Source organism: Glycine max, chromosome 20, assembly GCF_000004515.6.
Source record: "Glycine max cultivar Williams 82 chromosome 20, Glycine_max_v4.0, whole genome shotgun sequence".
In the NCBI taxonomy this organism is placed as follows: domain Eukaryota; kingdom Viridiplantae; phylum Streptophyta; class Magnoliopsida; order Fabales; family Fabaceae; genus Glycine; species Glycine max.
The window spans coordinates 45,695,691-45,839,869 of NC_038256.2; the positions used below are offsets into that span (position 1 = coordinate 45,695,691).

The 144,179-nt window shown below is 31.9% G+C and overlaps 13 protein-coding genes, 1 long non-coding RNA gene and 1 other non-coding gene across 24 annotated transcripts in view; 8 read left to right on the plus strand and 7 right to left on the minus strand.

Moving 5' to 3' along the window:
* LOC100800281 (RNA-binding protein 42) overlaps window positions 1-2,582 on the minus strand; it is a 3,067-nt gene extending 485 nt beyond the window's left edge. The window contains exons 1-4 of the mRNA XM_003556407.5: window positions 2,240-2,582; window positions 1,967-2,144; window positions 1,616-1,713; window positions 290-386 (exon numbers count right to left, since the gene is read on the minus strand). Of these exons, the coding sequence (XP_003556455.1) occupies window positions 290-386; window positions 1,616-1,713; window positions 1,967-2,144; window positions 2,240-2,470 (604 nt within the window). The 5' untranslated portion in view covers window positions 2,471-2,582. The remainder of the gene's footprint in view (window positions 1-289; window positions 387-1,615; window positions 1,714-1,966; window positions 2,145-2,239) is intronic.
* Window positions 2,583-16,137: 13,555 nt separating this feature from the next.
* Window positions 16,138-17,674, minus strand: LOC102663941 (protein LIGHT-DEPENDENT SHORT HYPOCOTYLS 4). Its single transcript, XM_006606387.4, has 2 exons — window positions 16,484-17,674; window positions 16,138-16,326 (listed from the first exon to the last, which is right to left on the minus strand). Exon 1 carries the CDS (start codon window positions 17,078-17,080, stop codon window positions 16,508-16,510), a length of 573 nt encoding a protein of 190 aa, XP_006606450.1. The 5' UTR covers window positions 17,081-17,674; the 3' UTR covers window positions 16,138-16,326; window positions 16,484-16,507.
* A 9,206-nt stretch (window positions 17,675-26,880) lies between these two features.
* On the minus strand, window positions 26,881-32,137 carry LOC100800811 (probable low-specificity L-threonine aldolase 1). Of its 5 annotated transcripts, none has more exons than XM_014772997.3 (10): window positions 31,675-32,137; window positions 30,478-30,931; window positions 29,949-30,060; window positions 29,000-29,050; window positions 28,728-28,799; window positions 28,464-28,638; window positions 28,333-28,391; window positions 28,011-28,111; window positions 27,225-27,291; window positions 26,881-27,089 (listed from the first exon to the last, which is right to left on the minus strand). In XM_014772997.3, the coding sequence occupies exons 1-10, from the start codon at window positions 31,691-31,693 to the stop codon at window positions 27,045-27,047; spliced, it is 1,155 nt and encodes a 384-aa protein (XP_014628483.1). In that variant the 5' UTR covers window positions 31,694-32,137; the 3' UTR covers window positions 26,881-27,044. The 5 variants fall into 5 exon arrangements, with proteins under 5 accessions (XP_014628483.1, XP_014628484.1, XP_040869378.1 ...); XM_014772998.2 differs by having other exon boundaries at window positions 31,919-32,134; XM_041013444.1 differs by having other exon boundaries at window positions 28,506-28,638; window positions 31,675-32,123.
* A 1,863-nt stretch (window positions 32,138-34,000) lies between these two features.
* LOC100801352 (cell division cycle 5-like protein) lies at window positions 34,001-46,030 on the minus strand. 2 transcript variants are annotated; one of them, XM_003556409.5, is made up of 5 exons: window positions 44,793-46,030; window positions 44,495-44,682; window positions 42,481-44,196; window positions 41,183-41,464; window positions 34,001-34,920 (listed from the first exon to the last, which is right to left on the minus strand). In XM_003556409.5, the coding sequence occupies exons 2-5, from the start codon at window positions 44,669-44,671 to the stop codon at window positions 34,204-34,206; spliced, it is 2,892 nt and encodes a 963-aa protein (XP_003556457.1). In that variant the 5' UTR covers window positions 44,672-44,682; window positions 44,793-46,030; the 3' UTR covers window positions 34,001-34,203. The 2 variants fall into 2 exon arrangements, with proteins under 2 accessions (XP_003556457.1, XP_006606454.1); XM_006606391.4 differs by lacking the exon at window positions 34,001-34,920 and adding an exon at window positions 39,010-39,342.
* Window positions 46,031-53,298: 7,268 nt separating this feature from the next.
* LOC100801892 (ankyrin repeat domain-containing protein 13C-B) lies at window positions 53,299-56,957 on the plus strand. The gene is made up of 2 exons (XM_003556410.5): window positions 53,299-55,158; window positions 56,204-56,957. The coding sequence occupies exons 1-2, from the start codon at window positions 53,605-53,607 to the stop codon at window positions 56,585-56,587; spliced, it is 1,938 nt and encodes a 645-aa protein (XP_003556458.1). The 5' UTR covers window positions 53,299-53,604; the 3' UTR covers window positions 56,588-56,957.
* A 1,016-nt stretch (window positions 56,958-57,973) lies between these two features.
* On the minus strand, window positions 57,974-63,249 carry LOC100814689 (uncharacterized). Of its 2 annotated transcripts, XM_006606392.4 has the most exons (9): window positions 62,834-63,249; window positions 62,047-62,544; window positions 60,768-61,159; window positions 60,066-60,315; window positions 59,721-59,886; window positions 59,513-59,615; window positions 59,289-59,417; window positions 58,607-58,825; window positions 57,974-58,392 (listed from the first exon to the last, which is right to left on the minus strand). In XM_006606392.4, exons 2-9 carry the CDS (start codon window positions 62,279-62,281, stop codon window positions 58,111-58,113), a joined length of 1,776 nt encoding a protein of 591 aa, XP_006606455.1. In that variant the 5' UTR covers window positions 62,282-62,544; window positions 62,834-63,249; the 3' UTR covers window positions 57,974-58,110. The 2 variants fall into 2 exon arrangements, with proteins under 2 accessions (XP_006606455.1, XP_006606456.1); XM_006606393.3 differs by having other exon boundaries at window positions 62,073-63,247.
* A 9,615-nt stretch (window positions 63,250-72,864) lies between these two features.
* LOC100802422 (uncharacterized) lies at window positions 72,865-74,744 on the plus strand. Its single transcript, XM_003556411.5, has one exon. The coding sequence runs from the start codon at window positions 73,622-73,624 to the stop codon at window positions 74,522-74,524; it is 903 nt and encodes a 300-aa protein (XP_003556459.1). The 5' UTR covers window positions 72,865-73,621; the 3' UTR covers window positions 74,525-74,744.
* Window positions 74,745-82,662: 7,918 nt separating this feature from the next.
* LOC100803300 (pollen-specific protein SF21-like) lies at window positions 82,663-86,344 on the plus strand. Its single transcript, NM_001254559.2, is given in 11 exon segments — window positions 82,663-82,831; window positions 82,962-83,061; window positions 83,248-83,345; window positions 83,583-83,671; window positions 83,925-83,985; window positions 84,077-84,163; window positions 84,465-84,542; window positions 84,630-84,686; window positions 84,781-84,836; window positions 85,588-85,723; window positions 85,841-86,344. Coding segments are annotated over 11 exon segments (1,062 nt in total). The 5' UTR covers window positions 82,663-82,771; the 3' UTR covers window positions 86,081-86,344.
* Window positions 86,345-87,353: 1,009 nt separating this feature from the next.
* LOC100803835 (mitochondrial import inner membrane translocase subunit TIM23-3) lies at window positions 87,354-88,272 on the minus strand. The gene has a single exon (XM_003556414.5). The coding sequence runs from the start codon at window positions 88,157-88,159 to the stop codon at window positions 87,605-87,607; it is 555 nt and encodes a 184-aa protein (XP_003556462.1). The 5' UTR covers window positions 88,160-88,272; the 3' UTR covers window positions 87,354-87,604.
* Window positions 88,273-92,725: 4,453 nt separating this feature from the next.
* LOC102665272 (uncharacterized) lies at window positions 92,726-95,702 on the plus strand. Of its 2 annotated transcripts, XR_005890350.1 has the most exons (8): window positions 92,726-93,220; window positions 93,480-93,638; window positions 93,825-93,957; window positions 94,515-94,551; window positions 94,673-94,740; window positions 94,815-94,993; window positions 95,096-95,219; window positions 95,337-95,702. It is a non-coding gene; the product is annotated as an uncharacterized lncRNA (long non-coding RNA). The 2 variants fall into 2 exon arrangements; XR_005890349.1 differs by having other exon boundaries at window positions 94,673-94,993.
* Window positions 95,703-98,735: 3,033 nt separating this feature from the next.
* Window positions 98,736-101,352, plus strand: LOC100804367 (trihelix transcription factor GTL2-like). The gene is made up of 2 exons (XM_003556415.5): window positions 98,736-99,319; window positions 99,762-101,352. The coding sequence occupies exons 1-2, from the start codon at window positions 98,784-98,786 to the stop codon at window positions 101,155-101,157; spliced, it is 1,932 nt and encodes a 643-aa protein (XP_003556463.2). The 5' UTR covers window positions 98,736-98,783; the 3' UTR covers window positions 101,158-101,352.
* An 11,186-nt stretch (window positions 101,353-112,538) lies between these two features.
* On the plus strand, window positions 112,539-119,441 carry LOC100804898 (serine/threonine-protein kinase Nek2). 3 transcript variants are annotated; one of them, XM_003556416.5, is made up of 15 exons: window positions 112,539-112,870; window positions 113,802-113,917; window positions 114,060-114,126; window positions 114,300-114,365; window positions 114,549-114,595; window positions 114,705-114,750; window positions 114,862-114,942; window positions 115,044-115,086; window positions 115,171-115,220; window positions 115,310-115,391; window positions 115,480-115,529; window positions 115,998-116,071; window positions 116,325-116,376; window positions 116,722-117,168; window positions 117,918-119,441. In XM_003556416.5, the coding sequence occupies exons 2-15, from the start codon at window positions 113,832-113,834 to the stop codon at window positions 118,584-118,586; spliced, it is 1,860 nt and encodes a 619-aa protein (XP_003556464.1). In that variant the 5' UTR covers window positions 112,539-112,870; window positions 113,802-113,831; the 3' UTR covers window positions 118,587-119,441. The 3 variants fall into 3 exon arrangements, with proteins under 3 accessions (XP_003556464.1, XP_006606457.1, XP_006606458.1); XM_006606394.4 differs by lacking the exon at window positions 112,539-112,870 and adding an exon at window positions 113,395-113,647; XM_006606395.4 differs by lacking the exon at window positions 112,539-112,870 and adding an exon at window positions 113,588-113,716.
* Window positions 119,442-122,779: 3,338 nt separating this feature from the next.
* On the plus strand, window positions 122,780-124,764 carry LOC100805440 (uncharacterized). Its single transcript, XM_003556417.5, has 6 exons — window positions 122,780-122,976; window positions 123,079-123,237; window positions 123,608-123,688; window positions 123,919-124,044; window positions 124,150-124,221; window positions 124,355-124,764. Exons 1-6 carry the CDS (start codon window positions 122,883-122,885, stop codon window positions 124,429-124,431), a joined length of 609 nt encoding a protein of 202 aa, XP_003556465.1. The 5' UTR covers window positions 122,780-122,882; the 3' UTR covers window positions 124,432-124,764.
* A 12,620-nt stretch (window positions 124,765-137,384) lies between these two features.
* MIR167J (microRNA MIR167j) lies at window positions 137,385-137,462 on the plus strand. Its single transcript, NR_048901.1, has one exon. It is a non-coding gene; the product is annotated as a microRNA MIR167j (primary transcript).
* Window positions 137,463-142,131: 4,669 nt separating this feature from the next.
* Window positions 142,132-143,310, minus strand: LOC100805975 (calmodulin-like protein 8). The gene is made up of 4 exons (XM_003556418.4): window positions 143,068-143,310; window positions 142,682-142,842; window positions 142,502-142,582; window positions 142,132-142,404 (listed from the first exon to the last, which is right to left on the minus strand). The coding sequence occupies exons 1-4, from the start codon at window positions 143,141-143,143 to the stop codon at window positions 142,273-142,275; spliced, it is 450 nt and encodes a 149-aa protein (XP_003556466.1). The 5' UTR covers window positions 143,144-143,310; the 3' UTR covers window positions 142,132-142,272.
* Window positions 143,311-144,179: the final 869 nt, after the last annotated feature.

Below are 144,179 nucleotides of genomic sequence, written 5' to 3' on the forward strand. Positions count from 1 at the left end.
ATTTTACAGCATTTTCTACTATATTGTCTGCTGCATATGTTGACAAGATTCAGTGACAAATTATATAAGCCCTAAATACATTCATGTATAAAAGAAACAATAATCCATCACGATTATAGTTTGGGATTGTAAAGTTATCAGTTTCTAGTCAGTATTATCTGGCATTAAATATTTATACTAAATCAAAGCACTAGTCAGAAGAGTAACAGATATTACAGCGTAATAGTCAATATGTATTTAGACATTACAGAGTAATACTTAAAAGAGAGGCCCATCTGAACTGACTAACCATTCATTTCTTTAAGAGCAGCAGCAAGGTCAGAAGGATTGGCAAAGCTCACAAATCCATAACCTTTTGTTTTACCAGTCCGCTTGTCTCTGACAACCTAGTCAAGATAAACATACCTTAATCACAACACTGTCAACACATCACAAGGAAATACATGCACCACAAACACATAAATAATAAAAGTTAAGTTTGCTTAGAGATAAGCAGACCACTATAAACCTCAAATTCTTTAGATGGTATTAAATGTCTCCACTATTGAATAACATGCCCTCATATTTCCAGCAACATAACTTGGATCTTGGAACAAATTTCTCAGTCTCGATGAATGGGAACTACTAAATACATATTTATTTTGTAAATAATGGACATACATAAAGCAAACCATAAAACACATGCTGATTTAGCTTTTAATTTCCACTAACTTAATATAATATCCAAATTATTCATTATGCACAAAAATTCTAGAAGGTAGAGAAATGGTCTTGACTCTTAACCCAATAGTAAGTCGATACTTAATAGACAGAGCTATTACTAATTTTTCAGTTCATATTTTCAATAACCACTATTTAACCTATTTTCTCATTCCAAGTGAATTAAAAAAATACACTGCTGTCTCTGGTTAACATGCAAAAGAACTGTGCAGCCCTCCCTCCTGGGTGGGAACTTTACCAAGCCAAATTTCAAAGTCCCTTTGATAGTCCATTATTTTCATCCACAAACTTATCCTCATATATTGTTGAAAGAAATGCAGTTAGTGACATTAGCTTCTTCAGGAAAATTACTATTTGTGTCTAGACTTATACCCAAAAAAATACAAAGGTTGAAAGAATTCTGAATAGTTAGAAAGTTATATGGGTTAAGGAGTTGAATAGAGCAGGACAGGACAGGAAAAGCAAAATCTAGTTGAAAGATTCCATCTTACAATCAACCTGATGTCAACTCTTCCAAATTAACCAGACTCCAAATAATGTTGAGATTGAGATCTCATAATACTACAAAATAATAGTCACAACACTAATTTAAATGAATCGATTGTTCAAATTAAGGTGCATTATGTCACCGGCATATAATTTCAATTGCCCTTGATTTGTGAATAAGGAGCAACAACAAAGCGGACACCTGAGATGACAAAATAACACATCAATTTTAATCATAAAAAATGTCTAATCGAATGTAAATTATAAAGCAACACCTACCTTAAAATACACATTAACAACTCCGTCCCTTCAAACAAAAATCTGAACAGGAAATAAAAAATGCTCACACTAGCACAACAATCATAACTAAACATAAAGAGAACTCGAGTTAGATGAGGAATCCACTTACTCGTGCCAAGTTAAAGGAAGGAAACCGTGAAAATGCTTTTGAGAGAACATCATCATTCACCTCGTTACCAAGATCCCCACAGAAGAGCCGATAATCATCTAATAATCCAAAATAGAAAAAAAGAAAAATCAATTCACGATTTCTTATCTAACTTCAAAATCTTCAAAATCATGATTACAAATTCCATATAGGCTCAGGACAAACAAAACACACATACAATCCAAATTACCAATGTAAAACTGATTTAAGGAATAATAGATGGTCTTTCACAACACAAGCAAACTTTCAATATACATAAAATTAAATTAACGAATCAGTAAATACTAAATAGGAATGACTACATCATAATACCTTCTGGCCACTCCGCAAGGATAGGATCCTCCCAAGCTTGGCCAGCAGCTTTGCGAGGAACCGCTTTCTTTTTGGCATCAGTTTTGTGTTCCACGTCGCTGCTCGCAATCGCTGCCTTAACATTCTCAAGAGCCTCCGGCGTTATTATCTGCGCATCCCTCTCAAATAACTGCTGTGCCTGTTCAATCACATAACAAAATTCAATCAACTTAAAATCTCATTTTTATTTATAAAAAAAAAAATCAATCAATTTACGCCAGTTTCTCAACGGACCTGATATTGCGGCACGGCGGAGTACACGCCGGGAACCGGCGCGGGAGCAATGGGGCCGACGACGGGAGGAGCGGGGATTTGCACGGAGGGGGCGGCGACGTAGGGCGCAGCGTAGTGAGTGGTTGCGGGTTGCTGAAGGTGAAAGGGAACGGGGAAGTAGGAGGAGGAGGAAGGGTTTGAATAGGCGAATTGCGAGTGCGAAGCTGAGGAGGAAGACGGTGGTGTCGTCATGGAATTGGAATAGATCGCAACGCGAATATAACTGATCACTGTTCAATGGGACGAGGGATTTGGGAATCAAAGGCTGTGTTTGGATTTGATAGGGTTCTGTTTGTTTGGGTTGCGCCATTTTTTATTCATTTGATTCCATGACTTTCCATCGGTTCCTGGTGGGCCCACCCCAACACGGAAAATATTTGCCTGTAATCTGAAGGGAAATGCTATTTTCACTCTCTATTTTACTTGTGCACTTCCCTTCCTACTTTTTTTTTCCCCAAACTACCCAACTAAACACACTCACCTTGTCTCTCTCGTTATGTAACCCTCTTCCAGAAAATAAATTATCTCTCTCGACATACCTTGAGGAAAAATAACACGCAGCCTACAAATATATATATAAGAAACCGTGACATGTTAATTGCCTCCAACATGTAGCTGTTGCAACAAAAATTGTATATATTGCACATATATTCATCCCGTTAATTCTGTATCAATCAAAACAAAATCCAAAAGCCAATGTGTAACACCTCAACTGCATCAAAAATTCACTCCATCCACAGAATACTTAACTTTGTCTCAACTAATAATATTCATGTAGAAAATAAACACCACTACTGCCACCATTTGATCATTCGAATCAGCCTTTATACCCAAGACACGACATTGGATCTAACATCCAGTAACTCATGGGATAAAAAACCTTGCTCCTGCAATTAGTGCCACTTCTGTCCATCCCAATTCCATATGAAAAACCAAAATTCCATAATGCAACCACTTATTGTACAATTCAAAGAAAAACACAAAATTTAAACATGCAATAAAATTAAAAATCACTCATGGATTGGAGTTTTGGGAAATTCAACAATCACATATATTGTTTTAAAAGGAAGACAAAACTAATAAGAGCAAAACCCGAAGAGAGGATAAGCATACGATGTAACAAAATGAAGTCTAAAGCATGCAAGATCCAAGTCTCGGGTGTATTTTCAGTTGTTGATGAAGATGGAAAATCTAATGCTGTAAAGTTAGGGATTTTGGTGGTGTGATCATAAAATGGAAAGGATCTCTGCTTTCCAGAAAAGAGACGAGTGAGTGTGTTTTATAGGGTAATTTAGGAAAACAAATGATAAGGGGATGTGTACAAGTAAAATAAGGGGTGGAAATAGTCATTGCCAATCTGATTAGTTAATAGGTGAGGTTATTATTATGGGCCTAAAATTGATGAGAGAAGCATTTATAAGCCCAATGAAAATGTTGGTGCCAGCTTGTATGGGCTATTCGCTATATATTGTTTTGCCAGACCAGTTTGAAATAAATAAAGGCTGAAATGTATTGTTTCCCTCAAGGCCAAATTTTCTGTTGGTCTTCTAAATTTAAAAGTGATTTTTTTCCTCTAATTCAAAAATAGTCCACTTTTTATATCCTTATCAAGGTGACTAAATGAATGGAAAAAATAATCCTAAATATCAAGAGTGGGTTATTTTTAAATAATTTGAGGGAACCAAAAATAAATGTGACCTAAATTTAAAGTACTGAAAAAAAATGTTATCTCAATAAATAAATAAGATGATTCCTTTTCTTTAGAAAAAAATAGAATGTAATAGTTTTATTGAAATTATTCTTATTCTTATCAAGTCATATGTAAATCTTAATATTTTGAACCATTAATTTGTCATATGCAAAATTTTGTCTTTATTCGCTCAACCAATTACTGTAAAATTCATTTATACCATTAATGTATGAACTATTTAATCTATGATTGATATATTTAAAAATAATTATTATAAATTTGAATGCCCATAGATTATCGGGAAAACTTTTATGCTACCAATTTGAATTTTAATTAAATAAAAAGAAAAAGTTATCTTATCCATTATATAAGGTATTAATATAAAAATAAGGAGAAGGTGGGCAGCATTTGCATAGAGATATGCTCCATTGTCATTGAAGATGAGGAAAGCAGGATATGGAAAATGGGAGCGCACACACAGTGCACAATCACCTTATCGTTACCGTTTCTGTTTGAAGGAAAGGCTCAACAATCGACGACCACAGGATTTCCACGTGTCATGTGACCGGCCATTGCGGGGATGTCCACCCAAACATTACTCTAATTATATGCTTGGTACCGGTACCTGTTATTGTTACTACCGTTAATAACCCAACGCCACCTGTCTTTGATTTACAGTTGAAAAATAAAGACGATAGAAATCAAATCTAAAATTTTGAATTGAAATAAAGTGCAAGATGTGTGATCCCATAGGATAAAATAAAAATAAAATTTTTGTATATTATTTCTCTCTTTTAAAACCAGCATACCCTTAAATCAAATCTTCAAAATTCTTTTTATTTAGTGGAGTCTTTACTCACTCTAATGGAAAGGTTGAGGTTTTACTTAGAGAGTAGCTATGAACCCTAATTTGTGTGTCATTATTTTCATTTATGAAAAATATTAATAATAGTGTCTCTTACATTCTTATATTCTCTCTATGATTGAATGATTAAAATTTATAAAAAAATTATGAATTTTTGTGTGCCTCACAAATTATTTAATATTATCTGTCCTGACTTAATCATATAATCATCAAAATTGATAATTTTTTTATAAATTTTAACAATTATATAAAGAATATAAAAAATATGTCAGAGAAAGTGCCGCTAAGCACTAGCATTCCTCTTCCATTAATTTAATCTTAGTAACTACTTTGTTTTTATAAGTTTATTTAAAAGCACTTTTAGTAGAATAAAAGAAAATATATAAACTAAAATTAGTTATAAATTAATTTGTAGAAACTCTCTCAAAGATGATTCTGAACTTATAAAGCTTATGAAAAACTTATTTTATTTTGTTTTTAAATACTTTCTATAAGTTATTTTGAATAAGTTCACCAAACAAAGTTTTTTTTGTAATTATGAAGACTAAACAAATAATTGAAAATTTTATTTTGTTTAAAATGCTTGATTTTAAAAAAATCAAAATTGAATAGACTTTAGATGAAAAAATGATTTTGATTAGTGTGAAATTGTTTCAGAAAAAAATTAAAAAAATGAGAAAAGAATCAAACATGACCTAAATGTTTGTTATATATATATATATATATATATATTCTTATTCCTTTAATCAAATAAAAAAATCTCATTATTTGTGTTTTTCATCTATTTTTCTTTTCATCCAAATAGACCATTCTAAGACAAGAAAATTCGAAGTCTTCAGGTTACAAAAATATTTATCAATTTCGAACTTATAGCTAGTCATATGCCAAACGTGTCTTAAGCTTGTTTCATTTTATTAATATCTTTGACTCAACTTTTTTAATTGGTCAGTTTTTGTTGATTTTATTTCAAAAGAAATAAGATCGAAACAATTATATGTTAAGTGCTGTAATTTTAATGAAAGAAATATAGACTGAAAATATAGTGATTGGCACTCAACGCTAGTCCTCTATATATTGGTTGCTTGTCCATTTTTACTGGCTCTCGTTGATTTCGTTGTCTAATCACTACTTTTTAATGTGATTGTAACAACGTTTTAATCTATATATTGGTTGCAATTTTTAAGACATTATTTAACCTTTGCTTTTTTTATTTTTTCTGCTGAACTCCACCTATGTTTTCTTATTGATTATAGCAGGTTTATACGCTTTAACATTCTTATTAATATTCCCTAAAAAAGCATTATTGTTAATAAATATTTACCTGAGAGTTTAGAAATAAAAACTACCAAAAAGTTGCTTATTATTTTAAAACTGAAAAATATTTAACGTGTATTTCTAAGAAATAATATTATTTAATTAATATAATATTAACTACAGAAACATAAGTATTGTTGCACATGTGTGTCTGCGTTTTTATTGTGCTATTATATTAATTTGTTAAAATTAATATATATGCAGTTATATATAACATATGTTGAATAAAATTTTATATAATATGTATATGTAGAAAATAAGCATTGATATACTACATAAATTAATTTTATATAATACAAAATACAAAAGTATTATTGTAATTGTTATATATGTGAGTGGTTATCACATGTATTTTTAATATAAATAAATAAAATTAATATACACATCATATTATAAATTAAAACAATTGTATTTTATCATAAAAAATTGCAATTTCTCTTATAAGGATGACATATCAAATTATTTTTAATAAAATAAATTAAAATTAATATTATAAATTAAAAAATATATAATTTTTCTTGTAAGGATGACATGTCATATTAAGAGATGGTATATAATCTAGATAGTTATAAAAGTTTTTGAAAAAAAGATAGAAAAAAAATTATATCTTCTTTATCTATTGTTATAAATCATAGATAAATTAATTTAGGATTAACTTACGCATAATAAATGTTGAGGATTCGGATAATTTGAACATGGATGATATTTCTTTAACTATTTAATCCTACATTCTTTAATTATTTAACACATAAAGGAGATTTTCTTGATTTTTTTCATGGAAATTTATGCACAACAATATTTTTCTAATATCTATTTTATGTTCTATTGGTTAATATTTATGGTTAAAATAATCACTTGATATTTGTTAATTGTTTCATTGGATTAAGTTGTTTCTTCACATTTTTAATGATGAATAATAAAATAAATCACTATTATGTAAAAATTTCATATATATATATATATATATATATATATATATATATATATATATATATATATATATATATATATCAAACTACCCCATCGTTTTTGGCTTGTATCCCCCACAATTTCCATTCGTTCACCTCTGCCAAATCTCACCCTACAGTGTTTAGTAAACAGATTGTGTGAAAAAAATGTTTAATTAATTTAAGAGATAAGAATGATTACTTTTAAAGATAAGGGTGGTTACTCAATTTGAAGGATAAAAATGATCTAAAAATAAGTATGTAACAAACTAATACTTTTGGTTAAATCAGAGAAAAATGATTCTTCATCTAAACAATCAGAAAAAAAAGCAAAAGTTAAAATTTGGGAAAATAAATCATGAAAAAATTGAAAAAGATAGAGAGGATAGAGATGAAGGAAAATAGAGTGGTTGGTGCAAAATAAAAGAAAAAAGATACACATTATTATGAAAGACTCCATCTCAATTATAAATGAACCAAACAAGATAGTATAATTTAAAGAAAAATATTCAATAACAAAAATAACATGAAGAAGAATAAATATTTAAGAAAATAAAAAGAAAAAATAACCTCATAATTTCGAGTAGTTTCTTAAAATTATAGTAGACTCAAAATATAAAAAATAGATATTTTTGTCGTTTGTGCAGGGAAGGGGTGTGCATTTACGATGGTTACAACTTACAATAACATGTGTTCAGGAGTGTTAAAAAATGCCAAAAAATAACCATATCATAGTTTTCAGCATTGTAGTTCGCATTTTAAATTTAAAAAATTACACAAAAGTTTTAGGTTCAATGTGTTGCACACGGAGAAAAAGGTTGGATCTAGTGATGAAAACTGTGGGGCATTCAACTTGGTAAGTTATTATCTTGTTTAAAAAGTCACATTAATAATTAATAATAGTTTTAATTGAAAAGTTATTGTTGTTCAAGTGAGATCCTTCTTAGTTTGGCGTGGGTGTGGGTGGGAGCTTCAAAAGCAAACCAAACGAATGAACGAAACCAGCCTCTAGTAGTTCCAATCCAAACCAAAGTCGTGGCTGCATAGTATATCATCATATTCATATTACAAATTCACAACACAACAACCAAACAAAACAGAACACACTCACTTAATTCTTCTTTAATACTACATGCTCACTCACGATTTCTGTTTGTGACAACACAAAACGACATCACTGTAATTGTCTCGCTAGAGAACCCAACCAAGGCGGCGATCGCATGCACAGTGGTGGTGGGGTGAAGATGGACTCCTCCAGCAAAGAATTGCTTGGTGACACATGCCTTTCAGCTCTTCGATTGTTCGTTGTGCCACTGCTCCAACTTTTTTTGTGGTTCACAAAGTGAAGCGTGACATTTTGGTAACCCAATGCTTCATGCTTGATTGATTTTGGTGTCTCATTCGACTTGATTTTGGTGACCTTATTCATCGACTCTCAAGGTTGGTTCGTAGAGGAAAAGCACAAAGGAGACATAACAGGGTTGGGGCTTCGTCTATTGGGTGCATTGCTCCTCGAGTATTGCGATCATGACACAAATCTTCATCCCTATTATGACTCTTCAACTCCAGCTGAATACGTATCGTTATTTTATTGTGCTTGTCAGCTCAAAAGTTTGAATGTTTTAAAGTGCCCTAAGCACCTTACAACACACAAAAGAAAGGTTTTTTAGAACTTTTTTTAAAAACTTTTTTTATTTTGTTGGATTTGTGTTTGATTTTGATATGTATTTGTGTCTCTACTTATTCTTATTTTTGGATTTGGATTTGTCTTTGAACTAACTCTGCAGTGATTGATGGAGGAAAAAGGAAAATCCTAAAAAGCAAAAACAATTTTTAAAGTTTATAATAGTCATAAATTGTTTAATTTATTTTAGTAAAAAAATTAATGTTACATTATCAATATTTTTTAACGTAAAAAACTAAAAGCATTAACAAAATAAAAGTTTAGGGATTAAGAAAGATAAAAAAATTTATTCAAAAATTAAAAGTAAAAACCTTAAAAAATCCAGGGTTAAAAAACACAGTTAATCCTTAATTTATCTCAAACAAAAATATGTAATATTTTAATGGATTCATAATAAAGATTATTTAATATTGAGAAAAATAGTTATATATCATTATTTATTTTTGTCCATTTGAAAATAAATCAAATTGTAATAAAAGTCACCTGATCGTTTAAAATCTACTGCTCTCTCCACATATATGAAGTTACTCAGTCTATATATAATTTTTTTGTGAGAATAAAAATGGTAATAAAGGAAGTTTTTCATAATGTTATCAAACACGGTGTTAGTGGGGATGTTTGGGATAAAAAAAAAGTGGGCAAAAGACTATTAAGGGATTACGACACTTTTAGTTTTGTCTTATCTAATAAAGTTATTCAACTAGTTCCTAAAAGTTGAGAGATTTTCCTGTAAGGTGTCCAATAATGCAAGACTTTTAAAATTAGTTGGGGAGATTTCAAATGAACCCATCACCACCGGCCCGTACAATATTGGCCATTTTTGTAAATACTTTACAATGATGGGAAATTAACTTTGTTTTTAATTGGGAATCTAACAACTAAGAACACTTGGTCGCTTGGGGTTTAATTTGTCTACAGTGGAGAGAAGTTTCAACTAGTCTATCGATGGACCCGTTAATTTTACTTACAATAGGAGGTCAAGTACCGGTTAATCTTTTATATATTTAAATTAATTTTTAATTAACGTTAATTAGTTTTCGTTGTTTTTTCAATTTCCTAACCTAAGTCTTCCACATTACTGTTTGCACCATCTGCTGCCTCCCTTCAGAGTGCATATTGTTCAAATCATCTTAGAAAACTCAACTACAATATACCCAACTTAGATTAAAATTAAACTCGAAACATTCCAACTCTACCATTATCAAAAAACAGAAATCCAATCCTGGGTGATTTCCATTGCAACAAAATAAATTAGGCAAATTCCAACAACATTCATAGACTGTAGAAAAAAAATGCTGCAAAATTGATGCATGTCGGTAGTCGTCGCCTGCTGCAAGCAAGTTGGCGGAGCCGGCAGATCCTATTCCTCTGCTGTGACCGCTTCACCGGTGTTGACATATGAACGTGTGGGTCATAGCTGATGAGAAGATGAAGTTGTCGTCGTCGGAGAAGGAGTCGTTGGTTGTGGACATGGAAGGCCACGTATTGCATCTGGAAAAAGTCCAGAGAAAGAGAAAGTGGATTCAGATTTTTTAAAAAATTAAACTTTTAATTATTTATCAACTACTTAATTGTATAACAATTAATGAAAATATATGTTGGCCGATAATTGACCTGCTATTGTAGGTAAAATTGCATTGTACACCGATAGATCACTTAAAAACTTATCTACCCTAGGCAGACCCCGGTCACTTGGGGAAAAAGATTCTCTTTTTAGTGAGAAGTTGATTTGGGATTTTGGTTAAACAACAATTTTTTCGATTCCAAAATTAAATATAAGGTAAAATATTAATTTTATTCCTTTATCAAGTATGGTTATTTTAATTTCTGAAATTAAATAAATTAAAAAAAGTTTTTAGATTTGTAATTCATCGATCAAATTAGTCCAATTGTTACATACAATATGTGACTTGAATTGCTCTCATTCTGTTAGCATTGTTCTTTTCACTTTTATTGTTTGTTTTTGTGTTCACAGCTTCTGGTGCTCTCTAAGTTTATGTTACATTGGTAGTCAACGTTTTTTTTTTGGTAAAAAACAAACTAAGTGAATTGAGCATTGAGGGCTCACCAGGGTCAAAATATGCTTTAAGAGTTTTGTTTTCTTTTTGGTATAAAATATGTTGAGCATCTTAAAAAATGAGTGAGATCACATAAAGGAGCATGCGGAGAGAAAATTAATTAGGAAGAATGTCAAAGTATGAGACTTGTATCTATATTTGTAATCAGTAATTTTTTAACTTAGATTTATTTATTTTATTGTAATCTACCCACAATATATTTCAATTTATAAAATACTAAGAAGCCCCAAAAACTTATTCAGTATGTACGTAAAAAGTCATGAAAGGCTTTTAAGATCAATTTCGCCAGCAGTTACATCTCTGTGATTCTCTTGAAGAGTGTCCTTTTCGTAATAAGGATACTTAGGATGTTTTTATCCACAATTGGAAAGACTCAAAGTTTTTAGCTAGTTAATTTTACTTTTTAATTCATTTTAATCATAAATGCAATGATTTCATATTTTATTTTATTGATTTTTTTTTCACTAGGAAAAAATAATGAAAGCAACGAAAACTCAAGCAAAGATTGTATACCTTCACAAATTGTACGTCTCATGAGGATTACAAATTATTCGAACAAGAAATTACTATACAACTAATTATTTTTTGAGTTTTTTTTTTAATTTCTTCTTTTTTATCACGGGAAAAGAAAATTCATATGTAAGCAAAAAGAAAACTGTTTAAAAAATAATTAAGAAAAATTGAACACATTCTTAATATCAATAATAGATTTGATTTTACTTGTTGTGATTTTAGAAATATTTTATTTTTGTTAAAACTTAAAACAAAAGCATATGGAACTAATGTTTCTAAAATCAAATGTTTTATTACCGTGACTATTTTTTATTTTTATTTTTGTGTGAACTAATGTTTAAGCGGTCTGTACTCTATAGACCCGATATCTATTTTTCATTGGCAAAGTGTCACGGTAAATTAGAGGAAAAATAATTATTTCCCACGAAAGCAGTAAATAAGTCATTTGACAATTTTTTAAAATTCTCAGAAATAATAATAAAAATAATAATATAATTATTTTAAAAATATCGATAATAATTTATGATTAATTAACCATACATATTAATAATAATAATAATTATTATTATTATTATTATCCATAATCAATTAATCATTAATTACTATTGATGTTTTTAAAAATAATTATATTTTTTTAATAATTATTATAAAAGTCAATAAATTTATCATAGTAATTTATAATTGAATTACAAGATAAATTTATTTTACTCATGTAACTTGCATATTTTAATTTTGACAATTTGCACTATTAGTCAACATTTATTAATTTTACTTTTATACAAACCTCACTCTATATATATATATATTGTATATATATCACCAGGAAGGTCTAACATAATTGATAAATGATTAAATTCTTTAAGAAATGCTTATACATATTTGATTTTCTAATGATATGTATGAAACTAATTTTATTGGAAGAGATAAAATTTACTTTTAAACATCTCAAGCATTAATATTTTTAATCATAGGATATCTTGTTTCCAAGGAAAAAAAAGGTGTTATATACCCATCCTCACACGTTCCTTATTTTTAATTCTCTAATAACTTTTATTCATGTACTATTAATATTTCCTAAAACGTATATAAATGAAAAAGAAGTTACTGACTGTGTAATAGTGTAGAGTGATATTTTTCTTTTAAAAAATGTCTGTCGCTTTAGCAAAATTTCCTCCTTATTCGTAAATATTTTATATATGCCTGCATTTAATTAATTTATCATTAAACTTAATTAAAATAATGTTGATTAAGAATAAAATATATATTTAATTAGTATACTCCATAAGCCTATTAAGCAAAACTGAAAAAGTTGATTGATGAAGTGAAGGAAGGCAGAGTCTTACATATATAATAGGCTACATGCATGTTAAAGGCTTCACTCATCTCACTATTGAGGCAAAGTAAATGTAACTGATGCTCTACATTAATACTTTCATTTTGTGTAAGTTTATTTCCATTTCTATGTTTTGAATATATGTTAGATTGTTAGGGAGTCCTTTTGTCTGTAACTTACAAAATAGTTTTATAGAAATATTGTTTTCCTTTAACCCTAATTACAGCAGCACGTTCGCGTATTTACTCAAATGAGAAAGTCAAATGTTAACAAAAGAAAATTCACAGTATTAGTTTCAGTGCATCAATGTGACACAGTAATTGTTGTATTCAGACATTTAATTGATGAAGAATCTTTACACCCAAGGTGGGTGATTCGTTTCCGACCCCCGCATCAGCCGGTAAAAGTCCTAGTTAGCAATAAGCCAATTCTCATGTTTAATTATGGGTTAAAAAAATTGTTTGAGGAAGAACACATTTCCTAAAAGAAAAAAAAGCATTGGATCAAAAGCTTTCACTCTCGTTTCTATATAGGCATTAATCCTTCCACTGTTCCACTGACTCCCGTACATTTTTCTTGTAAATCGATATTAATTAATATTTCCCTATAAGGGCCTGGAGAAATGGTCTATTAATCTCCGATTAAGGTTATCGAATAATATCAACTCACATAAACCCTTTCCACAAGATAAATTAGTTGAAAACATGGAGAGATTATAATTATAATGATAATACATCACACGTACGCCTAGCTGTAAGAAATAGACATCCCTCTTAGTTTGGGGTCGATAAAGTTTTGTCTCTCTCTCTATATGTTCCATTCTTTTTTAAACTTCCCATCTACTAAATTTAATAGTTATTGTATAAGAAAAAAAATTTAATAGTTATTGTATAAGACTCAAATTAAAAATTTAGTAATACTTTCTCCGTCTCATAATAATTATTGTATAAGAAAAAAATTTATCTTAAAATAATTATTATTTTAATTTTTTAATGTAATTTTAATTTTTCACTTATATCCCTCATAATATTAATTAATAATATGACTATAAATAATAAAAAATGAATTAATGATAAAATTAATTTTGTAAAAGTAATATTATCTTTCATCCATTTATTAGTTTTTCCTGATTTGTAAAAAAAAAATCTTGAGTGACAATTATAATGGAATCAATGTTTTTATGAAATATTTTTTAATTAATTTTAAGTTTTAAAATATTACTTTCTCTATTGTAAAATAAGTGTTTTCTTAAGTTATTTTACCCAAAAAAATCTAATAAATAGATGAAAGAAAATAATAGTTTAACAAAATTAACCTCTATTAATATTACCTTGAAAAATTAAAGTGACACTTATTAAAAACATTAATAGCAAACAAATAATGAATATTACATTAAAAATAAAATGTGATACTTGTATTGGAATAATTTTTTCCTGAAACATGACACTTATTTTCCGGGGGAGGAAGTATTATTTTAAAAATAATCACAAACTTTTTTTTATTAAAAATAAAAAAGGCGATGGAATCTTTGTGTCTAATAAGCTTACCTAATTTCTGTAAAAAAAAAAAGTTTACCTAATTACCCAGCTTGGATTAATCAAATCTGTATAACATGGCTTTGGGTTCCACACAATAAAAAGTAAATCATGACATTTAATTTCCCTAAAGAAGATTATTAATTAATTTATATATTATTGTAATTTTTTATGCATATATTATTGCCAATATATCTAGCTATATATATATGCGCATTTAGAATTTAAATGATCACATGCTACATTCATGTTTGGTGCATATTATAATTTACGTAGAATTCCATCCAGCTAGCTAATCAATTAGAATCGTTCATGTGATTTAAGACCATTTTAGAAAATGACTATAAAACTAGAAAAAAAGACTTGGAATCAAATGACTACCATTCGTCTAACATTTAAATATAGTTAACTGCAAAGTTGTAATTTTAAACAAGAAAATAAAAAATGAAAATGATCAAAACTAGTTAAAATAAGATCTTGAAATTGAAAGTTAACGTTGTTTAGTTATGCCATTTTATTTGGTCATACATATCAGTTTTCATTCCAATGTAATGAAATTTGAATTTAATCACGATTCCTGTTTATAAAATGTGATAACTAGAGTAAAGTCCATTATTTAAATACTTTAACGATTGGCTAGTGATGCAATTATTTACAGATAAAAATATTTAAGAAATTGTGTCAATTTTAGTTATATCCAAGAAAATATATCCAAGAAAGAAAGTCATGGCTTAAGTTGCATTATTTCTATAATTGCAGAGTCCGGTCAAGAAAGCTTTTAGATGACATAGGTACTTGCAAGGTAGGGCAAAGTAAATAAACCTTAATGAGTAGTTAAAAATTTCAATGTTTCTCTATTATTTTATTGGCTTATGCAGAATCAATGGAAGTTACAATCATCACCATTTGTCAAGCTCTCTCCATTTTAAAGCGTAGTTAATGTAAACCTTTTCCCATTCAATCAAAAAGCTAACAAAAAATATATTAGGTTTTGATCTTTAGAGATAATTTGGATAAAGGATCTTTTTAGCCAAAATGACCAAGACAACTATTTCACATGGAGACAGTCCATCATCAACACACCTAAAAGAACCACTTTTTATATCAAAAAATGGGTCGTTCTCCAAGCTACAAGGGGATTAGGTGAATAGCCTACCCCGATTGTCAATAGACACCAAAAGTTAATCATCCATAGCCATATCCAATTACTTTTTACATACTCATTTTTAGCTGCTGGCTGGCATCTATAATAGAGAAGACAATCTACATTTGTCTTATTTTCATCTTTAATTAACTAATGAACAGGATTATTAGACCAATTACATTCTAGGCTTGTGAATCCTCTCTAGCCACTTAATGCTTTGTTTGCATTATTTTAGCTAGTCAATTATTTTTCCAGCTAGTATGTGTACATCCTCTACGTTTTAATTAATACGTATACATTACCCTCACTATTTCAATTCGAGATAGATCCTCAATAAATAGTTGTGTTTCTTAATAATTAAACCTGTGTCCCTCTGGATATGCATGGATGCAGAGAAAGAAAGCCACGCAAAAAAGGGTGCAGCCTGCAGCTATTAACTAAAACTCTCAATGAAGAAATCAATATTAGAAAAAAAAAAAAAAAACACGCGTTCTTGGTCTCACACACGCAATCCCCGCAACGTCTTCACCTTTACAATGCAACCATAGATGTTATATACATGTAGTTTACCTGCAGCTAGCAGCATATATAAATTAAGTAATGGAAGACAAATATATACGCATATATACACCAGCTTATTCAATATCCACACCCAATTAATTAATCCACAGTAAAGTTCAATCAATATTTTGAAAAAAAGCTCTCACGTACAGGAGAGAGGGTAGAAATTCAAGTGCACGCTTCACAAAAACACTAGACGATGAACATGATATATATTAATATATTAATTAGAGTACAAATATGATAAGATATCTTCTAGTAGTAGTTGAAGGCAGAGAGGGTGGTGGCACTTAATTTCCACTATCTACTTCCCCCGGACTCAAGAAGCGAGAACAATTTCAAGGGCATCATCTCAGCACGTCTTCGTAGAGACAACGAAAGCACCTTAAAAATTGCAGAAAAAAAAAGATCAGCACAAAACATCGACGACTTGGTTTACTAAACCCATCATAAAGATCAACATACAAAGGACAAAACACAAAACCAAAAAAATAAAAATAAACACACACCATATAATAATATACGATGGCATATTTGATACCTGTGGTGAAACATTGGTAGCTAATTAAGTAGGAGTGGGATGAGTGACCTTGGGCTTTGGCCTCTTCCTCTTCTTCTCATAGCTAACACCTCTCGCCTTTGCCTGAAAATCGCGAACATCGCGCAGGTAAGTCCTGACGGCGCGTGCGCCGAATGGATTGGTCTCCGGGCGGCCGCCGTTCTCCTCGTAGGCCGCGCGGAGGCGGCCGATGAGGGCGTCGAGGCTGCCCCAGGCCTGTCGGAGCGGGCAGGGACACGGGGCAGGTGGGTTGGGGAGACCGAAGAACGGGCATGGGTGGTTGTGAACCTTAGTCTTCCCGAACTGGTCGAGGTAGTGGAGGAATTCCAGCACGTGCGCGCCGCTGCAAAGGGACAAGGAGAGTGGGGGACGGTGGTTCCTCAAGTACTGGCAGAAGGTGTTCCAGTCCCTTCGCTTTTGGTTCTCGTAGCGGCTCGGAGTAGTAGTGCTCCCGCTATTGTTGCTTCCCGAAGACGGAGACGACACCGCCGCCGTCGTTGGATTCGTGGTTGGCGTCTCCATCTTGTACCTGCTGCTGGGGTTTGAAACAGCGTTTGTTGATTCCGAAACCAAATCCATGGATCTGATATGATCCTCTTTTAAACCCTTGGATCTGCTTTAGATCTTGCTGAGCCTGATGAGATTGGTTTGACTTTGCTACTTTGCTAGTGAAAACTTGTTGTTGTTCTTCCAGGGAATAGGCTAGGGTTTTCTTTTTATAATATATATTTGATATTTGATTTGATTTGAGAGTGATATTAATTAGAAAAATGAAAAGGATATTATATATATTTATTATATCATGCAGGGAAAGAAAGATTGCCTGAGAAAAGTGGGGGTGTTGCTGGAAAGGGAAGACCGAGAAGAGAGCAACCTGGGCAGTGACAGATGAAAGCTAGAACGGTGAGTGGTTTCCATTATTATAGAGAGAGAGAGAGTGTGTGTGTGGTTAGGGTAGGACTTAAGGAAGAATGGTTGCTAAAAAGGATGTTGGTGTAGTGGTAATTGGAATGATTCCTGGGTAAAGCTAAAGGAGGGGATCAGGTATTTGTTTCCAGAAAAGCGCGAGAGACTGAGAGTTATGTAATGTCGTACCGGAAGGGAGAGAGAGAACCGAAGGTTACATGAAGGAGAGGAGGCTGTTGTGCCCAAAGAGGACAAAGTTTGGCAGTATGCAGTGATGATGGTGACCAAAGATGACCAGACATTTCAAATTATCTACATTCCTCACTCTACTTTTCAGCGCGTGACTTACATGTTTTAAGTTTTAACCCTTGACTATCGTATTCTACTCCTTTTTTTTTTCTTTATGGTATGTTTAACGTAAAAAGAAAGAGTATGAAAGGTAAAAAAATCAAAGATTTGAATTGAAATAAGATGTAAAGTGTGATTTTCACATCAATTCACTAATGTAAGACTTTCTATTACTTTCCACTTTTATTTTAATGATATAAATGAAGATTTTTTTTTTTTATATATAAAATGAAGGTAAAACTACTTTTGAAGTTTAAATTTTTTTTTTCTTTAACTATCTTTTTATTATTTTGCATTTATTCTTGAGTTTAATAATACATGTGTATTCACAATGTAAAATAATAATTTTATATTATTATTCAATTATAAATTATTATTTAAATTATTTTAAAATAATTTATTTTAAAAATTAATAAATTTGTCATACATAATATATATTATTATAATGGAATGATTATGTATTTTACATGAATGCGTAGCTCTTTTTATCTTTATTCTTTCTATAACATCGTTTTCACCCTAATCAAAACGTTGTTTGACTAGCATTCTAGTCCATCTTAATTCTTCTTCATCACCTTACTTGAAAATATAGAGGTTGCCGACAATGATGGATATATTAATGAAAAACAATTAATAGTAATCCAGACATAGTAATAGAGATCCAGGATTGTTTTCATTTCATTGTCCTTTGTAACAAAGGTTTGGTATATGCTGGTGGTGGTTCTACGAAGCTAGTTTTAATTTCAACTATTTTCAGCTTTCTTTGTTGTAATAATGGAGAATTTTGAAGCTCTATATGCTATGAGCATCTTGATTAGTTTTGCTGTCCAATGAGCAAGAAAAGGCATGCCATTTTGGATTCTATGATTTGAGGTGGGGATTTTGAAATGTTAATTTACATTTTCTAATTTCAGCTAATGAAAATCAAACTTTTTACATTGTTTCAAACCAAAGGGTTTTTCTGGATCTACGATTGGGATGCAAGAAACTTTTTCAATGTTTGAAGTTTAATGATGTTCAGAAGCACTAGTTCTGACCTCATGAATAATTTGTATCGATACAATTTGTAACTTTGGGGAGTACAAACCAGAAGCGTCGTGGTTCAAGTATGGAATGCAAATGAATGAATGAAGTGTGTCTTGTGCGTGAGAATATTTGCCGTCACGAATTATCGAAAGTTCACTTCACAGAGCAACAACGAATTGAAAGAGCAGAAGAAGGAAAGAAAAATAAGTTTACGAGGGGGATAGAGACTCACGCAAATAAACGACAACAATTCTACTAAATTAAATAAAATAATGATGGATGAATCTCTCTTTATTTTAAACATTCAATCAATTTTTTTTTTTCATTTTTTATTTCTCTTATTTTATCAAATCATAAATCCTATCTTACTTATATTCTTTTTTTTTATTTCTCTCCCTAAGTATTAGATATCATATTAGCTGTTCATCAAATGTTTTTTTAATAAAATAGCATACCTAAAAGCTGTAAAGGTGAAGAGTACTGGTAACAAATAAAAAAACGTAGTACAATTATTAAAAAAATTAAAGTTGAATTAGTTTAAAAGAAGGTTTCTTATTTTTACTTCTTAATTTTATTTTTAATGATAAATGCTATATTATTTTATTTTAAAAAATTGTCTATAAAATAGTAAAAATCATTTTTATATTTACTATTTTCTATATAAAATTTTATCTTTTAGGATCAGAAAATAGAAAACATTTTCTCACGATTTATATAATCTAAAGTGTGCAAAAAAAGTTTAATAATTTTTTATTTAACATGTTTTTTACAGTATATTTAACATGTTATAAAAGCATATAAAAGTAAATAGTACAGAAAAAAAACAGATAAGGCTAAAAAGTATAGTCATACTTTTTGCGTTTTTTTTTTTTATATTTAGATTGCAAAGCTTAATGTTTTTTATAATATTTTTAAAAAAAATATTTTCTTTTTTAATTTTTGTAAAACATTTTTAAGATACATCTATACAAAAATAAATAAAAATTAAAATAAATACATGATACAAAATGTATTGATGAAATAAAAAATTCATTCGCAAAAAATTAGATTTATATGTACATATAAAAAAATATTAATACAATATGTGTGCAAATTCTGAAGTTAATGTTAATAACACTAAATTAGAAATGGTAAACCCTAAACTTTTCACCTTCTATCAATCAATCTAGACAGGAGGGGCAGGGGTGCCGCGGCGATACCAGAAATTTCTCACTCTTCTGTATAATTCGCATATACGGTTCTTTGGGACGGGTTGAAGTGTTTAACCACTTTTAAAATATTGAGATTTATTTTGAAAAAATTAATCATAAATTCATAATAGACGTCAGTTTATTGGAAAAACATTTATAAACAGAGGCACAGTATCATATATATATCTAGCGATCCGTTTAATTAAGGAAGAGATGATGCTTTTTTTTCTTGGTGGAGAGATGATACATTTACTAATACACTCTTTCTAATATTTATTAGAAATTAAAAGATTATAAGTAAAATTAATTAAATATAAAGTGAGACACACAAAGTTTTATGGTTTTCAATAGTTTTTAATTAATGAAAAATATGTTGTTAACATCTCTATCAAGAAAAATGGTACAGGCGGACCTTCATGAGAAAAAATAATTTGAATGAGATGATAAAAAAAATACAAAAGCAAATCTAACAATATAAGAATGACTATAATCTTTTATGTAAGAGTTATTATTTATATAACTGCTTCTTAGCAAGTTATGTATAGTATCATCCAGTGTATAAAAGTTTCCTTCACACACAAAAAAAAAAAAAAAAATCCAATGCATAAACTGTGAATAGTTTTAAATTTTCTCTGTTGTGCTACAATATTAATTATCACTGTGATGAACATTTAAATTTAAAACTTACACTAGCTATATATTTGTAGTGCTATGTTAGTCAATTGATTTTTATATAGATAAACCCTCATTAAGCGATATATTTGCTCAATCATAATTAATCCTACATACTAATACTAGCTAGGTTGTATTAACCAAGGTAATTTGCAGATGCAATTTGATCTGGTTTTGTTTCTTTGTTGACCCAGTAATTAAATGTTCTGTTATGGTAGGTTGAATTTGGTTTATATAAATGGTATAAGTCTTGGCATCTATTGTGTTCCACTTAGGGTAAGAAACAGATCTCCTGCATTAGTAATATCAAAACCTACAAATAGGGGCAGGCCGGCATGGGGGTGATTTTGGGATGTCCAATGTGGTTGTGGTGGGAACCAATAAATAGATAGATCTACGTTTTGTAGTTAGAGTAAACTAGCTTTGCACCTAAAATGGAAAGAATAAAAACATTTAAATACCCATAATATGGTCCCCGCCTTCATACCTGGGAAACAAAGTATGGTATACTCTGTTTCTAATTGTTGCTACATTTGCTTTGAGGGTGGCAAAATTTGTTAGTGCCTCATCTAATCCAAGCAAATACTTTCTCGATTGCTCTCTCAAGAACAATTCCTTCTTATATATGTCGTCAATCTAAAATAAAAAATAAAAAAGATAGTGTGTATAAATGTAATAATAATGTTAATATGTACATATGGTTAAGATGATTGAGATTTGGCGCCAAATTAAAGGTGGCTTCTGAGCGCGTGTAGGATCCAGTTGTTAATATTGATGGAAAATTTAATTAAGGAAACTTAGACAAAGAATTCGGTAAAATGTCTAGCAGGAGGACCACGTGCCCCCAAGAAAGTCATGAAAATGACTCAACTGAAATGAAACCTCAATAAAATTATTATTATTTTTGGAATGAAATTGAATTCATTGCACCGTGGATTAAAAGAAGTTGGTTTAGATACACTAATGACACCATGTACATTGTTCGTCAGTGGGATAAGTGGGACAGGGCAAAATCCCTGGCGGGACCCACTCCATTGTCAAATTGAATACGACATCTCTAGACCCTCCTTCTAATTATCTAATGGATCTGTTATTAAGAAAAAAATTCTAATGGATCATGCTTAATTATAAAACTTAAATTTAATATGTAGAAATTACCACTGTTTAGATTAATGCTATTTTATTTATATTTTTACTTCACTCTTTTATGTTTTTATTATATTACTTATTTTATTTCGCTTTTTTTTTTTTTTATTTTCTCTCATTTTTCTTTATTGTAAAATGTTTTGTAAAAATATCTATTATCAAAATAATATTACTCTTAAATAATGTTGTGCTTATACATGGAGAAAAAATATCTAATGAGAAAGCCTTTCTTTTGCAGCAATGATTTATTATGCGAGTTATACTGCATTCTACAGTTACATCTGATATCCTAAAATCTTTTGTCCACTTCATTGTAGACACAGTCACTAATTGCATTTAAAAAGCTTTTTTTTCAGAGTTAAATAATAGTTACTGAACTAAGTAAAATGGGAATGGAAGGTAAAGTGGTGATCAGTAGACATTTTAGTTTAATTTTTAAATTAAAACATTCTATTATAATAGTGGTATTATAAAATAAATGTCTGATCAGTTTTATCAAAAAACTGGAGAGTTTGATTTTTTTCCATTTTATATATTAATATATGTTTTTTTACAACAATTTTATGTATCAATAGCTAAGATGCCACAATAAGGATGTCAGTGCTGCTCTAATACACCTGACACTATATATGTATTTTTTTTTTGGCAGAGACATTATACATGTATAGGGAAAGGATGAATTGATAACAGGTGAAATTTTCACACTTCTTAATAAATTTATGCAATATGTGAAGTTATTCAATCTAATCGTTGAATAACTGGATATTATCTTTATAATTATGTATATCAAATTTTGCATAATTTAGACATTCATTAATATGTTTAACAATAACATTTACTTAAATTTTAAAAAAAGTAAATAACACATTAAAAGTCAAAACAAAGCACTGCAATGAAATATCAACTAGCCTGTTTAGAACTGTTTTAAGAGGATTTTATATTTCCCGGAATGTTAAATTTGTAAATTAATTAAGCAGATCCGTGTTTAGGACTTCTGGTTGAATGGATAAACGTCTATCAGCGTGTTTGAAGTGTTAGACGTGGAGAGAGGGTCTATGATAAGACGCACACTGTCATGCAGTTTATGAGGAAATTGTTAGGGGTTATTATACATATATAAACTTTTTCTTAAATCTCATTTTCAATCCATTTACATTTTACTTCTTTTTTTTTCTTCTTTCTATTATACCACTTATCATATTTATTATTTTTTTCCCTCTACATTTTTCTTTCTTTCTATGTATCTTTTTTTGCCACTCAAATCCGTCCCAAAACGTAGTTTATATAGTGTTACCCTATTCTCAATGTTTTAAGAAGTTATATGAATAAATTTCGCCAAATATTTTTTACAGACCAACACACCATGCATGCAACCCAATAAAAAAAAATAAACTGGAAGCTAGCTAATGTTAACGCAGTTCTTAAATTTTATTGAAATATTAGTTGAAGTAACTGAAAGAAACAGAACAGAGTTGAGAGTTGGTTCAAACTTAGTCTCTGACAACGTTATGATGACACATTCATCACACGTGAGTGGGATACAGACAATGATTTTTCATACACACAGAACCAAGTCTCGGCATTTTGGGCAATTAAGTAGTGTTAGAGCCCTACCCACAAGTCCCTGCATTTGTTTACCTCAAGAAAGTGACCAAGGAAGAGAGACACCACAAACGGCCACAATCACCAACACCTGAGCCAGGTTAAGGACAGAGGTAAATTGCAGCAAGTGTGAAGTGAAAATGAAAATATGAAAGAAACTTGACGAGCAAAAACAACAAAAACTAGTTCAGATTTCTTCTATACTACTGTCCACAAATTAGCATGATTATAGCCACCACGGGACTCACTTATTCTTTCCCCCACCAAGACAAAGGGGAGAGCTCAAATTAACTCATGCCATTTACATTAAACAGCTAGCACATCATACATATTTGAGATTTACAAAACTTTAATGTGTAATTAGCAGCGTGAATTGAACACGATAATACCAATAAAAATGAAATTGGAAATGTCATTCATTTGTTATCTTAATTGGTTGCATCGCATGCAAGACAAGCAGAAGCATATATAATGTAAGTTGATTAATAATGTATATTTGTCTTAAACCGAATATTGAATCATCACCATATTATGATCTATGTTGTGAAATATATCTTTTCGATGACTAATTTTCAAGTAAAAAGAACGTGAATAATCATTATTAGTGAAATCATTTCTCAAATCACATTTTTTCATTGTAACGTAAAATCTTATTTGAGAGATTTGAGTTTAATTTCACTTGAATTAGATATTAATATATTGTTAAGAATAAATCAATCCCTACCATCCATTGCTCACCCCTAAAAAATACTAAAGACATAAATGGTCATACTATAATTTCTTACATAAACATCAACTTTCATTTTCATTTTATTTTATATTATATGTAAATTAAAATAACTATATTGTTTGGAGCCATTTGACCAGGTATTAGTCAACAAAATTATTTTTAGAACTTTTAATTCATTAAGAGCATTTTTATAATTTTTTCTTAACTTCTTTTTTCTTTCAATCTATTATTTTCATTTTCGTATCTAAATTGAATTTCAATATCTTTTTAAAAGAAATTATTAATAATTAAAAATAACTCTGTATCATAATATGAATTATTCATTATAAGTCTAAAATATAACTTGCATATTCAATTTTTTCTTTATTACAAATTTTAATTATAATATAATTTATATATTAAAAATATCTATTTATTATAAACTTTAGTTGTATAAATTAAAATTTTGTCCTTATATTGCATAGGCTAAAATATTACTCCCTCTGTTCGTTCTTTTTATATAAGAAACAAATTATTTTATTTTTTTTGTCTTAATGATAAGAAATATAGATCTATTTTTAGACTATTAATTGTTAAATTTTTTTATGCTTTGAATTTATTATAAAATATATTAATGAAATGTTACTCATTCTTGATTGTATTTATTGACTTATTTACAAATACTCCCTTAAATTATGTGTAGTGTTATTAAATATTATTATTTTTTAAAAAAATGAAAAAATAGGTTATAGTCCGACATATTGAACGTGTAATTGAATTTTATATTGTTATCTAATGATAAATTTACTTACTTTAATGATAACTTATTTAAAAGTCATGTCAACGATTATTTGTTATCATTGATCCGTTGTAGGTGCATGACTATTAAGCCTATAATTTTATGGGTTTTGTGGCACGAAACCATGATGGGGCTGTACTGGGAGCTGCTAAACGAGTAGTTGAGCCAAGAATCGCAAATGCCCTATGCTATTGATGGACCATTCAGCTAGAAGGGGAATATTGCTAACAGAGAGAAAGCATATAATCCTAGCTTAAATACCACATGACAACAACAATATATGACAAATAAAAAAGTATTAATTAACTTTATAGATATTTTTGGGGTAAATTTAAATTTCTAATATTATTAATTAAAATTCATTAACTTAACTATTTCTATTGATCTTAATAAATTAGTTATTTGTTTTTTATATAAAGGATTGAAGAGAGTATTTATTTATTTTAAATATATCAAATAAGAAGTTATGCACATATATCATGTGAAACATTTCATATTTATGTAACTATATCCTATAGTGTTTTGAGTGGAATTTTCTATAAAAAAATATGAAAAAAATGAATAGTACTTTCGTTTACCATTTGTTCTAAATTTACAAATTAACTAAAAATTAAATATTGATCAAGTAATTAACTTTTGTAAGACTAATTAAATAGTTAGAAATTGAGTCCAATTTAGTAATGTTATGTTTGTGTCATGGATACCACTATTGTCCAAGTTATAGGAATTTTGTCCGGGCATTAATATAATTTATATCTAAGTATCTTTGATAAAGTTTCAGAAAATCATAGGCTACAAGTTATAAAATTGCAGAAATATAAATTTTTTGGAGATCAAAGATATAATATAAAAAAATTGTCTAAATTTGGAAAAAAAAAGAACAATTGTCTAATAAAAGAATATCTAAAACAATTGAAAACATGGGCCCGTCCCTCCTCTGCAATAAGTCCAACAGCTCTTATACAGCATCTGGTCCAAGAAATAATTCTCTCTTTTTTTTTTTTTGTACGTCTCTCCTACTATTATCATTCAACTAATTTCTGAAAAATTTCAGTCTTAGATTATTTTAGTTTGACATTTTCTATACGAATCATAGCGGCAATCAGAACGAAATGGAGTAGTAATACTACTTCTGCTCTGTTTTAGAAAAAGATTACTTCATTTAAATCTCAATAATTCAAGTATATAAACTTATAAAATTATGTAACATATTTTGTATTTAATTTAAGATACATTTTCTTAAAATTAATTTATTTTTTATTCTCAGATTTTTTTAATTATTTTAAATTAGATATATATATATATATATATATATTTATAATTTTATATATTTTAAATTTAACTTGAATTAATTATATATCTTTTTTAAAAAATCATCTATTCTTAAATATATTAGTAATATATATTTGAAATTTTATGCAAATGTAAAAACTCCCATATTAAATATAAAATACTTGTTGGTATAAACTTAACCTTTTTTTTATAACAATATAAAATTAACCGTATATGTATATGTATTACAAACCCGTCACGTCACTGTCTCACATACATGATTTGAGAAGTAAAAAGAATTTATTTGCTACATTTTTGTGAAAAATTTCTGAAATCATCCTATAGTAGTAAGTTTTTTATATTTTAGTTATGAATACTACATCAATTTAATAATGCTAGAGTTACGTGGAAAATGCGGTATGGAGCTATAAAAATAAGAGATTAAGCTCATTTTTTAGCGGGATCAATATCAAATTCACCTAATAATAAAAGATAGGATCTTACTGACAGGGTCCTAAGGAATTAAAAGAAAAAAATTGTCTACTGTTCTTAGTTACTTAACCAATATTTTAAGGCCATTGGTTACCATTTACCTAAAAGATATACTACTAAAAATATATTGCTAACGTTGCACAATATCCTATATTATACATAACATACCTAATAATGGGACAGTAAACAATGAACCAAATTAGTAGGGGAACGACGATGAAAGTCAACATAATTCATAACAGGGAACAACCTCAAAGATGTAAATCCTTGTGTGTTATTTAGGGTACATTTAAGAAAATAAAATGAGCAAAGGCAAATGAAACAGAGAATTCCTTTTTAATGACTAATATGGCAGCAACGTGCCATATTCAAATTCTTCCACTAGTTGCCCATTTCCTTTTGTACTCCTTTAACAGCTACAGCTTGCTGCAACATGTAACAAAAGCAAGTTTCATCTTATATAGTATTCGGTAAAAAAATATATACCAGTCGAAGGAGGAAAAAAATGCATATTGGATACATTGAACAATAAGAGTTTAATTGATTTGTAGTCAACATCACCTGAAAGCATGACAAGGCGTATTGCACATCACTTGCTGATATTTGGTGATGGAGAACAACTCTCATTCTGGAATTAACAGACACTATCATCAGTCTCTTGCTTATAAGCACATTGTCCACAACGTGCAATGGTTATCTAATACGAACAAATTAATTCACATATAGAAAGAGAGAGTAGATAAAAATGGCCAAGCTGCAAGCTACACCAGATTTTGGAGGACATCAATAACATTTTTAGCAAACTTACTCCTATTCCCAAGCCTGACTTAGTGCACCAAAAATGTTAATACACAGCAAATATTTCCTTTTTTATTAAAAAAAATGTATGTAATACATTATATATCATCGTTAATATTGCAAGTTTATCCATTAACTCGGTAATATAAAGAAAATACAATATATACACACAGTCAAAATTGAAAATATGGCAAAATACGAGTGAATTTTAAGCTTAGGGAAAAGGTCCACCTACAAAAATTATTCTAAACTGATGCAAAACAAGATTTCTTCAACATTTGAATAGTTATAACTTATAAGATGGATAAACATTGCCACCTTGACAGAAGACATTATGCTGACAAAAAAAATAAAAAAATAGAAAAGATCAGCATCCTGATTCACTTCTTACGTTTGAACATACAAATAAGGGGAGATACCAGTCAACAAAAACAGCAATTAGTGCATTAAACCTCAGAAAACTAATAGTACTAACTTGACTTCCTTGTAAAGTTTGCAATTATTTCAATTATTTATAACAGACTAAATGTTGTTGAGGGAAAACAAGACCTTGATGAACTCTCTTGCATCACAAGGATACCACGTTCTTCCATGTACTTGCATATCTTTTCTGCTCTAGTCTTTGTACCCTCTTCAATGTCAATAAATACCTAGTATCAGGGAAAGAAAAAACTTAGTTGTTCCTAAATGATATATAAAGAATTGTCATTTATGTTCTTTGCACTTGGTAATGTAGGCTCAATATTGGGACAGGAACTAAGATAACAACGTAATCAAGACAGAGTAATCGTTCAAAACAGAAATAATCAGAGCAATAATGCAGTTTCACTATTCTAAACAAGTTACAGTACACTAAATTCTAAATACTCACCATATTGGTCTCCACAGAACAGGCATCCACTCTCAATCCTTTAACTTCGTTTAATCCATCTGAAATGAAGAGAAAAGTTATAGTAGAAAAAGGTTTGTGAGTTTTAAAAAATTATAATTCCTCGAACAGACCAGGACTCCGCATGGAATCATCTAAAACTGTGTGACAGTTACCAGCCAAAAGTCTAGCTTTCTTGTGGTCACTTTCCAGCTTCCCAACATTTTCCTGCAAGGCAACAAGTGCAGCGGCACAAAGGATGCCAATCTGTCTCATTCCACCTCCTAAGGTTTTCCGGAGTCGTCTAGCCTAAAAAAATATAATAAACTAGACTTCAACATCAGTTGCTCAGGAAGTAACTACCTGCTATTAATTTCCCTGTAAAATTATTGAACTACCTTGGCAATAAAATTTTTGGAACCAACAATAACAGATCCAACTGGAGCACCTATACCTTTAGATAGGCAAACCTAATCATATTTTCAAAGAAATAAAGTCAGTTCGCTTTACTATTACTCAATAGGGTATAGATGTAGCAAGTTTGATTTGAAATAGGTAATAAAATTAGTCCTCTGGAACTTTCTTCAATAAGACAGATAAAAGTAAAACTTCAAATGCCAAGAAGATATACTGAATTGTATCAAAACAGGAAAAGAAAGAGAAAGCGTACGGAAACTGAATCAGCCGCCTGGACAAGCCTATCCACTGGAACACCAAGTGCCTAAAAAACCAAAGTTTTCAGTAATGGATATGTTAGCAGGAAGGAGAAATAAAAAGCAAACAGGAAGCAAAAAACTGGATATATAATTGAAGGCATGATATTATTCTCATACCTCACACTATGACTGAGAAAAAGTAACAAGATTATACTATTACTCGGGAAAATAGGCAGTGAAGAGGTCAGATCATATTTAACTGCTTATGCCACTTCTTACTAAACAAATGTAGAAGTCACATGTAATCATTCAAATGGTAACTAACCTTTTCGTTCAATTTTATTTTACTGTAAATGTTAGATTTCATCTTAGATAAATAGTAGCCACGCACTGAGATAGGATGGCAGAAAGTAAAGTCACAATAGGCTTTTCCACAGGACAACTACTAGCCCGTTTTATATCGTGGGGCATTGGCAACCAACAGATTTCAGTATTCACAATGTTCAATGTAGATATAAGGAACTAAAAGGTGTTTAATCATTATGAGATTTTAGAAGTAGACATTTTTTAAATATTGCAGTTAAAGATGTTCCATTAAGTTGAGTATAAAAGGAGTTCATGTTACCCAGTTCTGTTTTTCTGTTAGACACAGAACCAATAACCAAGATGGTCATTGCCAGCTGATCTGTCTCAAATTATGGTCGTGGTTATACACCCCTGCTGTGTTATTAAACTTAAAATTTCCCCCTAATATTCACACTAGCAAAAATGCTCATGTTGGACATTGAACATTTCATTGCAGTTAACAATGCCAGATCAGGACATGATTCTGCACATTCTATGTTCATTATTATTGGAGATCATTTGCTGTGAGATATTTTTTACACAAAATCAAATGTGCCACTATAAAGCTTTATTATAAATATTTTTAAGAAAGCATAAGTAAAACACAAAATTTCTTACAACTGATGCATTAAAAATACGGGCCCCATCAATGTGAAGCTTCAGTCCATGCTTCTTAGCTAACTCTCCAACTCTGTCTGTATATTCAACTGAGAGGCATCTGCCACCAGAGCTGCATTCAGGTAAAATACGAGTCATAATGTTGCTATAAATTTGAATCAATTAACAACAGGATGGGACTTTTAAAACAAAAGAAAATTTAGCAAATTGCCAGGCCTGAAATCATTCTAGTAGCTGTATGGTAGTCATTACTCATTACCAGCAACAGTAAACGGAACAATGAAGTGAAGTCACTGCATTATGAAAACACAGCCACATTTCTTGATTAACAACACATGGGGTAATCATGCAGTGCTGGAAAAACAAATAAAATGTTCTGCTGTGATCACTGAAGGCTTTGTAATAGGCAGCACTTCTACTCATCAACCAATATACACATTATGAAAAGGTTATACATGTTTATGTGGCATGAAGATCACTATGAGAGCGAGTCTAAGAGAAATGCTGTAAACCAAAAAATATTGCTTACTTTGCATGAGTATTTTCCAAGCAAATAAGCTTGGTGGTTGGATAGAATAGCTCCCCCATTGGGTCCCTGATAGCAGCCTCAATCAAATCAATATCCATGGTTCCATCATCGTTATTTTTCACTTGTCTAGGATGCACTCCCCCAATAGTTGCAATACCTCCATTCTCAAAAATGTTGATATGGCAAGTGTCTCCAAGAATAACTTCACTCCCCCTGACATCACAATGGACAAGTACAGATATAAGGTTCCCCATAGTGCCAGATGGAACAAAAAGAGCTGCGTCCTTGCCCATTGTCTTTGCCATCTCTGTTTCTAAGCGAAACGCAGTTGGATCATAGCCTAGAACATCGTCATCAACTTCAGCACTTGCCATAGCAGCTCTCATTGCTTCGGTTGGCTTTGTAACTGTGTCTGACCGAAGATCCACAATTCTAGTTACCATGTTCTCTTGAACTAAAACAAGCAAAAAGTAAAATAAAAAATAAAAAATAAGTCAATCCCCATTCTCAGTCTCTCATCATTTCCACGAATTTAATTTCAAAAGAATCAAATCACCAATTTTAAACAAACTGATGCTTACAGTGACATTTCTCTGCCACCATTGTTGGACTCAAATTCAATAATTGAGAAGCACTAGCAAATTACCAAGTGACAAAACAAAAAAAAAACAAAAAAAAAAACAAGTTTCCTAAGCCACAAATGATCAGTATTTTCGATTATAACAGCACTATTCACAAAATTCTATGAATAACAAATTACAGACAGAAACACAGGTGTATCAGTAGTAATTTCCACAATCCGCGTTAAATTAATATATAAAAAAAAAATTACAAAATTCCCAAGAATATAGGAGCCGAATTGAACAATTCTAGCAAGAAAAAGCAAGGAAAAAAGAAATGACCGAAACCTTTCCCGCAAAATGAGAGGAGGAATGATGATGTTGAAATAGTCTCCACTCAGAACGAAATTCAAGAAAAAATTACAACAACTACAATAATAATAAAGATATATCACGAAATAGAGCATGACACGAAAGGCTCTTCTCTAAGTCAAATTGTTGTCCAATTTCCTACTTTCAGAAACCAAATATTATAGATATATATTATGAAAAGCTAATTACCTCTCTCTCTCTCTCTCTCTCTCTCGTTAAGAATGAAAAACCACAGTTAAAGACGCTATAGTAACACACGCAATACCTGCAAGGACATTACGCATGCAATGATGCAAGACAACCCACGAAGGCGTGAACTACAGAAATCAAACACTGTTTCGTTCTCCTTATAAAGAATTTTGAACAGTTCTTAGGATAAGGCAAGCCAAGATCAGCAACCAGAAATGTATATACACGCCATTATTACTTGGTTTCAGTGGTTGAGAAAGGAACAACAAACAAAAACGTGATAGTGTGTGATGAAATTTCTGAGGAGATTGTTAATTTACCAGAAGAACCTCCAACAAGATCGCAAGCAAAGCACCCCTAGCAGATTGAGTTGTTTGGAGTGAAAGTGCATGCAGCGCAGGAAACGAAACAAAAGCTTTTATCGTAACGCGAGTGCAGGAAGGACAGTTATATAGGGACCATTTTGTACTTTGTAATTATTCACTACTTTGATTTTTTGAAACCTGATGCTTTCTTACGATCGTGAATGAATATGCCCATCCTTCGGTTTGTCTTTTTTAACTTTTTGAGAGAACGCTCATCTTAGCCATTATTTCAAATTATTATGCATGTTGGCATCCACTCAGCTATATGTACGTAGCTCTCATCTTCCTACTTACTATTAAAATATCAAATCTCATTTGAAATTACAGTGTTAACAACACTTTTTTTTTAACACTCTTTATTATTATTGATAGATAATGTATTAAAATTGTATTGCTAACATTTCTCTTAAAATTTTAATATATATTAAAATATGAGAAACAAATAATACTTGATTTATATTGTAATATAATTTTATAATCATTCCATTCCATTTGTTGTTTTGTATGTTGACTTTTATAATAATTTTTTTAAATTATTTATAATTAAATTAAAATTTAAAATTCAATAAATAATACTCATTTTGTAAAATTGTCAATATACTATTATTAAACTCTTAAAATACTACACTTTGCAATTATACAAATTATATTTTTATCAAAATTATTACTTTTAATGAAAAATAATATATGTGCTGACAATATATAATTTTTTATACAATTATTTAATTACAATTTGCAATGCATGATGATTTTTTTAGCTAAACAATAATTATTTTGGATAAGTGTAATCCAATATTGTTGGTTCCTTTTTAAAGGAGGCAGCTCATTAGCTATATTTATGTGAGTGGGGGCTGTTGGAATGAACACATCTACTTGACTACTTGAGTGTTACCATAAATAATGAAGGTACCAGTCATCTCAAACTCAGATTCCTATCTTTATAGCGACTAGAGAGCAGCCTTTTAGGTTAGGTAAACAATTTTGGCGGCTAAGACATATACTACATTGTAAAACTTTGCGACAGGTATCGTGAAGAAAAATCTAAAGATAAACCTTGGGGGAGACTTAGTGAAGCTAACGTTCCTATTAACCTCAAACAATTTTCAAACACAACAATAGCAATAACTGCAGTTTGAAAAACGTAAATAGTTGTTGGGGACCTTTACATTCACAAGAAATCAATGGACAACGGTAATGAAATAAATACGAAAAATACTCTAATAGGTAGTAGGTACTATCTTAAACTTTCAAAGTGACACAAATAAAAAAAATAAAGCTACATAACAAATAAAAAGAAACAAATGATGTCCATCAGGTTATCAGGAATTGATTGAGTTACATAGTTATGGAAGATTTAGAGTAGTCTTTAAAAAATTTATATGGTAAATAAAATAAAATAAAAAGCATTTCATCTACTCCCATTGTTTTATTAGGGATCAACACCCAACCCAATATATAACCTAAGTCTGCCCTTAGTCTTGTTATTAGTGGAGATGAATTAAATCCAAAAGAAAGTATTTATCCACGCTATACAAGACATTGTACACACTTTTTTTGGGGTATATGTACAAGACATATGTAACCGACCCCACCTAATGGGATAAGGCGTTGTTGTTGTTGTATATACACACTTTCTTTCTACTACTTTATCTTCTTAATTTTGAAAAAAACAAAGACTTTATTCAACTATAAGATAAAATTGACTATACCATATTAGATACGTTTCAATTATTAAAAAAAATTGACTATACTTTATCTTCTCAATTAATATACTATCTATTTTTGCTGAGAAAAAAAATATTAGATACATTTCAATTATTAAAATTTGAAATGCTAATGTATATGACTATTTACCTACATAGACCAATGAATAATTTATGTAAAAAATAGTACACAATTTTACAATAGGAACCGAGCTCTAATTCATTGATATAAAATCATGTATCATTCTTAAATGTAAAGAGCACGTTACCAACATCCATTATATAGAAGAGGACAAAAATTGAGAAAAAATAAAAATAAAAACGGGCAACCATCTCAAAAAAGCTCATGCAATTTATCGGTTCATAATATGTTCCAAACTTCGACTAGGGATCATTACCAAATCTTACCATCAACTAAACTCATCTTTAGATACCTTCCAACAAAAGAGGACTCACTCTCCAAGCAATTTATACAGTTAAAACATTCGCTCTAACATCCCCCATAGTTAAATCAGAACAGGCTATGCAGTGTCTGGCCTAATACGTCTCCTCCCCAACAGCATTGGTTTCTTCCATGCTGTTGTTATCATGTGAGTTTACAGCATCCACAACTACATCATGATTTGGGCTACTTACTTCCACTGCAGCACCCATTTCCAGCATGGTCTCCCCATCGTCAGTATAGCTGCCGGTGCCGGTGCCGGTACCTTCCACTTTTTCATCGACATTCTCTGCAGCTGGTGTAGGATTTGCCAATTTATCAGAATCCACATCCATGTCATGACTGACACTAGAAGTAGCCTGGTCATGCACAATATCTACTTGCTGGTCAGCAGTTCCATCAGCAGATGACTCAACTGCTAGAGCTCGTCCATGCTCTACCGAGTGAGGTACAGCTTCACAATTTGCTGTACCCTGTACATCAATTCCATCAGCCTTGGTCTCAGGGGTCTCAGTTGACTCACGAGCATGGTTGGCTTTAATTTCTTCTTGCTGTTGTGCTTGTAATCTGCATTGGTCCATGACATTTTGCATCTTTTCCAGCTCTTCAATTAGACTCCCATACCTATTTTGCAAAGTTTTCTCAAGTTCCTTCTGCTTCTGTACTTCAGCCCACAGATTGTTTATCCTATGTGATGCTGCTAATTGCTCCTGCTTTTGCAAAGCTTTAAAGCATTCTAACTCAGTTGCAGCAACATCCATCTGCTTGAAAGTGGCCTCAATTTGCGGCCAGAGGCTTTTCTTTACTCTCATCTGAAAAATGCAATAGCCAAATTATAATATATTCAAGATTGAGTATGCAAGCACTCAGGCCACACAAAGAAAAGAATATCTAGAATTACAAGAAATATCTATTTTGTCCAAAGAGCAAAACAAAACCAAAAGAATTCTGCTTTGTTCATTTTCTCCCCCACTTCCCACCATTTTCGACATGGAAGTGTCCCACTAACGAGTTGATTTCCAACTATTTTTCAGTCACAACACTTTTCAGTTTAGTTTATTTATTGAGGCAAATACAAACCAACTTTATAGAGGGCGTTCAAACAACAAAGATTCTCAAATATAGATAATAAAATTAATACAAGCTAGCTAGCAATCTCTTAAGCAACAAAACACAACCAGCAACAGACTGCATTTAAAATAGCAACACTAGTGATAATTGAAGGTGACACCACAAGAAACAGAAATGTAGTAAAAGAATCCAAGAGAAAGGGAATTTCAGAAAACTGAAGTGAGGTGAAATTGTTGATTGTATTCAACCCAAAGTGAGGTGAAACTGAGTACAATACAGTTTATATAGCAGTTACATAACAGTAACTGTCAACTAACTTGAGTTAGTGACAGCTGTGAAACAGATGTCCTAACTAATGTCAACCAACTATAGTTAGACTAACAGCATGACTAGAAGAAAAGAAGAGTTACACTGAGTAAGTATACTCATATACCCCCGCAAGCTCATTAGGGGTTGGCAAAATGCTTTTCAACCACTATGAGCTTGGACCTATAAGTAGTGAAATTAGCAATAGTAAGGGACTTTGTTAGGATGTCTGCTCTTTGATCAACAGCTGGAACATGAACAACTTGAAGATGCATGGCAATGACTTTCTCCTTGACAAGGAATAAATCAAGCTCCATATGTTTGGTGCAAGAATGCATCACAGGGTTATGAGCAAGAGCAACAGTGCTCATATTATCACAAAATGATAGGAGTTGCATGAGGAATACGAAGATCAGACAATAGTGATTTGATCCACGTGACTTCTGCTGTAGCCAAGGCCAGACTATGATATTCAGCTTCTGTGCTGGACCTAGCAACCACATTGCTTTTTAGACCACCAAGAGACTAGATTGGAGCCACAGAAAACTGCAGCTCCTGAGGTGGATCTTCTATCATCTGGATCAGAGGCCCAGTCAGCATCACAATAAGCATATAGAGAAAATGGAGGTCCAGTAGAGGAAGGGAGAAAGCTTACACAAAAATTAATAGTGCCTGCCAAGTATCTTAGGATTCTCTTTACTGCTGCCCAATGTTGTTCAGTAGCATCAGACATAAATTGACGGACCTTGTTGACAGAAATACTAATTTCAGGTCGAGTGATGGTTACATACTGCCAAGCAACCACAACAGATCTGTACAGGGTGGGATCAGAAAAGGACTCATACCCTGACTTGGTTAACTTGCAGCCACCAACCATGGGAGAGGAGATGGAATTAGCTTCATCCATGTTGGTTTTAGCCAACAGGTCTCTTATATACTAGGACTGAGTTAGAATGAGGGCACCATTAGGCCGAGGTCTTACTTCAATACCCAGAAAATAATCCAAATTCCCTAAATCCTTTAGAGTGTGTTTGGATGAGGGAATTTAAAATTCTAAGAAATTTTAAATTCTAAGAATTTCAAATACTTCAATTGAAATTCTTTTATTTTCAAAATTGTGAGGGTGAAAGAAAATGAATGCAAAGAGAAGAGAAGATATGGTTGGTGTGCTTCCAAGAAGAATACTGATGATGCATGGGAAGTCGCAGGGGAACAGGGACATGCCGGCGTACATCATCACACCCGACCACAACATTCAGTCAACAATGCAAGGCATGACTCAGGCCTTCCGCACCGTCGAGCACCTCCGCCGCGTGATGGATACGACGGTTGCTCCCCAGACTAGTGGGTGCAGTTCTACGTATTCCCCTACGCCCACACCTGATTGATGTTCCACGACTTCAAACGGTGTTTCTTGAAGAAGAGGATCATCGGTGTGAGGGAAGAGTCGCGAGTTCGAGAACGGGATTTTGGAAACTTTCAAGTGAAAGAGAGGATGAAAGTTATAAAGGAAATACGCGAACATTTTAGAAGATTCTTATATCAAGAAAAGAATTTCAATTTCTCACCTTTTATGAGGAAATTGAATTTCCACATTTTTAGTTATTTAAAATTCTGTTTTAAAATTCCAAAAATTTAAATTTTTCATAAAAAAACATCCAAACAATGAATTTTAGATTACAGAAATTTAAATTCTCTGATAAATTACTTTCCTCAATTAAAATTTTCTATCCAAACGCACTCTTAGAGAAAACTCAGAATTAAGTTTAGTAACCAAGGATTTAATGAAAGTAGGATTGTTGCCTGTGACAATTATGTCATCAACATATACCAACATATAGATCACAGTGCAGGATTCAGTGTAGATGAATAAGGAAGGATCACATTTGCTTGACCTGAAATTGTATTGAAGGAGAGTAGTCTTAAGTTTGTCAAACCAAGCTCTAGGGGCTTGTTTTAAGCCATAGATGGCTCTGTGCAGCTTGCACACAAGTTGCTTGTTGCTGTTTTCAAAACCAGGAGGCTGAGACATGTAAATATCCTCTTCAAGGATGCCATTTAAAAAGGCATTGTTGACATCTAACTGTTGAAGACTCCACTTGTGAGTAATGGCAAGAAACAAAAGAATTCTGACAGTTACTGGTTTGATTACAGGAGAAAAAATCTCATTGTAACCATAACCAAGTTTCTGATGAAATCCCTTTGCTACAAGTCTTCCTTTGTACTTGCTGATAGTGCCATCAGGATTATCCTTCACCCTAAACACCCATTTGCAGCCAATTGGAGCCCTAGATGAAGGTAGATCAGTAAGAGTCCATGTACCATTTTTCATCAAAGCATCATACTCAGTCCTCATTGCTGCAAACCAAGTAGGATTGGAAGGAGCAGTTTTTGTGGACTTAGGCTCAGAATGAGCCAAAAGAAGAGTAGGATGGAGTCTAGGCTTGACAACACCAGCTTTAGCTCTTGTGCACATTATCAGGTCTGACAAGAGCATTTAGAGAAGCAGTGACATGAGGTACAGAAGCAGTGGCAGCAGAAGTGGCCTCAAGATTGGATGATGCATTTGAAGGAACAGATGATTCTGTTGCTGGTGAAATAATAGGTAAGTCAGGATTTCCTTGTGGCAAAGGAGAAGAACTAGATGTTGATAAGACTGGTGTTGCAGCTGCAGCTGTTTGTGACGCAGTAGCAGAAGATGTTGAGTTAGCTGGAGTATGAAAAGGCTGATGAGACTGTAGCACAGTTAAAGTGTTGGGATGATTGACACTGGTGGAAAGGGAAATCTGATTTCATTGAAAATTACATCTTTGGAGATATATATTCTGCCATCTGCAGCAAGGCTTTTTATAGCCTTTGTGGGAAAGAGAGTAACCCAAAAATATACACTTGAGACCTTGGTTGCAGCTTGTGTTGATTATAGGGCCTGAGAGGAGGAAAACAGGTACAGCCAAAGACTTTAAGAAATTTGTAATCTGGCAGCTTGTGAAACAGTCTTTGATAAGGCACTTCATTTTGAATTGCTGAAGAAGGAATTCTGTTTATTAGGTAAACACTAGAAATGACTTCTTGATCCCAATAGTCAAGTGTCATCGAGGCCTAAGAAAACATAGTTAAAGCTGTTTCAACTAGTGTCTGTGTTTCCTCTCTACAACACCATTCTGATGGTGTGTATAAGGACAGATCAGTCTATGCATAATACCAAGATCTGTAAGATACTTAGAGAAAGGCCTATATTCACCTCCCCAATCAGACTGAACAGCTTTAATAGGTAGGTTAAATTGAGTTTTAACCATAGTTTGAAACTGTTTAAAAATAGTTAGGATGTCTGATTTACTTTTTAACAAGTACAGCCAAGTAAATCTGGTGTGAGCATCAACAAAGGTTACATAATATCTGTAACCATTGCTGGACACAACGGGAGAAGGACCCCACAAATCAGTATAGATAAGTTCCAAAGGAGTGGAATAGACACTAAGAGAAGGGGAGGAGGGAAGTCCATGGGATTTACCAATGCAACAATGTGAACAAAAAGTCAGAACCTGTTTTATTGATAATAGGCAGCTTACAAAGTTTGAATACAATCAACAGTAGGATGTCCTAATCTAGAATGCCAAGTGGCAAAAGAAATAGAACTATTAGAAACTGTGTTTACAACAGAAGCATCAATAACTCTTTACAGAATTGGGAACAGAATTTGAAGAAGATGCTCTAAAGACAGGTTCTGAAACATCAGATGAAATGGTATTGACAGTGAACCGAGACTTGAGTTGCTGTCTAGATGACTGAAGCAGATTAGGGAATTGGTAAAGGCCATCAGCACCAACCAACCCTTGAAGAAGGACCTCTTTAGAGACCTGAGATTTGACCAAGCAAAACTAAGAATGAAACTCGAAAAAAAAAAAAAAGTTATCTCTACAAAACTGACTTACACTCATTAATTTTTGGTCATAGAAGGAACAAATAATAGGTTATTAAGAACAAAAGGAATTTGATTGTTAAAAGGATATTTAAAGGAGGTTACACCTGATGAATTGATGTTTAACCCCTGACCATTACCAATAATAATTTGATCTTGTCCTTCAAAGGGTGTGGTCTGTTGAATATTCTGAGAAACATTTGTGACATGGTGAGATGCACCTCAATCTAGATACCAATTTTGTGAAGAGGATTGAACACTGGTTAGATGAGCTTGTGGTGGTGGATTGTTGTATTGAGGTGGAGCATTCTGATATGGAGGCTGATTAGGATTTGAATTGGAAGATTGACTGGGATACTGATTTGAATGTTGATTAGTAGGATATGGTTTGGATACTTATTTTGGTATTGGTTTGGGTGTTGGTTAGAATACAACTGCCTCATGTCCATATTTATGACAGATTTGACACTGAATGTTAGAGAATTTACCACCACGAATCCCACGGCCATCGCCATAGCCGCAACCACCACCACGGCCACCACAAGAGAAATTGTGGCCACCGCCATGACCATTGTTGAGGAAACAATTACCTCCATTGTAGTTAGTGTAGGTCGAGTCAGTCTTCTGAGCAGCATTGTGTTAAGCTTGAGCAACATTGGCTTGTGGTTCTAGAGTAGTGTTGGAACAAACCTGCTACGAGGAATTGGGGTTAAAATTAGGTTGAGAAATTTCAATGAGATTGATGGAAGCAATTGCTTTCTTGCAAGACTTTTCAACGTGAGTCTCCTGAGCAAGAAGAAGAGTTTTGACTTCATCGATTGTGAGAGGCTCAAACCTACAACTAATAAGCGTAACCAGTGACTCAAATTCATACGGTAGTCCATCAAGAATGATATCAACATGTTCATAAGCCGGAACAAATTCTCCGATAGATGAAAGCGAATCAATCAAGGTCTGAACTCGAAGGAGATATTCAGAAATTGAACAATTATACAGCAAAATATTACGAAGTTCATTACGAAGCTGCTTCTTCTTCGCACAAATTATAGATTGAAAGTGTGAATGAAGTTTATCCCAGAGATGCCTAGAGGACTTACAACCGATGGGTCTAGGAAGAACTTCGCTAGAAATTGTGGATTGAAGCCACGATAGAAAGAGTTGATCCTGTTGTTCCCAAAGCAGAAACTCAGATGAGACATTTCCAGCATTGCGATCCGCCAGAGATGCATATCACGGTGGAATTTGTGGATTTGTGAGCAGGTAGTGAAGGCAATGCCCTTTTATCACAGGCTCAACCTGTTGACACCACAGCAGATAGTTGGAATTTGTGAGTTTTTCCGAGATCAAGTGTGAGAAACCTTTCACAGATGTGCAAGATGAAGTGGCAGCAACCGGCATAGCAGCATCTGCATTCACCGGAACTGCATTGTTCATCGGCGGTGGTGGAGGAGGAGGAGGAGGATTGTTAGAAGCGGAAGCCGTGAAGAAAAAACTGAGGATCGAAAAGTAGCTTTGTGATACCATAAAAGAATCTAAGAGAAAGAGAATTTCAGGAAACTAAAGTGAGGTGAAATTGTTGATTGTATTCAACCCAAAGAGAAACTGAGTACAATATAGTTTATATAGCAGTTACATAACTGTAGCCGTCAACTAACTGCCTAACTAATGTCAACCAACCATAGTTAGACTAGCAGCATGACTAAAAGAAAAGAAAGAGTTACACTGAGTAAGTATACTCCTACATGTAGCATTCCGCACAAAGCATATCAAGAACATACCTCATAGCCTTGTGTGAGAACCATCACCTTCTTCTCAAGCCGTACCGTCTTCTCCTTATCATCATCCAATTTGCTTCTCACATTCTCAAACTCATTCTGCAAAGCTGTTAGCTTTTCCATGTTTCCAGCAACACTAGAGAGACCATATGCATTACGGGTAGGAAAGTACATAAGATCATTGAGACAGGTTCTGTGTGCTTCAATAAATTCATCGAGGGGTTCATCTTCATGACCCATTGCTGCACAAAGATACAGGGCCTCTTCCTTTATCAACTTATCAGCCTACACAATATACACATAAATAGAATGCAAAATAAGTATCATCAGCACTGCTTACAAGGTCATCTCCAATGATATCATAATCAAGATAAACAAGGAGCAAGAAAATTAGCAGCTCAGTAGATAGAAACATTTGCTTTATCAAAATGGAAGATGGAAAATGAAAAAATAAACACAGAACATGCATTATGCTATGAAATCAATTTACAGTGTACCACTTGTAAATGCAAGGGCAGAACTTGGACAATTACATCTGACTCAAAATAAATCTAACAATATCTGGAAACATAACACCACAAAATTCAGAGAAAACCACACTCAGTCCAACTTAACTAATTGAAGGATTATAACCAAAAAAGTGTGAGCATTTCAGATCCAATTAACAAGTTCTTTTCATACCACAATGACATTGAAGAATCACTTCGTGAGGAAGACAACAAAGCAGATTCATAAACAACTAGCAGAATGTAAGACCTTTAAAATTAAAAATAAATAAATTCACACGAATTTGTAAATCTGTGCAACACTGGTGTAGAATGGCTAGTTTCAAAATTTTCACAAAGATTTCACGGAATTCAATTTTCAAAAACTACACCTTCATTTAAATCATTACCAAATCAGCCTTGACAAAAAAAATCATGATAAAAGAACTTATAAAGAAAGGATGGCAATATAATAGGAGTACAAGGAAATCTCTTAATAAAAAGAATTAAGACTAATGCACTGATCATAATATAAATTATGATGGAACATTGACGGATCCAAATCATTCCTATTTCATTAGTCTGTGCAATGTCTTCAAGTGTTTATTTTGGGAGGGTGGTTGTGGAAGGGGAAATATAATTTTAAAAAAAAAGGCCATTACAGTCTCATGGTCTGCATAAAAAGGGGATGGTATCCTCCAAAACAAAAAAGGTTACTAATGTATATCAAAAAGGGCGAGAGTTAACCAAGTTACTTCCTATCAACTGAAGAAAATAAGATGTCATCAGAGCACAGACAGATAAGTAAAGACATACCTCTTTCATTTCATCTTCCTCAAAATCTTCTATCACAGGGACAGCAGACCCATTTACAGCACGCTTGGCTCCTTTCTTCTTCTCCTTAATCACTTTCTCATCAAGTGGATACTTAGCATTGTCATGCTCCAGTAAACTTAGAAGCTCCCGTCTAATCATCTCGTCAGCTTGCTCAATAGAGGTTGGTGGAACAAAGGAACTCTTGTCCACGTCAGTTCTCATCAAGGAATTTCTTATAAGCTCCAATGATGCTGTAGGAGGCCTAGGAAGTTCCCGTTGAAGGACTTTTGATCGCTTTCTAAGCAATGCCTGCTGCCTTGCCTCTTCTTCCGCTTTTTCTCTAGCTATTCTATCAGACATGTCCTCTTCAATCTTCTCCTCAGGCTCTTCGGCGTCTTCTGGAACAGGTTGCATCACTATCTGGTACTCATTTTTGGGCTGTGGAAGGCTTCCTAAACCAGAACGCAAACTTCTTCTCATATCAGCCTGTCTCTGTAGCTCAAGTTTAGTGCTGTCATGCATATTCATGTCCTCATTAATATGTAGTGCATCCCTAAGAGGAGTTCCCTTTGGTGTCATGCTAAAAGAAAAACCATCTCTTGTTGGTGTCATGCCAATTCTAGGAGTGAGACCTGCACCTCCAGGAGTTGCAGAAGGAGTCAGCATTGGATTTGGAGTCTGAATCTCTTTTTTCTTAGGAGTGACGCCATTAAAATCTGAAGGATGCAACTCCGGGTTCTCTCCTCCTAACAATGGTGTTTGAGACTCTCTCAGCCTGGCCAGATTTTCAGCTTCCATCATGATAGCATCACCTTTACCAGCCGGTGTTCTTTGAGGGGTTCGCAACGGAGTCATTCCTTGGCCAGGTGTCTGTGCATAATCAGCCAGAAGAGCCCGTGTTGCACCACTACCTTCAGCAAGTTCCTGACTTCCTGCAAGGTCACTAGCATAACCCAACTTGGCAATTTCATCCAATTCCTGATCTGAAATCTGAGGGGGTGGAAGCATCAATTTTGACCTCTTTCTTACTGTTTCTGGGTCATTCAGCTTGTTGGCATGCAATATGGCAGATGGGGCATCTTGCCTTTGTGCAATTTTATTTTTTGCAATGTCCTGCTTTCTTAATTGTGCCTCAACATCAACCCTCCTTTTCCCTTCAAGTTCTTCAATTGTAGTAGGGAACTGGGGCTGTTCCACTGGTCTATCTTCATCTGTAACATCAAAAAACCCTGGAGGAGGCCTTTTTTCAAATGGAATTTCTGCATTGTAATCTATTCCTTTCCTTTTTCTCTTCCGCTGCCTAATATCAATTCCAGCAGCCTTCAATTCTCTCTTCTTTTGTAAAGAAGCAAGCCTCCTGGCTTCCTCAAGCTGTTTCTCCCTAGCTTTCCTTTTTGCTTTCTTTCCTTTTGTGTTGGCCAACCGGGCTCGTGCTTCAGAAAGCATCTCCTTTTCATCTTCATCCATATCAACAGGATCTGGGCGTGCAGGTTTTGACTCAGGGTTTGGATCAATCTCCCCAGGACGCAATTTCCGAGGATCATCACCGGGCTCATAGTTCTCATCCTTCACACAGGCTGCATCAAGGAGCTTCTCGTACCGCTCAAGACACTGGGAAGGGGTACGGCCAACAATTGGAGCAATTGTCCTCCATTGAGTGGGCATAAGCTTAGCAAGATGAAGTAGCTTCTCATCCTCTTCTCTCGTCCACTCAGTCTACACACAAAAAGCATCAAATTGAAAAATCACTCATTAGCAAATAGATAGATAGTAAAAACTAAAAAGTGGAAGACAAACGCTGTGGATGGAAAAATGCATTAAAAAGCATAATGTTAGGTTGTAATTAATAACATAATGGCATCTTATTAGGTTGTCAGGTTAGGAGAATAAGATTAAGACCACTAAGCTAAATATCACAACAATTACTACCCATTTGGTACAGTCACGAAAAAGCATAAACTAGAATTAAAATTCTCTCTCAGCTTAAAACATAATACATAACAAAGAGTGGTACCTTTTTTATGGAGGGATCGAGCCACTCATACCAGCGAGCTTTGCATTGCTTGGCAGATTTGCGAACAAGGAGCGAAGAGATTCGAGCCCACTGGTTCTTACCATATTTCATAACAGCCGCTTTCAGGATTTCATCTTCGGTGTTTTTCCAAACACCGCCCTTAATCATAATCCTCATCTTCGCTTCAACTACAGACAGCAACAAAACAATTCAAACAAAGATGATTAGATGTGAAAAATAGGGGAAAAGAAAAATAAAGAGAAATCAGGGTTTAGGTTAGGGAGAATCAGAGACGCACCACAAATCAGAAACCACACTCACGCAATTAGGTTTTGAAGTAACGGATTTCGCGATAAGGAAGAAGAAGGATCCGTTCAGGTGAGTGAGAGTACAGAGCGAGCTTCGTCGTCTAAGGCGTGAGCCAGAGTCTACAGTGTCACTTTAGACCGTGATTGAAGACGATGTCTAGCGTGCCCAACTTAAACCCTTTGTTATCCATGTCCGTTGGATTACCAGATTTAAAGATATATTATATGACTGTCAATTTTTCTTCTTTTTAGTTTTTTTCCTTCTTTCCCATTATACCCTTTAACCTTTTTCTCTTCCTTCCCCTCTTCTTAATTGGAAAACTGATGGCTCCCACCCCCTTCAAACCCTCGCCACCCCTCCTCTTCGGGCACCGCCCTAACCCCAAACCTTCGTGGAGTCACCGAAACCACCACAAGAGCGACGCGAAGATGGAGACAATCACGTGCGTTAGAGGGTGAGTATCACTTCCATTACTATGTGCGACGTCGCATGCGAAGATCAGTTACAGATCTATGAACGAAAACCATGGGTGTCGGCGAGAAGAGCAACGCGAACGGAAATCATGGGTGGTGATCCCTTCGACTTCGACCCTAGCAACACAAATCTGGAGTTTCTTTCACTTTGTTTTTTCGGTTTTTGATTCAGATGCATCTTGACTTGTTTCATATATTTTTATTGATTTTTGGATTGGTTTCTTAAATTTGTAGATCTGAGACTGGATATGAATCTTATCAATACTTGATTGAGAACTTATTTTCGTTTTGCATTCTCATGTTGATTATAGATCTATAATATGTAATATTTGTAGTTTGACCACATTTTCTATGTTCATATCAATGTGGGCTGGTTTTGTTGTCGATTTGAGAAAGAGACCGGGTTTGTGGTATCTAGATCTGAGTGAGGGAGAGTTTGTTGACGTTTGACATGTTTTCGTTGCCGCTACGGCGGGTTCACAGTGTTGGGTGGTAGTAGGTTTTCTGATACCTCTAGGTGGTTTTGCGTCGTCGTCGTTGTTGCAGTTCCATTTACTTCCCCATTGTCGTTGCCCTAGTTGGCTTCCTTCGATGTCGCCATTGTGGTGGTTACAGTGGTCTCGGTGTCGTTGGCTCTTGGTAGCGACAACGCGATGTGTGCTTGCTGTTGGTGATGGGAACCGAGGGACAAATTGGGAAAATGATTAAAAAAAGAAAAAATTTGACCTTTGATTTAAAAAAATAATACATCCAATGGTTAAAAAAAGCTTTGGCATGGTGCTCTAGTTATTTTGCACCCTAGCCTTTGTCGTGATTGAAAAAATTGGATTTGGAACGGCGCCACATGTTCACTTTGAATGGGCCGGTTATATTAGGAATGGGCCCAACGTCAGTTGAGAGGTTTTTACTTCCTGCACCCCCAAACCCTCAAACAGTTAAAAATACCCCTCAACCCTAGCACCTCCTCTTCCCTGCCAGTGTTGCAGGTCACAGTCTCCGACGTCGCGATCGACTCCATGCCCCACCTCCTTCCCTCACCTGCAACAACAACGCTACACACAAATGAACAATGAGTTTAAAGCCCTGATCTGGAACCTCAAACAAAAACTACAGTAAAGGGATTCGGGATCGTCGCTTATTTCGCGAATCCCTTTTTGTCGTTGACGCCGTTCTGCATAAAATCAGAATGCGCAAATTATGTTCCTGAGTGAGAGAAAGAAGAGGCTTGAGTTTAAAGTGGTGGTCTTGCTTAGTTTGATTTCCTTGGAGATTGGGGGTGCACCTTATTCCGGAATATGAATATTATGTTCAGGAATAACTATTTTAGAATACGATTACCTTCCCAAAAAAAAAAAAAACATTCTGAAATAGGGGTGTATGGTTAGAGGAGTATTTTGGTCTGATGCATCTTAAATAGACATTAATATAAAGTTAGCATTTAAATATATTTTTAGGATAGCTTAAATTTTTAAGAATTCAAATCAAAGCTCCAAAAAATAATATATAGTTAAACTTATTTCTATCCTACTAACAAGTATCTCTTGACTCTTATATTATATGAAAAATTATAAGCACATATAAAATGTAAAAAAATAATTTCAAAACACGTTTGTAGTCTTGCTTGAATAGATAGTATTCACAGCATTATGAGGCTAGTTCTTTCAACGAGTTTTTCTTTTCCTTTTGACTTTGGGACACTTCTTAAGAGAAATAAGATATTCTATATATATAAAAGAGGAATAATATATATACAACTTAAACCGATCACCCTCGACATCTATATCTTGACAAAGGAAGACGCAAGATACATTGTCTTACATTTTCATATTGTGATGAGTGATCATAAACATATTATGCCAAAATTCCATTTCTTCACTGATCTCACTGTGAGAATTATTGCCAATTATTTCTCCTGAAATATTAGAAGAGACAGCGCCATAAGAAGAAGCACCCGAAGCTTCCACCGCTACTCGTGGAATATTTATTAAAGTCTCTGCACTAGAAGTTGCTTGTGCCTCTTGCAAGGGATTAGAGGAGGTATTCATCAAGGAGTTCTCACCATTATCACTACCCTACACAGCTAAATTAGGTATGGCTTTTAGTATCTCCGCACAAACTTGGTAGCTCTAGCTCTTAATTTCAGGATATGTAGCCATTGGGATCTAATTAATGTCCTCTATGCTAGCTAGTGCAAATGTATATGCGGTCCAAATAAGCTGCGTGGTTTTCAAAAAGTTACTCGTTAAACCATTTATATACACTCTATTATTGATTTTAGAATTTAGCACGTACATTTTTGTCATTATATATATATATATATATATATATATATATATATATATATTATTTGATCTAAAAAAACATGAAAGGCTACATAGTACAAATTAATAAGTTTTTCACGTGTTATCATGTGAAGAAATAAAATTAATCTTGTTAAAAAAGAAATAGAAGTTTTTTACATGATAAACTTCATTTTGGAATGTATATGAAAGAAGACATCGGGTATTAATCTATCATAATTAAGAATTAAGATCTTCGACTTCAAAAGAGACAAAATATCATTATGTAGGAAAAAATGGGTTCAAATGATGTAGTCCATGTAGAGTTTGTAGGTCATGGATCTTCTTCATCACGGAATCATTTGCTTCTTGAAGATCAATAACAACATAATGAAGAAGGAAAAAAGATAATTGGAGACTCCACTTCAAGGAGAATATGAGTCAAGAACAAACTCACCACCATAAGAACTTATGGATAAAAGCTTGAAAGTATGAGGAGATGAGTAAAGAGAGAAGGAGGGAAGGGGCACGAAATTTATGTCTCAAATGAAGTCTGAACTTTGAAGTGTAATTTTTCAAATGATCAAAGTTAAAAAAATGTACACACAAGGTCTCTATTTATAGCCTAAGTATCACACAACATTGGAGGAAAATTTGAATTTCTATCCAAATTTCACTTGAATTTAAATTTGAATTGATGGAACTAAATTTAGAGTCAAAATTTCACTAATTATGATTTATGAGTTTTAGTTATGGTTCAGCCCACTAATCCAATATCAAGTACACATAATGAATTTCCAAAAAAAAAAATTAATAGCATGACAAATAATCATATTTTAGAATCATATAACAGTGTGTCGGCCTGTCAAACTAATAAAAAATGTGACTAACAAAGGCTCAAATAATCATTACTCTCACCAATCAAGATCTAATTAATTGATAATTAGTTTTTTTAACCAATCGATAATTAGTTAATAATACTATTTATTTTTCAAAATTATCCTTAAGATTACAAAATCATAATCTTGTTATTTAAAAAAAAAATAGTTTTATTCTTTAAACTTTCTCATCGGTAATACTGTTATATCTTTATTTTTATTAATTATGTATGTGAAGAGGTAAAATATATAAGGTCCCCAAAATATTTTCTATATTAGACACATGCAGTTAGATTCTCAAAGAACTTAAAATACTACTATTTATTAAATTAGAGAAATGACTCATAATTAAAAGAATTTTGTAAGTAAATAATAAATAATGGAAGAGACATTTATATTGATTCCTACAAAAAGACAAGCAAAATCTCTAATTTGGTTTTATAATAAGAATTAAAAAGAGTAGATAATTATCTTCACATGTTAATATAGAAATTTAATTTTAATTTTCTATTCATACATATATATTATTAGGAAAAACAAAACACAATAATAATTTTTACGTTTTAAAAATAACTAATCTTCTAATGCATGTGTGCAAAAAACCAAAAATGAAAAAGGAGCGAATGATAGTAGTTTTTCAAGCAGGGTGTTGGAAAAATAAGAGCACTACAAGATTTTCTACTGAGGTCTGCGCGATTCCATATATATTCTTGGTCTTGCCCCAACTGCTACTCAAACCATCATAACTAAGGTTGACTGTGTTCTGCAAAAGGATCTTCTCCTTTACTTTGGTGACTATGCTTTCAAAAAGTCTAATTATTTCATCAACTAAAGATTCAAAATATGCACATCCCAATCCCCAACTTCCACCTGCATTGCATTTGAACACGATTGAAAAACACAAAAGCACTCACTAATCAGGTGAAAAAAAATTGCACTTGATTGAAAGTATGGTATTAGGAGGATTCTAACAAGAGGGGAAACTTCACAGAAATTACCAAATTTGGTGAAAGTGAAAAAAAAAATGTATGTAGGTGAAAGTTGAAAATATATAATTATTTTAGGACTTTTGGTATTACCAACAACAAAGTTTAGTATAATTGAATTGTTTAAATATGCTGTTAAGGTTTAATTCATATGTATGTGAAAAAGACTTTGCTAGAAAGGGATAAAGTCTATTTTAGTAATCTTTATGATTCGAAAAAAAAAATTATTATTGATCGAAACTTTAGTAATCTTTATCTTAAAAATAATTAATCTTCAACTATGGATTGAGAAATATCATTAGTAAAAAAATGGTAATATATTATTAATTATCTAGATTTGGCTATTTTGTAAATGTTAAGCTTGCAAATATCTACATTTAACATGATCCACACATAACTTATGTTATAGAAAAAAAAAATGAACATAAAAGAGATTCACCAGTGAAATTTTTTACTTACATCTTTTAAAAAGTTTCACTATGAAAACAATTTAGCTTTTAACTCCTCTAAAGGTTAATTACACTCCAAAAGATAAAATATAACATACTAGCTACCATATCTCCAAAGTTCGGCCTATCTATGACATATGGTCCTAAAAAAAATTATATTCTTCCTAGTTTTTTTTTCTTTCTATCATTCTCTTTATTAACTTTTTTTTTAGTAATGAGGAAAAAAAATCCGGCAACAAAAACTTACATTTTATCATTCTCTTTATTAACTTACTACTTGGGATTTATTTCTCAATTTTAGTTTTTTTTTATTATGTTGTAAGTATAAAGTATTTATTAATTTTATTGATAAATAAGATTTATTAAGGTATCTAATTGACTACTTTTAATAGAATATCCTTTCTTAATTATATTTTATTTATTTATTTATAAGTCAAATATAAGACTTTATATAAAAAAAATTTGTTCTATCCACATTTTTAGTTTATTTGTGTTTTCTTTAATTTAGGCCTTTATCCCCCTAAAAAAACATAAAATATAACAGTAATTGGTAATTATATAACAATAAGATATATAATTATTATTATTATAATTATAGTTATATTTTATTCTTTAAAATAAACTATTTATTTTAGAAGAATTAAATCATTACTGAAAACAAGGTTAAAATATACAGTATAATTTAAAAAATTTGCATTCAAGTCCCTCCAATGAAGCTTATTTTACATCAATCCTTTCAAGTTTCAATGTAGCTTTAGATGGGTTCACCTTCTGTCATAAAACCCAGCCTGGAGAAGAAGTATGTTTATTGAAGTAATACTAGTGGATGAAACTTGAAAGCTGCAAGATGTAACTTGGATAGAAAACGGAAAATGGTAACTGGAAACGATTCTTATAAGTTATGATTAGCCAGCCAAGCAACAAAAACTAGATTATGATATAACAAATTAATTAAAAGCTATAACTTGTACTTGCTTTGATGTTATTTGACATGAGATATCCTTGGCCTTGCTAATTAATTTAATTATAGGTTGTCTTCTATTGCCTTAATTGGTGCTGGGAATAACTAGCGATGGCACATGTTACAACAATCGTTCTAGTTTCCACGTTTGTTCAAATAGATCCCTTCAAATTCAAACTATTAATGCAGTTTGATTTTAGCACAAATGGTCAAAGAGTGCATCATTCTTCTAAAGCAACAAAGGCAGAAACAGGGAAGCTTGTAAATTGTAATATTGCGCTGCCAACATAGGAGGATCTTTCTAAAAAAAACAACAAAAAGTTGTGTGAGTTGAGGATCTTCTTGTGAGATGCCATGGGACGCATACTGTGTGATTTGAAATGGGCTACGATGAAATTTAGTAATAATGTAAAAATCCTATGATTCAACGTACAGCCTTGAAGTGCGGACTCAACAAAGACTATGAATGTTATTGGCCATACTAGATCAACCGAGCAAATGCATGGGGCCATCATAAATCCAATTTAACCAACTTCATTCAATTATGTGTGAGTTTATTTAAACTTATTTATCAAAAAAAATATTATCTTAATAAAACAAAAGGATCCATTTATTTAAATTTATTTATTAAAAAATGTTATCTTAATAAAACAAAGGGTGAATTTGTTTAGTTTTTTTTTAAGAAAAAAAACCTATATAAGTGTTTTTTTAAGTAGATATGTTTCTTAAAATAAGTAAAAAAATTATTTTTTAAGAAAAAATAATTTAAACAAGCACATTAAATTTTTTTAATTATTTTATTAAAATAAATATTTATTTTAACAAATAAGTTTAAACAAACTAACCTGAACAATTTTTTGTTTTCTTAATTTGTTTTTCTTCACTGTTTATACTTTAAAAAAAAGTTTTAAAACATTAAGAACCAAATCCTACCTGCTTGTTAGAAAAACACCTTTTTAGAAAACACTTATTCTAAAACTGTTTTTCTTAAAAAAAAAATAAACTAGTCCTATGTTTAGTTTAAGGTTATAAAAATACTTTTGCAAATTTGAAAATAAAATCGTGCATTTCAATGTACAAGAAAGAAATATTTGTTACTTCCAAAAAATACTTTTGAATTCTTTCAATTTTTATGTAAACATACAATAAATCTTGAGCACCAGTCCTCCACAAATATTAGGAGGATGTTAGAAGAGAGCACTCTTAAGGAGGTACTTCGTGTTTGACAAACCAAGTGTTGCGGACATAATCTTCAATAAGTTGTAAGCTATATAAAAATCCGACAGTTAGGATATGTGTTGGTACCTCACAATGAGTTGACTTAATTGAGTGTAGATTTTTTTTATCAAATGAGTTAGATTAGTGGAGTAATTCAGTTTTTATTTTAAGAAAAGCGCTCCCAACACACTATTTATTACACTTTTAAATTTTATTCGAAACCATAAAATTGAGTGAAATTTATTAAATAAGAAGTAAAACTTCAATAATTTTATGTTTTTTTATAAATTGCAGTCAATAATAAATAATGTTAAAAAATATGTTACTGCCATTGACACCATTCATAGAAGTCGCTACCATTTCTAATGAGAGGTAGGGAATGAGAATGAGTTTTGAGTATTATATGCAATGCCTGTTTGTTTTCAATTATAAACGGATATTTGGAGCAAAATAAAATTTGTAAAAAATCTAGACCCTTTTTTATATATATAAAATTAAGTTTGTGAACCATTAAATTTATTTTAAAATTCGTGCTCCACATTTTAAATCGAAATCCAAACATCCACACAGTGTTTGGAACAATAATAAGATTAATGGGTTGTTTTTATTTCTGATGTTAGGCCAGCCCAAAAGCCTAAGACAACATAACTACAATTATCGCAACACAATGTTCTTCATGCTCCATCTTTTAATTTGTAGGCATTTAACTCTAAAAGTTGAGAAGTTTTGTATTTGTCTAAATAAATCATCACAAGAAAATGAACCATAAACATTGAGAAGATTTCAAAATTATGTGAATATAGTGAGATGATAAATCTAAATTTTAAAAAATAATATAAATTATTAATAAATTTAGTCAGTAATTAGGTTAATTAAATTTCTTAATTTTTATAAAATAGTGAAAGAATCTTATATGAGAGGACGGAGTATATGAAGAAAAAAAAGTTCCTTGGCGAAAAAAGTGCTTTGCTAGGATATTTTTGCACCTTTTGTTTTGATTTTTTGATTGTTTTTTCGTACATAACCTAGGCCTTTTGTCTTTACTATTTTAGTTGCTTAGTTGGAGGGACGGGCCTCGAGCATTGACTCGTTTTTGTTTCGTTTAGGGCCTCTTCTTTTCTTAATGGAAATTGATATTGGCACTACTTAAATTGCTATTGACAATGCCAAAAGGTTGGAAATTAGTCAATTACCCTTTCCCACAGTCCCTCCCCTTCCCCTCTCTTCATTCAGAACCGAGACAGTAATAATAAGTAGAGTGAAACGGTGTGTTTGTTAGCATTAGATCCAATCTCTCTCTACCTCAATTCAATTCATCGCTCTCTCCCTTTCGTTTTCACCATAATTGATGCACCACTCAATTCCAAAAGCAAAAGCACCACTCTCTGCTCCAAATCTTCTCATCCAGCTTCGCCGAGAAAGGAGTTTTTGGAGCAAAATCCGTTTCCCATCTTGAATCGGTTTGAGTTTTCCTTTTTCCTTTTTTCTTCCTGTGTCTAAATCAGGTTTCTTACAGTTATGATAGTAGCAGCATAGAGAGAGAGAGAGAGAAATCAGATGGAGGATATATCGAAATACGCGCACAGTCCTGCACACGTGGCAGTGGCGAGGCGCGACCACGCCGCGTTGCGCCGTCTCGTATCCACCATCCCTCGGCTGGCGAAAGCCGGCGAGGTCAACACAGAAGCCGAATCTCTCGCCGCGGAGCTCAAAGCCGACGAGGTTTCGGCGGTGATCGACCGGCGCGACGTTCCGGGAAGAGAAACCCCTCTCCACCTCGCGGTGCGCCTCAGGGACCCCGTCTCCGCCGAGATTCTAATGTGCGGCGGCGCCGACTGGAGCCTCCAGAACGAGCATGGCTGGAGCGCGCTCCAGGAAGCCGTGTGCACCCGAGAGGAAGCCATCGCCGTCATCATCGCGCGCCACTACCAGCCTCTGGCGTGGGCGAAATGGTGCCGCAGGCTCCCCCGCATTGTCGCCTCCGCCGCACGAATCCGCGACTTCTACATGGAGATTTCTTTCCATTTCGAGAGCTCCGTCATTCCCTTCATTGGTCGCATTGCGCCTTCCGACACTTACCGCATTTGGAAGCGCGGCTCTAACCTCCGCGCCGACATGACCCTTGCCGGATTCGACGGCTTCCGCATACAGCGTTCGGACCAAACTTTTTTGTTCCTCGGAGAGGGTTATGCCTCCGAGAATGGGAATTTGAACTTCCCACCGGGTTCTTTGCTTGCGCTTGCTCATAAGGAGAAGGAGGTTACGAATGCTTTGGAGGGAGCTGGTACTCAGCCGACTGAAGCTGAGGTTAATCATGAGGTTTCTTTGATGTCTCAGACTAATATGTATAGGCCTGGGATTGATGTTACTCAGGCGGAGCTTGTTCCGCATTTGAATTGGCGGCGGCAGGAGAAGACGGAGATGGTGGGGAATTGGAAGGCTATGGTTTATGACATGCTTCATGTGATGGTGAGTGTGAAGTCGAGGAGGGTTCCCGGGGCGATGACCGATGAGGAGCTTTTCGCTGTGGATGATGGGGAGAGTATGGTGAATCGAGAGAACAATGATGAGTATGATGATGTGTTGACTGCTGAGGAGAAGATGCAGTTGGATTCCGCGCTTCGGATGGGGAATTCTGATGGTATTTGTCAGGATGGGGAGCCTGGGTTTGATGGGCATGAGAATGGTTCAGCGGCTTCGAATTGTGAAGCCAATGGTGGTGGGGTTAAAGAGAAGAAGGGATGGTTTGGTTGGAACAAGAAAAACATCAAGGGTGGTGACGAGCCTGGGGATTTGAAGACTGCCAAGAAGTTTTCGGGTGATCAGCAGAAGCCGCAACCTGAGTTTGTGAAGGAAGATCCTGGGGAAACAAAGAAGGGAAAGGATAAAAACCTTAGAAGGAAAAAGAAGAAAGGAGGAATTAATGAGTCTAAGAATGAGAGTGAGTACAAGAAGGGCTTGAGACCTGTTTTGTGGTTGACACCGGACTTTCCTTTGAGAACAGATGAGCTTTTGCCTCTGCTTGACATCTTAGCAAACAAGGTTAAGGCTATTAGGAGACTCAGAGAACTTTTGACAACTAAACTTCCTCTTGGAACCTTTCCTGTTAAGGTAACCCAAATACCCGTCATAACCTTCAGTGCTTAACTTTTATTGTTTGTTTGTTTGTTTAAAGCATTGTTGCTTTGCTCTCTACTCTTGTGGTTGCAAATTACAAAAAATAGGAGTTAGTCTAGAGGAGTTGTAGTTTCTCTAAACATGCTTCCTCCTCCTCTTCAAAGTTCTTGTTTTTGGATTGGGGGACCGGGTTTTCTTTGATTTTAGTTACAATACTTTTTCTGCTATCACAACACAAGTGAGTGCAATACAATTTCTTTGATTTCGAGTTGATGCTTAACTGTCGCTTGTAGAGATTGATGAATAAATTGATCATTCTCTTGAAATATACTACCACCATTCTATTGCAGTATTGCCAAATATGTGGCTTGGAGTTCATAGCATCAATATTTAAGATGTTTATGGTTTTTAGTTTTTTTTCCTTTGGATATTTGTTCTAATTGAACACTTGCATTGGGGTTGTGTTAGAACAACGAGACTTTTCCCACTGGCTTACACCCAGCAATGTTTAGGCCGATACATGTAGTTGCCCTTCTATGGATTAATTTGTGAAGATGTACAGTTCTTCATCATTTATGCACAAGTATCAGAACTAGATATTGCAAAGCAAAATACATGATGTTGCCTAAAATTCATTGATATTGCACTCGTTTCTTTTCTATTATACATTCCAGATCTCTCTTCTGGATATGAATACACTAGCACTCCAAGAGTGGAGTCATGTTGGTGTTCTAAATGTAATGGACATAAACACTAAGAACACTACTTTTAGATACAACTGTTGTACTTACATTACCAAAACTAACCATCTTGTCTTTTTTGAACATTTTAGAGACACTTTTAAACACGTCAGGTATATATTAAAAATATGCTGATTAATATTTCATATACATAACTAAACTAATTTATCATATAATTGCACATATCTATTTCGCACAGTACCCTTGTAAAATGACATTGTTTGACTGTTTCTCTGTTGTGGCATACTTTGCATCAATGCATGTTTTTTATAGGCCTCTGGTTATGTGCTGCTATGCAGGTAGCTATCCCTATAGTCCCTACCATAAGGGTCCTTGTCACTTTTACAAAATTTGAAGAGCTTCAGCCAGCAGAGGAGTTTTCAACTCCACTCTCCAGCCCAGCATACTTCCAGGATGCTAAATCCAAGGAATCGGAAGGATCTACGTCATGGATTTCATGGATGAAAGGAAGTCATGGTACACAGTCCATTGACTCTGATAGTCATAGATTTAAGGATGAAATCGACCCTTTCAATATACCTTTGGACTACAAATGGGTAGATGCCAATGAGAGGAAACGCCGTATGAAGGCAAAGAGAGCCAAAAATATGAAACATAAGAAGCAGACTGCTAAAGGAGGAGATGGAGTGCAACTAGGGAGTGAAGATGTGGAAGAATACTAATAGCATGTTATCTCTGTAATTGCTTCTTTTGATAATCGTTGTCAGAGAAAAAGTGTAAGAGTCATTGTGCACAGCTGACTTTACTTTTCACATTGGATGATCTAGCCAAGAATTTACTGGAAGCTTTTTGGGTGATCAATTGTTACTCTTTAAGAAAAAAGGGTGCCACTGTTATTCCCCTTTCGCGATGTTGGATTACGAAGAGTTTGCATCATCTGGAAATAATTGTATTGTCATTTGAAGGGAAAACTAAGAGAAAGAGTCTATATGGCCTTCATTTACTTGGCTTCATTCTGATTTTGCCCAAGATATATTACCTTTATTTGTGTGTACATCTGTATCTCTGATTATTGATTTTGCATTTTTGTGAGTGGTGTTTGTGTTTTCACTGTTCGTTCATGAAGTTTTGGCTATTCTTTTGAACTGACTTGGGCCTAGCAAAATTTGTTGAAATTTGTATCTACATCATTGAATACAAGAACCTCTTTCTTTTTTTCACTTCAATAGTTTTTTCGGTACATATTTTCACATTGATAGTTAGGATTTTATTTTTTATTTTACCTCAAAGTGGATAATCCAAAATTCCTTACAAGAATTTTATAATTCCTTGATATAAAGAAATCATTCAGTACCTTTAGATTTTATAGGTATGTCTACTTATCTGCTGGTAACAAAGACAGTTTTAATGGAAAAAGTTTAAGACACTTTTTTGTTTGTTGTGTTCTTTTTTGTGACAAAAATACAATATGAATATAGTTTTATAGTCACTCCATATTTTTTTCTTCTGGGATTTTATAATTAACATTTATAATGAAATTATAACATATATTTTCTTTAATCATTTCCTTATATTTTCATTTTTCTTTTTGCACTTGATTATACATATCATATTTTCATTAAAGTGCATACAAAAAAAAATCTTATTTAATTAAGTTTCATCCTTGTTTTTTAATCCTAGGACCGATAGCCAACTCCAATCATCTATAGAACGAATAAGAAAGTAAAATACTCAGATACAAAATAAGTTCAAATTGCAGTAAAAAAAAAAAAAGAGTTCAAATCAGCTCTTTGATAAATTTTGGTGTAACATGCAATATTGTCAAATTTTGGGAGTTTCATGAATTAAAAAAATCATGTAATTAATATATTTGGTGTTGAATATCTCAGGAATTGGTTATGTTGATTACAGAATTTGGATAGTTTACATTTAGCTTAAAGTAGTCAAAATATACCCCGACTGTAACTACTCCTTACCAGTAACAGTTGAAGATGGAAATATTCCATACCTAAAGCCTTTGATGAATTAATTACCTAGGAACTCCGCATTAAACCGAACAAAAAAGAAATAGGCAAGAAATTACAGACTCCAAAAACAAGGGGCAAGCATTTTGATTGTTTCATCATCACTCTATCAATTAGAGATCGCGTTGTTTTATTTTTTGCATATGTACAATAATTATACATACAGAGAATCATATTGCTTGGTAGCCTAACCACTGATGATCTAATTTACAAACGTAACTCTACCAAAATCTGTCTTTATTGACACTCAAGTACCCAGCCATTACCTTTCCCCCAGTATTTCTCATTCCATCTATAAGAAAGGACCAGGAAGAACCCAATGCCCCAACGTAAAAATCTGAGTCAGCAGCCATCAAGAAATTAACCAGTGGATAATTTGTGCTGGTCTCCCTACCCAGACTGGCTTCGTAGACAGCCATTGACATGTTAATCCTAGCTTGCCGTCTTACCTTTGTATAGTAAAAGTTCCAATGAGAATATTCTCTGGTCTTGTCAATGACTTCCTGAATCAAATAAGTCTTATAATGTCAGTGTATAACAAACTACTATCATTTTTATTATTGTGAGAATAAAAGACAATGTTAGAGAATTTACAATAATAATTCATGCATCCTGTTCAACCAACTAAGTTAAATCCCCTTAATATAAACTATCATCTAAAAGATGAGTCCAAATAGTTAGCAATTAGAAAGTCATGTATGGTAACAACCATAATACCTGCATCTCGGTTGACAGCCAAATGTTATTAAGGTGAGGGAAGTGTCTCCGAGTCCTATCCGCAAGCTGCATGTATTCTTCAAATCCAACTACCTTCATTTCACATGCTTTGTCTCCCATCCTTACATGCATACACAGAAGAGGCCTAGGGACCCATGGCTTGTGATTGGACCACACGTATTCATCAATATCATCAGGCCTTGGCCTGGCACTACTTTCCTGAGACATAGAAGAGTAAAGGAATGTAAATTTTTGTGAATACAATTTATATGGAAAATATAGTACTACCGTTTTATCTAACAATGAGAGTATTTTGGTATGAACCAGGATACCTCTCGACCCCAAACCAATGACTAGTCCTCGAGGTATTGAGATCCATTAAAGGGATGACTTCTCCCAACATATATTTTTTCATACACAAGGATTAAGCAAATCCATGACCACATGTTTAAGGGAAAAGATTATCTATCAATCATATCACACCATGTTGGTATCTAACAATGAGAGTATGAGTAACTTGATGGGAAAATTAGGTAAATAATAAATTCTGTAATAGTAGGACACCAGGACCTATTTTTTAATCTTTCCCGTGTTTAGATGCAAAGCATGGTTACAATGTACTACTTCCACTCTTTAATTCTTTCACGTCCAATAAGAAAAATAGTGCAAATTTAACTACAACCTTTGGCCAATCCCCAGCAAGACTTTCAAGGACCATTTTTGCAGCTAATTTTCCAAAGCTAGCGTGGCGGGCCTCGTTCATTAAATTGCATGTGTATTCGGTTGGGAACCTCATTAAGTAGCGTACTGCCTGGAAACAATATTTATGGCAACTAGAACAAATCATCAACTGTTACTAAAAATGAGGACTTAACATAACTCCTTTTCTGCAAGTCTGGTAGGTACCTGTGCTCTCCACCACCGTCTATCCATTTTTCTATGAGAAGCTAACAGAGTCCCATTTATATCAGTTGTAGGTTGCAAATAATTCCATGGAAGCCCCCATTTCCTGATATTGACATTGGAAGAATAAAACTCCTACACGTTCAGTTTCCCAGCAGGGACGGAATCATAAATATCTGATTGCAGTTGTGACTTGTGAGAGGTTGGTTACCTTGGAGTAGGTCCAGCCCATATATGCTTTGTTGTATAATTTTCTTTTGTGGTCACAATTCCCTTACTCCACGCTTCTTCACTTTTCATGAGTTCAAATGCACGTTGCCGACATTCTAGGGAGGTTTCAGGAAAGAAGTAACAACTCCAACTAGACCGGGAAGACCCTACATATAAAAGAGTGTCCACTTCCAATATCATCAGAATCATATTGGTTTCTTGTAACAATATTTAATACTACTATTTTAAGGTTTTTGTTGTGAGCAGAAGTTCACATTGTACATAGGTTGTTATAACTGAAACACATACCACAATAAGTAATTGGTTCTTTTCACAAAAAATATACCTTTGCAACTCCCATGGTCAGCTCTGTTGTAATAGTTAGTGACAAGGACTCTTCCTTCGTTGATTGCAATACCAAGAAGTCCACACATGCCAGCAATCTGAGCCCCAATTCCAAATCCAGGTAATCTCTCCCAGTCAGTAACAAGGAACTTGACATCCGGGCTGCTGCAGTTCAAAGGATGCTGATGCATCCATATGTCACGCTGAACTTTTCTAGTCAAGGGATAGTTTTCTTCATCGGACCCTGCAATCTGCAAAAGCTTCTATATCAATAAACCTTGCAACATTCCAGCTTCTTTTTTAATCATGAACATTGTAAATATCATTTTTATGTTCTAAAGAAGTTCACAAATCCTCCTTAAGAAGCACCTATATGCTGTTTTTCTGTTAACAATTATACTCTAAATGTTGGAATCGTGCATTAAAGAAAAAAGATTGAACTGGACAATATTTAATTAGTGAGGAGAATACTAACCATAATTAGCTCTGTTTGGAAAAAGAAATGTGTTTAAGAAAAAAAAAAAAAAACTACATAAACAGCATTTGGTTATGAAATGATGATTGTTATTTGTTATGGAAACTAATGCCACTTCACTAGTATATTTGGAGGCAACAATAAACCAAATATTGATACCAACAATAATTTGTTGGTGAAATAATTTATGGTGAATCCAAAACACTAAAAAAATAGTTAAGAACACACCCATGGTGGATAAGCCCCCTCAGATACAGCCTCGTGCCTAAGATTTTGAATCTGCTCATTGAATGCCGCCACAGGGAATGTCTGCAAAGATCCCTTCCAAGTTGTCCATGGCGGGAAAACCTCATATCCTTTACGCTTATCAAGATAATCATATAGATGCGTTTTCACCTTGCAGTTTTCCAAATGTGGGGCATTAGGCAAACTGGACCCACTAATTCCATGTTTCTGCAAGTGCTCTTTACCACCACTTGTAGGTTCATTCAACACAGAACTCCAAGCTGAATAAAGCAATGAGACTCTCTCATCGTTATTTCGCTCTCTGCTGCTCTTAGAATCCCCTAATCTCTCAGTTTCCTTAAACTTAAAGTGGCAGTCCGAACGTGTAACCATGTCTAAGAAAACAAAGCGAACAACACATTCCAACGTTAATTACATTTAATAATTTCATCACAATCAATCGGATTAATCACAGTATTACTACATCATTGGGATCAGTTTTACGTGTCTCGTTGTGCTATAAATAAATAGTTATTATAAGCATGCCATAATTGTAATGCTGACTACGCAAAACAATGTATATACTCTCTAGAATATGCAGTCCAAAGTCAAAAAAGAATGGTTATTAGAGTATGGTTAACGTAAAGACAGCAATTACTAATTAAAGTTGCTTCATGCCCAAGCCGAATAAGTTCTCATCAATTTTGCTTCGCGGATAAACGTCCTTCCTTGAATACATCAAACTTTAAAAAGAAAAAGTTGGAACTCATAATAAACCCGGTTCTTTTTCTTCAAGAAAAGATGAAAAAGAAAATAAGAAACATCAAGAACAAAAGGTGAGATAAAATTGGTTTTCCCTCCCCCAAGTCCCCCCTTTTAAATTTTCTTATGTATTTAAAATTTTAAATTATTAATTCTTAGCAACAAGTTGTTGGTCCGAATGGTCCTGTGTTGGAGCCCCTTAAGTAATTGTAGATGAAAAAAAAAACATGGTTGGGAGGGAAGAGCTCCCTAAAGGCGGTCAAGGTGGAGATTAGTTATTAGCAAAGCAATAAATATTCCTATGGATACTCTGCTGACAAAAAAAAATGCAGTAATTCTTAATAACCCAGTTTCAAAGTTTCTTGAATTGGCCATGTTTTATAAATTATTTAGAAGTCTCATGAAAACAGAGGAAGATGCACCCTGCATCCACAACCTCATTTCCACAAAACAAAGAAAAAAGAAGTTAAAAGAATCAAACAAGAAACGGTTCAAACAAAGGATGAGGGAAATGACTCACTGATATCGTTAGGAAAAGTAGAATACCCTGATGAATTAGCCATTGACATGGTTGAAAACAAAATGGGACCAAACTGAAAGGAGCCAAAGGATGTGAGAGCAGCCAAGAACAGAGAGGTAAGGCATACACCGCAGAGAAATCCCACCACACAAATTTGGCAAGGAAATGAGTTTCCCATTTGCAAGGCTTTCTGGGAAACCACTCTCTCAAAAGACTTCTGATTCGGTGGCTCCATTTCACTTTTCCCTCACAACGATACTTTCTTTTCTTTATTCAAAAAGCTTCTCCAGCGACCCTTTTCCTCATGTACTCTACTTCTTCTAACAAGTAACAACACTAACTCGTGACTGATCTACACTTAGCTTCTTCTTCTACTTGTGAGTCCTTCAACCACTCCAAGGAAAGAGAAAAAAAAAAAAAAAACTCAGAAAATCACACAATTATTTGCACCTATCTCTTTAAACACTTTTGTGGGACCACCCTTGTCATCCCTTGCAACTGTAAAATTAATGCAAAATTTCCATCAGAATTTATCAAAGCCACTCTCAAACAGAGACTCGACGAATGACAAATAATAATAATAATATATAAACAGAAATCTACATATCATCCTAGATACTTCAGCAGCCAGAATAGCGGCATAATAAAAGTTACAGAAAATGTAGTTTACGTATTTTTTTTGTTATATAATACAATCATCGTATAACAATAATATTAATAATACTGTGAACAGTAGAGAGAAAGTGATGGGTTAATAAATTAAGTTGAAAGAAGAAGAAGGTCTAACCTAACCCAACCGAATTAATAGAAGCTAATAACAAAAAATAAAATTTGAAAACTTGAAATTAATTAAGGCTTGTGAAGGAAAGGAAAGTGTGGAAATGAGGGCTGGTTATGAAAAGACATGGGAATGCGAATGCAAGGTGGAGAGGAGATAAACACATCACACATGTGATCAAAACGACAAAAGTTAGAATCGGGGGATGAAGAAGATAAGAATATGTGGCAACAGCTTCACCAGAACCACTCAGAAACAGTGACACGGATTTTTATCTGAAGTGAACACCGCGCGTGTATAAATATATTATATTTATTATAATTAGAACTTAGAAGTGATAAAAAAAAGTAAAACTGAAAAAGGTGAAAAGGATGGGACATTTGTCCTGGCCAAAGCAAAAGGAGGAGAAAGCCTTGGGAAGGTGAAGGTGTGTGCTTGGAAACATAGACATGTATATGAAATGAAGGTGAGTTTACCAATGGAGAAGAGGGTCACATTCACATTCTGGTGTAGTTGCCACATATATATATCTGTGGTCCCCTCTTCTAATGTTTATCTATCTGTCATTTACCCCAAAACCTTGGGTCAGTAGGTTTTTTTATTCCAGGTAGAATTTTTCAATTTACATTACCCAAAAGAAAGGAATCAGTCCACTTGTCATGACTTGTGAATTGTGGTCATGGAGATGACAACAACACGCCACGAGAAACAGAAACTTTCCAATTCATTCCATATCATGCTTGTTTTCTTTGTTAATACAATGCTAGTAAACGATCAAATAAGGTATAATTAGGTTCGAGAAACCTCGTTACTGGTAGCATTGCATGCATCTACTTTAATTCGCCAACAAAAGTGTCGTTTTTATTTATTTATTGTTTTTTTAGAATTAACTTTCAATTAGTTGACGTGATTATAACGTGACTTTGTCGCAAATTTTACATTATAATGCATGTTATATTACATAAAACATATTGAATACTAATCAGTAATCAGTAATGGATCTATAAATTTTATTTTGTGAGAATAATATTTATTTAACCATATTTATTTTTGGAGACATTACTTGTAATATACATTGGCTCTAGCTCAAACCTTTTTTTTTCCTTGTTTCTTTCCTAATTCTATCTAACCATGAATATAACATGGGTCATGTAACTTATCTCTATTTTATACATGCTATCCATGTGTAATAGTTTCATTGACCTTTCTTTGTTATGTCATTGTGTAGACTTAATATTAATCCCTTGTATATGATATGGGATGTGTGATTATGTGTGTCTAACATATTAAATGAGGTTCTCTCACTTTATCTCATTCTTTAATTTGATCTCTCACCACTTAAATAAAAGAAACAAAATGAGTTTTTTTATTTAAACCTTTATTCCACATAAAAAGAAAGTCCAAAAACCCAACAAATGTGTCTCTAATGTTGTCAACGCGTCCCAATAGTACTATTGCATACAATAGTGACCATCATTTCTGTTTCACACTTTGTATGGATCTTAGCTAAGAGGGAATAAGAGTTGGCCTTGTTGAGGAGAGTCGGGTCTTCTTGATATAATCCTCTCAGAAGGGTGAGTCATTTCTCTTTTTTTTGGGGGGGGGGGGGGGGGGGGAATGAGCCATTTTAGGAGAATCAATCTTTTCAAGAAAATTATCTCATAGAATTATATTAAGAAAAAAAGTTAGTTGGATAATTGCCCCAAAAATCACTGCAGTATGCATCCTTCCTCGTACTAACCAAACAAGCACAAATTTTGGCACAATTAACAAATAATCAAATCCTTTATTAATTAAAGATAAACTTTTAATTATATATGTAAAATAATTTTGTTAAGACTTGAGACGGATAAGTTTAACTTTAACTATAATCATCTCACTAGATATGTTACCATAAATTTAATTTAGAAATAGAAATAAAAGATAAAGATAAAGAAATAATAATTTTAGATAATTAAAAGAATTTTTTTTACTAATGGCATAAGCAATGTGTGCACATCCAAAGAAAGAAAAGAAAATATAAAAAATGTTCAATTAAAAAAACGAGAGTGGAAATTTACTCTCCAAATTGTGTGTTTTTATTTATAGTTTTAGAATATACTATAGAATTAGATATAATTAATGTTAGAGAAACTGAGAAAAAAATTACAAGTAGAAAAAAATTCTGTCAATAAAAAAAAAAATTAAGCCAAAACTAACTTGGAAGTAGAAACACTTGCTCCGCCAAACGAGGCGCTAGGGCAAAGCTTTTAGCAACAATAAAAAAGGCATGACATGTGACTTGTGAATGTTAATCACATTCGCAATCTCTGTGAGGGAGCAACTCTTATCAAATAAATTGGCACCATATTAGACACCTGGCCCAATGATAAAATAAAGTGTCAAATAAGGGAGATGAGGTGTATCAAAACAATTTGTCGAAGGATCTGGGGAATGGATTGTTATGATTTATTGCTGAATCTCTGGATAATCTGATTATGAACTTAATTCAACGCCACCTTTTCATGATTTCTTCACACATTAATCATTTATGTTACATACAGTTTATAACATTTGTTGAAGTTTCTCTAAAAAAAACATTTGTTGAAGTTAAATCTTGGTAAGTTCTTTTTTACTAAAGTAAAAACTGTAAAAGCAGCATAAACTATTAAGTAAACATTACTCCGATTATAGGGGGGGGAATTACGTTACTTCATTTTTTTTTGGTAACACTTTACTTCATATTAGTTAACATTTTTAATTATACTAATTTCATTTAATATTTTAAAAATAACTTTTTTTAATTAAAAGTTAATGTCAAGAATAAAAGAGTTATTAAAAATAAAATCTCAATTAAATAAAGAGTATTTTAGATTAAATAGTCAATTAAGTCAAGAAAATTTATTTCAATTGATTGAATAGGACATATAAATGATTATAAACATCTGTTTTGATTCTAACAAATAAAAAAAAAATCAACTAATAATAATTTTGATCATTAGGTAATGAACAACTGTTTTCCTACGCAAGAAAGGATTTACATTTACGGATTTATCAAGTAATCGCAGACAAATTCACCCCCTGAATTTGTTTTCCTAACTAAGTACTTCGCAGGAAAAAAAGAACGTCTATATGACCCGCATTCGCTGTTCCAACTAGCATATTAAGATGCTTGAAAAAATCATCTATATTACCTTCACCAAATAGGTGGTAACTGTCTATATATATATATATATAAAGGTGGTAACTGGAAACAAACAACGAACAAAGAATGTTAAAGTGTCAACTACTCCATCTGTGTGCCATGTATCTCCTTGAGTTTTTTACTTTACAATAATCTAGTTACTGCCAAATAAATTAAATAATGTGCAAGAAGCATAATCTTCTATAGCACTAAATAAATATCTAAAGATAGAACAAAAAAAAAATTGTAAACCGCTTCATCCACTGACATCATAAAATTTAAGGAGACTATCATAGATTATTTTTATTAAGAAAGATTATCGTAGAACATTAGTTTTTGATAATTAACAAAAAAAAATTAGCATGGCCGTGTCACTTTGAACTTAGAAGTATAATTATGTGAACATGTCACGCCAACACTCCATACATTAGTCAATTATCACACATATGATAGAAGATGAAATTCATAAATTTTTCAAAAGTAATAGATAAAATGCATTAAATTAATCTAATGAAGATAAAATTCACTAAAAAAATAAAAAGTGTAATTAAACTTTTTTATTTCTTTTTTCCCACAAAACGAAACATTATAAATCAAATGAAACAACTCAACTTACATTGATTTTGCTAGCCATTGCCACTAAGGTAAAGAGTTAAGAAATTAAAAATAAAAAGATTCTTCCAAAAAGCAGTTACAAATACATATTTCATGTAATTTTTAATAAATTTATATTTATTAATTTCTTATACTGTAAAGAGTGTCAATAATATCTTCTTTAACATACATATCTTAATATTTTATTATTAGTCAAAATTTATTATAAATTATAAAACTATGGTTGAGGGCTTATTAAATAAAGAGTGAAACTTACATTATTTATGACTTCAAATAAAGTTTAGCTAACAATAATATGTTAAAAGATGTGTTATTAACAATTCTCTTTGTATTATTAATAATTTAACACATTTTTTAAGAGATTTAAAAAAAATATGGAAATTATTAGGAAGATGAATGGAAAAACTAGGATGATAAATAAAAACACTACAATAACTTTAGCAATTTGGTTACAGATAAAAATTGAACAAAGTTTTACGTAGGATATCAACAACCAAGCACAATCCTCATCCTTTATTCAGGATTCAGCTATGTAATGATTTGGAGATTGCACATACAAGTTTTCTTTCATCATGCAAGTTTGATCAGGAATAAGGCAATTGACATTTGAAATCGAATTAGCTAGATTAAAAAATTAAAATGGATCATGTGAAAATTTTAATCTACCATTCTTGCAATTGTTAAACCATATATATATATACCAATTCAGGAAACAGAATAACAACGAGAAAATGCAATAAATAAAGCACGTAAAGAATAAAGTTAAATTCTAACATGACTCATGAGCTATCACAACTAAGACCAAGTTATCTGATTGACTTTTTTGTTTCTTATCACGGCAGAAGGCACTTCCTCAAACACTTATGCTTTAATGGGGTGCTCATGAGTCATGATCATTGAAGTCAATACCTACAAATAATTTATGGTGTGTTTTTAGGAAACTCAAACGACTCAGACAAACATTAGATGAGTGCATGCAAAGTCAAACTTTTTCGTGTGCATCAAGTATAGGATTATAACCACAGATTCATAATAGTATTTTAGCTGTGGGAGAAAACTCATTATAATTTTTTTAACAATTTAAAATTATAATTACACATGTTATATTAATAAAAAAATTAGTAGGGGAATTGCCCCCTTACTCTTGAAAATAGCTTTAATAAAAAAATTTAGTGGGGGAATTGCTCCCTTACTCTTGAAAATAGCTTCGCCCTTGATTACAACACTGGAATCTAAGATGCCTATAAAATATTACTCCCTATAAATTGCAAGTTTTGCATATATGTCCAATGTGAAGAAAGACTTTGACAATTCCGATCAATTAAAAAAATAGGTAGATATAATTTTAAAATAATTACTTGTAAAAATTAATAAATTTATTATATATTAATTTGTGAACATAAAATAAAATAAATGTTCTTTGTTATTCATGTATAGACTATTTTCTTTTATATAGTTTATATTATGATTAAATTATAACAAATAAATCTTTTTTAATATATAAAATATTTTAGATTTATGACGAACAATTCTTTTTACAAAAGCTATTGAAATTTAATTTACGGATAAAGATAAAAGAGGATATATCGTTAAGAAGATAAAGAAAATAATAGAGTTATTCTAATTATGTAGTTTATACTGTTCAAGAGTTAGAAATTCACTCTCCTGTATGAAGGGAGATTAAGTTATTCTAGGACTGACTTTTAAAAAGTTATTATTTATCTTTATTTTTCATTTTCTTTTAATTTAATGGTGAAAGATGAGTTATTTGTTGGAAATTAAATTTCATGAAATTACATAAAGTCTCTCTACTTTCTCTATACCAACACCAAGACCCCTTAATTGTTTTTAAAACATCATATTGACACACTTCATATATTATCCTGTTTCTCTGCTTAATTGTTTGAAAAATATTACACATAAGAAACGTTCTTGTAAATATTAAAAAAATAAAGATACTTATATAATTTTATGAAATCTCATGGGTGAATAGTATGATTTATTATTGGATTAAAAAAATAAAAAGAGAAAATGAAGAATATCTCTTTTGAATTTACTCGGAGTAATTTAATCCCTCCACTAATTATATAAGCTTAGATTTTTAAACTCATATCAAGCAAAGGGATCACCCATGTTTCCTTTTTGTTAGGACATTTATGTGCACCTGGGAATGAAGATAACCATATGCCAATCACCTTCATAGACATTGTATGGGCAAAACAGGAAGGACTCACTACTAGAAAACCATTTTTGTTACACAAACACACAACCAAAAGCATTATTTATTTGTCAGTTGTCACCAATTAAAAGAAATCATTAAGAAGTAATGTGCAAATAAAATATATATGAAAAAAAGTGTGTTCAATTGCTTCAGCCCGCTAACCAATGTCAATTCCTCGTATGCATTCACTTTTCTGTTTGTGAAGAGGGCAGGCTGCAAATAAGAATCGAAACAAACAATCAAATATAACCAAAAGTTAATTTTCATTGTTTTCCAACAATAAGTAAATGAATATAGAATCATCAAACACATTTTTACATGATAATAGTGACGATCAGGCGTCTTTACTTAAACTGAAATATCTATCAGATTTTCGTCCGAGCATCTGGAAACAAGAAACACAGAAACCATACTAGAAACCAATAGATGAAAAGGACGGAAAAAGACACATTTGCAAGGACGAGTGAAAGAGGAGAAAATAAAATATGATACAAGTCATGAACTCTGGGGTACACTTGCATGACGACAAAATAAAAGGAAAACAGAAGGAAAAACTGTGTTGTTCTATGATGGTCATTGACAATTGACATAAATGGAACAACAAAAATCAAGCACACTGAGTAACACAAAAACAATTTTATAGTTCTCCCATCATTGTCTCTTTCATTATGAATTATTGAGTTTGAAAAAAAAAAAAGACTCTTGCTATGGACCCCCTTTTTTCTAAGTACATCCCATTTTTACCTCTCATTATATCATTTTTCTTAAGAAGTATACTCCTTTTGCTTTCTAGAATTTTTTTTTTCTGGAATTACATTTACCTATTCTGGAAAATGTATCTCTCAAAATATGATTCATTGACGGAATCCTTAGTTGTGGATCTAACTTTTAGCATTAACAAACTGAGAAACCTATTTGAGACTATCTGAAATTGAAGAGAATAACAAGGAAGAAGAAAATTAGAAAAGAAGATGAAAAGAATAACAATACAATAGTGAAAGATTGATAAATTGAGGATGATTCGTAGCAAAGAATAAAAAATTCTTTGATAAAAGCTTAATATTTCATAGAATAACCAAGAGAGACACTCTCTCGAGTGTGTCTAATATGAAATTTCATCAAAATATGCCAACAAAGTATTTAAAAAGTTTATTAAATACTCTTACAAAGTATTTAATAATTAAAATACTTGAGAAGAACCATAAAAGGCCGTGACAGCCTATATTACAAGTTAGAAAATAGGCCTAAAACATAATTAAAAACGAAAAATAAATCATATTCTAAAAGTTGGCTAAAATTTATAAGTTTCATTTCTTATTCTCTTTCCTTAGTCTCTTACTCCTCTAGTGATTTGTCAATTAATATTGAGCTCACTCAAGTCAAACTCTTCCTCCTTGGATAGCCCTCTATCACTCATAGTTTCAAAAATATACTTCTCGAATAGGTATATATTTTTCAATAAAATATCACTTAAGAATTAAGACGATTGATGATAAAATTTTAAAAAAAATGATAAACGCTTATCTTATACCCATGTTTGTTAATCTTATTTTTATTCAATAATCAGTGTTCTTTAAATTCTATTTAAAATCTTATTTCCATCTTATCTTTATTATCCTTTAAACCCTAATTCCAAACTATCTTCATCATATATTCCTTATATAATAATGCATTTTCATCATTATTATATAATATTTTGTTGTCCTTTATGTGGCACTGCGTTTCAAGGTATGTTCATCACTAACTTCATATATTATACACCTTAATTGCAAAGCAAAGCTTTTGACGATGGTTTATTTCCTTTAAGTGTGCTCATTCATTTTCCAATCCAAGTCCACGTCAACGATTCAATGTCACATGAAGTTAGTGATGAACCTACCTTAAAACACATTGTCACATGAAGGCAAACACAAAATATTGTATAATAATGATGAAAATGCAATATTATATAATGAATATGTGATGAAGATAGTTTAAAATTAAGGTTTAAAGAATAATGAAGATAAGATAAAAATAAAATTTTAGATAGATTTAAAGAACATTAATGATTGGAAGAAAAAAAGACTAACAAATATGGGTATAAGATAAACATTTATCATTTTTTTATTATTTATCGTCAACCATCTTAATTATTAACCGGTATTTTATTGAAAAATTATACCTATTTTGAAGGTATATATCTGGAACTATGAATCTGGAACTATGAATCATAGTTCCGGATATACATTTTTGAAATAAGTATATGTAATTCTAGAAATACATTTTTGAAAAACAAAAGGGGTGTACTTCTTTAAGAAAAAGGATATGGAGTTATAAGAGTGTACTTAGAGAAAACGAAAGTGTAATTAGTAAGTGCAAAAATACCACCAATGTTTTTTTTTTAAATCATGTCTATTGACAAACTTCTTCATGTCTTAAATCAGCCTAACCCATGATAATTGGACAAGCCCAATTTCAAGGCAAATACTAATTGGGCTAGCTCAATTTCATAAAGCATAAAAACTATTATGGAAATGAGAGTTGCTATTGGTTTTAATGAGTTTTACTATTGGCCCTTATAATCTCTTAAAATTTTAAAATTATCCATCCCTGAAAAGTATTACGGTATCGTGATTCCGCAACATAACAGGGAGTGCAAAAATTATACACAACAAAATCATGTTTTGGTTGTACAAAAGAACAATGAAATCACAATTCTACTGTGCATAATTTTTGCACCCTTTGCTATCCAGTGGAATCACGATTCCATAATGCATCTTGGTGTGGAGAAATTTACGTTTTTTTAAGAAAAAAATGTACAAAGGAAATGTGATTTTGTTGTACACAAAATCACACTTTTGTTTAGTAATTTTTTTTTAAAAAAATATACAATGAAAGTGTGATTCCATTATACATTGTGTATAATAGAATCATACTTTCGTCGTGTATCTTTTTTTTGAGAGTTTTTAAAAGTTAAAAAAAATGACATGTATTACATACAATTTCATAGAAAATGTCAACTACATATTGATATTTACATCTATAAAAATAATGAGATACAAGTTCAATGTTTGTCATGAACCAAATGTCTATTACATATTTCAAGAAAGATCTACTACATATTAATACTACATATTTCAATCTCTAAAAAGATTTGCTATATATTAAGATTCTCTAATAGACTGAAATTGTATTGAGTTGAAATCTTATATACATTGATTGTAAGGCCTTTGCCATGAGCGGGTTTTGGATGTGCCGTGGTGAAGGGACTATGAAGATTGGAGTTGGTTGTGAAGGGATTGTGGAGGGGCTCGAAGGTGAGATCTAGTGGCTAGGAGGTGCGATGGTGAGATCTAGCAATGAAGGTGAAGGGACAACGAAGGGTGGAGGTGGTTGTGGACGGGGTGTGGCGTGAAGGTGGAGGGATCAAGAAAGTTGTTAGTTTGTGGGTAAGAGAAGAAGATAAGCGGACCATTTCGTCATTTGACTTAAGATGTGAAGCATTAGTTAACGTGGTTTCATTAGGGAAGACCAAAGAAACGCAAAAATGAGTAAAAATGCGTGTGTAATAAATCTTAAACTCAGAAAAAGTCAGTGTAATTTGCTAAAAAGAAAGACAAACTAAATTGACCCTAATCGAAATATTTTGAGATGTTGGACAGTTGGAGTAATGAAATTTAGTCTAATTAGATGTAAATATAGCCTTTATAGAAAGACTAATTAGTAACATAAGAATAATTTAAGAATTAAATATAATCAGAAATTTAAGGTGTTGATATAAAATGCCTAAGTTTAAATTTTTCCAGGTTGGGAACAAAAGTTATTAATTTTCCCCGGTTAGATGATGCAGGATAAAATTTTAAAATGACTGGAAAAAGAAAAGAAAAAAACAGGTTTTCGTGTGATTATTGTGAGGTATGTAAAGCATGGAAGCATATTTGTGAGAACGTGCTTACGTTTTTACACGAGAGTGTGGGCTCCACTTCTGAGGAACCGCTTCTGAACCTTTCACTCCTTCCCTCCCTTTGAATACATACATGCCAAATATAGGGAATTTACATTCAACTTTAACATAACATTTCTTACTCAGAATTTCCCCGAACTTGAGAAATGAAGCCACCTTGAGTGGCTCCTCTCTTGTTCGTTCATGTGTCCTTGTCAGGTAAAAGCAACTACACACACCATAGGAGAAGGAAAAAAAGTGCTTTCTTTTCCACCCTTAACTTTAATCAGTGTAGAGTAACCCTCACAAACCAGCCTTCCAAAAGTTCAACCCAGTTACCATTTTCTTCCACATTGTCCCATTCTTTTATGTGGGTGGTCACCATCTCATTTTTATCTCTACCATAGTAGATAGACACATAATAATAGAGTCATAGACGCTATATTATTATTATTATTGTTTTTCAAAAAAATTGAATTGTTTGTTTGAGATTTGTGGCATTGACAGTGAAACAAGTCTGCTTTTTGTCTGTTTCTCTGTGACCCCCTTCACTCTCTACATTCCTCCACATTTGTCTTCTACTTGCACGCGCCTCTTCTTCTCTTCTTCTCTCAACTCAACAACAGATAGATAGATAGAGTCATGGGTTCCAATCTAAGACCCCATCTCAGATGCCTTGTACTGCATCTCTGATCCATCAAGGTAACACTCTCTCTTAGTTCTCTGCAACTTCTGCCTTATCCTCAGAGAGAGAGAGAGAGAGAAACAAAAGCAACAGCAAAAACATTCGATGTCTACCACTTTTGTTCTGTTTCCTAAAAAGGTCAGAAATTGAGTTGAGTTGAGGTTGTTGTTTTGGAGAAGAAGAAGAAAAAAATGAAGGACTTTCCTTCATGCTTCGGTGAGAATGCAGTTCAGGTTGCGGATTCATCATCTTCAAGCGCGAGCCAAACTGCACAGAATCTGGTTATCTGCGTTTACCAATGCCGGATAAGGGGTAAGTGCTGCTTGATAACCATCACGTGGAGTAAGAGCTTGATGGGGCAAGGGCTTAGCGTTGGGATCGATGATTCGTCTTCAAATCAGTGTCTTTGTAAGGTGGATATCAAACCCTGGGTGTTCTCCAAGAGGAGGGGTTATAAGAGCCTTGAGGCTTATTCTTGTAAGATTGATGTGTATTGGGACCTTTCCAATGCTAGATTGGGTGTTGGTCCTGAACCCTTGGAGGGGTTTTATGTAGGAGTAGTTGTAGATCGGCAAATGGTTCTCCTTCTTGGAGATTTGAGGAAAGAAGCTTTCAAGAAATCTAGTGCTATTCCATTACCCTCTAATGCTGTTTTTGTTGCCAAAAAAGAACATGTTTTTGGCAAGAAGATGTTTGGTAATAAGGCTGTGTTTTGTGACAATGGTCAGATTCATGATCTTGTCATAGAATGTGACACCTCAGGGGTGTCTGATCCGTGCCTTATAATTCGCATAGATAGCAAAACCGTGATGCAGGTGAAGCGGCTCAAGTGGAAGTTTAGGGGGAATCACACCATCTTGGTGGATGGACTTGCAGTGGAAGTTTTCTGGGATGTCTATAATTGGCTTTTTGGTACATCCCTTGGAAATGCTGTCTTTATGTTCAGAACATGCATCTCCGAGGAAAAATTGTGGGTTGGTCAACCCCTTTCTGATGCAAATGTGGTGCAGTGGTCCTTCTCTCAGAGGTTTTCTGAGACCAAGTCGCAAGGTCTCGGCTTCTCACAGATTTTATACGCGTGGAAGAACGATTAGAGTTGTGGAAATCCACCATACTAACAGACCTTTTAGTGAGTTGTGATTTTACCCAGGATCTGATTGTTTTACTACACTTGATTAAAGATGAGTACTTTTGCTTGTATCGCTTCTACCCTTAAAATTCATACCCTCAATATATCTGTGCATTTGAACAGATCATGAACATTTTTTTTTCTCCAATTGGCTGTATATTTATCCTCAAGTGTTAATTTTATGATATCCATATTACAAAAAACTAGTCTACAGTTTGTTGTGTTATTCAAGTACATATTCTCTTAATTTCTTTCATCAGTAATATATACCTGCTATTCCAGTTTCAGGTTGTCATATATTTTTATCTTTTTGCTTTGAGAATTCATCTTATCAGATATGTGCGGCAGGAACTGCAAACCAGTAATGTCTATTAACTAAGAAGATACAGCAGTAACAAGTCTTATAGCCAGGGAGAGCTGAGGCTGAAGAGGAAGGTAGCTTGTGAGAGAAAAAGAGATCAATGAATTATAATGAATGCTGATTTGCTTTCCTTCCTGTATTATAATCCACAGAGCTTTTACTAATATAGTGAGACTATTATCAGGATATGGAATTAATCCTTCCCTTATTAGAATCTCCTGCTCTGATGTCTGATAATTAGCAAACTGAGAATGAGATTCTGGTCAGTTATCTTTGTATATATTTATTTATTTTCATTCTGAGAGACCAGGTATCATTCTGGTTAGCATATGAAGATGAATCATGGTTTGTGACTGATGTATTTATTCTAATTATTTGTTAATTAACCCAAGGGTATATTGCCAGCTTATGTTCTCCCCTATATTAAGCTCTGATGTTCTATGATTTTACCTGCAGATCTTTTATTATCTTTCACAGCCAAATCCGGGAATCTGTCTTTTTAATCCTGCAGCCTGTCTGCTGTTTGATTCTGTCATACAAATTGCAAAACAAGAACAATTTTAGTAGTTACAAACAATTATGATTTCCTGAAAGACACACAGCTGCTATTTCAGATGCCTATCTCATATGTAAGATATATTCCACAATCCAAACCATAGAAAACTGTACCACTGTCATTTATTTATACCCTGTCATTTTTTCTATAGTATTTTTTATTACTATATAATAGCACTCTGAATGATAGTAATCTATTATAATATCTACTTACAGCTCAGATGCTTTCCTCTATATTCCATAAAATATCTTTTCAGCAGTATTGATCTTCCAACATTATTGTAGCTGCTCATATGGGAAGAACATTTTTCATGAATGCTTGGTTGAACTTTTCTTTATTGTGTAAAGGTAAGGAGGAAATATATATATAGAAGATGAGTAAGAGAAGCTGCTCACTTGTTCCCAATTCATAGCTGTCTATGTGTTATAGTTCCTTTATCTGCTTTTGTAAAGATGCCTCACTGTGAGTTTGATAGATCATGGTATTGTCACATTGCAGATTGTATATAGTGATTGCCCTTAATGGAAGAAGTAAATCTCTGTCAATGTTATCATATACGAAAATGCATCCTTTTTTATCCTTTTGATTTTTGCTTCATTGTTCTATATTCTGTTATTGATAATTTGTGGCATGAAATAATTTGGAGGGGATGTGATAGAGGATGTATATGAAAACGGATGATTTGAAATCTACACAAAGTCATGGACTCCTTGTATCTAGATTCAAAGAATTCTGATTTTGGTGTAAAAGTAGCTGATATTTGATGACATCAAGTATTTTTTTACTGAATTTTCTCTGCTTTTTACTGTTCTCATACAGGCCAGTGTTAATACTTAGGCAAACACCGCCCATATTTCTGTATTATTTGAGCTGTGCAGTAGTGCAGTGAGTATTTCTACTCTGTTGTTAATCTTTTATGCATATAGGCATTACCCTTGGGACTGCCTTGATCCCTCTTAAATGAACTCGTACACATGCACTCATGCTTCTAACTTGTATGTTCCATATTTATCACTGTACGGTTTCATGTGTCATTACCAAATCTTGACCCTGGTCCTAATGCTTTAAATTCTTGCTCCTAGTGGATAATTCCCTTTTTTATGCATGTTATCTTGGAGTTTAATTTTGATATCTTTAATGTTCTTCGTGAACTACCTGCAAGGTAATAAAGATGGAGCAATATGGTAAAGTCTCCCCACCTCACATTTGTCTGACGAGAAAAAACTGGTGAGTGTGGTTTACTGTCTTGGGAAATTTGTCACATACGTTCTGAAATGTTTAGTTTTTTCGGTAATAAATACCAAAACATATATATATATATATATATATATATATATATATATATATATATATATATATATATATATATATATATTTGCATTCATTGACTTCCTTTTTTCGGTAATTAATACCAGTATTTTATGAGCTAAAGGATTTTATTTACTAGAAAATCTGCAATGATCACCAATTAGTAATGACTTTCAAGTTTCAAATTTGGTTTCCCAACGGTGTTTGTTTCCCAACGGACCCCGAAAGTTGAGTGTTTCTTCAGATGCAGAGGTGAGAAAAATGTGCTAAATGGAATGAATGATTTGGTGGAAGTTATTTGTCAATTTGTCAAGTCATACAAAAGAAGTCCTTGAGTCATTTTATATGTGGATAAATCACATCAATTTAGTATCTTAGCGGTTGTTGGGTTCCTAAATGCGAATGAGTTAATTTTGACCTCAAGAGAATAAACTAGTTCCTAAGTCCCCGCGCACCGAATCTTAGTGTTATGAAAAGCACTTATGCATATTGCTGATAATGCATGACCTAATATAGTATTTTCTATAATTTTGTTAATAAATATGGTTCTTTACGCAGCTAAGGATATTCAAATGAAAATGAGAAAATTCCTTGATATGCTAAGCAACAATAGATACGCATTTGTGATGTTAAATTCGTAGTTTTGACTTTTTAAATGAGATTATTCAACTCAATTGATTAAGATTCAATATGACCCTAGGATATTGAAGGTCTGAGACTAAGGAGATACTTATCCTCATAAAGCAAGATCTCCATTAAGTTATTCATTTTAAATATGGAAATGCAAGTATACAGCTTACACCGACAATGATTTATAGTGTGTCTGGGTTTATGATATTTTACTTTTCAATGTATTTCAACAAGTCGGAGTCAAATCCACCGATTGAGGTTCGAGTTATTTAAGGTTAAAGTATAGTTTTCTTTCAGTAAAATATCTAAAGTTTGTTTTCAGTTCCTATAAAAAAAATTGTTTACTTTTTGTTTTTGCAAAATTAAAATATATGATTTTTTTGTCCAAAGTTAGTTTTAGTTATAATCAAGCCTATGTGTATTTTAAAATTTAAATGAAAGAAAATGACACTTAGGTTTGGACAAATCCAAATCTAGTTTGGAACCAAAAAGTTATACATTTTAATTTTATGAAAAAGAAAAATAGATAAATTTTTTGTAGAGACTAAAAATAAATTTAGAGTATTTTATGTGTATGAAAAATACATTTAGCTTTTATTTAATTTTATGTGCAACCTATTAATCCGTCTTATCTTTTAGACAAGTTAATCAATCAATTGAAACTCAGTTTAAAAAAAAATCAAGCTTAGTCCCTTCTTGATTAACACAGATGGGGCATTGAGCTAAGATGAGTTCAGATCTTTAGGTATACTAACTCTACTCTCATAATGTTTTGAGAAAATTTTGTCTTTCCACTTACATTGCTAATAAATTCTCCGTTCAAATAGTTCCCGAAGCTTTGAAGCTAACTAAAGTAAAGATACATGAACACCTCTACACTACATATAGTGAGTGTTTGTTAAAAACTTTCCCATGTTAACGAACATTTTATCCAATAACAGCCCAATGTTGCTTCTACAATTACTTCATGATTATATGAGAATGCTTGTTTGAAGCGCCTCAAACGATAATCCATAATCATGTACCCTTATTTAAACTTTTACACACACTTACAAGTTAACAGAATACCTCAGGATCAAGCCTGTCCCCAGCTATCACAATTCAACCTTCATCTAGATATTTCTTAGGATTGCTGTCCAATACAATTTATCCTATAAAAAAAATCTTTACTAAATAAAATGGTAGGTTTTCTGAGCATTGTAGTCCAATATTAAATCTTTTCCTGATTAAAATAAAATAATTTTCCTTTCTTCTATTTTGAGTTACTCTTTTACAGTGGACATGTTTTAAGAGTTATATTATTTTATAATACATTTTTACTTTATATCTTTTTTATTACATCTCTAATTCAATTTCATATTTTCTCTCTTTCGTTCTTATTTTTTAATTATTAAAAAAATATAAAAATATAATTTCTCTCTTTTTGTAACGATCGCATGGTACAGGAAAAAAGAAACTGACATGAGTAACTTTTTTTTTAATTGGCACGTAAAAGGGTGCACATTTTTTCCACCTAACTCTGAAACCATCACTTTTTGATAGAGAAAGAAAAAGTTACACATAGATTATAAACTATGAAGAGTAAGACGACAGTGTATGTCCGATAAGGTTATACTAATTAGTACATGTACATTTTGAGAAAACATCTTACAATTCATTTTATTAATAAATCGTTGTGAATATCTAATTAAAAGATTAAAATTATAAATTTCAAACATAAAAAAATACTACAATAGAGAGAGCTGTTAGAAAATTAAACCTTAACAAGTAAATGGTAATTTTAGGTAAAAAAGGAAGGCCGTGCAATCAACACAAACAGCGTCTGGTTTGGTCCATGCCGCCACGAAAGCTGCATCCTGCAATTTGTACGTCAACACACTCGACATCATCAACAACTGGTACCTAATATTTAGCAGGCTTTCTCGTTTGAATCTTAATAGTATTTTTATAAAAAAAAAATCTTCGAACATTTTCGACAAAATGTCACTTATTGGCTTATTGCTTAACTAAGAATTATGACAAGGTAGATCCTTATTCATAGTTTTGTTTCATGCTGTAGTAATGTTCCATGCCAATTGCCAAATTCTGACGTGCATCAAGTTTTCATCGTACCCTGTTTTCCTGCAGTCATATTTGAAAATGAGAGCTGAAGAAAAGGCATCGGAATTAAATAAAGTTTGGGGCATGGCAGAACGAATAGCATAGTCAACATGCTTACATGCCACTAATTAGGTTATGTGTATTTTATTAAGATAATTAAGAAAAGTCTCTGACTTTTAGCCTTTTCATATCCCATACCCGTCTGCTAAATTTGTTTTCGGGATGTTGTCACCAGAGTCCGCGATCCCCGGATAGATTAAGAAAAATATTTCTAACTAATATTCTTATCTTTCATTATCTATTTAATTCATATAATTTTTAAATTTATTTTTTAGTTTCAATTTTTTCGGTTTCTAAATTTTAATAAATTATGTTTTAATTCTTAAAAGGTTATTATCATTAAATTTGTTTAATTCCATTAATTAAATAATTTTAACGACAAAAATATTGAGAATTAAAATATAAACTTTAGAAATTAAAATTTTTATTTATTAACTATAAAGACTAAGTTTAAAAATTATAAAACTAATTAAACTTATCATAAATTATTTATTGTATAAATTATAAAATTACAAATCATAAATAATATAATTTTTTACACTCTAATAAAAATATTTTCTTTAAATTTGTTAATATCTTTTAAGACACTCTCGTTAGTATTTGTTAGTTAAGAAAAGCCGCATTCGGTTCCTTTTTCATAATTTAACGGACCAATCAATCACCATGCATGTCCTTACCTACAATTAGTTTAGCTTTAGCAGCATTTCCGAGTGAGAGTGTAAACCTAAGCCATCATTATTAACTATTAATATTCAATTGCTTTCTTATTAACCAGTCTCGCCTTACAATAAGGAGTCATTGTTGAAAAATAATTGTCTAAATATTATTATATTTATTTTGATTTAATTATTTATTTTATCTCTATAGTTTTATTATTTATATTTTTTAATCTTTATAATTTTAAGGTGATTTTTTAATTTTATAATTTATATTTTAATTATTTTTTAGTCTTTATAGTTTAAAAGTAATTTTTTTAATTATTTTTAGTCCCTATAATTTGAAAATGATCTTTTTAATTCTTATATTTTATATTTTAATTTTCTTTTAATCTTTATCATTAAAATAAGTAACATTATCAATTATAATTAACTACAAAAATATTAACAAATAATTTAAAACTAATTTATCGTAAGATAATTTGTAATAAAAAATAGTTGATAATTTATAATTAATTTGTAACTAATTATTTTTATATATTTTTTTTGTAGTAATGATTAAAAGGTAATTAAAATATAAATTATAGAAACTAAAAATATTACTTTCAAACTATAGACTAAAAAAAATATAAATTATAAGGATTAAAAATATTATTTTTAAATTATAGGAATTAAAAGATAATTAAAATGTAAATTATATAAACTAAAAAATTTTAATTTTAAATTATAGGATCTAAAAGGTATAAATCTACGAATCATAAAATTATATAGATCAAATAAATAATTTAAACATTTATTTTTTTTATGCATTAAACATTACTATATTTGAGTAGGCTCTTAGTTGAGTAGAGTTTTCCTTACTAAACTTTTCGCGGTAAACTAATTATGAAATTAAAGTTTTACAGCTACAAAGTAAGAACCTTATATTTGTTAACATAGACATAATGAAAATACAATATATTAGTATTTAACTTGGTTAACAAAAAAGCTATAAATGAACAAAATATGACATATATAACATTTTTTAAAAATCGATAAACAAAAAATTACAAATTGAGGCCACTAGTTTTTCAGATGAAATGAGAATATTCTATTGGCCATACAATACTATTCTGCATTTTTAAAAGAATTACTTTAAAAGTTAACCCAAAAAACGATTTAAAATTGTATGAAAAATAACAATGATATTGAACTTTTATACACATTGTGCATTTGCTTTTAGTGAAGATAAAAACAAATAACATATATTCTAAATTACAAACACGATGATTAGAATCTAGTCAGAATAGTCACATAAAATAAATAAATAAAATATACACCAACCTAAAACAAAGATTTGCTTCCTCCATCTCATTTTATTTGTCAGTTTTAGAATATTTTTATTTCAAATTATTATCACTTAAAAATATTAGGAAATAATTAATCAGTATTATTATTTATAATATCTTCAAGAAATAAATACCTTAATAGATATATAGTTTTATGCTTTTTCATTAATAAGGATATCTTAATTAATAAATTGTTTTATACTGATATAATTAATTATTTTCCATGAATATATTAATTACATAAAACAATAAATAAAATATAAAAAAGGAATTAGATTTATCTAATTTCACAAAAATACATGATATTTATTGTTTACGTTTACTTGACTGTAAACAAGATATTTCTATAATTGAAAGATGAAGTCTTTATTATGAAAGTAAAATTTATCTTCACAGTAAAAAATCTAACATCTATTAACACAAAGGAAGACAATTAGATTTAAATCCTGCAGTATATAAATGAGCTGGCGTCTGATCATATGTTAGTGGAGAGCTTTCTCTTGGAACAAAAATCCAGCTGGCCTACAGCTGTATAATGATGCCCGTGCAAAATTACCAGAAAGCCCTCATTTTCCATTTCATTTATGCTTCTCAGTTCCAATGCCATACCAGCTTACCCACCCTCCTCAAAAATAAATTCTGTACGCTGTTAAGTATTCTTATTATAATGCTTAAATAACTAAAAACATAAAGTATTTAAATAATATAATTTTCTGTATTTTAATAAAAATATTTTCACTCGAAGAAAAAGCATAAAAAAGTGCAAATATAAAATATTATTTAATTAAGTGATAATGAATTTAATTATTCTTTAAATAAAATATGGAGTTGAAATCTTTGAAATGAAGAAAGCTGTTACCCAATTAATTTTCTTCTTAAGTTATAAATTGACTTGACCCAAATTACTGAATAGCAACGCAAAGTAAATAAAATTTTAAATGAATTTGTCTTTTAAGTTTTAACCCTCTCCAACGGTCACTGACTGAATGACACACCACACAGTACAAGGACAGTAAAATCTCGTACTCTGATAAGTTGTCACCATTTACTAAGGTCACTTGTGTGGTTCCCTTCAAATAAGGAGGTTCTGCCTGTAATTTGACTAGAACGAATAGGAAGGAAGAGTAAGAACCAAGAACAAAGAAGAGAAGAGTTTCTTCGTGAATATCAGTATTAAGCGGTGTGAGCATTTGTTGATGTATAGAGCGGAGACATGGGCGAGTCAAGCGACTCTGTCTCCATTGACATTGATTTGATTCCTTTAGGAGGAAAGGTAATGGCACTTTAACAAGTTACATGTTTTTCTAGAGAACCATCCATCTCAAAGTTTATCTTGTGTTTGTGTGATAGTTGAATGGAATTTGTATTATAATCATGTCTTAACATAGATTATACTTTTGCAGGAATGCACGGTGAAAACAAGTAAAGGCTCCATGTCTGTGCTTGTTTGTGGGGATCGAGAAAAACCCGCTCTAATAACCTACCCAGACGTGGCTCTCAATTGTAAGTTTGTAACCTTATTTATATTGCTTTTGTTTTTAATATGAATGGATTTGCTCACAAAATGTTCCATGTCTTGTCTATGCGGTTTGGTGAAGATGTTTAGAATTAGAAGCAAAGCAACCTTTTGTTTTTGCAATTTTGGATTACTGTATAATTACCACAACTTGATTTTGGCCTTTTCTGCAGATGTCTCTTGTTTCCAGGGTCTGTTGTTCTGCCCAGAGGCAGCTTCTTTGTTGCTTCATAACTTCTGCATTTATCACATTGATGCTCCGGGACATGAGGTCGGTATTGTTAGCATTCTTCCCCTTCCTTCCAACTCATATAGCCAACATAGGCTTTTCCATTTCATTTTGAAGTCTTCAACATGATTGAATGCTGAAGAATTGCAACTTCCATGAAATATTTATGATTTAACTCTTAAATAGCTCAGAGTTGATTTGGATATAAAGCTTCAAGGGTGTTGTCCTCTCCTTGAGTATAATTTGACTCTTTTATCATTTGTTTAAGAGTTATTGCAGTTGGGGGCTGATGTCATTTCTTCAGATGAACCATTGCTCTGCGTGGATGACCTTGCTGACCAGATTGCAGAAGTGCTTGATTTCTTTGGGTATGTAGAGCATCAGTTATTCTAAGTATTCCTCTATTCAGAGTATTCCCCTCTTGTTTTAACAGGAAGAATGTGATAACTATTTCTTTTTTTAAAGGCACATATATATATGTACTAGGTCTACATATTAGGTAAAGGAACTTAAGTATTTGTTATTGAATACACTTTTAGATTACTGAAACAAGCCTCTTTGTCTTTGATATTCTTACTTGGAATAGGATTTTAACCATTGTCCAAAACCCTCTTAAATCAGGCTAAGGGAGGTTCTGTGCTTGGGTGTAACAGCTGGTGCTTATGTCCTCACTCTATTAGCTGTAAGTTGGCATTTGTGAATTATAACTTGATCCACCATAACAATCTAGTATAGTAAGTAAACCATTGTCGTGCTTTTTCCTAAATTGGCAGATGAAATACAAAGAACGAGTGCTTGGATTGATTCTTGTTTCACCTATTTGCAAATCTCCTTCATGGACTGAATGGCTTTACAACAAGGTTTAATAATGTCTGTCAGCATTGGCTTTTATCTTATGCTATCTACTGAAGTATCTGTAACTAGATTAAGGAATTTAGTAGCCCATTAACTGACAAGGATGCACAACTTTTTTGTGCACAGTAAAACAATATAAAAATTTAAGTCTACTATGTGTGTCTGACATAGCAATAAAAGTCCTTGTCAGCATCATTGGCTATCATATAACAATTCCTTAGATCTCTAACTTGGAAGTTGTAAAGCAATAAAAAGAAGAAAATTCATTGCCCTTGTAATGAAGGTTTTTTATTTCCATTCATGCAGGTCTTAATGAATTTATTATACTTCTATGGTATGTGCGGTGTACTGAAGGAATGTCTTCTGCAGCGTTACTTCAGCAAAGTATTCTTCACATTCTTTCCCTTCATCCCTCATTATGAAGGTGGAATCATTTCTGTATGTGACATTACTTCTCTACATTTGTTTTAGGAACTTAGGTGCAGTGTTCAGGGAGCAGAATCAGATATAATACTAACTTGCCGAAGGGTATGAACATATCAATTTTAGCAACAACAAATGCATAATTTGTATTTGTAGGATTCTAAGTTGCCCGATCCTCTTTTCTGATCTATAATTACAGCTTTTGGATGAAAGGCAAGGTTTGAATGTCATGCGATTTCTCCAAGCAATTAATGCGTAAGTTATAATGTTTCTGACAAACATGATTGTTTAATCCTGTTATTATCGATGATACTTTAAATATTGTTTAGACGATTCAATAGTATATTTTTGGAGACCTTTTTATGAAGTTCATGCAAGTTGTTAGAAAATTCCTTTCTACAATTAGAATTTGAAATGGTAATAGTTGTTATTCCTTATAGTGCTTATTCTATGGGAGAACCAAATTCTCATCTGTGGCTACTGACTTGTTGAATTTTGGGCAGACTAACATAGCATGTAAATGAATAGATGACAAAAGAATGCAATTTCTTGTAAGGATATTATCCTATCACACTATCTTCCGCTTAGGACAATATTCTTCAGATGAAACTTTAAATATTCTTATCTTCAGATGATATTGTCCTATGACTTGTTGGATTTCTTGTAAAGATGATACTTCAAATATTTTTCAGATGGATTCAATAGCAAATTTTGGTGGTTTGCATATGAAGTTCATGAAAGTTGTTAGAAAATTCTTTTCTACTATTAGAATTCGAATTGGTAATAGTTGTTATTCCATACAGTTTATTCTACGGGACTGGAGAACCAAATTCTATTCTGTGGCTACCGACTTGTTGGATTTTTGGCAAACCAACATGGCATGTAAATGAAAACATAACAAAAGAAGGCTATTTCTTATAATTTCAATAAATTGCTGGAAATTTGAAAACGGCCAAATTATTAATTGTTTCCGTGATTTTATACCAAAATGGTTAACTGCTTGCAGACGGCACGACCTCACTGAGGGTCTGAAGGACTTGCAATGTAAAACACTTATATTTGCAGGTGAGAGTAGTCCATTCCATGCTGAATCTGTGTACATGAGCTCAAAAATGAACCACAAAATCTGCGCACTTGTTGAGGTAGGTTGTCCATTCATTTCATGAGTCAACATATATAACTTATACTCAGCTGCCTCCTTAAAAATCTAGTTGAGAAGACAAACAGAAATAACGTGATATTTTATAATACTTGCTCAGGTTCAGGCTTGTGGCTCATTAGTTACAGAAGAGCACCCAAATTCCATGATAACACCACTTGAGCGTTTCTTAATGGGTTTTGGCTACCACAGACAAACACATGCTGCTTCCTCATCAAGCAACGGTTCAAATCCAGCAAGCCCCACTAGCCATTCATGCATAGCACCAGAACTCCTCTCCCCAGAGAGTTTAGGAATTAAGCTCAAGCCCATCAGAACCCGTGTTGATGTTCAAATCTAACTTTATCCAGCAAAAAGGTTCAGAAACCCCAACAATACAGCAGTGAAGTGAGCTAAATCATTGCACATAATATAATATATAGCTAGTGTAGGATATATTCTTTGATTAATGATTATGTTGGTGGACTAATTATATTGTTTGCAAAAATGGGTGTTTTTCCTACCAATGTAAAAAAGAAAGAAAGTAGGGGAGGTATCTTACAGTTCACAATAGGACTATTCTTTTTCCTAATGTTGATTTTTTGAGATAAGATCTCTCACCAAAGTCAATCTGTTCTGCAAAAATTCAGGTTTATACAAACCTCAAGCGATAAGGACTGTTTGCTACTAATGTTGGTTTTTTGTAGTGAATATATGGATAACTTTGTCATTTCTTAAAAACCGGATTGGGTGTGGGTCTAACAGAAATAGGGTCTGATAGGGACTAAAACAGAATTATCTTAAAGAAAATACTTGTGAAGAGAAAAAAAAACTGTCATTTTTTGTTTACGTTAATAGTTTGGCATTTTTATTTACTATTAGAGTTAAAGACTCGTCCTAAAAAAATTACGGACTCGTAATATTAGCCATTAAGAAGAGCATTTACGTTGCTTGCTCTGTTTTATGAGTCTTCCTCGACTAGTATAATTAATCATGATTCATGACACAGGAAAGGTTCATGTCAGTGAGTTAAGATATATTTCAAGATATTAATATCAGTACAATATTATGTTAGAAATTGTATTATTGGACTCACGGGAAACAAGATTATTAATTTAGAATTTTTGCACGAAAGATGTAATTTGGAGATATAAGGTAAAATAAAAGCTCTCGCAGATTTACAACTTAAGAAATCAAGTGAATTCTAAATTTGATTGCAATGGAAATTTGGAGTAACAATAGGAAATTGAAAACCGTTGTTATTGGGTTTTAAAAAATATTCTCCTTACACTAACTCATTCTTCTGAAATCAATTCAATTATTCAATGTTTATGAGCACATTTTTAATCAACCATACTAAAGCCAAGGTTTCAGGCGAAGCTTACGACGGAATTTCATTTATAAATTTGAAAATAAACAGAAACAAACCAACCAACCATTTATGCAGAAAACATGCATCAGGATTTAAGAAAGGCTTCCGCTATGTGTTCTCTGTCTGCTATTTGTGAGAATTATTATGAATTTCCAGAGCTGTTAACATTCTATTACTGTGTGAACCTTAGAAAGCTACATTTTACAAGGTTGCAAAATGCAAAGAATTGGTCTCTTATAATCAGCCTAAAATAACAACGGTGTTTAGCAACCTCTAGAGGACCACAAGAGATACATTAAACAATAATTATAAAAATCCATGTCACTTCAGTGCTTTAAAACTAAATACATGAATTTATGGAGAGGGTTTACAAATTAGTGATTACAACTGCAATATGAAATTAATACCAACAAAAACTATGATGATTAAAAAAAAAGACAATTTTAATTCCAAAGTATTAATCTAATTTGTATCACCATCCCCATTCCCCATTGTCGTTAACCTGATTGTTTCCTAGATCGGCACGTATCTTTTCAAAGCTTGCTTCCCGGCGACCGCTGCGGCGGCGGCGATCCCACCTATCGCACCGGCAATAGCGGCGGATTGGGGTCCGGCGGCGGCCCTATAGAGAGCTCCGGTGCCGAGTCCGGCGACGGCGCTGTTGACGAGGTCATCGGTGCCCCTTAAGTGGGTCATCCCACTCTCGAGGCCGGCGAAGATGAGGCCCACCACGCCGAGCGAGTTGCCGAGTCTGCGACCCGCGAGGCCCCCCGAGTTGAGTACTCGGTTGAGTCGGATTTTGAGGGAGTCGGCGGACTCGGCCTCGCGGAGGCCCTGGACGGTGCCCCTGGCGGCGCCGGTTATGGCGCCGGCGAGGTAGCCGGAGCCGGTGTAGTACTGGAGGTTGTCACCCCAGGAGCGGTGGGTCCTGGCGGCTTCTTCGGGGAAGAGGTGCTCCGGCGCGGTGGGGAGGTTGTAGAGCTTCTGAATGGGGACGTTGAGGTCCTGGTAAGGGTGGTAGACGCGGGTGTTGTGGTGATCCTTTGAGTTGCTTGAAGAATCCGCCATCGCCGTCTTCTGTGAATGAAAAAATTTCCAAAGTCTACGACAACAACGAAGGCGTGCGTAGGGTTTAAGGAAGATCAAGCCTCAAAGGGTTTTGGGAATATAATAACACTAATGTTCTGTTTTTTAAGGCACCACTTGGTATTAAAGTAAAATTAATCTTACTTGTCGTAACAATTATGAAATAGGAGGAATGACAGAAAAATAGAAAATATTTATTTTTTAATTGAACATATAGGGGATAGGAAACAAATTAATTAATGAGATACATAGTCATATTGTCGAGTTGGAAAATCTATTTTCATTTTTGCTTCTTTAATTGGAAATGATAAATGTTAAGAAAAGTTTTTTCGTGAAAAAGGAAGCAAACCCTGATTTGTATCAAATCACACCCTTTATTCTGTCAATCTTTCTTAATTAAGTTTTACTCAAAAAAATCTCAGCCTCACATATTATATTTCGTGTAATTTGTGCAAGTTTTATTCGTGTAATTCTAAAGAGTATAATGCATATTATGGGAAGATTTTGCAAACCAACCTCTTAATAAACAACTCTTCTAACCAATATCGAATCTATAAACTTTATGCTGCAAATACAATATCCATATACATAAATTTTGTGGGAATAATATTTATATTATAAGTTAAATTTTACATTGTATTGCATATTAGGGAGACAATTTACACATGTACATCATTAAAAAAAAATTCAAAAGTTTGTGGGGGAATTGCCCTCATAGTCTTCCCTCAAATTTTTTCGTCCCTGCTTCTAAAGGAGATACCTTAGTGTCGAAGGGCTAGTAAATGTGATTGGGTAAAATTATTTATGGTTTAAACTTGTTTAATAATAATCATTTAGGAAAAAATGAAATACGTTGCATCTTACTCGATAATATCGGGGTAGCTTTCCCTTTTACAGTTTTTTTCATAAACATTGTTTATCTATTCGTCAAAAAGCATTTATTTAACAAATGAAAATATGTTGAATCATAAATAATTCATATAAACACTAACATGTCATTGATTTGTGTGAAACTCATAGAAAATTAATAAATGTTCCATATCAATCTCATGGTCACTAAAATAAATAAATTAATAATAAATAAATGCACGATAAAGTATTCTAATTATTAAAGCAAATAACCTTATAAACACACGGAAAAAGCAAATAACCTTACAAATAAATTAAATTCAAGCAAAGAGAAAAGCTAAACAAAAAAAATATCCATTGAAGATTGAAGAAATTCCTTGTGCATTGAAAAACAAGATGTTTAAAGGAGCTTTCAGCAATATGGTTGCATTTTTGTTTAATAAATTCTCTATCATTCCAGGTCAATTCTTAGTAATACTTAACAAGCATGGTTTGTGACCAATGGTTATTCTATGTTAGTTTCAGGACATAGTCACATTCTAAAATTTGTTAATTCACGAATTTGAAGAATTTAAATAAAGGGGGAAGCGTATACCTTTGAGTGCCCTGGTGCTTCACGAAAGGAGAGAACAAGTCGGATAGGAAATATAGCTCCAAAACCTTTTCCCACTTTTTTTAAAAATGAGTATAAGATTACCGAATCAAAGAGAGGTCAACAAATAATTAATTCTTAGTTCTCAATAAGATTTATGTTTTGAGTAACGTTATAGAATTTGATAACATATGTGATCCAAACATGTTAGAAATTAAATAAACACATTCAGATTAAATTAAAATTGGAAGTGTTATCAAATTAGAAATTAACCTCCAAATCATTGCAAAGGTTAGTAACTCAAAAACAGTGAGCAAAATATCTTATATAAAATTTTACCCGTTATAGAATACCCATCATAGAATTCAAAAAACATGAAAATATATGCAGGAACCATAAAATCCAATTCTGTTAAAATTGATATGAATTTTATTACAGGTTCAAAAATAAATCAGATATATAACAATCTTCAGATAATTGTTTCCAGTCACTTAAATCAAAATAAAAAAGATATTGTCCCTAAATATAGGTAATTGCCAACATTTAAAATATTGGTAACGGCTGACATATGATTATATAAATTAAATACATACAATATATATTTAAATGATGCATTAATAATAAACAAATTCATATATTCAGAAAGAAAACAAATTCATACAATGACTATTCATATTTTCTTGCACAATCGCTTTACAAAAAATTTAATGGCTGACTCACTACCCAAATTTAGTTTGTCCTTATCACAAATACTGTGGTATTTAATTTAACTTCTTTTGTAGCTTTACTCCTGTGAATTCAAAATTGTCTCATTTGTATCCCATTTCTATCCCACCTATCACGTCACTATAATTGACACATTTATTTTACATCAATTTGACTTAAAGTAGTAAGATAAATAAATTATTATTACAATTAAGTTTTAAAGTGTTTATTTATAAATAAAAATGGAAAAATATAAGGATAGATGATATAATCAAAGTCGATGATGTTTATTTGCAAAAAGAGAAAAAATTAAAGCTCAATTAAGATAAAACTAATTTAAGTTTTCTTGTGCACCATTGAGTTACATTTTTAAACAATTCTTGGATTAGAGTATTAAGATATGTTTAATACATACTACCATACAAGATAAAGAGAATAGTTCATAACATAATAAATACTTGAGTTACAATATAGTTTATTTTATAGTGTAATTTTGTGTATTTCAAAAGGTTACGATTTATTATTTTTTAGCTTGGAGTATTTTTCCAGTGTAATGACTTGTTTGTTATACTTTTTTTTACTGTTTTAAGTAATCATAATTCTTATTTTAAATTTATTTTAATACCTCATTTAAACATAATAATTACTCATTATTTTAATTAATTATCTTTATCACACACTATTATTATATGGCCATTTTCTAATTATAAATGAGATGTTCTCCCTATTGTTTTTTATATCTTAGAAAAAGCACAATCCTCATTATTCTCTTGGTTTCTTAATTCTTATCTTATTTGTTAGTTTTGATATCTCGATTATTGTTGAGGCATTTATAGAATAATTCCTTAAGTCAGAAGCTTTTGGAGAGTTGGGAGTGGTGACTTAAATGAGAGATTTTATATTCATGTGTTGAGTTAAAAGCTTTTGGGAGAACTAATTTTTTGTTGTAATAACAATTAATAACTCTTGTCCCTAGTATGTGACTATCTCTTTTACCACATGATTTTTTTTTTCTTTAGCTTTGTGAGCATGCTCTTTTTCTTTTGATACCTGAATTGATTTTGTGGAGATTGTCTTTTTGCTATATGTATTTGGAGGTTTAATATGGATTATATTAGATATTGGAGATAGTAGAATTGACAAGATTGAACGGTGTTAATGTGAAATGGCTATTTATGTGATCTTTAATGCTAGAAATTGTGCTTGAAAATAATAATATTTTATATTCTTGTTACACAAATATAATTATTTATAATATAAAGTTGTTTATTATCATAAATAACAAGCATCTTATTGAGCTTTGGCTTTCATAATGGTGGGCAAAGGTCAAAAGGTAAAAGACATAGGATATTCCAAGAGGTAACAACATAGGAAATCATATTGGTATTAACATGATATATATATGTTAATTGTGACTTTATCAATGTTATGCGACGAACAAGAAAAACAGTGGTGATGTAATAATTTATTTATTTTTAGTAGACTAGTGTTCATTGACATTAAAATTATGATATTAGAAAATGATTGTATCTTACTTTTTTAGTAGGAATATATATATATATATATATATATATATATTTGTTTTGTTTTCCTTGAAATCTTGAATTATTTCTTTATAATGATATTAATGCATGCCATATTTTAATATGTTACTTCATTTGTTTTAATGTGCATTAAATTCATATTATGTATGATGTTAGTGTTAGGAATGAAATTTATTTGATATTCATAATTTATTATTTGGTAAATTTAAGAACACTATATAAGCTATCGGATATGATGGTGAAGTTGTTAGAATTTATTACATGATTTAATTTTTAGGACTGGGGGTATGCCTTTTTTCTTTCGGTCTTTAGAATTAGGTGTGGGGTTACTATATTTTCAAATCTAACGATTAGAATTTTAAAATTATAACATGATATTATATTTTGAAATCTGGATGAATATCATCATTTAAAAAAAAAATATATGAAGTCAAATTTGTTTACTTCTAAAAATCTAAACCTAATTGTGTTTTGAAATACACATGAATTTATCTATAACTATGAATGTTTTATTATCACAATTTAATTAGGATTTAGGATTAATATATTTTGAAATCTAATCACTATTATCACAATTCAAATTTAATTTAAATAATTTTATATTATTATTTAATCATAAATCATCATTTGTATTATTTATAACATAATTTTGTCAAAGTTATAGATTATAGATAAAGATAAAAATATAAAGATTATTTTTTGAAACAAAGAAATAAACATCATAATCTTATCTAACTCTATTTTATCTATATTTTTTAAAATCTATCGTAAATAATAAAATAATCTTATTTTACCAGTATCTTTTAATTTAGAAGATTCTTTTTAATAATCAAATGATAATAGCACTAAGTCGGCACACTGAGAATATATAATAGCTTCTCACGACTCAAACAACAGCAAAGCAGTGTCCTTTCTCGGAGACGGAGACTCGCCGCGGAAGACCAACTCACACACCGCTTTATCAGCTGCGAACGGTGGAAGAATTGATTTGAATTGCAACGAACACTCACACAACAACCCTAACCTTCTCTAATTAACTTAATCACTTTCGTTGCTTTTTTTTTTAATTTTTTTTATGGCGCTTTGCTATTTTAAGTCTATAGTATTTTGTTCAATATATTTTGCTCTCTCTCTCTCTCTCTCTCTCTCTCTCTCTCTATATATATATATATATATATATATATATATATATATGTATAAATACTCTTTCACTGTTGAGCTTATAGATAGCTAGTGTTTCCGCTTCAAATGGTGATTGACGGTAGTTTCAGCCTTCATTCTTCGCTTCGGAGGTTCCTCAATCGGTGCCCGAAGCTCCAGTGTTTTCCGCAGTTTCAGTCTCTAGAACTGAGGGTACTGCTTCTTCAATTTTCAATACTTTGCTTGCTTTTCGTGCAAATTATTGGTTATCGATGAATGATGACTATGCAAACATTTTGTTTTTTTTGCATGTGAAGAGTTCAAATCAACTCAATTGCATTTTAAACACACTTGAATTTTAAAATGCCGTCGTCCCACTCCTTGATGATGATTTTGTAGTTTTCAATAAATTTTAACCAATCACTCTCCTTTTTGTATTGTTTGTTATTTTATTGTTTTTGTTCATGTACAGGGAGACTTGGTGACAGAAGAGGAAGCAGTTAATGTGTTAGAAGGGGTGTTTCGATCTGCACCCCACTTATACAATTCCGTTGATGGGGTGTTTCCTATTAATTGCTGGACGCATTGCAGATAAAGCTGTTGCTTTGCTTCGTCTTGTGCCAAATTTGAGGTCTATTCCTGAGGATACTGCTGCTGAAGATATAATGCAAAATTTATAACAAATTTGTTTAAATTTCTTTTGTGAGGCGAGGGTCAGTCTGTGTTTAAAATTTAATTGTGTAATTTGTTAAAGTGGAATGCTCATATTTGTATTTTTAATGATATGTTGGAAATGTTGAGTGGATTATACTTACAGGTTGGTAAAAGTAATTCGTTATATTCAAAGCTTTCAAGAATTGGAAACTACGCTTGGGTTGAATTGGGCACTGCTATGGATGTGCCACATAGTGATGATTTATTTGGCATTGACCCATTTTATATCAATAAAGGTATTAATGCGATGCTGCATTCTTTTATTTGACTTATCGTTTATAAATATTATTTATACGTTTGATATACCATCATCTAGCAATTGGATTTTCCCCCCCAAAATAATTGTAATGGACGGAGAGATGTTATGAGCTAATGAATACACATTTTACACTCTAGAACTGTCTCTATCTGGAATTACAAATATGTTGATTTTTATTTTTGAGTTGTATATTGTATTAAATATATATGCAACCGGATTCAGAAATATAATGTTGAATTTATATGTGCTGGCACTTGAGTCAGACACAGGTGTTTGTTGATGGATTACCAATTAAACAAGCCACCTTTTCCATCTATATATATATATTATGGTTTCCTAGAAATTCAAAGTAGACGCTTATTTTATTTCTTTTGTTAAAAAAGCTGTTATATCATGTCTATATATTACATGAAAACAGTGTTCAAATATGTTGGTGTTTCTACTAAAATATTATGATTATTATATCTTAAACTACTATAAGTTGTTTTATTATTTTATTACAATTAGATTGATTTTTTTATTATTTTATTTCAGACCATAGTCGAGTCTTTTCAGGTTACTGACGTACCGGGTGCGTGAAAGTTTTTTTTTAGTCTGCTTCGTTGTTTGTGCATCTGCCTCTTGATTCACTGCTTGAAGTCATTTTCTTTCTTTGAATATTTTGTGGATCTCATTACAACATGATTTTGCAGTTAGGTCAGCCAAGTTTATTGCACGCAAACAGTGGAATGTTGCAGGGGCTGATGATCGGTTTATTCATGTATATAATTACATCACAAAGGATAGAGTTAAAAGAGTTTGAGGCACAAAAATTTAACATTAGTTGTGTGGCAGTTCATCCTACCCTTCCTTACGTGTTGTCATCAGCTGATGACATAAAGCTTTGGAATTGGGAAAACGACTGGATCTGTACCCAGACATTACTGTGACATTCTGATTCTGTCATGCAAGTGACATTTAATCCTACAGACCTAAAGACCTTTGCCAGTGCATCTCTTGATTGCACCATAAAGGTATACATGTTCTTCTTGCTATTTTTTTTCCTGCATTTTTCTTCGACACACCTTTGATAAAAATTAAAAGTAATGCATTAATGCTGTTACCTTGACATGCAGATTTGGAATCTTGACTCTCCTCATCCCAGTTTTGCATTGAATGGCCATCAAGGAAGAGTGAATTGTGTCGATTACTTTACAGATGGTGACAGACCTTATTGGTTCTGATGATCTCACTGCCAAGGTTTGTTTTCTTGTTTTCTATTTTTCCCCCCTCTTCTTCATCTTCCCTTTGAATTGGTATTTTGGTTGCCTATATGGATGGATAGGAATTATTATGCCAATAAAACCTTTGAAACAGGTATGGGATTATCAAACCAAAAGTTGTGTCCATACTCTAGAAGGTCACGCGTACAATGCATCTGCTGTCTGCTTTCATCCTGAACTGCCTATAATCATTACTGGCCATAAGGATGGCACAGAGCGCATTTGGCATTCAACAACTTACGGGTAATTTTAAGTTGTTCACAGATTACTGGGCTTAGAGCTTTACTTTTTTTTATTTAATTTGGTAAATAGTTCTTGCCTTTTGGCCTCAATGTCATCACTCCATTATAGGAACTTGAATAATTTGATTTTGGTTGACTTTTTTTTTTTATCTGAGATTGATGCCTTGTGCTGTGCCAGTATGTATTACTTTTCAAAAATTAAGATATTGTTTTTCACTTGTTGCTTCTTCATCCATTTTTTTATGACTTGTATGCCTAAATTTGATGTTCACTTTAGAATTGAGATATTACTGAAATTTTGACAGGAAGACTGGATAATGATGTTTAATTCTTATTTGAGAGGATACATGATAAGGTTGTTTAAACTAACAAAAACAAGAAGTTGAGTTTTTGGTTCTTTCTTCATCTTTTTAATTTGTATTGTACTATAACTCCTTTTCAGATAAAACGTGAAACAATCAAAATATTTATTTTATTCAGTGTTATAAATTTTAACAAATCAAATGGACGAGACAATTTTAAATTTTAAATTCTAAGAATTTTAAATGTTTTAATTTTAATTCTTTTGGAGAGATCGACGACCAACACACCTCCACACACGGCCACGACTTGCACATGCGCCGCTGGAGCATGGGAGAAAGAAGAGAAAAGAGAGAATTGTTGCAAAATTTCCAAATTCATTCCCTTGAAGATAAAATTTGAAATTCTATTTTTTCAACTAATTAAAATCTCTTTTAAAATTTTGAATTCCTTTTATTAAAATATTCAAATTGTTACTTTTAATAAAAAAGAATTTAATTTTCTATAAAAAAATACATTACCTAATTAAATTACCCTATCTAAACACATTCTTAAAGTATTAAATAATTCTTGTCTTGAAAGGGTTTGAGCTATCTTTTTTTCCAGTTTCAATTACTTTAAAGTTAAATATTATAATAAAATTAAAAATGTGCATGACAAATTTTCAAACTTAAAAATTATTTTTAATTTTAAATTTCTTAAGTAGTCTCGTCTTTAATCTTGAGATTTGAAATGAAGTGTGAAATGATTAAATGAAGAATAGAAATACAAAAAAAAAAAAAACTGCTAAAATTATTTTTTACTTTCTCTTAGAGAAAACTACTTTTTTGAAATTATCCTTTATTTTTATATATAGAAACTTAAAATAATATAAGCAAAAACACTTCCTCAGCATTAGAAAAAAAACACTATTTGAAATTCATTCTTCTTCTCTTTCTTCTTTTTGCGGACTGTGGTTACTAGATAGTAGATATGAAAAGAAGATTGGACTTGAGGTTTGACAGTAGAATTGGCATTGTACTTACTCTTCCTACCAAACCAGTAAAGTTATAGTTTTCGGCCTAGGGTGTGCATATCAGCGATCCAAGACCCATGACAGTGTACTTACCGCTCAGTTATTATCCACTAGTACACAGGCCCATGAACACGACCCATTTATTTTAGTTTTGGGTATGTTCGGCCTATAAACCCCTCTGCCTTTTAATAATTAAATGTGATATAATAAAACTTGAAAGTTTGAAAGAGAAGACAAACCCACATCCACATGGAACCAACCAAAACTCTACTCTATTCCAAGCCAAGACTTAAGAATAGGTCCATAATCATAATTAAAAGAGAGAGAGAACTTTTTAACAAAATAAATGCACATCCAAGCCTCTCACTGCTATGAACTCTGGTACAACTTGCAGCCATTTTCAGTCAAATAGGTCAAAACTAAAAAAAAGTAAGGAAAAACTAAGTTATGACATATCTCTTTCCACAACTCATTGCAAGCTGGTTAACCACTTACCCCACCCCTTTCTTATTTAGCTCACCTCCTCCCTCTCAAATCCGAAAGTTTGTTTTTTTCTTTCCTTTTAATTTTTTCTTCGTATATAACCATTTTTAACCTTAATTTCACCCTCAATATTCCAGCTACTACATTATAATTAAGTTGCTCATTAATTCATTTTTTTCTCTATTTCCTCCATTCTCTTTATACATCTCATGTGTAGGTGCAAATACCAAAATTTATTGCATTCTTTATGTGTTAGTGCAAAAATCTTAATGAAGGGAAATGAAACGAACCAACCAAAGGAGGGAGGGGGGAAAAAAATAGTGCACGGTGATGATGGTCATAAGCAAAGTCTTAAAGATGCAAACTCGCAGAAAGGGGAAAGTAAATCGTTGAAGGTGGGGGAAATATTCTTATTGTTGGTGTTCATAGATCCAAACTATAGATGTAATAGTAGGCCCAACATATCCATCAAAAAATTGAAATGATTTAGGCTTCTTGACCATGCAATGAACCCTTAACTCAGTCACACACACTGCACTGTGGTGAAGCTGTACTATAGCACTGTATCCTTTGTACCATGTGAAGATTCCCATCCTTAAATAATTGGTCCCGGCCTCTGCATGTTTTCACGTGTCCTGCCATCCGGATGCCGTTAATTACACCATCATGAGCATCAGCTACTGCATAGGATTCGAATGGTCCAGTGACAACCAAAACTATTTATTTCTTCCTTCTTCTTTTTTCTTCCAAGTATCATTTTCCACCTCACTCCTCTCCCAACCACACGCACTCCTCAAACGCGTCCTCTTCAGTCTCCAATCATGCATGCCATGATACAATAGACCACCCCTTTTCTTCCTTTCTTTCCCTCTTGTTGAAGCCATTGCATTCTTTTCCCCGCTAACACCATCACGCACACAATCTTCTTGTTTTTTGGATTCACTTATCCCTTGTGATGTAGTATATACCTGGCGCCAATTATTCTCTCCCAAAGCATCTCATTTGTGAGGGTCACACTCATCCCCGGATAACATACCTAAAGTTTTTTCACCAGAAGGAATTGCAATGCTTGATAAAGATGACTTTGGATTTTATTTGCAAATAGGAAAAAGGCTAAAAAGCACTCAATGTGCCTTTTTATTTGTAACGTGGTTTGATTGACTAGTTCAAGGAAACCACATTTTCATTCGAAAAATATTAACAATACATTAGTTTAAACACATATTCTATTATTAGTTAAAATTTATATATAATTTTTATGAGTTTGTTTTTAATAAATTTTAATATATAAAAAAAATATGTTATTAACAAAGAAATTATTAAATAATATAGAACTGAGTGATCTCAACTAACTTTATTTTTTTTGCTAACACTCTTCTCTTTTTATTGTTATATAGAATATATATTATCTGTTAGCTAGGGGTGTGAGTTCACTTTCTTCTAAAAGGGTGTGGTGGTGGGCTATCTTTTCCCTTCCATGCAAGGACAAATTCTTTGATAAATGTGTGAGAGAGAAAGACAGAAATCAGAGAGAGAGAGGGGTTGGTGCGTAGTTTGTAAGTTGCTTGCTTGTAGCATTTTGCTGATTTTAATTTACAGTGAGCACAGGAAAGAAGAGGTAAAGAAGAGAGAAGTGGTAACACAAAACACAAACACAAACATGTTCGATGGAGTACCAGACCAGTTCCACCAATTCATAACTCCAAGGACCTCTCTACCTCTTCACTTACCTTTCCCTCTCCATACTTCAGGAGGAACCCCCAATACGACCACCTTCCCCTCCAATTTTGATCCCTATAACCATCCCCATCAATTGCCACTCCAACCCAACAATCTCTTGCACCCATTACACCACAAAGATGAAGACAAGGAAGAAAACACCACCGTCCCGATGAACTTGGAAATCCAAAGGGATCAAAGGCAACAACTTCCCGAGCTGATTGATCCCTGGAATAACGATGAAGTGCTTGCGCTCTTGAGGATCAGATCTAGCATGGAAAGTTGGTTCCCAGAACTCACTTGGGAACATGTCTCAAGGTAAATTAACTTAATCCAATTCCTACTATTGCTATTCAATCTTAATTTTTTTTTTTTTTACTGTTATTGCGTGCCCGTAACTTTTTTTCCTTCTTTCTATCATCAAAGATCATCCAAAAAAAAAATCAACGCAATAAATTCGTTAACAGAAAAACAATTATGAGCTGCACTTTGTGTTTGATCAGTGCGGTTGCATCGTATGCTACCTAAAAACTTCATGTGGTAGAAAAACGCACACGTGCACCTACACTTTAGCTAACACACTGACACCTTGCCACCCACACACACAAAAACACACAACCCAAGAGGAAGGAAGGCACGAAAATTGAAGGGAAGCAGTTTTGTCTATTATTACGTGTTGAAGACAAAGGTGCTAATAGATGCTTTCATTCAATGGTTTGCGTTTTTGGATTTATATAATTTATGGTGTATGTGGGCGCAGGAAGCTAGCAGAGCTTGGATATAAGAGGAGTGCAGAGAAGTGCAAGGAGAAGTTTGAAGAAGAGAGTAGATATTTCAACAACATTAATTACGGCAAGAATAATAATAATAATAATAATAGTAGCAATTATCGGTTTCTTAGTGAGCTTGAACAGCTTTATCACCAAGGGGGTAGTGGTGATCATCATCTTGAAAATACGACTCAGCCACCACTGCAGAAACAAGACAAGATGGGCCACCATGCATTGGAGTTGGAAGTAGAAGGGGATTCTAGAAACGTTGTTGACGCATTGGTGACAAAACAAAACGAGCAAAGCGACGAGGCACTAGCAGTGGAAAAGATCACAAAGGACCGCAAGAGGAAGAGGCCTGATAGGTTTGAGATGTTCAAGTGTTTTTGTGAGAGCATTGTGCACAAGATAATGGCTCAGCAAGAAGAGATGCACAACAAGCTCCTTGAGGACATGATGAAGAGAGATGACGAGAAGTTCACTAGAGAGGAAGCTTGGAAGAAGCAAGAGATTGAGAAGATGAACAAGGAGCTTGAGATGATGGCACGTGAGCAAGCTATTGCAGGTGATAGACAAGCCAACATTATCCAAATCCTTAACAAATTCTCAGCCACTTCGTCCCCTGCAAGCCACACCCTCAAGAAGGTAAACAATGATTCAAACATAAACACACACATTACACAAAACCCTAATCCTTCACAAACAGAAAACCCTACCTTAAGTGTTGCACAAGACACATTACAAGTGATTCCTTCTACTTCTTCTACTTCAACTCCAGCTCTTCCCCAGAACCCTAGTACTTATTCTCTAAATATCCAGAATAATAATAATAATATTCCAGTAGAGACAAATTCGGTTTTGAATAAAGGGAATGAGAAAGACGATGTTGGGAGAAGGTGGCCAAAGGATGAAGTGTTGGCACTGATAAACCTGAGGTGCACCAGTGTGAACAACAACAACAATGAGGAGAAGGAAGGGAACAACAAGGTCCCTCTTTGGGAGAGAATCTCACAAGGGATGTTGGAGTTGGGATACAAGAGGAGTGCAAAGAGGTGCAAAGAGAAGTGGGAGAACATAAACAAGTACTTCAGGAAAACCAAGGATGTTAACAAGAAGAGGTCCCTTGACTCGAGGACTTGTCCCTACTTTCACCAATTGAGCAGTCTCTATAATCAAGGAAAACCCGTTCTGCAATCTGAAAGCCACTTGAATAGTCCACCTAATCAGAATCCCGAGCAAGTGACACCAGATCAAACAACACAAGCTCACGAGTCTTCTTCTCAGGTGGGGTCTGGTGGTGGTTTCAGTGTGCAGCAGCAGCAGGTTGATCATGGAGGTGAGAAAACCTTGATGCAAGTACCTTCTTTGGATTTCGATCAGTTTTAATTCATTGATTTGTCCATGTTCTGTCACATAATAAGAAGTGTAGCACTTTTTTTTTTAATTTTTGTTTTCTGGTTGATGCTGGCTTTCTTTAATATAGCATATAAATTGATTGTGTATATTTGAAAACTTAGAATTTGGCGAGCACCGACAGCTATAGCTAGTTTGAGGAATGAGAACCATTAATATTTCTATTCCGGTGTAAGTGTTATTTTCATATTCCGTTTGATTTTATTTTAGCGAGGGAAATTAATTGGTGTTTCATATTTGTTTTAATAGGGGAAGACATTTACCTGTGAAAAAAATAAAGGAAGAGGAAGCAAAACATTCTTTAGGACATTCTTCACTTTTTTAGCTAGGGACTCGAACAACAACTAATAAAAGGTTAAAGGAACCATCAGTCGTTTTCGTCCAACAAGTATAAAAAGTTTAGGTACTCAAGTAAAAGTCCAGCCAAGATAAGTTTTTATCTCTAATATCAACTATTCAAATTTTACTATTCTTGATAACTTTGTCACCCCCAAGTAATAATGAATTTTGTACTCAAGTGCTAGGGGCCACATGATTAGAATTTTGGAGAAATGAGGAAAACGAGTCTGTTCGTATGAATTTCTTAATTATTAATTAATATCACATAAATGATTGTGCTTTAATTAATTAACAAATATCTTTTTTAATGTTTGTCGTGTTTCAAAGTTCAAGCAGTAGTGACATTCGATTTGAAAATCGAAAGGAAATTTACTTAACTCGTATTATAGTAATTTTGCACCAATTTATTTACTTACCTAATTGATTAATTATTAACTTACCATAATTTTCTTGCAATATATTTTTAGAAATATTGTATTTACACAACAAAATTATACATATTTTTTTTAAAATAAAAGAGGAAAAAAAGCAAGAACTAAGATTAAATCATGTAAGAGAGAGATAGAAAATTATTATATAAATTATCATATAATTTTATATATTGCATTGTAAATAAAATATTTCATATATATATCTTCATATATGCATGTTAATATTTTAAAATATATTAATGACCTTTTAGATTTTAAACAAGAGAAATGATCAATTGTCCCAAAAGTAATTCTTAGCAAAGATATTTTTTTAAAACAAACATTTGTATAAATTAAATTTTATTAAATTAACTGGTAAGTAAAAAGTTCTTATTGAGTAGATTAAATCTACAATTTTTATAAAATTTTAAAATTATATGATATGTTATTGAATAAATTTAATTTAATGTATAATATTTGTTTTAAAAAAATAAAAGTAATTTTTGACTGTAAATATGCATAAATGTAAATGTTTAACTTATTTAAAATTTGATGTACATTATTATTGAATTAACATAAACAAAATTGTACTCAACCCAAAAATATATCAAAATATTCAATGATTAGTGTAATAAAATTTAATATATGTGATTATCTAATTTATGTCCAGTAAAAATAAAATTAAACAATTTTATCATAAATGATTAACGCAATTAATACCTATAATATATCTGATTATCTTAAAAGTACATAAGATAATTACACCAATCATTTATGAAATTATTTAATCTCATCTTTATTTAAGATAAATTAAATAACTCATTATTTTATATATAATATAAATAGTCATTAAAAATATATTTTTTCATAAAGTACATGATGCCTCCTCTTTAAACTAATATTAGGAAATATTTTATCCTAGCATAATTCATTTAGGCGTATTATTTCAGTACTATTATATTGGATAAAAAAAATTGGCTACCGTGAGAAGTTAGTTAGCTCAATCTTCTTGCTGTGTTTATACTTTACAATAAGAGTTATGACATGACATCATTGTTCCAAATGAATGGTACCATATATTTCAATGGTTTTCAGTGACTTAAAGTGCATATTGCAGCTGACTGATGGATTGCTTCGGCTTATTTTGTTGTTTTGTTCCCAGAAAAATCACGTTTTGGACAAGAGTAGAGAAATTTCAACGACTAACCCACCAATTAACTTCTTTTTTATTCGCAGAACGATCCTCATTTCAAAATATATTTATATAACAATTTATATAATGCATGAGTAAGAGGAGAAAAAAAAAATTAACTATGATGAATATGTCGGGGAAAGATTAAAAAAATTATAAAAATTATTGTAAATATATCATTAGAGGCCCACCAGTGGTTTTCTTTTCTTTTCTTCTTTCATATATAGGAGTATTTAAGTATAGAGTATTTTCCTAACTTTCTAATAATATATTTTGCAAACATTATTTAACAACTCAGATATGGTTTAGAAAAAAGTAGGCATTTGATATTAATATCACCTTAAAATTATAGAATTTTTGTCTATGCTAATGACAACTCCATGCTTTTAATTGTCCAAATAATATACTCTTTGTGATCAATATTCTTAATGTTAGAATCATTCAGCGATGAAATTTTTATAATATCCAATAGCTATATAAATAAGAAATTAACGTAATGAAAAGAAATTAACATGATAGTATTATGGGCAATTATGTTTTTTTATGTGTCATTATGTTTATGGTTAATGTTCAACTGAGTAAACAGCCTGTATCCAGAGTGAGATTGTGTGATGTAAACAAGACCATGAAATACCAAAAAGAAGGATATGAAATTATTTAAATGGTTTTAAAATCTTATTCAGTTCAATGTGTTTAATTATTCACCGACAAGCTAATTGTTAGCGGTATGCGTTGCATGATTCAGAATATAACGTAGTATAGTACGAACAGATTCATATCTGAATAATATACTTGTATCCATATATTAGCATACAATCCATACATGCATGATGGTTTGAAAAAAAAGAAAGGAAAATGATGGGTAGATACCTATAATTTAGTATACACATGGAGAAATAAAGAGAGAGGAGAAACTAAGAAATGTAATATGATATGATAGAAAATGAGATAAAGTTATGAGTGTTAATCATATGGTTATAATAATTAGGTATTCATATGTCACTAGATTTTAAACTGAGGAGTTTGGTTAAATTATATATTTTTTATATATGTATTAGTATTTATATATAAAAATTATACATATTAATAAAATTTATTTTAAAATATTTAATAGGATATTAAATATAATTATATTAAAATTAAGAAAGATAATTAATTATATTTTTAATTTAGATGTTATTTTAAAAAACTGTTTGTTGAGATTTATTTTGATTGTTATTTCTCCAAATAATGATAACGTAATATTGATATGAAATATAAAAATTAAAAAATATACTGAATATATAAACTAATAATTATTTAAATTTGAGTATTCATTTTTGTTATTGCAAATATTATGTTTATATGTACTTAATTTTATATTTTTAAAATTAAAATTTTTTAAATACTTTTTTGTAAAATTAAAAAATCATTTTAAATTGATATTTTAATCATTTTGAATAGCTTCAATTATGTGATATTAGTTTTACGTTTTTTAGAGAGATAATAGTTAATTTTTACTATTGCTATTACACCTTGTTTCTTTGGTTTTAATTTCATTACTTTTTTTAGGTTATTTATTATTATTTTATAATTTGAGATTAACTTTTATGTAATGCTTGTTTGATTCTTAATCCTTATTTCATATGTTTAGCCAAATTCAATCATTGGATGATGAACTTTTATCTCTTACCTGTATAAAATGTCAAGTGACATTCTCATTCTTTTATATTGTAATAGCAAAATGAGAGAAAAAATATTAAGTAAGCAAAAAAATTATTTATATTAATTTTTTAGATTTGTTTTTAGATTATTTATCAATAAGGATTACATTTTCAATTTGATTAAATTATAAATTAAGCATATTGATTATTAATTTTTTTTCACGAGGTTATATTATAAAATAGAATACATCGCATATTATAATTTATTAAAATAATTTGTCAAATATTTTATTCTAAAATATATATTTTATATCTATTAACATTTAAATAAGAAAAAAGAGAAAAATACAAAATAATTAACTTAATTCTAAATTTTTGTAAAATATGAGTCTAGTTTTGTAGCACATAATCATAACAATGATTGTGAAAAAAATCCTAATAATAGTAAATTTCATATTTATATAATTTCTCACTTAGCTTATCAATATGCAATAAGGGAGAAAAAGTATTTTATTATTATTTGTAAATTAATTATCTTGACGTCTAATTATTTGTATTTATATATAGATATAATATACTCAAGAATACGATGGAGAGACCGTCATATAGATATTAATATTCGATAGTTAATTAGCAAAATGAAGAAAAAGAAGAAACTATGAAAAAAATGAATTGTTAAAATTTCGTATCTTTGAAACAGAGTGACATGAAAATTTTCATTTGACTTAATTTTTGCATGTTGAATATCTATTACAATTGTTTGATGCATTCTTCTGAAATTTCTTAGTCTGATTTTTTTATCTATACAAAATTAAAAGGATAAAGAATGAAGAAAAAATCTACTAATTGACCCCTCAATTTCATGGAAAATTATAGAATAATAATTTTAATTGTGATAATTATGAGGTCGATCAATTGATGTTTTCAATAAAATGTAAAATGTTTTATAAAAGTTAAAAAATTTAAATCAATTATTGATTAATTTAAAATTTGAACGAATTATTATTGTTTGCCTTGAAAATCAACGAAACAAATTAATAAAAGAAATGAATTGATAATACTCCCAACATTTAATCTGGTGATAACAAATGAATATGTAACGGTGCTTACTATAAAAAAAAAAGTATAAGTTTTTATTTTGAAGTTGAAAAGTATATCATAATTCCTAGCATTATATAAGTTCTGACCTGTAAAAGTAAACAAATTAAATGCATATTAATACAATTTATTCAAAATTTAAAACATATGTTTATAATTATTTTTTTGAGTGGATCATATGTTTACAATTATTTTTATCAAATCATTTTTCTCACATATTTTATTTTTATAATATAGTGAGTATAATTTTATTTATAACACAAAATTAAATTAATGTATTTTAAAAAATAAAAATAGAATATATATTATTGTAATCTACATAGAAATATCATATATAGATATAAAATATTTTAACTATGTGCATAAATTATTAATATACATATATTAAATTATTATTTTAAAAGTAAATATTTTAAAATTAAATAAATATTTAAAATATTTTATTTGGTTTTTTATATTTCTATATAATAATAATAATAGTAATAATTAGAAATAGTAAATAAATGTTTTAAAAATTCATAATCATTCAAAATGTTTCGATTTGATGAAGTTAAAATTTCGTTCTAACAGTATTAAAATGTCAAAGTAAAGTTTACATAATTAAATCAAATCAACTATTGTTACAAAATTAAAATTTTGATCTCTAAAAATTTTAAGTAAAGTTTAAATATATAGATATATAAAAATAAATACTTACTACGGTCAAATGCCTCGAAAACTAGCAAATGCATCATGGTTAATACGAGTAAACTCAGTTTGTTTATCTTTGTTAATCTTGGCATCACTAGTGATCGAGACGGTAATTGTGGTATAAGATGTAGTTAAGGTTATGATCTTGTCTAAATAAATTTCTTCAGAAGTAGTAATAAAAGAATACAAAATTTGAGCTTTTTTCATAAACTAAAATTATACAAGTATAAAGTCCTAAATTTATTGAACTAGCAGGACATGTGAATTATGATACAAAATCCCTGGTATTAGCTAGGCCTAAATATAGATGTCTTGTTCCTCTTGAGAGTCTGCTGCAATCCTGACTCAAGTTGAGATCTCTAATGGGAGGAGGAAGTAGTAAGTGATAATGTCGACAGAATACAGCGACAACACATGGCGTTGGGGAGAGGGTCCTACGTTGTCTCAGGCTCGCTCTGGCCCCACCACGCACATCACGTCACATGTGCCTCTCTGCTCTCTTTTGTCTTCTTCTGCTACCCTTACACGTGCATCTGCTGCTCCCACAACACAATATCAAACTTGACAATAAGTCAACGCCTCTCTCTTCAAAGGCTAGCCCAGCTCACTACACAAATGTTTCGGCCCATAATCCAAAGCTAGTAGAATGTAATAACATCTCAGTATTATTGAGTAGGATCTCAATGATACTTTACCGCACAGTCACTAGTTCACTATATATTCAACGGTACAGTTCAATATATAATCGGACCATGCAGACATGCGTTCCATACTTGAATATTTCTGGTTAGTGGCAGGCAACTTCTTTCTCCCTCAATACATATCTAGGAACTCAAGAAGAAACATACATCCTAACTGACACCCAAAAACAAAAGATTGGATAGCCAACTTGATAATAACAGATAATTATTCTATAATTCTTAATCATCAATTTTAAATTGATGTTGAAGATTATTTATTAGTATAAAACAAATATTTATTTTGTATAATACACAAAGTAAAATAATGTTTAATTTACAATTTGTATTTAGCATTTTTAAAACAACAATATAGCGAAACTAATATTCTGATCAAATAATTACTCAGGTGTATATAGAGTATCAACCTCTCTTAATCCACGGGAACCCAAATTTCCCCGTTTAGGGCGCAATGTGGGTGCAATTAATGTTGACTAAGTGAGTACATTGTATTGTACTGGTGTTATCAGATTATTACGGGAAGCACGTTGTCCAGATTCTCCGTTTTATTTTGGCCTACAACGCTGTCCTAATCCCAATTTATCCCACCGTCTTGCGCTTTATTTGTTCAGTTCATGGTTATTGGTTACTTGTCCCTCGCACTTCCCGTGTTAACTTAGAGACTTGTCTATTCCATGCCTATTAAACGGGTAAGCATGATGTGATGGTTTTTTTTTTATGAATCAGAGGTGTAATCTCCCTAGCTCCTATCAAATCTGTTCATTTTTTTAAATAACCTTATACTTTTAGTTGTCATTTTATATTGAAGTCAGAAATTAAGCTTCAAACTTTAATTAAAAGATTTAAGTATCAAATTATTTATACCAATAATACAAACTTTTGGTAGGATGACTTCTTTTTAGGACAATCAAAATTGTCTTTATCAAGACAAAAGTATATGCGCGATATTAATTAAATTCTATGTCTCTGTTGAGACATCCAAGCTCTCACATTAAAACTGGGTGTTAATAACTGATTCAATCTAATGCAAACTGTGCAATCCAATTGAAATTTTGATAAATGGATTATTTTTTTAATAAAATGGAACTACGTTGTTTATTTATGAATATTTATTAATTAGTAATAATATCATATTTAAGAATTTGTTATTTATTGGGTATTTGCTCTTTGAAAGATTATGGATTATTTTCAACTTATAATTTGAAATAGGTTTTGAGTTCTACATAGAATGTGATGTTTAATATTGAATTGATTTATGTATTTTGCAAATTTTTTATTTTTTATAAACTCTTTTAATAAGCTAAAAAATAATCGAATTCAAAGAAAAAAAGAATCCATTTTGACCTTGAAATCAAATTTATTATGTATTTGATAATTAAAAACAAAGCTTAAATAATTAAGTTGGGTGATTTTTTCTCTCCAAACTAATTCAATTCAATCTGTGATTGTCCTCATTTTAAAATAAAAAAGCATCCCTTAAAAACATTTCCAATGAAACCTTGCATGAGTTATGTAACTTTAAATAATAATGTTGTTTAACTATTTTTTCTATTAAAATATATGATATGAAGTTGCATATATAAATATTATTGTTTAAAATATTTATACAAAAACATAACACATTTTTAATTATTATAGAATCTACAAAATTAAGTTAAACACTTATTTTAACAATCTTAATATTTAAGTAATTTTGGTATAATGTATTTAAATCTACGTAAAATTGTAAGACGCATAGCATAACATTAAGATAAATAAATCATGTTTATAATTATGCTTTGTAGACCAAATAAGCTACGTACTTCGAAAGACCACTTTTTTTTAACAAAAATATTTATTTTCAAATAGGCCTACATTAATTATTAATTTATAATATTTTTATTAATTAAAATATCAACTAATGCTAATAACACATTCTCTATTATTATAATTCATGCAGGTTCCATTGGTTTGGAAATGAAACTCCCAAATGTGGAATGAAACATTCAAAGCGTGTTTGTTTCACAAATTAATTTTTTTTTCTTCATATTTTGAATTTTAAAATGTAATATTTTCATATTTATTACGAGTTTAAAAATTATTCATAAGTATTGTTCGTTCCAAAAAAAGAACTTTCATTTCAATTATTTTATATTTTGAATTTTTTATTAAGAATTTAAAATTAACCAAATATATTTTAAATATTTACACGAATAAAAATTTTGGTTATAATATTTTTAGAAATATAGTCTTTGGAAATACAATATCATAATTTGAAATAAAATCCCCTCTTATATTTAGTGAGACACACATGATTAAATTTCACCCAATAATAAATATCATGTTGTTAATATTCCTCTAAATGTTCATTTGCTATATTATATTTTAGTATTATTATCCTCTCTTTTTTGACAGATTATTATTATTATTATCCTCTTAAATCAATATATTGTGTTTTATATTTAAAATATTTATAACTTGAAATTTTTCTCATACTTTCTATTTTTTGTTTTGTAACATCAATGTTTGGTTTGATATTAGAAGATTAATTCAAATAAATAACGGTTCAATAAAACGACAAAGATAATAATAAACAAAGTACAAAATTGTTTCAATGAATTCGTCCAACCCATTACTATAAAAATAAGTACAAAATTGATTCAGTTTTTAAGTAAGGCTAGACTAAAATCAAATTAAAATAAAACTTAATTTTTGAGAACCTAACTAAGATTATTCATTTAACTATTTGGGCAATCTCGTCACGCTGGACTCAGATCTCAGTGCAGAAGAGCAAACCCTCGGACAATGAGGTAGGTCTTCCTTCTTAACTCTATCTAACAACACCTACAATAAAGAATCCTTACCTGTATACCAATCCACATCATGTGTGTTCATTTATGCAAATAGATGCGAAGCAGGGCAAACCAATGGCGATTTTTCTTTTTTCCTCTCATCTTTTGAATGGTAATAAAGCCATGCATGCGATGTTAAGGAGGAGAGAAACACGATTATTGATTATGTATTGAGACTTTTGGTGAAATATTGAATTCATTATTTAGTTTTAAAAGGAGATATGTTTTATTTTAATAATTAACTTCCCTATCTAGTGACAACAAATGTTAGAGCGTGAGAGTGCAGATCATCAGTGAAATCACGGACCCCACCCCGGGCCACAAGAGTTGCTAAAAAAATATTTATTCAACATACACAGAAAAGATAAACAAAACAATAGTGTTGTTGATATTTTTATTAGAAAGCACCGAATAGGAAGGAAGGTGATTGAGAAGAAGTGGTTGAGACTCGAGATCGGGATATATATGTTTGTGTAAATGTGTGTCCCACCATGTTTTTCATGTATATTTCCCCGTCTAGCCAAATTAATCTCCCGTTTCAGTTTCTACCTTTTCTTTTTCTTAAAGTATATTTATGGAGATTGAATCTAATTTTTTTTTATTATCATTGATATTCAGTTTCACCTTTGAACACATATATCCTTCGTTACAGACAAATTAATAGAGATTGCCATATTATAAAAGATATTAAAGTAACATACTATTTAAATATAAATCTATTTAATAATATTTTTAGATAAAATTACAATTTACTATTATATTATATACTTTTTTTTATCTGATTAACTATTTTTCATTATAATAAACGCCAACTTTGATATATTTTTAAGTTTGTTAAAAATAAATAAATTTAATTCTACTAATAACTCATGTTATTTATCTTTTCTTTACTTGTTTGGTCATAAAAATGTTTATGAGGAAAAAATGTAAAGGCTGAGAAATGCTACTGTTTGAAGAATCTCAAAGGAGACATGAGACAAGAGATCTGACACCATCTTATATATCTGAATATGCTATATATAAAAACTATGATAGCTGACACATCAACTCGTTAATAAATTAATGAATATGAATTCGTCTTGTAGGCTGGGATTGAGACTTAAGTTAACCCCATTCCAACCTAATCTATATGTGTATGTCGTTATAAAATTTATCAGTTTTTTATTTTATTTTTTTACATCACTTTTTTTTTTATTTTTTTTAAAATCAGAATCATCGACAAAAATAATTAATTATTGTTCAATGTTTAAATGATATTTAAAAATTTTTAAAAATAAAAAAAGATATGTGTATTTTTTAAAAATCTTATGAATAATATGTAATTTCTTAAAATTTCAAGAAAGGCATACATATATTTTTAAAAAAGAGAAAAAAAATTTGAACTTAGAAAAAGATACTTGTAATTTACTGCTTTAAAAAACACACAAACTAATTCTTGAGCAAAATAAAAAAAAAAGGAAATGAAAGAAAATTAGGTAATAAAGTTTCAACCAAAGTATCAGGTGTCAGTGTGTTACCACTCTTTCTTTCCTTATTGTTTCATTAAATGTTTTAATATTGTGATAAAATATTTAATAAACATAAAATTATTTAGATATAGTTCCTTAGTTTGTTAATTAGCCATCACAGTTCCTTATCATTATATATATATATATATATATATATATATATATATATATATATATATATATATATATTCTTTTAAATTATATTTTTGTTTTTTTTTCTCTAGAACGTGCATCATTGTTCATGGGAGCCTAATCCTCTTAAGAGACAATTACATTATTTATTTTATTTTATATTTTCCTTCTTTTTTTTTTATCTCTTTTAAGTTTTATTTTAAATTATCAATAAAGATTGATCCAAGATGAAGAATAAATTTATATCCAAAAAAAACATGTTTTTAATTTTTGTTTTCAATGTGAAAACCATATATATAATGAATAATATGGAAATACCTAAACTTTTCTTAAAAAAAGTTTTACTTTAATTTTTCTTACAAACATATTTGTACGAAATGTGGTTTTCTAAATTCTCATTGTGGAGAGAGGCACTTATGTGTCTTTATTTATTTTAACTAAAAATAAAAAAAAATAAAAAAATTAAGAGTTAAAAAAGAAAATTAAAAATATGAGAGCAGTAGGTAATTATCAGGAGAAATAACAAAATTTAAAGATTAACAAAGACTAAATTGATCGAGTGAAATGTGTACAGTAAGTTAGAGTATTTCTTATATTATTAGTATAGATTATTGGTATAGATAATGTAATTTTGTGAATTGTCATACTCATAATGTGATTTGTGAAACAAAACCCAAAAAAGAAGTTGCGAAGACAAGACACACCTTCCAGTTCTTCACTTTCCCCCTCGGTTTCTGCTTCTTTTCGCAAAACAGGAAACAAGAGCGTCATAATAATTACTCTCATTAGTCATTTTGTTTACCGGCAAAAATAAAAATATAAAATAATACTAATATCAATCCAGTTATAATTTCGCCCATCATGTTCCCTCGTTCTCTCTCTCACAACCAAGTTGTTTAATAAATAATAATCTCTCTCTGGATTTGTCCTTTTCTTCTTTTGAGCGAGAATGGCGAAAGAGCTTCTTCTGCAACTTCGCCTGCTGCTTCTTCTTCCCGAACAACGGTGTCGTTTTGCATCTCCTCTGCCAATACTCAACTTCTCATTCTCCGCTTTGTGACTCCTCTCCCTTCTACATTCTCGATCCCTCGGATCCGTGTTCAACTTCAACTCGCTTCTCGCAACCACCGACTCACTCAACTCAGGTGCATTTTCTCTTTTCCTTTCATTTCTCCTCCTGATTCAACTCTTCTCCATGCTCTTTCTTCACTCATCTTCTTTTTTTCTCTTACCTGCTTCGGAGTTCAGTTTTTTCTCCGTTTTCGTCGCTTGCACTGCTCACATTCACTTCCATGCTATTCTTTCCTTCTGCATTTGACTTCGCTGTCTTTGATTCGTTGCTTTTAACGTTTTTTCGGCTATTTGTTTGTGTTACTACTTAATTATTGTATTGCCTCGTGGTTTCAAGAAATGTAGGTCAGAGAGCAAATCGTTAATCACGCGTAGTGATCTCAGTAATTGTTGCTAATTCAAGTAGCTAAGTATGAATTGTGCCTCGTCGTGGTTGAACGAACAAAACATTTTCGACATACACTATTATCTACAAACGAATGGAAAGACACTAATGCTTCACGTGAATCATTTTTGTGGTGGAATCAAACTATTTGTCAAGTAATTAGCGTCCTGATTATTCAACTTTAGTGCATAACTTAGTGTGATCCGTGGTTACTTCTCTTTAACCGCGCGATCTTTATTTTTCTGTATTAGCGAGCATTGCTGGACCCGGTTTTTGACTACTTTATTTTCTTTTCTTTTTTTTTGTTTTCTTATGATTATCTATTACTATTTGTTGGTTTCTTTTTGCAGAATAATCACCGTTGTATTATATTGTATTGTACTTTTCCTATTCTTTATGAGAAAGGAGAAAGGGGAAAGGTTAACTTGCAAGCATATGCAAATTCTTGAGTAACTTCGCTGCTAGTGTAGTTTCCCTTCTTACTTCTTAGTCGCTTAGTGCAGTAGAATAGTTGTCGCTGTTAATCTCAAATATGGTTTAATTATTTACCTCCCCTCCATTTTTTTTGTCATCTAATCTGTTTGTAAGGATTTAACGTGTTTGACTTGGAATGTATCCAGGGGCGGGAATTCTCTTACTAAATTGATGACATGGAGCAGTATGAAATACTTGAGCAAATTGGAAAAGGTGCTTTTGGTTCAGCGCTTCTAGTGAGACATAAGCATGAAAAGAAAAAGTGAGAATCAAACCTACCTGACCTCCTTTATTTTTCGTCTGTTTCTTTTCACTTGTGTACTTTAATGTTTAAACAGCAATATATACAATTCCTTAAATCATTACTGGTAATGCTTTTAAACTTCCGTCTTTTGATTACATAGATATGTGTTGAAGAAGATTCGCCTTGCTCGTCAAACTGAGCGCTCTCGTAGATCTGCACACCTGGAGGTCAGTGGTTTAAACAGTTATTCAAATAGGGCGCTAAATGATTATCTTGTTACTTTTTCTAAAATATTTCCCTAGCAGCCACTCTCAAATGTTGACATGAAAATGTGAAATTGTATGTGGATATGTATGATTGACACCATACTACTGACATTTATTTCTTATGGCCTGTATAGATGGAGCTTATCTCTAAATTAAGAAACCCATTCATTGTGGAGTACAAAGATTCATGGGTAGAAAAGGTATTTTGCTTCTTACTTTTTACATCTCTTCATCTCCTCAGTTAATTATATGAATGGCTTCTGCTAGCTGTTTGGCAAAAATAAGCTTATATTATAGGATTGATAGGAAACCTCTTGCTGTACGCATCATTAAACCTCTGAGGATGTTTAAGTTTTGATCTAGTTTGGCTCCTTCCTTCTCAGGGTTGTTATGTCTGCATCATTATAGGTTATTGTGAGGGAGGAGATATGTAAGTATTGTTTCTCTAACTTCTACCGTACAATTTATAGTTCCGTTTCCTGTCAACTCTTGTAAATTGGAGCATGAATGTTTTTTGAAATATGCCATTGATGTAATAGGGCGGAAGCTATAAAGAAAGCTAATGGTGTCCTGTTTCCTGAGGAGGTTATTTTTTTTTCCTCCTAGCTTAAATTCTAATTCCTTTCATTTGGACTAGAATAAGAGTAACATTTAAATTTTTGCATCTAAAATTTAATAAAGGCCATTTGTTTGCAGAAACTTTGTAAGTGGCTCGTTCAACTTCTTATGGCTCTTGACTACTTGCACATGAACCACATTCTTCACCGTGATGTCAAGGTTAGTGTCAGACTTCTCTTTGTACTTAACAATGATATTTATGTTTCTGTCTAATTTATCTTTAACTATATACTAATGAGAAAACCACATGATTCAATTAGTGTTCAAATATCTTCCTAACAAAAGATCATGACATACGTCTCGGTAAGTTTTATTCTATGGTTCCTTTAAATTAGGCATAGAATAGAAGATTGATGTTTTGTTTACAAGTGATCAATGATGAAGCAGGTGATTTTGGACTTGCCAAAATGTTGACTTCGGATGATCTTGCTTCCTCTGTGAGACATGTGTAACCTTTGAATTGAATTTATTCATTGTAAATTTAACACGACTTGTAATAATCAATGAGTGGTTGTTTGTAATGTAGGTTGTGGGAACTCCTAGCTACATGTGCCCTGAGCTCCTTGCTGATATACCTTATGGTTCTAAATCAGATATTTGGTCCTTGGGTAAATACTTGTTTTATGGTTTTGTTCTTTGTAATTTTTGTATTATTGGTTTATTATATATGTATGATCTTTGAAATCGATTATCCAGGATGTTGTATATATGAAATGACAGCGCATAAGCCTGCATTCAAAGCATTTGTAAGTTTCTTTTTCATTATAAGTTTTTTATTTCCTGTATCTTTTCTTTGTGGAACATATTTAATACATTTATCTCTGCTATTGGATGAACAAGTTTCAGTTTATTATCAATCAGACAAACATTTGTCAATCCATTTGACTCACATGATATCATCAAACTACAATGTTTGGACATTGATAGTGGGTTATGTGGACTGACCGTAGACTAAAATCCTGTTAATTTACATTATCTTTGTATCCCAATTTGTTATGTTTTGAACTCATGGTTATTATATAATTATTTGATAACTAAGATTTTCATGATATATTACCAGCAGCACTGATTTAGTTGCATGGTTATACTTAATTAAGCTTTTTTCATTTATATATAGAATCAGATTCAATATATATTTACTGTTTTCATTTCTTTTCTGTAAACCCTTTTATTTTTTGAATTTACCTAATTAAGCTTTCAACTTCTTTGAACAGGATATACAGGCATTGATTAACAAGATTAATAAGTCCATAGTGGCTCCACTGCCAACAAAATATTCTAGCTCGTTGTAAGTTTATAGTCTTTCATCAAATAGTTAATTAATCTTGCCATTTACAAATTGCATTGTCATGTTTTACGCTGTAAGTTTATCATCTTTCATCATATAGTGCCTAAAGTTTTCCAAACTTATCAGGTATAGGTTAGCCAATGATGATTTAAAGTGGAATTTCTTATTAATTTATAGAGATCAATTATTAATATTGTTTACTATATGATTGATGATTGATCTAGTCATTTTGTTATCTTATCGCCTTTGGCAGTCGAGGTCTTGTTAAAAGTATGCTGCGGAAAAATCCAGAGCTGAGGCCCAGAGTATGTACAATTCTCCACTGACCTAGAATAATTCAATGAACTGTATTTCTGGAACATCTTGCACCATATTTTGTTTTCTTGATGAATGGTGCCAGTGTCTACATGACAGTAATGATTCTTGTTAGTGGCATGGGCATTTTGTATAATGTTTTGTCTAGCTTCTGAATCCTTTGTCTTCACATATATGATATATCCATCATGCTATGTGCTTACCATCATGTTAAATTTTACCCGTGTTTGTGGCCTTGTGGGCACCTATCATGCTATTTGCTTACCCATCCGAGTTCAAATCTGACCTAATCAGGTTGACCCTTTTTCTAATTTGAAGTGTACTTCTGGTGGTAGGCTTCAGAGCTGCTTGGGCACCCACATCTTCAACCTTATGTTCTTAAGGTCCATCTCAAAATTAACAGCCCCAGACGAAGCACATTGCCAGTTCACTGGCCAGAATCCAACTACATGAAGAAAACTAGATTTTTGGTGCCAGAAGATGATCCTGTTTCCATCTATAGGGATAAGCGACATTCTTTCACCAATGATCGGACTCTAAATCCTAGTGTATCTGGAGCTGATCAAGATTCTGTATGTTCTACTCTGGAGATAGATTGTACTCCTGACCATTTGAATCAAAGGTTAGCAGAACTACGTATTGGAGATAGCCATCAAGTGAAGTCAATCCAGAAGCCTGTTGTTTCCAGAACTTCTAGCATTGTTAAGACTCCAAAATTCGCTTCCTCAAAGGTCTCAGCCACCAACAAGAAATCAATGAAATCCTCAAAGAATTGTAAGACGGTAAGGAAAGTTGTAAATCCATTATGTTTTCACATGACTTTGGCTTCTTATTCTTTGGGTTGGGGGTGTAGGAAATGTCACGTGGTTTATTCTGAGTTAAGCATGTCACCTTTGTGGCTTTGTTAAATGGGTAGTTTCACAGTTGACAACTCCTGGACTTGTGTTGGTATTTTTGTAAAGAATGCGGTGGTTGTATTGAACTACACTAATATGTAGTCAAATGACAGTAACCTTCCTCCTAGTTAGAAATATTAGTTTCAACTCTTATTGTATCATTATGGAAACCTAAACCTCCCTTCGTGTCATTAGCTTTTTATATATATTTTAAACTATAGGTCTTTATCTATATCTCTAGGTACAACTTTTACATTTTTTTTCCCTGTCAAATAACTGTCATTCCATTTATATTAAGAAAACAGGAGAGCAAAAGTTACAAGATAAATTATTTCTGGTTTCAATAATTGTCTTTTGAATTCTCTCTGCAAGAAGCATTATTACAAAAAAGATAAAAAAAAAATCAGTAACTGTCAGTTATACAAGTTATAATACTGTTAGTCTGTTACTATATTATAAAATTAACACCATTTTAGAATTGGGGAGATTTCTATAATATGATAATATAAATTAAAGAGTGGATTGCAATATTCAAGACTAGGAGGGAGCTTCTTGATATTTGGTCAAACCTCAAGGTATGTTATTGTATCCAAAAAATAATTTTATATGTCTGACTTTCTAAAGTCTGATTGCAGCTTCCTCTTTCACAAAATACCACAAAATCTGCTAATACTAATCGCAGAGCATCATTCCCACTGCCAACAAGGGGTGGTAATCGGCAGCCTCCTTGCAGGTCCGTCAGTTTGCTTAGTCACGTGTCTTCACCAGATATCTCAGTCAATTCTCCACGGATTGATAAGATGGCTGAATTCCCATTAACTTCATATGAAGATTCTTTGTTCCCTATCAATAAAACATCATCCTCTGCACGAGGTTCCTCAGGCTTCCCATCTCATAGCAACCATTCAACTGTGATAGACAAATGCACGGTAGAGGTATATGGTAGAGCCTCTAACAAGCCTGGTAGTATGGATGCGTGGCAGGGAATCAAGCAGAGCGTGTTAAAGGAGATTGATGAGGATAAAAGTGGTTCCTCAGATCAAAATGCAACTGCAGGTGCTTCAAGCCACACCTCTTCTGACTTGCGCCGTCGACAATTTGACCCGTCATCATTCCAACAAAGAGCTGAAGCTTTAGAAGGCTTGCTTGAATTTAGTGCAAGATTGCTACAGCAGGCAAGGTATGATGAACTTGGGGTTCTGTTGAAACCATTTGGGCCTGGAAAGGTTTCCCCTAGGGAAACTGCTATTTGGTTGAGTAAGAGCTTCAAAGAGAACACTTTCAACCCAGAAGAATCCATGTAAACTGCTATTATGTTTACCGTAGTCATTTTTAGAGTTCTGTGTTTTTTCTCACACGAGAGAAATTAGCAAGCTGATTTTTTTAGCTTATCAAATTTTTTCATTTACCCTTTTCTGTTTCACATCACTTAATAATGATAACTCAAATTTTCAAACTGATCCATGAAGCAGATGATAGACATTTTCATGATCCTAATCCTTGTTCCTTGCCAGGAAAGGTAGCAAAGGTTGGTGGCTCAAAACCCTTTCTATTTTTGTAGATGTTGTCTCGAATTTCTTTGCATGAATCGACTATACATCAGTTAAACTGATGCAAAACAGTGCCAGGTTTTGGCCTTGAGCAGAGAGGCCAAACGTTATCAGGCAAGTGGTATACTTTTGCCAATTATTTTTCTAATGGCACTGAAAACCTTTTTTTTGTTTTCTATTTGTACTGCCAGTTGAGTGCAAATGCAAAGATGCTTTTAGTAGAAAGTCAATGAATCATACCTTGAATACGCAATGGCCATATTATGGGTACGGACTAGAGATGCTGCATTGCCTCGATGTAGTACAGGTATTAGAGAACAAGCAGCTATTTCTTAGATAAAAAGATTTTGTTTTTTTAGCACACAGGCATTCAACACCCTCATATTTTAGATGGATGAGCATTGATTCCGGCGTTATTCGTTCTTGTTACACTTGTCCAGACGTATTAGGAATTAAAAGTTGTAATGTCTGTTACAAATTTGTAACTGATTAGTAAGAACTTTTAATTCCTAATAAGACGGACTTTGTTGAAATGATTGTTATTCATTCTTGTTATACTTGTCCAGACGGACTCAAGATGAAATGACTGTTTTCAATCGATAGTTACTACTTCTGCCGTTTGTTTGAATTTTATGATTTCAGCTTCCAACTTCAACTTGTGGGTATTGATATCAATGCATGCATGCAGCGTCTTATTATTCATTATTTATTTGACAAGTTGACCTTTCACTAATGCCTGTAACGACCCCTTGCACGTAGCATGTTATTCACAGTTCAAACCATGTCATAATGTGAGGCAAGTATGCGAGAAAACTTATAAAATCATAGTAATGCAACCCTTGGTCAATGATCTGCCTAGCAAGATGAAGGATGCACTTCTTTTAATTTTGGTTAAATTAATTTTTTGGTCTTCTAATTTATTATTTAAATTCAATTTGATTCTTTAATTTTTTTATTTAATTTGATCCTTTAATTTTTTAAATTGATTTAATTTGATCCTTTGGCCTAAATTGTGAGAATTCACACTTTGTGGTGGTCCAAATTGAAAAAAAAAATTAAAAATCAAATTGAATTAATTTTAAAAATTATAGGACCAAATTGAACATAAATAATAAATTAGAGGAATTAAAATACGAATTTAACCTTTAATTTTCATACTATTTGTTACCTACAAAACTCGGTTATGGAAGCTTGCAGCTAAACAGGCCAAAAAGTTGAGTACATTTTTTTCGAGTGGTCGTGAATCATCGACTACCATTTGTATTGCTTGTAAGCTTGGGTTCTTCATGTTTAATTCCCGTAAACAATTTGATAATACAATGAAGGGGCTAATGGCTTATATTCCAATTGCTTCTATGATAAGTATTATTTCCATCTAGCAGATATATGAACATGAACACGGAAGGGGGAACAAACTCAGACCAACAAACAGGATCTAAAATATGTCCGTAAAATTTTTCTTTCGTGGAAGATAACGAGTGACCGAGCTGCGGTTGACAGAATCACAGTTGCTGTTCTTCAAAGACCCGATAAAGGGCAACATATTAATCCAGGTTTCCATGACAAGCGTGGCGAGTTTGAGGACACATTTTCCCTTGAACCATCATTTCGTGAGTCGATCACTTTTTTACCCCTTGGAATTCATAGGCTTGCTTTGTGCCTCATGCCATGTAATGGGGTTATGGGGCCATGGGGGTATGCCGTTAACCCACGTAAACGCATGCTCCACAGTGCAACAGATTGTTTCCTTACGAAGTAACTCCTCACTAGTGTCGGTATTCTTGACTAGTCACCTTAAATTGACCGAAGAAGGAAGTTAACGTCAGGGGGACGCAGCCAAGCTTGATGACAAAGAATGTAAAGGCTAAAATGGCAAGGGTGGAAAGGGAAGAATCCCCAATACAGCAGTCATCGCAAAATTGGAGTCAAGAAAAATTACCCATGAAAACGGTGAGCATAATAATAAAGGAGCCTGCATTATGCTACTGCAAATACAACCAGAATCAAATGCAATATAGCAGTACGTTTAAGAGAAGAAAAAAAAAAGAGAGAAATGGTAATGGTGAAGTACAACTTGATACAGGACAAGATGTCCTCCAAACGTAAAAGACAAAAGGCAACAAGGAATTTGAAAAGAAAGGAATATGGGTCTGTAAAAGATCATAAGTTGAACTAAGATTTAGGGTTGAAAGATGGGATAAAAAAGAACAGCATAAACTAACTTATGCTGACTGCAGAACTTTAATTTCAATTATTATAGCAGTAGAGAAGGGTAAAAATCAAGCTAAGAACCACTTGGTTAAAAAGACTCAAGGTATCCCAAAAGTTTAACGTGCAAGGAGAAGGGCCTAAAATGGTTTTGATCTACATCTCTAACAACATTATTACCCTGGGACTCCGAAGTTATCAAACTAATGATTTTGATCTATGTCGTGTTTTAGTCCTTATCATTAAGTATTATTGTTAATTAATGATATGATAATTACATGACTTATCAGATAATCTACTAATATGATAATATGATGTGATAATTATGTGACTTATTAAATAAACCATTAATATGATGTGACAATCAAATGATGAATTATTGATTGAAAATACTTTATGATGATTTGATCCTACATCCACTACCATCTATCAAAACTCCAAGCACCCCCACCATAATCCTCTTGCATCCACCATCAAAATTCATTTTATTTTCTATTGTCTCTGTACCTTTCTTGCGTAACCATTATCTTCACTTTTCCTCTATTTGCTTTCTTCTCTAACGGACCCATCAACTTCGTCAAGCCATTGTCATTTTTAGTGAATAGAACAATCGTACCTCTCCCTCACATGGACCATTTGTAGTAATTTTACATCATCAAAAATTTTGTAACACCTTAAAATCGTCAAAACTTTTAATTTTTTAAACTTCAAATTACATTTCATTTCAAATTTATTATACTCCTAATGTTTTTAAAATAAATATTTAAAACCAAAAAAATATCATTCAATGTTATTAAATTAATGAAAGAATAACTATAAAAAACATATATTTTTTCTAACAAACCGAATTCCTAAAGAGTTTCTGTTCTTTTGATTTCTGACACGACTTTATACGTTAAGAATGGTTTGGTGATTTTATATTCGTGTATATGGCATTGGGTAATACCCTCGAGTTACGTAACTTATTCTGAATTGTTTAGATGATGCGCAAATCTCACGAGGTTGGGCAAAATATATATTTTCATATACCATACTAGAAGAAAAATAAGGGATAGATGGTCAATCCTGCTATCAAACTTCAACTCAGTATCTAGAAGTTAATGTTGAACATGGACGCATCACAATTAATTATAAATATGTGGCCTGACATTCATTACATCCTGATCCCCTGTTACTTTTTTTTTTAATTATTAGAAATCGAACTTAGATAACAGAATTTACAATAACTTACCTATACTGTATACTGAGTTAAACCTCAACAGTATCTCCCGTTATCTTTTTCACTTTGATATAGTTGATAATTTTATATATATACACCGTTAACAACTAACTTGTAGCTTAGGTTTAGATTTATTAACTGCAAGCAGCTACTCTTCCTCTATTTTGACTTATTCATACACCACTATTGAATAGAAGAAAGCTTCTTTTGCTTACTTTTCACTCTTCTAGATGACAATAACACGTAAATTTCTTCGAATACGGGGCAGCAGGAGAAGAAAATTTGCGATAAAAGTTAGTACTATAATTGTTTTCTGTTGTTAATGGAACATGAAAGCTATGTGCCACCGTTTTCTAACTCAAAAGTCTGGGGTATGTGAAGCATACGAATGTCTATACATATGAAAAAGACAAGAATTATGTAAAATAGGAATATAATAATAAAGTTGTATAACAAAAATCAACGGGAGTAACAATCCTAAAACGCGTAACAAATATCACTATATATAACGGCTAAACCCAAATCCTCCTTTGATCATACATACACCTTCTAAATTCTAATTCTTGTTCTCTTCCTCCCCCGATCTTCAAGTCTCTAATTGGTTATATTATATACCCTAGCAAATGGGTTCCTCCAAGTTATTGGGTACTATGGCCATGCTTTTCGTTGTGCTGCTACCCATGGCTGCCAAAGGGGATAATATTACTGATTTCCTTGGTGCTTAACTCATCTATTTCTTTTACAAAAATAAAAATAGAATAATCTCTTTCTATTTATCTAATGCACGTAAATGTGACATTTGGATATGAAAAATTGCAGATAAGGTTTGTGAAGAAGTGGAATGTGGGAAGGGAAGCTGCGTAGTAAACACAAGTTACCCATTAAACTTCGTTTGTGAATGCGATTCTGGCTGGAAGCGAACCCAAGATGACGATGATAAATATGCCGCTAGCTTTCTTCCATGTGTCATTCCCGAATGTAAATTTCATTCCCTAGTTAATTAGTTACTTGGAGTTTATAAGCTTACCTACTAATTATATAAATACAATATGATTAAAGTCTTAAAGAATTCATACACTAACTAACCAATAAGTGATTGAACATATATGGTTAATATATTAAAGTTAAAGTTGAATTGTTTGGATAGTAATCAAGTTTAATCTTTGATGAAAATAATTCTTAATTAGACTTATTCTTTAGAGTCCCTGTTCATAGTAAACAGAGGTTAGTACAAACCAAAAAAAAAAAAGAATTTGCATATTAAGGTGTTCAAATTTTTTGAGGCAATTATTATTATAAAGGTAACGCCTAAAACTAATTCAATGAAAATCGGCTGTATCATCTGCAGGTAGCTTGAACTATGGTTGTCAGCCAGCACCACCGCCAGTTCCAGAGAAGAGTTTTCCACATAACTTCTCAGCTTTTGATAGTAAGGAACATGCTTATTAATTATTATAATTAAGAGTATCAATTTAATTACCAATTCAAAAAAAATTCATTATTAATGAATTATATGATGGTACTTTCTTATTTCATAGCATAAAAAAGAAGTTTACCTTGATAGTTGATTAAATTTTAGCACCATCTAACATAGCTTTGGTTATAGATTTTCTCACTTTCTAATAATTTCCTATGCAAAATAAAAAATATATATGATAGCTTGCTACTGGGCGTACTGTGGGGAAGGTACATGCACCAAGAACAGGACACATACACACAGATGCGAATGTCAACCCAATTACTATAATCTTCTCAACATCTCAGTTTTTCCTTGTTACAGTGAATGTAAGGATCCAAAACCATTATTTTTTTTATTTCTAGTGGTAACAGAATATTAGGAAAAGAAAATGATTAAAGAGATGTTTCTTGTGTTGTGCTTCTATTTTCAAGGTACTCTTGGATCTGATTGTTCGAGACTCGGAATAAAAGTTGCAAATTCATCCACTGATAGTGGCAGTCAAGGTTAGATTGGACTATTTCTTCTATTCATCTTATACTTTTTTAGTTATTAATGTTGAATTTGCAAGTGAAAAAACAAAGCAGTTTCTAGAAATGTGAATTCTGAAGGTGCGTCTGTTTTGGTAATTTCCCCCAGATAGCTCAGCCTCAATCTTCACAGGAAAGTTCCATTGGATCGTTATGTTGTTGATGTCCACGGGTATGGTTATGTAGAGCTAGGACGCAAAGGGATGATGAAAACTATTTTGGCAAATTATTGATTTGATTGTTGTTCATCAGTCATTGGCGTTTGATGACTACTGTGTGGTATACTCTATATATAGATATATATAATTTTTTTGTATAATATAGGGAGTGAGATTTGAACTTTAGAGCTTGTATAAACTAGTCAAATTCCACCGTTAGTGGATTATATATAGATAATACTATAACTGCAGTGTTATTATTTTCTTGTATAATAAATTAATAACATATCTTCTCCCATTGTATTGGTTCATCATTTTTGGTCCTCTTGTTGTGCCATAATAAAGCATTCAACAGAAACAATTAGCTTTTGATTTTACTGTCTGTAAAAATAAAAATAAAAACTTTTGATTTTAGTACGATTCAATATTTAGGAAAAAAAGATTTTTAATACAAAAATTAAATTGGTGGTTTATTTTTAAAAGATTTACCCACGCTTTAAACAAGTTTTGCAAAAAAAAAAATTGCAAGAGGTTAAAACTGTGATAAACAAAGAAAAACCCGTTTCAATGCTCACCCCTACTTGTAAGAAGGAGTAGATGAGGTCATTTCACTATATGAATGAGTGAGACTTCCAAAGATTTTGGATAGACAAGGACCTAATTCTAACTGTTGAACACGACCAAAATGTTCTCCACTTCCTAGAGCATAAGTAAATAAATCTTAAGTTGATAATATCCATTGGTTTTTGTTCCATCGTCATAAACTTTGGACAATATTGTTCACGTTTGCGTTTAGCTTGCCAACACATTGGTCGATTCAAGTTGTATGTGCTACTCTCCTAGGTTGTAGTTGTTTGGGCAATGGGCTGTTACACCTTATATACGAGGATATATTTTTTATTTATTATTATCACAATGAAGATATATAGGATCTAAGTTCTCAAGTATTTACCTTAAACCCTAGCACAGGTCAATCCTAAACATTAATTTCATCTCAATTAATAAACTTCACACTTTTCCTTTTCCAAATAAATACCATTAGTTGCACTTTTTGCTGAGTATATATCATAACTTTGACAAAAAAAAATCACGATATAGATGCTTTTAATATTAAATGTAAATCATTATACAATTTTATAATTTTGATTTAAAAGATTTTAAATATTAATTGTGAAGATGGAGAAAACAAATAAATTGACATTCTTATTTATTTAGTTATATATAATAAGCTCAAAATTGACATAAATAGACAGAGATGATAAATAAAAAATAGTTATATTTTTTAAATCCGTCCGGAATAAATTTTTTTAATTTATTTATAATAAATAAGAATCTAACATAAATAAATGGAGAAATTATTGAATACTTAGATAAGAATTAATGTTGCCTATAAGGAAATATTTTAAGATTTGATCAAGGTAATTATTATTCATCTTCCATATATTCAATGGTATACAATATTTTTATAATTTTTAAGATCCTTTTCCATTTTCTATTTTTTTTTTAATTCAGGCCAATTGCATATCATAATCTTTATGCTTTTAGCAAAGCATTATGATATTTTCTTACCAACATATAGAATAAATATTTTCATTAAAAATTTATATACAGTTAAAAAGATAATATTTAAAAAAAATATGTTTATATAAATGAAAATATGATATTTTCATTAATAGTATGTTTATGAATGTAAAATTATTTAAATATATATCATTATGATAATTATTTTAGATATATTTATTCATATTTATTAACATACATTTTTTAAAATTAAAAATTATTGAAAACGTGTAAAAAAATGGGGGAAGGTTTTTATGCAACTAAAAAATATTTTAAATTATTTTCTTAAAAATAAAAGCTTAATGAAAAAGCATTTTCCAAAACTTAAAAACAAAGAAAAGAATAAAATCCCACTATTCACCTCTGGTCCTCTTTATAGTTTTGATCATGATTATTTTTTTCTTTCAATTGTCTATTAATTAATTTACTAAATTGATCAATATTAATTATTAATCAATTGATTTATTAATAAAAAGTGGGAGGTTCCACTTCCAGCGTAACCTTATTCGCAGCTGGTTGATATTTGATTCCCTCTCTCTCTCTCTCTCTCTCGTGGTGTTTCCCTTTCTGTCTCGCGAAAACCGGGAACAGCAATGTCCGGGGAATCAGCCAGCGCTGCTATTCACAAGGGTATATCATCTTTTAGATTCGTTAGGCTAAAGGTTCAGATGTGGTTCAACCCAACTTTTCTTCACAAGAGGATGATGTTGTTTCTCTTATTATACAATATGGGAATGTCACTGATGATAGTGAGCATGTGTTGCTCAGCCATGCAGTTCCTCTTGATCAACCGACAAGGATGACAGGGTCCAAAAGGATATGAGGGTGATCTCCTCTAACTGTGCTGATATGGTTGAAGAGGACTGATTGTGCCTCAATGAAGGTTTTCAAGATATGGTCTCTAAATCCAAGAAAAAGAAAATAAAGAAGCAAGCTAAGCTCTCCAACTCAGTTGAAGTAGTAGCTTCTAAATTCCCCAAAGGGATAAGGCACAGACCTCTATCCAAATGATACTATTCTATTCAAACATTAGAGGGATCTCCAATTTGGAGACAAGGTAGACCCTCAAAAAGTCTCTGCCAAGTTTTTTGGAATCATTTGCATATGATTTTTGTTGGTTCTAACAATAGGTCCACTAACATCCCCAACATTTGGTGGCCTTGTAAAGGCAATAGATATTAACTTTATTGCTAGCTCTAATCAGTTTTTTGTTTGCTCTGTAATGGTGAATCAACAAGCGAAGTATTTGGCAGGCATCTATGCTTCAACTTCTCATGTTGTCTGCAAGCAGCTTTGTTCAGATCTGCCATCCCTTCAAGATCAACACTTAGGAGCCTGGTGCTTCATTGGGAACTTCAACACCATTCTCAGCTATCATGAGAAGCGTGGAGGAAATGTCTCTTCTCAAAACTCTTGCAAGGACTTCCACGCTTGGGTGGAGGCTTATTCTCTAACTCACCTCCACTCCTTAGTGCCTTTCTTCACTTGGTCTAATGGGAGAAGAGGTCAGCAAGATATTGATATTCGTCTGGACGGGTCTATTTGTAATGAGGCTTTCATCTCCTATTGGGACCAAATTAGTTGCAATGTTCTTCCTCGGTCTAGCTCAGATCATCATCTGCTTCTTCTCACGTTGAATCATACCACTATGAGGCTCACTTCATCTTTCAAATTTATGAGTATGTGGTTAGAGCAACCCCAATGTTCCAAGGTTATCTCTGACGCTTGGAGGACTCCAGCGGTTGGCTATCCCATGTACATTCTATAGTAGAAATTGAAGAATTTGATATTTGTCCTCAAGTCTTGGAAGAAAAATGAGGTTTGCAACATACATTTAAAAGTTTGAGGCTATGGACATCTTGAATAGTGTCCATCTACAATTAGATAATTAAGGTCATTCGGAAGAGTTGTTGGTAGCTAAACAAAAGTCTCAATCCTCCTTGTAGCAACTTATGATTATGAATGATATGTTCTGGAAGGAGAAATCTAGGATAAAGTGGCACAAGAATGGCGACCAAAACACCAGTTTCTTCCAGACGATGACTAAGATCAGGAAGAAAACATAGCATATATTTCTTCTTCATGCCGAAACAGGTCCCATCTCTGATACGTCTGGCATGAAGAGTCGTTTCTTATCCTTCTATACAGAGGAGTTTGCCATACAAAATAATTGTGTGGCTAATAACCTTATTCAGGAGGTTATCCGTTCTCTGGTAATATCCCAAGATAATGGCATGCTTATTGCTCTGCCTTCTTGCAAGTTAAAGATTTTCTTTTCAGCATGAACAAAGGCAGTGCTTCTGGTCCTGATGGCTATGGCGGTCACTTCTATCAATCCTACTAGGAAATCATAGCCACAAATGTATTTAATGCCACCATACAATTTTTTTATTAGGGTTGGATCCTTCCTTCTATAAATTCGAACGCCGTTTCCCTCATTCCTTAGTTCCAAGGGGCTAACAAAGTGGAAGATTTTAGGCCCAGTGCTCTTGCCAACTATTAGTTTAAAATCATCACTAAGATTTTGCGGATAGATTGGCTATCATAGCTCCAAGAATCATCTCTAAGAATCAAAGAGGCTTCATCAAAGGGATAACTACATTTGATTGTATCAGCACGACTTTGGAAGCTGTAAACTTGCTCAGCAATAAGACTATAAGAAGGAATTTGGCCATTAAAATTGATATTTGAAAGGTGTTTGACACTTTTGGCTTGGGCTTCCTGCTAAGTGTTCTTGCTAAGTTTGGATTCCACCGCAAATTCTATTGTTGGGTTGTTGCCCTTCTCAAGTTTGGCAAGCTTTCAATTTCAGTAAATTGGCATTCAGTTGGTTACTTTTCATGTTTTAGAGGTGTGAGATAAGGGGACCCCATTTCACCCCATCTATTTTGTCTTGCTGAGGAGCAAGGTTCTTAGCAGAGGCATATCAGACTTGGTTCACAAGGGCAAATTAACCCCCATGGTTGGTCCCACCTCCTTCTCACATCCTCTATGCAAATGACATCATTATCTTCTGCAGAGGCACTAAAATGAATGTTCACAATATTCTGAATCTGATGAATATGTATGCATAAGCCTCTGGTCATAAGGTTAACCATAGAAAGTCTACTTAATATTCTGGTGGGCTCTCTAATAATCGTATTTATGAAATCTCCTTTTTACTTGGATTTGATCATGGTCTGTTACCGTTTATCTACCTGAGAGTGCCTTTGTTTCAAGGCAAACTGAGAAAGGTTCATCCTATGCCTTTGGCGAACAAAATTAGGACCAAGCTAGCTTCTTGGAAATGGAAGTTTTTTTCTTTCATAGGAGGGGTCTTTTTGGCAAAGTCAGTCATCTATAGCATGTTGGCTTATAACTTCCATGTTTATCAGTGGCCTAAAGCTATTTTGAAGACCATTGACTCTTGGATCAAGAACTTCATTTGGAGTGGAGATATTCATACTATAAGAGTTGGCACTATTGCTTGGCCTACGTCGTGCAAATCGATTGAGGAAGGTGGGCTTGGGCTCCGTTCTGTGTCCGCCATAAACAGGGCAGCCATGTTGAAGATTGGTTGGTGTTTCGTCTCTTTGGAGATCCCTTAGGCAAAACTCTTGAGAGGTAGAACGTTCATAAATGGCAAGTTCATCACCCACCATATTTCCTCTTCGATATGGATTGGGGTCAAAAACCAAATGGGAACAGTCCTTGATAATTCTTATTGGGTGTTTGGTATTGATAGATTCACATGTGCTCAATTCATCTCAAGTATTAAAGTTAAAAGGAAGTTAAATTGTCGAATCACGTGAACTTTGTTTCTATTTAGATAAATGAATATTTAATTAAGAAAAAAATTTGAAAAAGATTATAGAAAAACAAAAAATTAAATTGGCAAATAATTAAATTAAAATAAACAAGGAAAGAAATTAAACATGCATTTAAATTAATTAATTAAAAACAAAAAATGGAAGAAAAGTCAATATTATTTTAGAAGATGAGAATATTGAAAATTTAGTCTACTAAAGTTATTCTTGATGTAATATTAATAATTTTTCTCTATTTATAATGATTCTAATTTACACTTGTATATAGTAATATACTCTAATCAAAATCCTTCAAGTGAAAGAGTCTAATTTATCTATCTTTTTTTCGAAATCCCTTTGCAGAAAGTAAATAGTTAAATTATATCAAGAGTAGAAATGTATAACAAGCTAAACAAAATTAACATATCCCTAGTAGTGACTTTATTTATATACTCTTTTTCAGTTCTATTAGAAAATGATATTTTCTAACGTTACCCTTAAAACTTACCATGCTAATGGATGATCAAATCATAAACAATAATATTAAGTAAAAGAAAGGATAATGCAAAAGTAATATTATTAAATAGATAGAAAGAAAAATTACATCAAAGTAGTTAGTTGTCAAGTTTCCAACAAAGAGAAGTTTAGTCTCTCATTGACATAGGATGTTTTACAATTGAAAGATGAGAATATTTAGTAGGGGGAATAAATAAAAAAGGGAATGGAGGGAATGAATGACTTCTAATGATTATTTTTCTTCTTCTCACCTTTGTCTTCTATAAAAAATTATATTCTCTTCGATTTTCTGTGTGTTTTTTCCTTCTTCTCTCTCCTTTTATAGGTGCAGATCAACTTAGTTTTTACGCAACCTTCGTGCTGAGTACGCTTGTCGCGCTTAGCGAGTATGTCATTAATCCTCGCGCTTAGCGCGTGACTTGCACTCACGCGTTAAGCGCAACTTTTTCCTGAATTAGTCTTCTTTTCTAAATTAGTCCTACCTTCTGAATTAGCTTCCTGGCACTAAACGTGTTATTCCCGCTAAGCATGTGCCTCGCGCTGAGCACCGGGGACACATGAAGCGCGTTTCTTCATGTTTTCAATTTACTCTTTTAGACTTTACTTTACTCATTAAACATTATAAATTCATCAACTTTTAATATTTTCTGCACAAAATATAATGATGTTAAAATAACAATTATTTGCACAAAAAAAGAAGAAATAAGAGAGAAAAATTATCAATTCCAATATACTTAATCTCAAAATATAGCAATAAATAGCAGTTATCACTTGGCAAAGGGAGCATACACTTCTAGCATGATCAATGGCTTCATGCTTCGATAGTGGACCTCATCAATCTTCTTGTGAATGTTCATAATGACCTTCAAGCTTCAGTTTCTAATTTATGGCTGGACAGAGCTTGGATCCTTCCTCCCTTGTTCTCTTCCATTAGAGGTCACTGAGAACATTAAGAGGGTAATTATCCAAATCCACCTTGGTGCTTATAGACTTATATGGCAACAACTCCTAATGGTTTGTTATCAAGGAAAGATGCATTCTCATTTCTCTTTCTTGGAGCTAATCCCATTTGTTGGGCTATGTTCATATGGAATAAATCTATCTTGCCTTCAAAGATTGTGGTCCTTTGGAAAGCCCTTCACTAGATGATAATTTGTGGAAGCAGGGTGTGCATATAATCTTTGTCTGTATTAATTGTGGGAAATGCTGAGTTCGTTAATCATCTCTTCCTCTCTTTCTCTTTTGCCCAAAAAGTTTGGAGTTGGCCGGGGAATGCCTTTGATTGCATTATTCTTTTCTCTTCTTGGCAAGATATCATTTCCTTTTGTTGTGGTAAAAGAGCTCCTCAAGTGCAAGATGTTGTTCTTGTTGTTATTACTTTTTCGATTTTCTTCATATGGGTTAGAAGAAACAAGATCAAATTTGAAGGCCAAGTCTTGTCCTTTCATACCATCATCAACAACATTATTCTGGGAGCCCACAGCAGGAATCATTTCGAATGGTACCATGTCCAATTCATTGGCTGACTTCTGCATATTGAAGCGCTTTGTTGTCGCTAGTCATCTTAGTAGGAAGCTTCAAAGCATCAAACAAGTTGATTGCAAGCTTCCCCCTGCTCCTTGGATCAAATGCAACACGAACGATGCTGCTAGAGGTAATCTAGGGAGAACTGGGTCTGGCAGGTTAATCATTAACAATAATGGATCTTTTTTAGGTGGCTTTGCTAGCAGCTTTGGAAATCTTCCAGCATTTCATAGAGACTTTGGCTACTATTGTTGCTATTCAAATGGCTTTTGGGAAAGGTCGGTGTCACTTTTGGCTGGAAATAGATTCCTTATTGCTTATTCAAGCGTTCTGCAACCCAAATATGGTTCCCTGGTCTCTTTATACTAGGTGGTTTAACTGTATAGTCTTAACCTCTTAGTTTTAGATTCTCTCATATTTAGTGTGAAACGAATTTTTGTGCTGATAAGCTAGCCTCTTTTGCTGCTCAGGACATAGGCTCTCACTGGTGGGACTTTCTGTCGAGGTAGCTCTCTAATGAGCTTTTTAGATATAGACAGGGTCTTCCTTCGTACAGGTCCCCCTCAAGTGTTTTGCTATTTTGCTATATTAATATCATTTCGGTGTAGAACTTGGATCTTTAGAGAGTGAGGTGTCAACCTAGTTGGGATTTCACCCTCGAAATTTCACCCTCAGATTGATCCTTCTTTTGCATTTATTTCGCTTAAAAAAATGTTGTGCACCTTCAGAACAATACTTGTGACAAAATTGTTTTCTTCACTTTCAACACCATGCGAGATTTCGAGCTTAAACAAATGTTGTTCAGTGTGTCTCGGTATTGCATGTTTCTATGCCTCAAAACTCTTGGTGATTGAGGCATTTTCGTTTCAATTTAATCAAATTAGGCACCCTACACATTTATCCTTTGCTTTCCCATTGAGCCTTAACCATTGACGGATCTAGGATCCTGACTTAGTACGGGCAATCTTTTTTTTTTAAAAAAATGATCATATATATGAGGATGAAGACATAAATAATTAAAGTTATAAGAAGAATGAGAATATGGGATATTTGGTTTCAAACACAGATACAAGAGGTACAAAATCTAAAGTTATAAGATAAACACTTGTGATTTTAGTAAAACAAGGGGTGCATTTACTTATTCACAATAGTTAGGGGGTCAAAACATAAATTTTTTGGATAAATCCTAGTGATTTTGTTGAAATGAGGAGATACATTTGTCCATCCTTACTTCCAAATAGGTTGGCCACTGGTCTTAACCCTTTTGTTTTATAAATTAAATTAGCTCATTATAAGCTAAAAGTAAAAAAATAAAAAATTGTCTCAATTAGTTAGAATTAAGGAATTTAATATTACCGTACACTTTGGGATTCAGGACAAACAATAATTTTAAGATTGGGATGGAGAACAACAAAATAAACTTTTCTTATTATGAAACAATGTAAAATGAAAAAGAACTAAAAAAATATTTAAAAAAAATCATCGATTGTAATTAAGAACCAATTTTTTTTAAGATATTAAGATCTAATTAAACAATTAATTTTTCCCAACAAATTTTTTTCATGTACATATAGATAAGTTTAATAATTAAACCTTGTTAAGTGACACTGTCATTTACTAATCATGTTCACATTTACATATTATATCTTATTGACTTTGTCGACCTACGTAAAAAGTGTTGTATTCTTATAAAACTAACGGAAGTTTTTCTTTTCCTCTCCTATAATAGAATACTGAGTTTGATCAATTTATTTGAGGACACTAAATGAGAGAAAATCATAGATGTCCTTTTCAACAAGTCATACTGGGCATAAATTAATAAGTAGCATTATATTTGACCAGGGAAAAGAAAAGTGCTTCTTGTTTTTTTACATTTCTTTTAAGACAAAATGAAAAAAAAAAAAAAGAGAAAGGAAGGATGTTATATAGAAGAAACTGCCTAACTGGTGTGAGAGGTTGAAACTGAATGTAAATTAATTAAAGAATAAAAACGTCTATTAGACGCCAATTTAAATCAAACTATCACACTTATTAATTATTATGTAGGTTAAACATTAACAATGTTCACTGAGGGTTTAGGACAATCTATTTTAAGTAACTGCTAAGAAAAATATATTTCCAATCTATTTTAAGTAACCTAATATAACACATTAACTCGTTTGCTTAACTTATCCAAGTGCATGTAGTATTTTATTTTTATGTTTTATCATTTTAATTTTTTTATGATAAATAGTATTTTGGAGTCAAATGTGTTATTAGAAGAATTTGAATTAAGAAATAAAATAGTCAAAATTAATAAATTAAAATCACTAGCAATTTAAACATGCCATATTAAATAACAGTCAAACTCCTGGCAAAGCACAAGAAGGCAAGTAATTCACCGTTGTTTTAAATGACAAATTTATTAATACCCCCAAAGATATGATTTTTCACGGTTAATACATCTTATTTATGATTATATATATTATCTATTCTATTGCATAAAATGGATACTACTAAGTCATAAATGTGTCTCATGTTTGAAACAAGTGAAAAATAACTTTTGAGATAAAAGTATTTTTTAAGAGAATCAGAACTCTTATTTTTATTTTACTTTTATTCATTATATATATGTGCATTAGAATATGTGTTGTAACAATTTTGCCTATAAATCAAATATGCACTGAATACTAAGTTGAGAATTGATAATAAATATGAATGGAGGTTGAAACTGCCACTAAATATATTATAAAACCTTTGTTAAAATGTCTTTTTTTTAGTGTCATCACTATTTCAATCATCATTATTACTAATATTGCTATCACCCATTGCATTAATGACCATCTTTGCCACTATTAATGTTGTCAAAAAGTGTCACTGTTGTCAAAATAAATCTGAATTTGTGTAACTTATAATTAAATTTTAATATTAAAATTGAAAACTAAAATTATAAAAATAAAAATAAAAACTAACTGAAAATTGATTTTATCTCCTTTTTTTAAAATTTCAAAACTTAAAATATACAACTACCCTGAACAGGCCATACACTTCTGTGGTCACACTTGACTCAGTAGCACATTTCACTATTTCTTTGTCTCATTTCAAAATGCTTTCTCTTCCTTGGAGGGGCAATTTGCAGTTGGAATGAAATACTAGTTTGGGGGCACAGTTTAATCACAACCAATCTTGACAGTTCTCATCATGGCAGCGTTTCTTCCCCTCGTGGCATAAAATCGAAACATCAACTTTTAATCGGAGACACTATCATTTTTAACGAGCCAAACGAACCTCTTTTTGATAATTCTAACACCATGTGCACAACATTGGGTTGAGTAGAGCATCGAAAGAATTCTGATGATCACTTTATGGAGACCAATTCATTATATATTCGGGACAAGGTAAAAAACGAGATTTTACTGTAGAAACTCCTTTTCTTGGGTTAACAAAATTAATAAGCACTATTTTGGTATCCTAAGGCTGGCTGAACTCACTACACGATCAGAAATAATCGGAGCAACTATTCATACCAAAGTGATAAAGTTTAATAACCCACTAAAACACTTCAGCAAAAAAATTAACCCGTCTTTCTCCTTTGGTGACATAATAAGGATCTGTTTGGGTAAAAAAAATATAAAAACACTTCTAAGACAGGAAAATCAGAAGAAAAGAATGAAATAAATTTTTTCATACTAAAATAAACTATTTATTAATTAATTTATAAAAATTCTCTCATATAACTTTTCTAAAAGATAAGTGGACATATATAAATCAACTAATAGTTAACTAATGAAAAACTAATAAAAAAATTTATTTTATTTTATTTTTCTTCTCTTAAGAGTATTTTTAGAGAAATTTATCTAAACAAATCTTAATTAATTCTTTATTGCCTCTACCCTATATATATATATATATATAGCTAGCTGTTGGAGAAAATCAAGGTGTACATGTGTGCGCGTGTATATCGAATCAGCTTGCTCAAGAGAATTCGGTCCATATGAATCTAAGAAGAAGGAATCAAAGGAAAAAGAAATAATAAGAACCTCCCAAGTCAAAACAGACCCAAATCAAATGTTTAGTTTACCTAATTTCTTATCATGTGTGAAAGTCAGACACATATGATGTTTAATTTTTTGGTTAACTTGAGATAACATGGTTGAGTGGAAGTTTAGGTAGAAAAGTTGAAGGCAAAAGCTATCACGTCCCTTTTTCGTAAAGAAGAGAAAGGCACCAATACAAATGCAAGGAAGTTGCAATTATGTATATGTCGGTTGCAAAACATCAATTAAAGAATTACGTTGGTACATTGTTTACTTCTTTTTTTCCCCAAACAAAAAAATAGAAATTATTCTATCGTGTAGGGAGCTAAAGGCTACTAATCACAAACATTAAGTTTAATGATGTATAGAGCACTTTATCCCTTGTAGAAAGAGAAAAGTTTTGAAAATGTTGCCTTTGTTGGTTTTCTTATTTTCCTTTTTGTGTGATTGTGTGAACCTTATGTTACACGGATCAATCGGATCCGTGCAAATTGCAAAATGGTCCCCTATATACTCATTGTTCCCATACTCTATTTGGTTCATTCTAACTGATGCCTACCTTACATACAACACAGACAATATGAGAAAAAGAGAGGGAAAGAAAAAGCATGAAAGGGTGATCCAACCAAAGTTTTAAAAGCCCGTTGAGACATATAGAAACTCTCGCTAGGGTGTCTGCATGTGGTGGCGTGAGCGTGATATTATTAAATTCGTTTCAACAATAGGACCACATGCACACATCTTTTCTCCTTGTTTTACTTTTCATCATCTTCTAATGCTTTCTTTGTGGTTTCCCGTCCCTAATTCAACTGTGAAGTTACCAAAATGGCCAATTGATAATAACCACACCCCGTGATTAATGGGATGTTCTATTCAAATTTCTCTATGAAACCTTGTTGATTAGTGCTATATATCCCTTTCATGCAATAAATTTTCCCTCCCCAAAAGAGAAGGAATAATTTTATGTTTCCAGAGGGATTAATTGACGTAGGATAATATTATATTAAGTATATCAATTTAATTTCCCATTTTTTCTTGACAGTATACCCCTTATGAGACAATAATTGAAAAATTAAAGCATATACTACATCAATATGTATATTGTAATACACTACCCCCTCCCCCCTCAAAAAAAGAAAAATGAAAAAATGTATAGACTAACAAAAATACAAATTAAGAAAAAAGAAAGAAAGACAGTGATCTATCTTCCACATATGAGACAAAAGAGATGACACTGGAAACAGCAAAACTAGCTACTTAGAACCAGAGATGGTCCAAAATGTAGCCTAATAAAAAAACGTACAAAAGAGGGAGACAAAAAACTAAAAAGGAACCACATACTTTTAATATGCTTTTGCTAGCTATACGTTTGCCATCTTCCCATTGCTCTTATCTGTACGCAATCCTCACTCAACCTCTTGAAGAAGAGACGAGGAAGAACGACACAAGATGTGTATATATACACATACATATAACCTAAGAAATTAAACATGTATAGATGAAGATTATAAGCTACTACGGTCCGTGGAGGGAAAAGGGTCATATATTTGTATACTACTCTCTTCATTGTCGTGCACCTGCAGCAGTTGAAGCTGCCAGCATGATCTGAGTTTACCTTCTATTGGTAAGAACAGATCATGTGGCTGCTTCACCTGTTGAATGGAAGCATATAGAAACCCTAATTCGCTTTCTGATTCTCCAGAACAACTTCATCCGGTTTCATAGAACCCTAGAAAAGGTTCCTTCAATTCATCCTTGCATCTTGTATTTATACAGTTATACTTGTATGTATATGTATATATGGATACTATTTCATTGTTGCTTTTCCTCTCTTCTACTTTTCACATAAATATATATATATATGCATGTTTTCTGGATGGCTAGCTGAATTGTGTATTCTTGTGTTGGCTAAATCTGGAGATTCTATTTGAATCAGCATTCATGTTGCTTGATTCTTGTAAAAAGAAAGAGGAGAGGATGGTGGCATATGTTCATGATTCCAGTGACAGTAACGCACTAACGCGTTCCGGTGGTGCGTTCTCCTACCTTGGGGTTGGGGACACTTAGTATTAATTATTTTCATTAGTCACCTAATTAATTAAAACTGTTTTTTTTCCATCATTTTTTCTGTTGCATATGCAATCATGCAGTAGTTTTGATTTGTCTACTAATCTTATCGTGATCAGTACTACTAAATTGCATATATTTTGATCTCTTTGCACCTTATGAATTGGGAGTACTTCCCTAGCTACTTCCAGATCTAAAAAAACTGAATATAGATTTGCGCAATTAGAAATTGGATTAATTGTTCCTCTCTTTCCCCAACCCCCTATCATATATAGATATATCGATCTCTATACCTTAGCCACTTTTAGTTAATCAATAAATACAGATCCTTGTCTCATAGTCATAGATGTTTGTACTGACACAATCGAAGGTACTAAATTAATTGCGCTGCTTTTCTCTAGATTTGATTATAAATTGTGAAAACCATTACACTGCAGGATATGGCTTGAAAACTGCATGTGTATTCTATGAACAGATCTAGCAAAGACCATCATTTAATTTAGTCCTAACCCATATTTAAATGGAATGAACTTGGTCCACTTAGACTTGATTGAGAGGGTTATATAGTATCTATATAGGATATAGTTTCACTAGAAAATTTTCATTTACATGCCATATTACTCTGCTAACTAAATTTGATGAAAATTATCTACAATTTTCTGGGTGAAGATTTGTTTGGGACACTAGAAGGAAAATAGAAAGAAAGAAAAATCTGTGAGAATGTATGTATCTTGTCTTTTCATTCTCTATTTTCTCTCACTTCAATGTTGTTTTCCAAAAGAAGACTACCTGAAACCAGTTTGAGCATTTAGAATGAAAGAAAGACAATTGAATCTAAGTTGGGTTGATAGACACTATCAAATAAAAAGGCACAACGGACATTTTAGGAAGATCAGTACATATATAACATTTGGTTAAGTAGCTAGTGGATAAAACTTTTAAGTTTCCGCACTTCATAGATCCTTACACAAAATGCATGGTTTCTATATGCATATTTCGCATGTACATGATATATGCGAAGTAAATTTAATGGCTAAACAGTCTCATTGTTGAAAACAAAGAACTAAATATAGTTTCAATTCAGCTTTTGTTGAGAGGTTGCACAGCCCAATTTAATTATATCAACTTGTAAGTATTCCTCTGTTATTTAGACTTTTTTAAGGAGAAAATGTTAACTCCTTTGTATTAAATTTATATATAGGTATTAAGGAAATAATTTCTGAAAAAAAATTAAGATATATATATATATATACACACACATAAATTTTAACTTAAATGAGAATTTTAATTTATTTTTTTATTTAGTTTCTTTTTTCTATAAAATTTGTTGATAAAATTGTTCAAACTCACACATCATCTATGTTGATAACAAGATTTTATGAATATATCTTATTATGACTATTTCATATGTGGACCAAAATTGTGGGAATATATGATTATTTTACAGAGGAAAAATAATAAAGTAAAACAAAATACTTTCTTTGATCTAGTTGGCTGACTTGAATTTTTTCCATGTGAAGGAAAAACCTTGCTTTCATAATTTCTCCATCAATGGCTCTCACCGGTGCGGAGGTGGGCCCAAACTTTCTTATAATATCATTGGTGAATTTCAAATTTAATAATAATATATTTTATATTTCTATGTTGAAAAAATATTTATACATTTCAAATTTAATTATAATATATTTTATAATAAAAAGTATTTATTTTATATAAATTTTTAGTTATATAAAAAAAACTTTTATTTTCTGCATGCTACTAACTCTTATTTCTAATCCTTTATATAAAAATAACCGTATGTATAAAAATTTAAATAATTATTTTAAATGAGAGTATTTTTAGGAGTTGTTGTTCAACTAAATTTTTTAAGGAATTATTCTTGAACTTTTTAAATAATTTTTTAACATTTTTATCCCATTCATTTTATCATTTTTTATCTCTATTTATAAATTAAATTTTAATATTTTTTAAAAATAAATTATCATTAATTAAAAATAATTTTATATCACAATTAAAAGGTTTATCATAAATATAAAATATAACTTATATGTTTAAAAATATTTATTTTTTTACATATTTTTATTATAATATGATTTATATATTAAAAATATATACTTATTTTAATTTTTAATTTTATAAAATAAATATTCTTCTTATGTGTTGTATATGTTAATTAAAACACTAGCTAATTTATATGATTTTTTTTTTTTTAAAAAAAAGTGATCATATATCTCGGTGCTTCACCTTTCGTCCAAGTTCCAATTTCCATTTGACCAGGGTTAGATGGAGATTATGATCATTAATTATAGACCCTGATAGTGAGGCACTGCCCTAACTTTCTTCAACCTTATTAAAAAAATGATTCCATCCTTCTGTGCCAGATTGTCAGGATCATCTAACAGATGACACTAAGCAATAGCATATGATGGTATGAGGAGGATTTTTTTCCCCTACAAAGTTTGGTTGATGGGCATGGGTGGGAGATATCTCTATTTTATTTATTTTTTCTTATATATATTTATTCACTTTAGATTTCATTTAAAAACTCTAGTTAGCTCAACTCCGCACTCTAGGGCCACAAAAATATACTTTCCAGTTCACAGTTGTGTTATTTAATGTGTTTTTTTTTCTAAAAATATTTCATAGCCAACCCTTAAGTTGTATATATCTTGAGAGAAAAAAAAAAGAGATAAATAATTAATTTGATTGATAATATAATGTGATAAGAAGAAAAAGATAAAAAAAATTATTAGTTGAGTGTTTGAAATTTTTAATTGTTAAAATATAAACATTTTTTTTCTTATGTTGTGCTGTGGATCTCTCTTTCCTTGTTGATGTAAAGAAACCTACAAACTTTAGTCAACGGACGTTTCAATATGAATATTCTCCACCCACTCCAACGAAGTTTTTTTTTTTTTTTTACAGGAGAAATCAGGATCATTAGATTGTTATGTAAAATTAATCACGAGCTATGATGTCATAGGAAAAAATTACTGTAGCGGATCTGAGAGTTATACATTTTTCATATATAATTATATTATTCATATATAATATTTCTATTAGTTATTCATTTTTTATTTTTTATACACTAAGAATAAAAATCATTTCATCTCAATTAATATTAAAATAAAAACTTTTTTTTGTTAGAGCAACTCTAATTATGTAGATGCTGTTGAATAAAAAAGTTTAGTAATTTTAGAATACCAGTTATAGAGTAAATGAGTTCTAATAGAAGTTATTTATAAACAACTGCAATCAAGGTTGCTTAACTATAAAAAAAATAATAATAATAATAACCAAGTCAAACTGAGAGTTTGAGACCCCATTAAAATAAGTTAAGAACTAAAATTTAATTCTATCACTAGAATGAAAATTAATGACTGTTCAAAATACCCACTAGTTAAAAATCCAAAATGAGACAATTGATGCTTCAATATACATTCAGGTTGTGCATGTACATCACTATTAGTTGTTTTGATTAATTAGACAACTAATTAATTATGCTTTTGAGTTGTTGCTCTCTGAAATCCATTGAGGAAAGCACGAGATCACCAATGACTTGCTGAAAAGCCCTTCAGATTCTAAGAATTTATTAACCTGAATCTCATGGATGCATTTATCCAATTCAAGTTGAAGCAAATTGTTAGGATACTCAATGCAAGAACCTTAGGCTAGCTTTTTAAGGGGAAGTATAGACAACCCTAACCCTCAACTAATGTTTTAAAATTCGACTTGGACCTGAATCTATGTGGATGTATCTATTTTTCATTTTTTGTTTATAGTTTTGTATTTTTTAATTAAAATATAATTAACAGCTTAATATATAATTTATTCAAAAATATATAAATTCAAAATATAAAAAATAGTGTGATTAATTACTTGCAGGTTCTCTCAAACCCAATAAAATTTAATAGGAATGAAAATGATTATTAAAATTTTAACCATTAACGGATACAAGTTTTAAAACATAACCTTCAACAATAATATATATATATATATATATATATATATATATATATATATATATATATATATATATATATATATATATCCAATTAATTAGGCCGCCCTTATCTTATTTTCAATGTTTTTTATAGACAAAATTATTTCTGTGTCCTTATCTTATTTTTAAGCAAAGTGATTTGAATATAAACTGAATTAGGGAACCAAGTAATTAACCTTTTGCTTCATTAGTAAGTAAAATGCTTGTTATAAGGGAAATTTTAGATAGAGTCAAATAATTTTATACACATTGTTTTTTCTTTAAAGGCAAATATTTTACTTTTCGCATTTCACATATCATCGCGAATAACAAACCAGAATGTCATTTGCATTTGTTTCATAAAAAAAAAGTGTCACTTTGCATTTATTGATCATTTGAGCTATTAGTATAACAATTAATTAAACCGTCATCATCCTCATGAACTCTTCATAATTAACTCGTCCATCACCGTCCAAATCAGCCAGTCTGATCATATGCTCCAGCTCTTCTTCTGTGATCTTCACTCCAATATTTCTCATCGCAGATAACAACTGTACATAAAAATCAATTATATATGATTAATTACACTAAAGTTTATGGTCAAACAAATTAATTAATTCTGATGCTTCTGTAAGAAGTTAACTGAACCTCAGTGGGTGATATGTAACCATCTTGATCCTTGTCAAACAGTTTGAAAGCTTCTTTTAATTCCTCTTCTGCTTCACTTTGCTTCTCGATCGATCCATACACATGCATGCATTATTAACATCCATTTTCAGCATTACTCATTTATAATTGAATTAAATTAATTTCTTGATCTACACGCACCTTCATTTTTCTGGCCATGAGATTCAAGAACTGCCCAAATTCTATGGTTCCACTGCCATTCATATCCACTTCATTCATCATGATTTGCAACTCTTCCTTCCTAGGATTATTTTGATTCAGTGTTCTAAGTGCACTAGCTAATTCCTCCATGGTTATGCAGCCTTTTTAAAGTAAATTACGTAGCACATAATTACATGAGAAACGCAAGTCATTTCATTTGAAAAGAATATAAAAAGACTCAAAAGAGAACAAATTCAAGGACAAAACATGCATGCAAACACCAAAGATAAAAAAAAAAAAAAAAACACAATGACATAGAAAATTAACTAAATTATGAAACTACCAAATTATATAAGTTGAGAGGGACGGTAAGAAGGGATACACACCGTCTCCATCTCTGTCAAAAAGACAGAAGGCTTCTAGAAACTCAACAATCAAATCTTCACTCAGCACCTCCTTCATATTAATTAACTGGCTGCAGAACCAACACAACTAAGCACAAAAAATTGAGAGGAAAAGGAGACAGAACAATAATAGAGCACTGGAATGGTGAAACAAAAATAAAAGCAAAGGCACGATGGTTATTTATATGCATATATGCACCAACCGTCTAAGTAAAGACTCAATCTATCACAAAAATTATGAGGGGACTTCTGATTGTTATTAATTACATGCATGCACCAACCGTCCAAGTAAAGGCCCACCAGCTAATTATGGGAAAGAAATTGTACGAAAGTAGGAAATGAGGTTAGCAAGAGCCAAGAGTTAATTACCTCTTAAATTGCTCTACTAGTTAAGACACTTCATATATCTATCATCTAAATTTGCAATGACCCTAACAATTCAAACACTGTTCCACTATTTTCAGCACAATTTGGGATTTCTCTTTGTCCCGAATCTCCAAAAGTCTTTCCATGTGACTTTTCTGTGAAGGGGTGGCCTTACACTATTGATGAAAATCTCTATGGTTTTCCTAGTTCCCACTTCCCATTCCCACTGTCTAGCGTGAAGGTGCCGGTGCCCAATTTATGTGCCATATCACTCTGCTTGTTCTTATCATGGCGCAGAAATTACACATAATGAGAAAGAAATTGATTTATATATCTGCCGTTTTATTAAAATTGCGTTAAATATAGAGCATGTAGCTAGTTTTGTTTCTTTAAAGTGAAAGACAGTTTTAAAAAAGAGATATAAAGTTATAGAGGAGCTAAATACTATAAAATAATAAATGAAAGGTAGAACTTATTAAGTTTTTTTTTTGTCAAGTTTGATTTTGTGATTATTAATATATTTCGATGTGTCTCTTTGGAGGTCCAGGGGCTGGGGGTGCTACCATAGTTGAAATGTTATTCCTTTTTTTTCCACATGAGCTTACCTTCTCGTTTTTTGCTATAAAAAAACAAAAAAAGCTCTTTTTTCAACATATTTTGGTCCAGGAGTGAGGGATGTGTGATGGGAGGATGGGATTTTGGGATGACAAGGGTTTGGACTATTGCTT

Excerpts from the sequence above, each read along its gene's own strand:
- LOC102663941 (XM_006606387.4), bottom strand. The coding sequence starts at position 17,080 with ATGGATTTGGTTTCGGAATCAACAAACGCTGTTTCAAACCCCAGCAGC.
- LOC100800811 (XM_014772995.2), bottom strand. The coding sequence starts at position 31,080 with ATGGTGGCAGAGAAATGTCACT. Across the intron at positions 28,639-28,727 it reads CCAAAAATTTTATTGCCAAG|GCTAGACGACTCCGGAAAAC; the intron begins GTAGTTCAATAA and ends ATATTTTTTTAG. Across the intron at positions 28,112-28,332 it reads GTTCTGTGGAGACCAATATG|GTATTTATTGACATTGAAGA; the intron begins GTGAGTATTTAG and ends CCCTGATACTAG.
- LOC100801352 (XM_003556409.5), bottom strand. The coding sequence starts at position 44,671 with ATGAGGATTATGATTAAGGGCGGTGTTTGGAAAAACACCGAAGATGAA. Across the intron at positions 44,197-44,494 it reads TCGATCCCTCCATAAAAAAG|ACTGAGTGGACGAGAGAAGA; the intron begins GTACCACTCTTT and ends TTTTGTGTGTAG. Across the intron at positions 34,921-41,182 it reads TTCTCACACAAGGCTATGAG|ATGAGAGTAAAGAAAAGCCT; the intron begins GTATGTTCTTGA and ends TGCATTTTTCAG.
- LOC100801892 (XM_003556410.5), top strand. The coding sequence starts at position 53,605 with ATGGAGGATATATCGAAATACGCGCACAGTCCTGCACACGTGGCAGTG. Across the intron at positions 55,159-56,203 it reads TTGGAACCTTTCCTGTTAAG|GTAGCTATCCCTATAGTCCC; the intron begins GTAACCCAAATA and ends GCTGCTATGCAG.
- LOC100814689 (XM_006606392.4), bottom strand. The coding sequence starts at position 62,281 with ATGGAGCCACCGAATCAGAAGTCTTTTGAGAGAGTGGTTTCCCAGAAA. Across the intron at positions 60,316-60,767 it reads AGGGGGCTTATCCACCATGG|ATTGCAGGGTCCGATGAAGA; the intron begins GTGTGTTCTTAA and ends AAGCTTTTGCAG. Across the intron at positions 59,887-60,065 it reads TGACCATGGGAGTTGCAAAG|GGTCTTCCCGGTCTAGTTGG; the intron begins GTATATTTTTTG and ends TTTTATATGTAG.
- LOC100802422 (XM_003556411.5), top strand. The coding sequence starts at position 73,622 with ATGAAGGACTTTCCTTCATGCTTCGGTGAGAATGCAGTTCAGGTTGCG.
- LOC100803835 (XM_003556414.5), bottom strand. The coding sequence starts at position 88,159 with ATGGCGGATTCTTCAAGCAACTCAAAGGATCACCACAACACCCGCGTC.
- LOC100804367 (XM_003556415.5), top strand. The coding sequence starts at position 98,784 with ATGTGTGAGAGAGAAAGACAGAAATCAGAGAGAGAGAGGGGTTGGTGC. Across the intron at positions 99,320-99,761 it reads ACTTGGGAACATGTCTCAAG|GAAGCTAGCAGAGCTTGGAT; the intron begins GTAAATTAACTT and ends ATGTGGGCGCAG.
- LOC100804898 (XM_003556416.5), top strand. The coding sequence starts at position 113,832 with ATGGAGCAGTATGAAATACTTGAGCAAATTGGAAAAGGTGCTTTTGGT. Across the intron at positions 114,127-114,299 it reads GTAGATCTGCACACCTGGAG|ATGGAGCTTATCTCTAAATT; the intron begins GTCAGTGGTTTA and ends TGGCCTGTATAG. Across the intron at positions 114,596-114,704 it reads TATTGTGAGGGAGGAGATAT|GGCGGAAGCTATAAAGAAAG; the intron begins GTAAGTATTGTT and ends TTGATGTAATAG.
- LOC100805440 (XM_003556417.5), top strand. The coding sequence starts at position 122,883 with ATGGGTTCCTCCAAGTTATTGGGTACTATGGCCATGCTTTTCGTTGTG. Across the intron at positions 122,977-123,078 it reads TAATATTACTGATTTCCTTG|ATAAGGTTTGTGAAGAAGTG; the intron begins GTGCTTAACTCA and ends GAAAAATTGCAG. Across the intron at positions 123,689-123,918 it reads TAACTTCTCAGCTTTTGATA|CTTGCTACTGGGCGTACTGT; the intron begins GTAAGGAACATG and ends TATATATGATAG.
- LOC100805975 (XM_003556418.4), bottom strand. The coding sequence starts at position 143,143 with ATGAAGGAGGTGCTGAGTGAAGATTTGATTGTTGAGTTTCTAGAAGCC. Across the intron at positions 142,583-142,681 it reads TCATGGCCAGAAAAATGAAG|CAAAGTGAAGCAGAAGAGGA; the intron begins GTGCGTGTAGAT and ends TCGATCGAGAAG. Across the intron at positions 142,405-142,501 it reads GTTACATATCACCCACTGAG|TTGTTATCTGCGATGAGAAA; the intron begins GTTCAGTTAACT and ends TTTTATGTACAG.